The sequence below is a fragment of the Colletotrichum spaethianum genome (genome assembly GCF_022836535.1).
Source record: "Colletotrichum spaethianum MAFF 239500 DNA, contig11, whole genome shotgun sequence".
NCBI classification, from domain to species: domain Eukaryota; kingdom Fungi; phylum Ascomycota; class Sordariomycetes; order Glomerellales; family Glomerellaceae; genus Colletotrichum; species Colletotrichum spaethianum.
The window spans coordinates 1-136,240 of NW_026054781.1; the positions used below are offsets into that span (position 1 = coordinate 1).

Consider the following 136,240-nt stretch of genomic DNA (forward strand, 5'->3'; position numbering starts at 1 on the left):
GCCGTTGCAGAAGGCGGTGATGGCACCACCGACGATCATGAAACAACAGCCACTGACAATGGCAATCTTACGTCCGTAGGTGTCGGCCACGTAGGGAGTGATGAAGTAGGAGATGATGGAACCGATGTTGAACATGTTGATGAGGATGCCGAGCTTGTTGTTGTCGGAGACACCGTCGCCGAAGAAGTCCTTCCATCGCTGCATCTGCTGAGACGTGTTGACGAGCATGCCATCGTAACCGGTAGTGGCCGAAGCGACCATGAGGAAGATGGTTGAGAAGTAAAGCTTGCGGAGATGGGGCTCCTTGGTCCAGTAGACCTTCTCGAAGCGCGGGGCCTCGGCCTGCGCAATGTCGACATTGACAGCAACCTGCTGCGAGACGATGGGTTTCTTCGCCATTGTAGCGGTGTTTGATGCGTTGACTTCCTAAAGACCAGGGAAGAACGGGAAGGGCTGATAGGGAGAGTATTGAAGTTGACTTGGCCGACTTGCGGGTGGGGAGAGGAAAGAATCGTGGACGAACAGGGCCAGCCTCGAGGACTTATATGTATTTCTCCCACATCTCGCTTCTGGCCCCTTACCATCGGCGTGGGAGCACCTCAATATTGCTTTCTGATCTGCACGGCTGCTGACCCCGGAGAGATAAAATTCTCACCCCATTTGGAGATGCTTACCCCATGAAGAAGACATCTGGGGGAGGCGGGGGTGTGGCAGGACTGGAGGTGCGGCAGCGACGGTACGAATAGGCGGCATGCGGGTAAGAATGAACAGAGTGATTGGGATGGGTGTATTTCTCCAGAAGACATGGCGTTCAGACCGAATCTAGCCTTGTTCGTCTGTGTGAACGGGTGTTGTCCCTGTCTCTGCCTGACCTCTTGGGAAACGCCTCGTAAATTGGCAGATCGCTCTAGATAGGCCCAGGCAGGCAGGCCGGGGATTGGTTTGGTTTGCGGCACAGATGCATGACCACCCAGGCCCGGAAGGGACCTCGGCAGGGGTTTGAAAGGCTTACAGTGCGGTGATTCGTGGGTTGAGCGTAGTTGCATTGGGAGTCGTTAGCTCCATGCCTCCATTCATGTGCCGCAAGAACTGGCCGGGCGGTTTGCAGCACACAAAGTGGTATGCCAAAACGTTTGTCTCCGTTCCGTGTGGGTGACAACGCGACTTTGATGCATGAAGAGCAAGGGGGCTTGAAGGCTTCCCCGTGGGTTATTTGCAAGAATATTGCCAACCCGACCCCAAGCGTCGTCCCGAAGACTCCCAGAAGCGGCCTGCAGTTGCATTGAACGCATTTGTTGGCTGATGGACCCCTACGTTTAAACCTCACAAGGATAGGTACAGAAAAGGTCTAAGAGAACTAGGCTTCTCCGGTCCGCCGGTTCATCAACCAAGGCTAGATGGATTGAACCATCAATTAGAACTAGGCCGTAATTGTCAAGTTTAGAATACAACGACCTACCTTTCCGAGCTCATATCTGCTGCCCGACAAACCGGTAATGACACTGCAGCATCTAGGGTTTTTTTGCATCGTTTTAACAGTAACTTGCGCAGAAATTGTTCATCGTTGAGTTGGAAACCGAAAAGTCTAGACTTTACGGGCTGAAGGAAAGCCTGACCGTGCTAGCTTGCAGCAGTTTGCTCTCTGGCTCCCAAGAGACCCGACTTCGCGGGTTTCGCAGAGTGGCAATGGAATCCCCAGAGTACGGGTCACTCGAGATGCCCAGAGGCTGAGCCTGAGTAAGCTTCTGCCGTTGCGGGACAAGGCTTGGACCAGTCAAACCCAAGAAGAATCATACCTGAAGTGTTCAAGGAGCTAGCGTACCAGGCATCGGTTCAACAGCCCTGTCTAGCCCCGGCGAGATGCGGTTCAAGTGTCAAACTGGCTAATGGCAAAGCGGCACATGTGGTCTCGCGAGAAGGGCCGCCTGGCTAAAAGCCCGGCAAAATAAGAATGCATTCAACCATCCGCAGACGATTGGTCGGAATCGCACACAAGCCTCGAAAAGGTAAAGGCTGATCGCTGTAAGAAATGGGATGTGTGTCGAAGATGGTGTGCAATGTAAGGGAAACATGGAACCCGGGGAAAACACACATAACTTGATGGTGGGCTTGGGTGGTGGAGATCTAGACAGGCTATTGAATAGTTGAAAACTGTGATGGTGGTGGGCTGAGCGTGATGACTGGACCCCTCGGAGACAAGCAATGCGGGTGTAAGGCGCAAAATGACTTAGGCGAGGCGAATGACGGATCAGAAGTCTTGACCGGATGTCTTGGATAAAGGCCGTACTTTTTGTAACTCGTGTCTGAGTATGAACCAGTGCAGTTTAAGCAAGATGGCTCGTCCCGCGTGAGACCATTGTAGGATGAGTTGGTTCGTAAGATCCTGTTCTATGCGTCGTGAACATTGGAAGGGCTTTTGTTTAGAGAAGGCTAGTGAAAGATGCATGGCAATCCGGGGTGTTCGGCGTTCTAGGAGCTCACAGGTGCTTCTAACGGACATGACGGACTTCGCGCGCTGTGAACGAGGTCTTCAAACAACTGTGAAGAGAAACCGTAACGAAAAGGAGCGTGGGCTGTTGGCGCCGGATTGTTGTTCCCCCAATGATCCACTTCCCCATACGCAAAGAGTGGTAGAACCCGCAATCATGCTTGGTGGGGACACTCCCAGTACTAGCGAAGCTCATACTGCGGATGGAATACTAATTTCTTAGCGGTCGAGGCCGAGGTGGTGTCATGAATCATCAACCCCTTCGAGCACACGTCTCGACCCTGCTAGAGTCGTCACGAAGGTGCGTACTTTGATTGTCAAGGCTCCAAAGGCATCCGGCTTTATCTGTTTGGGATGTCTCGTGCTGAGGTCGGCTCGTAAATCCTGCAGTGACTCAAGATGATACTGCTCCCGGCCCTGGCAAATGCGCAAAGAGGTTGGAAGGGGCCAAGACCGACACCGGACCAGCACCGTTTGTCCACGCGTGATCATGCAATGTCAATTTTGCAGGGACTGGGGGAACGCCACAAGCGGCACGAAAGGGTGAAGGAAGCGCCCTTCCGGAAGACAGGCCCGACCTCGTGCGGTGTCTGACAGGGAGACTAACCCTGATTGAGACTGGCCCGCTCAAGGTTGTCGGGTTCCCGAGCTGTCTCTGGAGAGCAGTTCTGCTGTATTAACTCGGGTTTATGGCATCCCTACCGATATTGGACCCGAGGAACGCGAAGCCTCCGCAGAAGACGATATTCTCCTGGTTGTGAACTCGAGTTGGGAGTTCGAGGTCCAACACAGTGTTTAGTGCTGATGTCTGTGTTAATGGTACGCCCCGCCTTGAGACGCAGTGAGCCCAGAAGAACCAAGCCTTGTTGGTGTTTGCAGGACGCCATTGGAGCGACAACCAGAACACGCAATTGCGGTTCTCGCTTATCCCTCGATATGCCACATTGTTGTGGATACCCGGGGAAGTCTGGGGTTTGACTGCTTGACTCGACAAGGCAACCTGTCGTCGAAACCATTTAGGCACTGCTGGTGGTCTTCCCACCGCGTCAATCCTTCCAACTGGGCAACAATCTACGGTCGATCTAAGCAATGCCCATCATGGTGTTCCGTCGGACGCGCTGATCTGGTCCTTTGATAAGTGGCGGGATCCGTATAGATGCATTGGCGTGAGTGGCACTGATTGCTTGACAGATATAAGCATCATTGGCAAGCCCCAGAATTGCAGTACCCAAGGGGACACGGGGACCAGTATCCGGCATGTCGGTTCTGCATCGAATCACCGTCAGTTCTAGTTCCTCACGGCACGCTCTACGATGTCTCATGACCCACCGACGTAGGCATGTTGGAAGCGTGGCCTGACGCCTTCGAATCTGGGGAAGTCCCTCCTCAGCTCGACTTCCGCCAAATGAAACTGAAAGGATGCCGAGAATATGCTGCTGAAACAGATTAGCCTAGCACCAGCCCTTGATACGCCGCCCCTTTTTGCGTGTAAATAGCCGCTGCACGTGGTCTGTAAATAGTTGGCCCCTGAGCACATTAGCCGAGAACCAGCATCGTGAAGCGGCTGGCCGACGCCCCAGAGAAGCGTCCCAGACCCATGGAAACGCCACAGAGCCGGGTAAAGTTGAGGTATGGCACCTACTCCCAAAACAAGTTCCAGCAGGAAGACAGGGGTAATGCGACGCGATGCAGGTGAAGAGGTAGCTTTCGGTCGTCCGGGAGGATTCCGAGGATTCTTGCAGATATTGTGGATGCGTCGCAAACCGCAACGTGGATGCTGGAAAGGTGGGCATCAAGAGTGGCGGGCAAGAACAAGCCTCGGGTTGGATGAAAGCCCGTGGCAAAGACACAAAGCAAGCACACTCGCGGAGCGTGAAATAAAACGTGTACGAGGAAGAACAGGGAGAGCCAGTGGGGAAGGTTAGATATCCCATTTTGGTCTTGGCCCGGGAAGCCCAAAGAGAAGGAGCCGAGACGGTGACACAGTAGGCATGGCAAGCACGGCAGCGCGTCTTCCTCAGTCTTCGTCCCACCACGTGTTCTTGTCGGCCATGAAAAAGCGGACGGTATCGGTGATGTCCAACTGTATGATCGCACATGGTTGGGCTCGTTCGCCCCCACTTTGGCAGCTGGGTCTCCAATGCTCTCTCTTGCCTTGACCCTGCCGGCTTCAAAAGATCACATCCGCGATCCATCCATCACACCGTCATCAGCAAGTTGACACACTTTTGCATCTGTTGTCTAAACTAAACTACCTGCATTGTTGGTATCTCGTATGAAGCTTGGTTCCTTCCGATCCGGTACAAAGAAAAAAGCCAAGGTATGGCCTCGATATCCGTTACGCCATTACGCCAAATGGCCTCTCCAACCCTCTGATGGGTTGTCCAGCAGCTTTTGTGCTGTCTTGGTTGCCACAAAAACCTATCCCAAATATCCTACTCAAACATTTTCAACCTGGATTCCCTTGCCAAACATATCAGCAGCTCCAATGCCGCGATCATCTGGTAAGAACTCTCTCCACATCAGAGAAGCAAGAAAATACCACCGTCCGTCATAGCGGTTCATAGAAGTCCAGAGTCGCTCACAGTTCAGATTGACGAGTCCAGTTCCATGCTATCAGCCACAGACTCAGCGTACAATCCGAATTGCGCATTTCCCTGTGATGACGAGCCGGAAACACCCTCCAGCTCGTTAGTCGTAATAGACTGGAGTGCCTTGTTGAACTTCTCAAGCTCGCCCTTAAGACGCTCTCTCTTGTGGGCAGTGTCGTTGTCCTCCTCCATCAGACGAGAAAAGATCATGTCGTCGTGCCCACCAACCAAGCCAAGTTTCTTTTCCAGGAAGAAGTCAAGATCCTGGATGATCTTTGGCATCATGCGTGATGTGATCGAGAGGCAAACCGTGTCGGTGAAACGGAGGGCAGAAAGCATGTAGTAGCCGCGAACATAGGCGGCTACCTTCAACTCCTTATCGAAAGCGTCCGGCCCCATCTTCGCTAGCTCACCGATATGCTTTCTCTCCTCATAGCTCCGCTGGTCGGGGGTCATTTTCTCCCAATCATGGAACTCAGATGCCTCGCCGGAAAACGCCTGCCAGCGCATAACATGGCGATACCGCGTCAGTACCCGGCTTTCGGAACGCTCATAATCCGCGAAGGCGTTCTTGTTGATCGTGAACAACTGGAATGTCTCCATGTCGAAGACCTCCTTGAGGAAGGCCATCGTCTCGGCGCGTCGCTGGTTCAAGAATTCGTCCATGAGGGCCTTAGACTCCTTGAAGATCAGTCGCTTCTTGAGGGAGCCAAAAGCCTGATCGAGAGCATAGTCGACGATCTTATGCAGTCGACTCATCGTCTCGTGCAGGAATGTGGCCATGGGCTTGTCCCAGTCTTTTACTGCTTTGTTGCAGAGATCTTCGTACACCTCGTCGGGAACGATGCTAGGCATGCCGGCCTTGGTCTTGGCTCTGATGTCATCTCGAATCTGCGCCAGCGTCCGAAATCCCGCGCCGTGGTTGAAGTACTGCTGGAAGGAGCCAACAAGTGGTGCCGGCTGGGGCAGCCTTCTGCGAGACGGAGTGGGTGGCGTTGAGCCGCCGTCTTCCGTCTTGACAGCCGCTGTAAAAGAACCACCATTGACGGTAGGTCGCGGTCTTTTCGCGCCCACATAGCCCTGACCTTGCGCACTACGCTTTCGGTTTCCAGGAGTAACGTTGGGTGAGTCATTGTCATCATCAGAGATTTCGAGGACAGGAATATCAGATTTGTCCTTCAGAACAAACTTGGGCTTCATTTGCAATATGCAGTCGCGGAAACTCTCCGACAGACTTCCGTAGTTAGAGGAAAAGTTTCTTCCGCGGAGAGTTTCCTTGACGATGGTGGAAAAGGCCATCAGGCTCTTTCTGACCTCTAACTCGACGTTGTTGGGGAGTTCGGGGAGCGTGCTGAGCTGTCTCTCAATTTCACCGAGTCGTGTCTGGACCTTTTGCTTGATAGAGGGCAAGCTGGAGAAGTCAGTATCATACGTACTTAATCACGGCGAGGGGGTTCTTACTTCTTGGCAAACTCCTTGCCTAATTTCTCTGACAGAGCCGTCTTGAGCTTCTCGACACCGCATCGCTCTCGGAAAATGTGAAACTCTTCTGGCCAGCGTTCGCTACTGTCCTGATGGAAGAAGGCCTCCTCCCAGCGTTGCTGCTCGTCGAGGTTCTTGTCAGAAGGGCGAGACGTGATGAAAAACTCATGACCAATCTTGTGACGCTCACCACGTAGCATCGACATCCACTGGTTGTTGTTGCCTTCTGGTAGGAGATCAGCTTTGGTCATGACCCCGATGGTCCGTTGCTGGGCGCGGAGGTCGCGGATGATGGATAGCGTGGAGGATGTCTCCGGGTCGACGTTCATCGGCACAGCCCAAATGATGAGAGCACCCGCGTGCGAGATGTATTGGCGGGCCAGGTTCTCCACCACGGACACAAGGTATTCATCCTCTTCTCTGGCAGAGTTACGAAATATACCGGGCATGTCATAAAACGACAGGTCGGGCAGGTCAGGACCCTTGATTTCCAGCGCGACCGTATTGGGACTGAACTTTGCCAAAGTCTTCTCTGCCTCTTCATCAAGCAGGCTCTGCTTCGTGATGGCGCCAGTGCCCGGGACGTAGAGCTCATGGTTCTGGTCGTGGTTGAGGATGGCGATCTGTGCCCATTTCAGGACCGTGTCGATGTCTGACTGGTCGTAGATGGTCATAAATTCCTTTACGACGCGTGCTTGCTTGACCCATGGAGGGAAAGGGTTCTCAGCTGTGACATCGGCCTTGGTGATGTTGTAGTTGGGAGGGGGTCGGAAGGCATAGTCTTGTTGCAGAGAGACACGGCAAGACCACTCGGGCCCACCACGGTCTCGGGCACCGCTGCGGGAGACGCGAATGTGTATCGGACAGCGGGTGCAGACGCCTTCACTGCGTGGCAGGTTGAGTCCAGCCAGGCCCGACATGAGGCTAGACTTTCCGGCGGACTGGTCGCCGACTAAGACCAACTGAGGAAGTGCGACATCATGAGAGACGCCAATCTGCTGAAGTTCACCGAGCGTATCGTTGAAAATCTTGACCTTGGCACCAATGTCTCGGAAGGAACCATCAAAGAATGAGTCGTTCTGCATGGAGGCGGCGGGAGGATCCATGTCGCGATTTCTGACTTGCAGAAGGACCGGCTCGCTCTCGTCGAACGTGGGGTTCGTGAGTGCCGTCCGTACGGAGCGAAGGCCAGGGTTGCTGGGGATCAAGACTGAGGGTGTCGCTGTGAAATCGTCAGACATGAAAGTTGTAAGAAGGCGGACTGCGGAGGAACCCACGAGCATCAGATCTCATGAAAGATTGGTTGACATCGGCAGGTCCGGTGTACGAGCCGGCTTCGTTTCTGGCCTGCTCCGAGGAGCCGTGGAATGTATTGGTGACAGAAGGAGTGGGAGAGGTGTTGCTGTGATGGGGCGCGCCAGGCTCGGATTTGATGGGCTGGGTGCCTCTTTGCGCTCTTGCCTTGGTCATACTGGGCAAAGTGAAGCAGAAGAGAGGACCGAGATGTACGGGATGGCGAAGAGTTTATGAAGAATGCAAGTGTTCGGCCGGTGGGAAGATACAAAGGAAGGACACAAGGCCAATTGACGAAGCAGGCAACGTTTAGGTAACGAAGAATGAGAGTGAAGTGAGAGGTGAAGGAGAAGTGAGATACGCAAGATGAAAGTGAAGCTCAAGAAGGTGAGGGAAGGAGCTCCGGGGAGCTTCAAAGCTTTAAGAGCTCTTTCCTCGTTTGGGTGACCTGAGCAACGTGAGGTCCCCACGCTCCAGATGCTCACCTGAAAGTGCTTGTCAATGTTAGGCAGGACTTGCATCTGGTCCAAGTCACCGTCTAATTCTTGGGGTAAAAGGCTGCTGAAGCCGATGTGGACACTTCTAGAGATAGCGAAGAGAATCGCTGCAGGTGTGGCCACTTTTCAACTGATTTTACAGGCTCCTTGCTGGTGATATTTTGCGATGTGTCTGGTGAGGTGAAGTACCTGCTATCAATGATTATTGCAAACTGGAGCGAGCGAGGTGCATCGCTGGTTTCTTTGCAGGCAGGGGTGTCATGGACCTCAGGGGCGCAAAAGAATGGCTGGCGGTGGAGCTTGGCTGTGACGATCCTACGGCAAGAGCATAACGCGCGCGACCAGGTACCTGCTGGACCTCTCCAAGATGCACAGCTGCCTGGCAAATTTTGCGGGAGATGAGTGCGTCCTCACCTGGTCAACCAAGTCACTGTTTGCCTCTCCGACACCAATCGGCGCGTGTGCTGCCTGCTTTACACGCTCTCGACACGCTCGTGTACCTACGCGTAAATTGGCTGGACCGGATTCAATTGGAGAAACTCCCTGCAGGTAAGTCAACTACCGATTCTTAATCTTGCTTAATGTTGCTTCATCCCAATGATGAGGCAGGCTTTGAGGGAGTCAAGGATGACTCAATAATTATCCATTTCATAAATCTCAGCATAGTACAGCATAACATCTTAGTGGCCCAGCTTCCATTGATAAGGCAAAAGGCTGTATCCTGCTTTACAGCTGGCCAAAGAGGACAGTTCAATATTCGTGGACAAAAGAAAGCATCAAGAGGCTTTGAAAGGGACACGAATGAGGTGCAGAGCTCATCGCATGTGTTCCTGTGTCATTTAAACAGCTGAGGCTCGTTCCTGCCCAGCAAGGGAATCCATCCCCCGCACAGGGTCCTACAGATAAGAGATACCTTCTCGTCACTTGTAAAATGCGCTGAACCCAAAGTCCCTCGATAACAAGCTCAGGGACCTTCCGCCACATCTCGATGCGGCACGAGCCACCCAGTGCCCCCCTTGGACCCCTGCCAACACATGCATTGCCTGCCCTGCGCTGCGCTTTGAACTGGTTGTTCTTGGGACCTCAAGGTTGGGTGAACTTCTCAGGGGGGCCTTTCCTTCTCTAAATCCACGAAGCGGTGACGTTGCAGTTAGCGACCACCTCAATACGGCAGCAACCTCCAGTGACCTCAACCGCACAGCCGTTCTTCCCCTTCCTCATCACCTCAATCCCCAGACTCCCATTCCCGCGCAAATCATGTCGCTGCAGGTCCCCTACCGTGGAAAGACGTCCAGAGAGGCTGCCACCAAGGCTGTTATTCTGGTAAGACCGCCTTTTTTTTTTATTGGAGAGGGGTGTTGCGCATCGCTTCACCGTGCGGCGCGTGCATCTCGAAAAAACTCCCCCGCCTTGTTCCCCTCCAAAGAAAGCGCTGTCTTGTCCTCTGCAAACGGCCACAAGCTAACCAAAGAACCCTCAAAACTGCAGGTCGGCGGTCCTTCCCGTGGTACTCGATTCCGTCCTCTTTCTCTCGACGTCCCCAAACCTCTCTTCGAGGTCGCTGGCCACCCCATCATCTGGCACTGCCTGGCTGCCATCGAGCGAGTCCCCGGCAAGGAGATCACCGAGGTCCTCATCATCGGCTACTATGAGGAGTCCGTCTTCCGCGACTTCATCAAGGACGCCTCCAGCGAGTTCCCCAACCTGACGATCAAGTACCTGCGCGAGTACGAGGCTCTTGGCACTGCTGGCGGCCTCTACCACTTCCGCGATGCTATCCTCAAGGGCCACCCGAGCGCCTCTTCGTCCTGAACGCCGATGTCTGCTGCTCCTTCCCCCTCCCCGAGATGCTCCAACTCTTCCACGACAAGAACGCCGAGGCTGTCATCCTGGGAACCCGCGTCTCCAACGACGCTGCCACCAACTTTGGCTGCATCGTCAGCGACGCCCACACCCGCCGCGTCCTCCACTACGTCGAGAAGCCCGAGTCGCAAATCAGCAACCTTATCAACTGCGGTGTCTACCTCTTCTCCACCGACGCCATCTTCCCCTCAATCAAGACAGCAATCAAGCGCCGCACCGATCGTCCTTCGCGCCTCGTTTCCTACCCGAGCTCCGAGAACCTCGAGAACAGCTTCATTATCACTGACGACGAGGAGGAGCGCAAAAACCAGGTCATTCGCCTCGAGCAGGACATCCTCGGTGACTTCGCTGATACCAAGTCCTTCTTTGTCTACGAGACCAAGGACTTCTGGCGCCAGATCAAGACAGCCGGCTCCGCTGTCCCCGCCAACGCCCTCTACCTACAGAAGGCCTGGCAGAGCGGCTCCAAGGAGCTCGCCGAGCCCAGCGCCAACATCATCCCTCCTGTCTTTATCCATCCCACCGCCCACGTCGACCCCACCGCGAAGCTGGGCCCCAACGTCTCCATCGGTCCCCGTGTCCACGTCGGCCCCGGTGCCCGCATCAAGGAGGCCGTCGTCCTCGAGGACTCGGAGATCAAGCACGACTCGTGCGTCCTCTACTCCATCATTGGGTGGGGCAGCCGCGTCGGGGCCTGGGCTCGTGTCGAGGGCACGCCCACCCCCGTCGGCAGCCACACGACGAGCATCATCAAGAACGGTGTCAAGGTCCAGAGCATCACCATTCTGGGCAAGGACTGCGGCGTCGGCGATGAGGTCCGCGTCCAGAACTGCGTCTGCCTGCCGTTCAAGGAGTTGAAGAGAGTGAGTTTTTGGTTCTCAGTCACGATTCCTAGCACTAACACCTTATCTAGGACGTTGCAAACGAGGTCATCATGTAAGCCTGCGGGCTTTGGGTATGTTGGATGTGGTGAGGATAACGGACGACGTAATGAAGAAAGGATATGCATTGGGGTCAGATAGAGCTCCGTCAGTCTTCATAGATGCATGCGTCTTTGGTCACAAAAAGCACAAGTCGATTTCAGCCAATTCAAGAGCATTTTGTTTCGTTTGGCCGCGCCAGTGTGATACGAGAATGCGAGGTGACACCTAGCATACCGCACAGTAAGCAAAGTCTCACATGCTTCGCTGTCTCACGATCTGTCAAGGCAAGCTCCCGTATAAAGTTCGCTTGTTTGCTGAGGGCTGTTCGAATGAGCAACAACTTTTTCAATTGCTGCCGTGGGTACATCCTTATCTTGCGCCAACGGCGGGAGTGGTTATGACTTTTGGCCTCCACTCGTGCCTGTAAAACACACTGACCTTTTTGCTGGCGTACCAAAAGAGAGTGGTTCAGTGTTCCTCCCGATTTAGTACTTGTAATGAGAAGAGGCACTACGTTTGCACGTTGCCGCAGACTGCTCGCCGATACAGTGTCGTATTTAAGACTGTGCCGCTGATCTCTCCACGGGTTCATGCAATAGGCCAGTGTCTATATATATATCTTCCCTCCGTACCACATCCGTGCCAGAGGAATGCCGGCGTTGCGGACCATTATCTTGGTGATATCGCGTAGAGCCAGGCGGGAGGTGAAGTCAGGCGACAGGCTAGCCTCGGTGGCCGTATCGACCTTGATGTGGCTGCGTCTAGCGATGGAGGTCAGGTAGAATGAACCTGACGCCGCTCACGTACTTCTGCATGACCACTCCGAAGCCAAGTTGAGAACAGCCAAGGACCGGAGATCTTCCTGGTTCTTATGGTTATTCCTGGAGACGGCAGGGATGAAGCTAGAAGTTCGGCAAAGCCACGGAGTGGTAAAAGCAATGTAGAGAGACTGCTAGACTGAAAAGTCCTTGGCGGTTTTTGCTAAGTGTTCGACGACGAGACAAAGGCGAGACTCGCCGGCCGGCCTTTTTAGAACGGGGAAAGTGGCTGGAGTCCAGCTTCTAGACGCTGTTCGGCGGGTTGTTCATTAGTGCCGGGGGGTAGGAGTAGCAGCGGATGAACTCGGAAGAGTATGCTTGCCGGGAATATCTGGGAGACTGTCGGACATCTGGTGATTCCTAGCATGAAGACGGCGATGTCTTGAGCAAAGTCAAGAGACAGCTAGGGCGAAGACGCACCAGTGCCGGTACTCTGCAGCCAGGAGCCAGAAGCCAACAAGTCGTTGGTGCTGGCCGTGTGAGAGAGGGTTTGGAGATCAGGAAGGCTAGCGGAATGGTCCTCCACCTGGACCCAGGCATCTGCGGCGGTGGTATGGATGTCTCTGTGTGATAGGAAGGTTCCTTGGTATAGGCGAGGGGTATTGATACAAGTCGCCTCATAGAATCCGATAAGGCCGCCGGTGTATTTATCCTCGGCGTATCAATCAGCCGCAATGGTGCTGAGGAAGCCGCATGACCGCGAAGAACGGCGTAGAGCCCAGAGTGGCTGTGGAGCATTTAGACACAGAACCAACAGCGAGTGCCCCTCGGAAGCCAAGATTTCAGAGTTGCCTGAAGCCTCAGGTGCTGAAGATTGCTCCCAAGATGCGAGGAGTGGTCTGCTGGCTATTGGGGATCGTAGGGCCGGAAAGTGAGAGTGAATCCCTTTTGAAGGAGTACCTTCTTCGAGATGCCTACTTCTGTTCTCGAACCTGCTCTGCCCATTATTGCGCCAGGTCGTTTGTGTCGGTATGCCAGAAGGGCTCGGAGAGCCTTGTAGGACAAAGTTGGAGAAAAGAGTGAATTGGCTTCTTCTGGGACGTGGGGGAAAAGAAAAGGAAGCATTGTAAGAAGTCAAAGTCTTATCCGCAAAACACCTACATCCAACAAGAAGCTACTCGTCCATCATCAGCAGCGAAAGTCGTGGTAGAATACGCGACAAAGGCTTCAAGAGATACACTGTCGTCCGTCCAATTGTCCGCCGCTCCGCTGGGATAGAATCGTCGTAGAAGATGCGACTAAAGGGTCGATAGAGAACCGCATCTGCTTCGAGGTCACATGCCATGTCTTCCACTGGTGAAACCATCTTTGGGCTCTTCATTTGCACGAAGTTATACATCTTTAGAAGAAAATGGGGGGGTGGGGGGGTTGGACGATATGGAAGTCGCTATGAGATGGTGCCTTTTGTCGCCTGTAGGCTGAAAGAGCGCCAAAGCAAATATCCGAGAAGGAAAACAGCAGATAACAGAGAAGGACACTATGATCAATATTTATGACCAGCAAAACTCCGCCTTTCCTTGTTTCCGGTCGCCTCACAGCAGATCGTCTCTACGTATCGAGGCATTTCGCACCATCCCATTGCCGCCTTTTCGGCTCACTCCCAAGTGAAACACGGAGAAGGGTGCTGGGGAGTGGAAAAATACAGTTAGTTATTCAAAGCGTACCTTGGTAACTTCTGGCTTCACACCATGAGGGATGCCGCTTCTCGCCCATTTCAGCGCGGCACTGGGTGGTAATTAGCGTGGTTTTCACAGTGGATTCCGAACTTATTTAAGCATAGATGATATCGCTACTCACATCTCTTCAACGCCCCTCGACGTCCGATTCGTTGTGAATGTACGCCATTTCAGAAAAGTCCATCAACATTAGGCAGGGCTCAGTTGCATTCAATCAACTGCATCCTTCCACCCTACTGAAGTCCTGAATCCCAGGGGATGCTCAAGGTATTACAATCACGAGTCAATACAGCAATACCCATCAGGTGACGATCAATCGGTATCGCAATGCACAGACCAGAACAGTTTCGCTTGGAGCACGTTCAAGCTTCACCTATGGTGTGGCGGATGAACAACACATCACTCGACGCCGTTGAAATGAGGTTGGAGATGCCACGCCAAGGCAGCCGCACATGGTGGGCCAAGGCCGCCAGTTGATCTAAGGTACCTTAGGTAGGTACCTAGGTAGATGCCGCTGTGGGGCCTCCGCTTCATCGCCTCGGCACTACCTACCTAGGTTTACTAGGTGTGGTTGAGAGCGCGAGCTTAAGGTGCTCCTTCCCTCTTTCTCCCTCTCTGCCTCTGATTGCGGGCGATTGGTCTATGCGCACAAAAGTCAACTCCAGCCGCGTTACATGCACCGCCATCCCGATTCGCTCCCTCATGCAGACAATCTGGTTTCCTCCAATGATCCAATGTTTATCGGCGCAGCGAAACATCGGTCACCACTACCACAACGCTGGGTCCCCATGCAATGAGACGGAGGCAGCCCAGCAATAACCTCGTCATGAATGATCAGAGTCGGCTTGCGGCTTCCACTGGTCTCCGTCAATACGCTGAGCCAGAGGCCTCCTGACAGAGCAAGAAAACTCAAAAGTATACACCGGGCTCCAACATCAGCGTTCGTAGCAAAGTCGGTTATCGAGCAGCAAGCAGAAACAATGCGGACGTTGTACGTCGACTGGCATACCATCGTGGCCCCCGGCACTTGGGCCTCAAGTGATGCCGTCATGTCCTGATACAAGCTACAGACTACGTGCTGCTCCCACGATACACAACGCAGCCAGGGGAGGCAAGCCGCGATTTGGTGCTATCAGCAGCCTGCGACGAGTGCAGCCTCGACCGGTTTGAGATATGACCGGATGAAATCAGATGGCGATGCGGGTGCCAGCATGCGCATCCAACACTCTCCCGCACAGCACATTAATTTGGATCACCGTGATCGAGCAGTGGCATATATTTTGTACATCGCAATTGTACCGTCCAATCTTCACTGGCAGGATCGTCGCTCTCCCTTACTGATCAGTCTATATAGGACCATCTCCGTGTCTGGCACCTACAAGCAAGGAAAACAACCATTCTGCGCAACGGACGATCGCACCGAGGAGCTTCGCAAGCGTTCCCCTTGTCCCCTGCATGCTCAACCCACGGACTGGACCTGGACGGGCTTGACTCTTTCTGGCAGCTCCCGCCGCCCCGCGTCGCCACAATCGTAGGCCTCGATAGCAAGCTGGTAGAGAAGATGCTAGACAAGTATCCGTAGCGCTGGACACTGTCATTACGGTCCGGTTCCAAGACGGTTTGATGGCACCATTGGAGGGAGGCGCAGGAGGGATGTTACTGACATGCGAGCTTGCCGGAGCGAACAAAACAACACCCGCCGTCTTCAAGACATCTCCTCCCCTCCCCTCCCCTCCCCACCACTACCGTGTCTTCTAGTATCCGCGGGCTTGGAAGAGAGCCGCAGGCCAGTCAGCAAGCGTTAGTCTTCGGCGTGGGCGGATCGACGCAGGCTCTTACACTAGCGGGCGGTGCTAACGCAGGGCGCCGAGCCGCGACAGGCCCGCGTTCCCCTGTGAAGTGGCGCTAGGCTGCGGATGCTGTGGGCCTGAGGACGCCAAAGGGGAAAAGGTGGATGCTCAAGGACTTCCTTTTTCAGCCGGATTTCTACAACCAGCAAATATCGAGCAGCTTGGAAGATGGAGGATGGTGACTAGCAGCGACAGCAACCGCCGAAATCTCAATCCCCTCCCCTTCGAGCCGACTCACGAACATCCAATCCACCCTCTTTTCGGATCCAGTGACGAAGTGGTGATAGGATGTCAGCAGGTCTCAGCAGATGGGGATATTCGCCGATGTTCATACGATGATATCATGAAAGCTGGGTTGGCTGAAACGCATCAACATCAGCCGACCAAATGACACTCAATTCCCCAGATTCGAGCGCACCAATCCTGTTTCCAAGTTTTTGGCTCAATGATGCCGCCAAGGACGGTTTTCAGACGAGGTTGCACGCCCTTTGGGCTGAAAGTATCTAGATCGAAGCCGTACCGCCCGTGGCTGGTATGGACCAGAGACAACGTGTGTCATTTTCGACCTGGAAGCCGACGACTCGGCCTTTATCCGTTCAAGGTACCAAACTCGAGATGCGCCATCTTCTAGGTATGACAGGCTAGGCTGGCAGCACTTAATGTTTGCCTCGACAACGGACATCCTGGAAGATGGTTTCTTGTTGGCGGAACCATTAGCTTTCTTTCATGTTCTGCGCCAGACGATTGCAAAACAGGAACGAAGAAAAACTCCGGTGACACGTTCTAAGCCACCCCAGAGCTAGCAACCAAACAACAGCGACGACTCCAAAGCAAGGGATCAAGACAGTCTCGGTCTGTCGAGAGTTGTCTAAACCAATCTGCTTCCCAAAACCACTAGCCCCTTTTGCTTTTTCCGCGCCAGGGACACATTCCCTCCCCTCCTCGGAACGTTCCAATCGAGCTTAATTCTCCAACCTTAACGGACGGGGAGAAACCGCCATGTCTCGAGGCCTCACTGGATGGTTGATGCTGCACCATACAACCATGTATTCCACCAGTACCCGTTTTGCGTGGGCATGGCCTCCACCACTGCAACCCCCTTCGGAAACCGATCTGTGCACATCCCGGCTCGCCCCCCTCCTCACACAACCCCTCACCGCAGTTCCAGGTCCACATCTAGCACCATGATACGGCAAGCCAAGACAGCCACACAGCCTAAAGACGGGCCAAGCCCAGGACCCCTTTCCAGTGCCGGCCTCCTGCAGGACCTGGTTCCCCCTGGGAGCACTCTTCACCCCCGCCGCCGCCGCATGCCCAGCATGCAACTGAAAATCGACCGATGCTTGTTTTCAGATGCGCGTTCACCCAGATATGCGGCCTGCCTGCTTCTTGGAAGCTCAGCATCTCACCAAACAAGCCCGATGAGTCCGGCAGTCTACAATGTTTGGTCTCCCCAAGCGGTCATTGGCCGCGTCGGCTGTGGTACCTGATCAGCAGCAGCCACACGCAAATCGAGACAGATTCTCCAGCTTCAAGGAACCTTCCCTAGCGGTTGGTCGTGCAAGCCTCCTGTCTCAGCACAAGACAGGCTGGTTGTATATCCTCAGGCTTTCAACCATCAAGCGTCCTGCTTGTTGCGACAGCTTACAGGCCCGGGGGGGGGGGGAAGGGGGAAGAGCCCTTGTCGTCGTTTCGCAGAACCACGCACTTGACTGCTGCGACAGGGTAGAGTGACTGCTAAAATAGCAGAGGCACGAAGCCGCCTTCGAAGCGAGTTTCCTGTTTGTCCAACCGCCTCGGGTATGCAATTCCACACTTCGTCATGACTCGATGGGAAGCCCACTGCGTATGGTCTACCTGTACTTCTGACATCACGAGGGCCGGCGAAATACTGAGTCCATGGATTTTACGTTTACGTTTGGGCTTCAGCGCTGGGTGCACAACTGAACCCATGCCACTCACCCTGGTCCCGGCTGAGGCTTGTCTCCAGCCTAGCCCTGCTGTTGAAGGTGACCCCCGATCACCCCTGGGCTTTGCCCACACCAGCAACAGTCAGTCATCTACCCATGCACCTACGCATCCCATAATTGCACTCATCAATGGATTGGCTGAAGATGTAGTGAGGGGCCAGCTTGGCTGTGGTATTGCTTCTGCTCTAATAAACCAGGCGAAAAGGTACTTGCAGATTTGCTTTGTTCAAGGTCTTGTTTGCAAGTAGCCCGCATGCCTTTTGCATAAAGGTGCCGACGAACAGGTACAAGTGTCCGCTTCGCAAACAGACGGCTACAGTACTTACACCACATTAACACTACTGCAAGGTCCTTGGCTTATTTGCTCCATCAAATCCACACTCTGGACCTCAAAGACGCCCAACACCCTCTGCTGAAGTTTGTCTTCTACCCTTCCCACTGCCGGGTTTGCTCACTACACAACCCTCTTTGCGTATATGAACCACCAGACCCCATCTCTCACTCCTTTTCACCCTCACTCTCTTCAGCTCCCAGGACTCACTCTCATTCCACCCCTGCCCATAATCTAACTCATAGGGCTGGCCATCCATCAAGAAGCCTGTTGCAATTCCGTCACCGAACATATTTGCCATCTAACCTCTTTGTGTCTCGATACTATTCCCATGTCGCAATAGCTGGAAAGAGCCAAGGGGTAACGATCACCTCACGACTCACACGAACCGGGCGAGAACTATCGACGGGGATAACAAAGCTTTCTTCCGCCCTTGGACATCCTCATTCTCATAGCCTCCGTGATCCCACGTGGCAGCGGCACAAGAGGAAACCCCTCGTCAAGCAGCACCCGCCTTATTTGTGTGACTCTTGAACGAGGTCATAACTTCACAAAGGGGGTCAGCTATATCCTCGGAGGCACACCATTCACTCTCTTTTGGCGTGGGAAAAAAAGATTTGGGCAGTGGGCGAAAACAAAGAAGCTTTCTCTCGACCACATCACCACTTCCTCCTTGGCATCCAGGACTACCACCTTGAGCAACCGCCAGATCATCACCAAACCTTCCACAAAAAACCTCGCAGCCAATCATCAGATTACAAAACAGACTTCAGGTACGTGTTAAACCCTTCTGCCTCATCTCTAGTTGGAACGAGCTGGGCAGCAACCCTTCCCTTGTCCTTGCGTCAAGCTTCAGCCCTCGGCCTCCGATCCTTGGCGAAGCCTTGAAGTCCCCCCCTTCACACGTCTATTGCCGTTTGGCATCACGATCTTACGTGTACCTCATCAGCCACGTTGCGACCGACCTATATGGGCACTCATCATCCTCAATTGAGGATTATTTTGCTAACTCGTATATAAGCAGATACCCAAAATGCGTCTCTCCGCGCTTGCTACCGTCGCTCTGGTTGGTATGGTCTTCGCCACGTCCAAGCCCTCCTCCACTGCCAATTTGGCACCCAAGGACGGCCCTCCTCCCTCTTGCCAGACCAACTTTGATGGTAACTTCGGTATTACCGTCGTCGCGCTCGGCACTCAAAGCCTCCATGTAAGCTGCGTCGCCACCACATGCAGAAGTGCGCCACTAACCAATTCAACAGAAGAGAACCTCGTGCAATGGCGACGGCTCGCTTGACATGACCCTCAAGGACGGTGTCTTGACCGATTCGAAGGGTCGCATTGGTTCGATTGTTTCGAACTTCCAATTCCAATTCGATGGTCCCCCCAGGCCGGTGTGATCTACACTTCTGGCTTCTCTGTCTGCACCAACGGCTCTCTCGCTCTCGGCGGATCCACCACCTTTTACCGCTGCCTCTCCGGTAACTTCTGGAACCTGTACGACCGCAACGTGGCCGAGCAGTGCTCGCCCATCCACCTCGCCATCCTTCCATGCGGCCAGAAGGCTCCGGCTCCAGCGCCTGCTGATGGCCAGGTCGTGGGCAGCGTCACGGTCGCAACAGCCTTCGTCACCGTCATGACAGATGGCAAGCCGCAAGTCGTTGCCACCAAGGTTCCCCTTCCAGTCTGCCAGATCGGCGACGGCCAGATTCAGGCCCACACCACTCTCTGCGGTAAACCCCCGCCTGCCACCCAGTCCGCCTCCCGGCCAAACGCCACGCAGCCTGCAATGACGCCTCCCGTCGCTCCGCCTGCCCAGACAACTCCTCGGTATGCGACTCCTCCCAACTCCACAGCGCCCATCAAACCGCCGGGCACTGCGCCGGGAAGGCCCGCGGCGACAAAGCCGGGTGGATCGGCCAACCCGGTGGCCCCTCCCGTCGCGGCAGGCCAGAACCTCGCTCCGGCCTCATTATTGGCTCTCGTTATCACGATCTTTGCGGCTCTGTACATAGTCTAACGACATTGCCACCAGCTTTGGAAAGGACTTAATTGGTCTAGGAGAGGAGGTTTAATACACAACTTTCACGACTTCTCACAGCGCCTTTGCCTTGCAATCGGCAATATTTAATGGATGATGACGTAAAATGGACTCTTTGGCGCGGAGACAGGAGAGGGTCTGCAGGCTTGCAGACGGGTTCGGAACACAAAACAGATTCCCGGTAATTAGTACCACTAGAACAATACCAGCAGAAAAGTACATGCAACATCATCCAATGTGGCCCCAACGTGATACCCGATTGAGTCAGTTGGGTCGTGAGAGGTGGTGCACATGTCATCGTGATGAGACAGCGTGCGTCCCAGGTCGCGATGAGAGTGCCAAAATCGCATGCCGTGGCCGGCATGCGACAGTACCTTGGCAACTTGGGTAACAGACGACTGCGGGGATTTAACCGGAGATCCGCCGTGCACGGGCCAATTTACGCGTTTGCGCCGAACCTCGAAATTCTAGCACGCGCGCGAGCCTGCAGGCGGTGACGTCTCGCCTGCAAACCGTCTCTGTTACTTTCGACTACTTACGAACCGACACACAACCAACCCGCCCGCCCTCCGTCCCTCCAATACGCATCAAAATGTCCGAGTACTGGAAATCGACGCCAAAGTACTGGTGCAAGCACTGCAGCATCTTCGTGCGCGACACGAAGCTCGAGCGCCAGAACCACGAGGCGACCGGAAAGCATCAGGGCGCCCTCAAGCGGTTCTTGCGCGACCTGCACCGCGGCCATGAGCAGGAGGAACGCGAGAAGGAGCGCGCGAAGCGCGAGGTCGAACGCCTGAAAGGCATCGCCCCGGGTCCTCGGCATCATCCTTCTCGGCGCCGTCGTACCAGAAGCCCGGGTCGAGCGCGCCGTCGACATCGACCGAGGCGCAGCGGAAACAGCAGATGGAGCAGCTTGCCGAGATGGGCGTGTCGATCCCGACGGAGTTCAGGGGCGACATGGCGATGGCGGGCGAGTGGACAGTGACTGCGACAAAGGTCATTGACGAGAACGCGCAGGCGGAGAAGCCGGTCGAGGCCAAGGCGATGGGTATCAGGAAGCGCGAGCAGACGGAGGAGGAGAGGGAAGAGGAGGAAGCCGTCCGGGGCCTGTTCAAGAGGCCGAAGAAATGGGGCAGCACAAGGACGATGCCGGAGGACGACAAGGACCTTGACGCGCTGCTCAGCAGCAACACGCTCCTGCGGCCTGTGAAGAAGGAGGAGCCTGCTGAGACGGACGTCAAGACGGAAGAGAGCTCCGCGGAGGGCGAGGTCAAGCAGGAGGAGGGCGCGCACGGTGTTGCGCCGGAAGCCAAGTCAGATGCACCGGCGATCAAGAGGGAGCCTACGGACGATGATGCTGGCAAAGGCCTCGATGTGCCAGCATTGGACGATGACGTCGTCAAGAAGGAGGAGGACGCAGCGGCGGCAGGTCCCACGGAGGCGGCGGCGCCAGCTGTGGTGTTCAAGAAGCGCAAGCCCAAAAACATTCGTCAAAAGTGAGTTTTTAGGTGGGGGTCAAGGAATCCGGGGTGCATAGCGACGGCGTTGGGAAAACCCCTTAGACTTTTTTTTTTACGAACAAACAAACAACAGATCGACGGCCGCTCAAACCAGCGGCCTAGTCCCCCTTCCTTCTTTTTTTTCTTCTTTCTTTCTTCAGGACGCTGCCATGGAATGGACGTCTCGGTTCGTCTCCCTCGCCGGTGCCTCCTGCATGGTTCTATTGCCTAGTTGATCCGCGGATCCCCTCTCGCGCGGCAAAATCATGCGGCGTGCCAATGACAAACTCACTCTACGTTATCTTCCCCAGAACGGGGTGAGCGGGGTAACACGTGACTCACTGAAGAACCGCTCCTTGGCGCGGTGGGTTAATTCATTGAGCGGCCGATGTCCTCCCGTCTTTTCCTGGGGGGAAGCGGGTATGGGTTTGGGGTTCACTCCAATCAATCTCATTCAACGACCCAGAATTTCACCCAAAAAAAAAGTCAAAGCATTCGCGCCTCATCTCAACTTTCCTTGGTACCCACGATTGGAACCATGAGGCTTCGGAATGCAAAAGACGATGGTGTCTCCCCCAGCAGCTAGTCCCTCCTCAACATCCCCGGCCAGTAGCTCCCACCTCGGCAAGCGCCACGAACTCAGCGAGGACGCGCAAGACTCCGGCAGCGGCGGCGGCGGCGGGTACGGCCGCAATGGCAAGCAGTCGTCGTCGTCGTCCGGTTCGCGCCCCAAGAGGGCGCAGGTCTCGCGGGCCTGCGCCCGGTGCAAGAACCTACGCCGCGCGTGCAACGAGTACCGCCCGTGCAGGCGGTGCGTCGACGCCGGTCTCGGCGACCAGTGTCTCGGCCTGCCGGGTCCCGTCTCGGTCGCCTGGGTCTCGGACGGCTCCCAGGCCTTTGGCCACGTGCCCCACGAGGCCGTCCAGCGCATCGCCGACCTCCTCCCGGCGCGCGTCATGGACTATTGCGTCGACCGCTTCTTTGCGCGCCTGAACCCCACCATCCCGATCCTGACGCCCGAGTACGTCGTTCACCTGAAAGTCATCGCCGGGCCCTCCGAGCTCGGCATGGAGGCACATTGCCTCTTGACGGCCGTCTGCGCGCTGGTGTTGCTCCAGGTGGAGGAGCCAGAGAGCCTGTGGCTGCAAGGGCTGATCCCGGAGAAGAACGCGCTCCACGGGCGGATGCTGTTCGAGGAGGCGCTCGCGGCGCATCGCAACTTTGCGCGGCGGTCGAACCCGAGTTTCGAGCAGTGCCTACTCACCTTCTTCCTGTACGCGTGTCACTCGGCGCTGTTCCACCACAGCCAGGCCTTCCTGTTCCTGCGGGAGGCGACGACGCTGTTCCTGCTGCTGCGGCTCAATACCGAGGCTTCGCCGAGGGGCTGGCGGACCGGCTGTTCTGGGTGCTCCTCGTGTCGGAGCGGTCGCACGGGATCCGGTACCGGCGGCCCGTGACGCTGCAGATCACGGCGGAGTCGCCGGTCATGGACAACGACCCGACGCTGTCAGGGTTCTGGAGCCTGGCGGCGCTCTTCAGCCCGCTGGACACGTCCTTCATCGCGCTGCTGAACCAGGAAAAGGTGGCGACGCCGCCGTCGAACGCGGCGCTGACGTACATTGAGACGGCGGTCAACTCGGCGCTGCGGTCGACCTCGGACCTCAAGGACACGCAAAAGGCGAACCTGCGCGTGACGCAGCTGTGGCTGCGCATCATCCTGTGGCAGCTCCGGCTGCGATTCGGGTACCTGGCGGAGGAATCCGTCCACGCGAGCATGACATACCACTACCCGCTCGAGGTCGCCAAGGACCTCGTGCTGTCGACGCGGGACCTGCCCGTCGACAGCATCAAGGTGCACGGCGTCGGGCTCACGGAGAAGCTCTTTGACATTGCGTCGGCCGCCGTGGACGTCCTCGCGCGCGTGCCCATCACGCCGTCGAGCCCGCACAGCGTGGGCTCCGGGCCGGAGGAGGACTTGAACTACATGCGGCGCCTCATCACGCGGCTGCCGGGCGGGAACTCCATCTACGACGACCTGTTGGACAAGCACATACAGCAAGCCGTCCCGAGCATGGCCGTCACCTACGTGGCGTCACGTCATCCAACCTGAAGATTAATAACCACACACACAATCGCAAACACACAAGGCAGAAAACTCAAAACAGCAAAATCAAACTCTTCAAACTGAGCTCGGGGTTGTTCAATATGCATGAGATTACGCTGGTACTACAATATCTAGTGGCGCGACAGCTCCAGTTGATTTAAAGGGGTATCTTTAACAGGTTTTCAAAGACGCATTCATCGCGGGCGCATCGTGCGTCGGCGGAACCCGGCACACTTCAATGCTCCTCGGTCAGCTTCTTCTCGCCGCCGAGCTCGTGTGAGTAGGGGTCGATCTTGGTGCCGGCGAATTTTCTAGCGGGGACCTTGTGCTCGAAGAGCAGGTCCAGCTCGGCGTACGTCCGGCCCTTGGGCTCCGGCACGCGGAAGTAGACCCAGACGGACGACAGCAGACAGGTACCGGCCCAGAACAGGGCCGTGCGGGCGCCCCAGTTCCACGCGGTCGAGGAGAGCTGGTAGTTTGTCATGACGTTGACAAAGATGTTGCTGGCGTTGTAGCCGGCGCGCGCCATGACAATGGTCTTGTTCTTGAGGCGGGTGGACGACAGCTCCGAGACGAGGGAGTAGGTCACGGGCCCGACGGTGAAGTCGTAGACAAAGGTGAAGACAATGAGCATGGCGCCGATGGCCCAGACGGAGGCGTTGGCGCGGGAGAAGGAGAGGCAGCCGACGATGAGCAGCAGGGCGAACTGCGCGCACAGCCCGGAGAAGTGGATCGTGCGACGGCCGATGCGGTGCATGAGGAACCAAGAGCCCGCGGTGCCGACCATGCCGAGGGCGTACTGGCCCATGGACAGGCTGAAGGAGTTCCCGGGGTCCATGCCGGCCTGCGTGAGGAAGTAGGAGAAGTAGCCCATGAGGTTCTGGCCGCCGAGGGTCTGGACGAGCCAGATGCCGATGACGATTTCGGTGCGGCGCAGGTCGACGCCGCGGAAGCAGTCGCGGTAGGTGACGCCCTCCTTGACGCGCTTCTCCATCTCGTTGGTGTGCTCGATCATGGCGATGGTCTCGTCCGGGTTGAAGTTGGGCTGGTTTCGCGACGTCAGGCGGAGGAGGGCGCGCTTGGCCGCCGCCCTGTCGTTGTGCCGGACGTACCACCAGGGAGACCTGTTGTAATTAGTACATCGGGTCTGTGTTTGTAGTATAGGTTTGCGGCACGGGGAGTCTTACTCAGGGGCAAAGAAAAGGCCAATGAGGATGGGGACGGGCCACACCCATTGCACTCCAAAGGGGATTCTGTAGGCCCATTCGTCCTTGTGGTGGAACGAGCCTTTGTTGACGGCGGCGGAGAAGAATTGACCAATGACCTGAAATCTGTCAGGTCCGACAATTTTCGATGCTCATTCCAAGATGGTGACTTACCCAGCACATGTTGATGAAGGTGGTGAGGTACGGTCTGAGGACGACCGGAGCGACCTCGGAGGCGTAGGCGGGCGTGATGCTCTGGAAAGCACCCCATGGAATTCCTATCTCACCGTTAGAACACAAAATTCAAACATGAGATGAGTTTGAAGCCATGACTCACCGCAGAGGACCTCCCCGAGCACCAGGATCTGCACGTTGGGTGCGAAGAACAGCACAAACACAAAGGCAATCATCAACACCAGGAAGCCCATGGTCGTGACCCGGTACCCATACCGATCCGCCGCCCAACCGGCGATGATCAGCCCAAACACCTCGCCCGCGCGCGCGCCATTGGACAGCCCGGACTGCCACGCCGCCGAGACGACGTGCTTGCCCTGCGCCTCGCTCCAGACGCCGTACTTTTCGTTGAAAACCGGCGACGAGTACAGGTTCCCCAGGAGGGCGAGGTCGTACCCCTCCATGATGAGCGTCGAAGAGAGCAGGACGGACCAGCCGATGGCCTTCGGGTAGGTCCTGACGGCCTCGAGGAGCGTCATCTGGTGCTCTGCCCGCGCGGCCTGCGCGGCTTCGGCGGCGAAGTCCTCGGGGTGTTGGTCAGGGGTTGCATCCTTGGTGGTGATGTCGTCTGCGTGTTGGTGGATGCCTGTTTCCTTGTCCTCGTGGACGGGGGCGGGGGCTTTGGGTCGGACATTTTATAGCGCTGGTTTGTCCAAGATATCTCGACTATGGAGTCAGATGAACTGAGACTATGGCGTTGTGTCCTTGTGAGACGTGGGACGACCAAGGAGACAAGGAGGAGCTGGCCCGGGGATGCGCGGGAGAGTCAGTCGCCTCAGGGAGCAAAAAGTCAGCCGGATGAGGAGGGCATTCGCGTCGTTATATACCCTCGTCGATGGTTTGCCCCGGGTGAGGAGTGCTGTTTGACAGTCCTAGGGGAAACGGGTCGTAGTCAAGGTAACATTGCGCGAAGGTGAGGAAAAAAAAAATCTAGTTCGAGGGCCGTAAGAACAGAGAAAACGCCGAGCCTTGAACCGTGCGTGGTTTTTTCCCAAGTTCTCCAATGGGAACAGATCAGGCCTGGGACGGGACAGGATAGGCGTGCGGATGCGTATAGAAGGATGCGTGAGATGCAACGGCTGCGTCGTGTTGACTTTCCAGCATGGACAAAGTATGTCAGCACCGAGAGGCACGGGTGTGCTTTGAGGCCAAGCATCTATCCCTACGCACTTCACTCGCCTGACGAAGCAAAAGCCGAAGCTTCCCCCAAGACGGGCAAGCAGGGAGGGGCCAAGACGAGGCCCGATTGTCGAATCAAGTGGTTTTCCCAACTCCATGGGAAAACTTTTGTGGAGAAGCGGAGGGCGAGAACAATGGTGGAAGGGCAGTGTGGGGGTGGCTGGGGAGCCCGTGAGATTGGGTCGTTGACAAGAGAAAGTATTGGTTTCCCCAAACTGCCTCAACGGCTGTAGATGGTCTCGATCTGTGCGAGAAGAGACTTCACTACCCCAGCTTACACCCGGTGATCATGTCCACGGTTCGTGCCAAGAGTGCAGCTGGAACCCGGTCTGGAGAAGGTCTCACGAGGCGCCAACAGGAGACTCCGCCGGTGACATGTTTCTGGGGGTGGCTCGGTCAGTGGTGACATGACGCTATTCGTATTTTGCGAGGGTCGAAACTAGATTGCTCCGAGGTTTGGATCCCCAAGCTGAGCTCCATGCGGGTGCTAGTGTTGGTGTTTGTGCAGCTTTCCCCGGATTCAGACCACCACCAGTCCTCCACCGGCTCTCTAGACTCGCGGCCCCGAACCCCGTCACCACTCTTTTTTGCTCAGTCTTCGATGTAAGTCGGGGCTGATTGGTCGGCCGCAGTGACGTGAGTGGCTACCCCGGTGGGTAGGGGGGTCGGAGGGAGGTGCGGAGTCTAGCGGAGCAGCTCCGGATGCCGAGTCGACCCTTTTTTCCCGTCCCAACAGGGGAGGCGGAGTCTCCGCCTTTGATTCCTTTCTCTTCGACATGTTCGACGCCTCCTTCTCAACTGCTCGTTTGCTCATCTGATATCCGCCATGGACGGCGCTTGCGGAGTCTACTGCAGTCTGATTTCCAGATCGTCGGTGCGCTGCAGAAAGAAAGAGAAAAAGGAGCGAGGAAGGAAAACAAGACATGTGCGTGCCCCGACAAGACAACACCGCACATCTCCGCGTCTTCAACCGCGAAACCCACAGCTTCTCCCGCATGAGGGGAACGTAGCGTGGAGAGTCCGAGGTGTGAGTGAGGGGAAAACCACACAACCAACAAACTAGGTACCCAGCAATTGGAGAGAAATAGGCGGGGAATCCCATCCTCCGCCGGACTTTTCCCCGGTTCGACGACTTGATCCTCCATTCATCTCCCTCTCCCGGCCCTTTTGCGGAGTGATTCTACAGAAATGCAATGCCGTTCCATGGCATCAGCGTTTATGCTCGGCCGAAATCTTTCCTCCACCACCCACCTCCATACAGAGTTCCATCCGGTCCTGTCACCCCACGCAGCGACGCCCATCCCTCCGGCTGCAAGTCATGTTGCCACGCCAATTTCTGCCACTGCCGCTGATCGCGGTCGTTTCCAGGTTACGGTGCAGCCCGTCCGGCGCGTGGTCAAAATGCGGATCGTTCCCGGCGCGTCTGGCCTCTACCCATTGACTCCGGATCTCTCCCACACCTGACTTTTTGTTCCTCAGCTTTCTCCGTCGCATCTTCCCTCGTCTGCGTTTGTGGCTCTCCTCTTCCCACCCCTTTTGGCCGGCCGCTACTACGACGTGACTCAAGATATCTCGGCAACGCACCTCCGTCACCATGGGATCTCTGGTCTGGGACGACGAGAACCGCTGGGTGGGCAAGCAGCCCTGGTGGAAGGACGCAACCTTTTACCAAGTCTACCCCGCCAGCTTCAAGGACTCGGACGGCGACGGCTGGGGCGATCTGCCCGGGCTCATCGCCGAGGTCGACTACCTCCATGAACTCGGCGTCGACGTCGTCTGGGTCTCCCCCATCTTCGACAGCCCCCAGGCCGACATGGGCTACGACGTCTCCGACTACCAGAAGATCTACGCCCCGTACGGCACGGTCGAGGACGTCGACACCCTACTCGACGAGTGCCACCGCCGCGGCATGAAAGTCATCCTCGACCTCGTCGTCAACCACACCTCTGTTGAACACGACTGGTTCAAGCAGTCCCGCTCGTCCAAGGACAATCCCAAACGCGACTGGTACATCTGGAAGCCCGCGCGCTACGACGAGAACGGCACACGCCACCCGCCGACAAACTGGCGCGGATACTTCGCGGGCCCGACGTGGACGTGGGACGAGCGCTCGCAAGAATACTACCTGCACCTCTACGCCCCCGACCAGCCTGATCTGAATTGGGAAAACGATGCTTGCCGTGAGGCTATTTACGAGGACACGATGCGTTTCTGGCTGGAGCGTGGCGTTGACGGCTTCCGTATCGACACCGTCAACAAATACTCCAAGCGAACCGACTACGTCGACGCACCCATCACCGACCCCACGTCCCCGCACCAGCCCGCGCCCGAGATGTGGTGCAACGGCCCGCGCATCCACGACTTCATCCGCGAAATGAACCGCAAGGCCCTGGCGCCGTACAACGCCGTCTCCGTCGGCGAGCTGTCCCTGACGCCGCACCCGTCGCAGGTGATACCCTACGTCTCGGCCGCCGCCAAGGAGCTGGACATGGTGTTTGAGTTCTCCGTCATCCGCCTCGGCAACGGCAACGGATTCGGCGCAAAGTACATCTACCAGCCCTTCCCGCTGTCGACGCTGAAGAAGTACACCGAGACGTGGCAGTCCTTCATCGAGGGCACCGACGCGTGGGCCACAGCCTTTTGCGAGAACCACGACAACGGCCGTGCCGTGTCGCGTTTCGGGGACGATTCCACGCCGGAGCTGTGGCGGGCGTCGGCCAAAACTATTGCGCTGTGGCAGGCGACGATGTCTGGCACGCTGTTCCTGTACCAGGGGCAGGAAATTGGCATGACGAATATGCCGGCGAGCTGGGGCATCGAGGAGTACAAGGACATTGAGAGCGGGAACTTTTACTCGGAGGCCGTCGAGTCTGGCGACCAAGAGCGGATTGAAAAGACGATGCATGGGTTGCGGATCCTGGCGAGGGACCACTCGAGGATACCGTTCCAGTGGGACGAAAGCCCGAATGCAGGGTTCACAAGAGAGGGCGCGAAGCCATGGATGCGGGTGCATGATGATTACAAGGCCATCAACGCCGCCAAACAACGGGGCGACCCGTACTCGATCCTGGAGTTTTACAAGAAGGTGCTGAGACTGAGGAAACGATACCGCGATGTCTTTGTCCACGGCGCGCATCGGCTGATTGACCCAGAGAATGAGCGGACGTGGACCATCCTGAAAGAGAGCCTGGCACCCGTGAGCGGGAATGAGGGGGTTAGGAGGCGAGCGCTAGTTGTGATGAACTTTTCTCAAGGCGAGGAGAAGGCGAGTAATGTGCCGGCGTTGCTTGGGTGCGAGGCGGGCGAGGTGAGGTTACTGGTAGGCACGCAAGATGGCGGAGAGCTGATTAAGGGAGTTGCCCCTTCGCTCAGAGGCTGGGAGGCGAGAGTGTACACCAACTTTGAGGTTTAGAAGTGATACCCGGGTGCCTTGCATAGGGTATAGGGGTTGGTTACAGAGTCTGCGGAGTCTTCTAATGGTCCTGAGGTGTTTGTCTTTTTGCAGTATACGTCATGAAGCTAGCATGATCACTTACACCGTTTGAAGCGTTTGCAGCAACTAAGAAAGTTTTGTTATCGCTGTAGAGTTAGGTCAGACCAATAAACTGAAACTCTTCTCATGATAACAGTCGCAAACCAGGTTCCTCGACAAACTAAGACAAACGTGCAAGAGTACTCTCTCTTGACTCTGCCGCCAGAGAATCACGAAGAGCTGCGTCTCGCTGGAATTTGCCAGGCAAACTTGCTTCTTAAACTACTGGTGTCAACGAAACACACGCGAGATCCCGCCAAGACCAAGCACAGACCCCAGTGAGGCCTACTTGTGCTATCATGAAGCGAAATAAATACCAATTGCTCTCAAGGATGATGTCACAGGGCCGCATATCGGAGTGAGGTCAAGGGTACAGTCAGTTCTAAGCCATTTACCCCTTTTTTCCGGCAACATGTCACTCGTCCAACAGGGTTTCAATATCGTTGGCTTTGACGCTGTGGACCCTTGTAATCGATTCCTTCTTGAATACTACTCTTCCTCAACAAGTAAGTGTGAAAACGAATCATATGGCCAGACCTCAATGAAGGACGGGCGCTAGTACGCAAGGATGCCCCCGGGTCTGGACACACAGTGTAAGCCGAACTTCGCTCGTGTGAATAGGCGCCTCTTTTGTTACCCATGAGTAGGTATTCTCTTAAACCGTTTTGTCACAGTGTACTCACTGTTCTAGTAAATCTGTACGAGCTAATGCCATCGTTCAAGTTCCCTTTTCAACCCCCGAAAATGCTACCAGAATCATCGTCAAAACCTTTGAATTTTCCGACCACAAGAACCCTCTTTACGAAGAGTTATTTCTTTCACATGCATCCAACCAATTTTGACCCAATACCCTATTTAACCTCCGCATACGCCTCCAGCGCATCATGCAACTGCCCAAAAAGACCCCCGTGCCAACTTCTCACCTCCTCCCATTCACTCTCTGGAATAGTCGCGTGCATCATCCGCAGCCACGCACCGACGATCATGTCTGCATAGCTGGCCTTCGTTCCGAGTAGGAATGGCCCACTAGTGTCCTTCAAAAACAGCTTAGCCAGACCACCCAGCATATTCCGAAACGACTCCTTCGTCCTCTCCCGCTGCTCGCCTTCCAAGGCAAAGTCCTCCCAGCGCGCAACACCAGCGCGACGGATGAATTCCGCCTTGGCAGCCTCCTCAGTAGCTGGATCGAACGGGAAACCCTGCACCGTAAGCTGCACGTGTGCGGTGAAGGCTGCGTCAACGTTCACATTGAACTTGGCGTATTCAGGATATTCACTGTCACGACAATCCGACAGCGGTACAAGGATCCATTCGTGCTTGAATTCGTAGTCGAGCGTCTGAGGGGGGAAAAGGTCCCCGGCGCCAGAATCCGGATACGTCTTCTGTAGGTAGGCCGCGATGTCGAAGGAGTCGCCGACCAATGAATCAGTGGCGGGGTCCTCAATGATGGGCAAGGTATAGAAGTCGGTGCCATCGGCAAATTTGCGACATGGTGGTACTTTGAGACTGCTGCGGATTTTGGAAATGTCGGGCAAAGCCACCCATGAAGTCAAGTATGGGCGACCCTTGAAGTTGAGTGCCAGTCGGGTTTTCCAAGGGTTTGGTGAGCAGCAGGTTTTCTCGACAGGGGGACGTGTGGCGATGTCATAGAAGACGATTGGGCTGGATGAAGTTGACGTTGTCGGCATGGCGAATGATGGAAGTCTACGACCGATAACAAGACTATTCTCCTATAGGATAGATATTGTGTCTTCAACGAGAGAATGGCGTGATGGCTAGTTGGAATATACCAAGCGGCTTACTTATAATCTGTTTAGCTAATGCCTGCTAAACTCTAACCGTCGGCTTAGCTGCACTTTACGCGGGGTAAATGCAAGTGATTCATAATGACTCATAATGAGTAGTGAGAAAGGCTCCACAACATATGTACATCCGATATGTGGTAACCTGAGACATACATAAGATATGCATTTGTGTATTACTGAATCCACGCTCCAAATGGCCAATGAGTTCTTCGATGGCTAAAGAGACATTTACACCGCTTCTCTCCCTGGAAGATTTTCGCAACACCGCAAAATGCGTCGGCAAGGCATTACGGATATATGCGGACGCTAATTTGACCACCTTGATACTAACAGTGGACGATGCCAAGCTCGCCAAGTGCCGATTGGCTCGTTGAAGTTGTAACACGCGTGCTGGGATCAAGGAACCCGTTTTCTGATTGCTCCAATTTCACTCACGTGCATGTATATTTAGCTAACGCTGCGAAAGCTTCCTCTGAACTCAGGAACGTAAAGCATCTTTCCAAAGATACTGTAGCATCGTTCATGTGTGACAAGTACGTTATCTGTTCTATAGCGAAGGAACTCTATAGTAGAACACTTTGTTGGCTCTCATGATAAAGTAATTTATGAAAGAACTAGCCTCCGTTCAACCACTACGCCGGATCTCCGCCTTTCAGTCAGATCCTAAATCTCCTTCCTCTATTTTACAAACATATTCTATGCTATTTTCAACACCAATTTCTTCCTCGAAATGGATTGCAAATCATTTCATGTGCTTCTTAGTGAACCTAAAAAATCTACCCTTTGTACGTCCAAAACCACCTGATTTAGCGGTTTGATATAATCAATGTCGATCCTAGTACGTTCAGGGAGCAAGCCTCTCAGTGCATGCATCTTATCTACAGCCACCTAGCACTTCCAGACTGAAAAGTGCTCCAGAAACGTCATGATCTCGTCCATGCTTTCAAAGACGTGCTTCTGGAAGCTCAAGTGGCTCGTAAGCGTCTTTTCAGTCGCGGATTCTATCTCGTGTGTGTGGATTTCATAGCCATGAGTTGTTGAACGTCTCACTGTCGAGATCAGAAAGTCATTCTTCATAATGCAAGATGAACGCAAACAGTTCAGTAAAGAGCAAGAGTGTAGACCCGCAGAGTATGATGGCGGAGTGTGCAAGGATGGGCTCCTGGATAATCCAGACCCGTGACCAGTAGGGGCGGCGAGAGGGAGAAGCGAAGGCGGCAACCAACGCACTAGGTTCATCTTCAATCTCTTCTCGCAACATCTTGCAAAGCGAGTAGCTGCAGTCAGTATCGATGATATCGTTGTGGCTGGCGTGCCAACCGCCAATTCGGTCGATGAGCGCGTCGCTGTCGTCCGACGAGTTTCCAAGCCATAAGGCTGCTGGAAGGATGTCGAGAAAGTTCAATCACGAGAGCGAGAAATTTCCATAAGGTTACTAGGAAAGGAACATCAATGATGTTGAAGCATCTTGGAGGGGTGCTCAGAAACCGGTGTTTGCCGGCAATATAATTAGCACAGGCAAGGGGTTGAAATGCGGGGTGCGTCATGCAGACATTGAGACAAACTTATTGATCCATGGCACCACATTTTCTACTATACAGATACTCATGAGGGAATAAAATTCAACCGATCCCCCAGATCTCTGCTTACAACCCCTCCTAGCCTCATAACATTCGATGTCACCGAGGCCTGTAGACCGCCACAAAACACCATAACCATGTGCCCTTCATTCCATCGGGTCTCGAATTTCCCCGAGAAAGTTTAGTTGTTGATATGTGAAGCTTTCGCCGCATATTACTTCAAGCCACAAATCATTGAGGACTTGCTTCGGGGCCAGCGCCTCGGTAGTGAAGACAAAGAAGACAGCACGTAGAGGATTCTTGAGAAAAGTGACGACGAAGACGACACGCTGGAGGATGGTGAACAGGCACAAGACACAACAGCTATGGTGTCAACCATATCACCCCCCCCCCCCCCCCCCCCCCCCCCCCGGGGGGGGGGGGGGGGGAAGCCTTGACCTTTCCTTTTACAGCACCACAAAATACCCGTCCTGCCATGCTATCTGTGCGTCGGCTCTCCCGTCAGGTGGAGTTGCGGCTTAGGGGCTTCGCGAATCTCAGAACCAGCGCCGATGATGAACGCCTCAGACATTTTTGACCTGATTTCGTCTCTGACGTAGTTCTTATACCACACCATGACTCTGTGTTTCGCGACGACGAAAGATGGGTAGATATTGTCAACAAGGATAACTACGACCGCATTGAGCATCTTGTAGTCCCATGAGCAGTGTTCCACGGAGGCAGCCGGAGTCCTGACAACTCCTACGAACGAGACAAAAACTGGCGGGCTTTCATAATCCGCCTCACCTGCTCTCCCTTCCCCCACCTAATAAACTTGTACCTCTGCACACCAGTGGTACGACTCAGGCAGGATGACGATATGTCCGAAGTGGGTATCCACTATGCCGAGCCGGACGGCTGCAAATGTCTATGTATTGTGCTTAACCCCATATCAGATATGCTTCACCGCGTGAAGCCGTCTTTTTGTGACTGTGAGGCCAAACCAGGGTCCATGGCAGAAGATATTGGGCAGGTACAGATGTGGCTGCAGTCCAATTTGCTCAAACTGGTGTCTCAACGGTTCCAGATAAGGTCCCATGGGGAGGAGCACCATTTCGTGTTCATGGGGGATGGGTAGTCCGCGAGGGGTTAAACATTGATGATATTACTAAAGGAGGCTCTGAGGCTGACGTATAAGATATGTGTGTACGAGAAGTTGAATCATTGAGTTTAGGCCTAGAATAAAGTCTATTTCTTGACCGTCATGTCATCTCAACTGGGCGGGAACCAAAACGGGCAGATCACGGACCACAATGAAAAGGAGCGCCTCCCTCTTTTATGGTGACATCATTCTTATTTGTACTATAGTAGCCTTGGTTGGAGGATGATGGGATCTGAGTCGAGTGTAGTCAAGTGTTTGCATGCCAAAGAGGCTCCCGCGCTTTGGAATGCAGCTAAGTAGGGCAGGTGCTGGTAGGATAGTTGCAGCTACCACCTTTGCCACCTCCAGTGATGTGGGTGCCGGAAAATGAGAAGTTGGAGCAACTGCCATCTCCGCAAAGGATGTAGTAGTTATACGCGGAGCTAGTGGCCGTTCCCGTGACGCCGATGAACTTGATTTTGGAGATCTTGACGCCGTTCGTGGGCTTGCCAGTAGGACCACCGTTGAGGTAGTCCTGTTGAACATCGATGCCAAAGGTAGTGATGCCTGAAAGAGTGATGTTCTGATAGGTGACGTTGTTTATCTGGTAAAGTCACTAAATTGTACCAACGTATGCGGGTGTCCTGTGTACTTACTGTGCCAGTGGTACCGGAGTTGGACTTGATTCGGCAGCCATTTTCACTATTGACGACCTGCGAGTTCAAGAACGTGACGCCATCGACGGTGTTATTGCTCTTGCCGCCAACAGAGCCAATACTGAGGCCGTGACCGCCATAGCAGTACATGTTAGAGACAGTAACACGGCTACCAGAGGTAACCGCAACGCAGTCGTCCTGGTTATGGACGTTGATGTTGTCCAAAGTGACGCCGTCGCTTGACGAAATATCGAAGCCGTCACTGTTGTGTGCAGCCGGCTTTCCACCACTTTTCGAATTGGGTTGATCGCCAGCAGCGTTGTTCAGTGTTAACCCGGAAATGGTCAAGTCTGTGTTTCCAGTGATTGAGAAACAATGGACTGGCCAATTCTGAATGTTGAGATTCGTGATTTTGGCTTTCGAAGTTTTCTTTACAACAATGAAATGATCCGGCCTGAACATAATATCAGAAAAAGCTAAATGGGCAACAGAACGGAACAGGTTTGGCTCACTTGGGGTTATCAGCATTGTTGGACCCTTCGCCATCCCAGTATGCTTGACCGTTGCCATCAATGACATGGCCGGGAGCACCAGTGATGGTAACGCTGGTTCCGGAAATGATGATAGGGTCAAAGTCATTATCAGCAGTGGTGCCAAAAGTCTACCCATTATTAGTTTTGAGATCTTTGTAGCACTCAAAGATACCGTACAGTCTTGCCGGAGAATGTAACAGTAGCACCAGACTTGAGCTTCTGCAAATCAATTGCACTCGAAGCCGGCACAGCAATGGAATCGAGGACAATGTCCGTGCAGGTCGCAACGGCGTTAGCAATATCGGCATACTGCTTCACTGTGCAAGTACTTCGGGCGGAATTCTGGAATATCTCATGTCAGCGACTTAGATCGGGCCACGAGGCTTTTGCTGTGTCTTACGACGTTGAAGGGTGTCGCTGCAGCCAAGGCCGCCGGCAGCAGAGCCGCAATAGAAACAAGGAATCTAGCCATCTTGGCGTTCATACGATAAGAGTTGGATACAGGGAATCTTGGTTTGATCGTTTGATTTCAGGTTCGAAAGTTATTGTTGTCCTGGGACTTCTGAGGTTTTATATCTAAAGATTCAGACTTCAGTCGTCTCAACTGCCAACTGGTTTTCGACGATAATTGGGGGAACATTTCAATCCTGTCTCCAGGTCTTAGACTAACTTGGTTTCGATAACTCATAGCTAGGATGGTCTCGCTGTCCCATCATGTGCGCATTCTTTGCAGCATTGTCGGCATTTAGTTGCCGTACGAGCTATTGCGGAATGTGTGGGCCACGTTGGACCGGTCCCCCTTTCAGGACGCTTTCTCCCCATTAGTTTGAACGAGCTAGAGATTATGAGAGTACTGAATAGCCCTTTGCCACATGAATAAGCACGCTGTTGACTCTAATATTCCGTTCGGTAGTTGCAGATGTTGGTTAGACCACGGGTTTACGGCAATACGGCACGACCCCTGGTCAATTTTGACTCCATTCGTGGAGAATCTGGGGAATGCGCAGTGAAGTCTCCATATAAAAGGTTTTTAAACATATTGCTCAACTAAAACTATCTCCACCAATTAGTCGCCGAGTATCAAATGTTATTGACTAGTCGCAGCTACTCTATTGTGAATAAATAACTGCTATTGGGCGCAAGACTCAGCCATATCTCATGCGTTTCGATTTAACGTGGTTAGTACCCGCGTGGCAGACGCCTCGCCTGTAGCGGCTGGGGTGAGCGGGAAGTTCTGCGAGTGTGCAGACACTGGAATTAAATTGTCTTCACGCTGTGTAGGTTGAATACTGAAATGTTACGTGACTTGTGGGGAATGAAAATATGCTAGTTTGAGAAGATGATCTTGGGCAGTGAGTAGTTGCATTATGTATACTTGGTAGCATGAAAAGTCCGCAAACTCCGCCAGAATGGAATGTGGCAGTATCGCGTTACTGGGATTCAAATGCAAATGACACCAATCCTTCCATCAATTCATTGCTAATCAAACCAGAAAACAGGCTTTGGACATTTGTCACAGGACAAGCGCGCCCAGTTCATATACGCATTGCACAAGCGTGCGAGCAATGGCTGACCTTTTGGTCCACTGACTCAATGGTCTATGGTGCAGGAGCGTCACTGCAGCGCAGCGCTACTTCTCTTAAATTACGGCCATCCTTAATTTACTTGGTTACGGCTGTGTTAACTGTAAATGCTCGTGCTCGTGTGTCAGTGAAATTTATGTTGGTCGTGGTGCCGAAACCATGGGTCTGTAAGGTCTCATGTGCCTCGGCACACATTGTTAGGGCGCGCGTTAATCGTCTCGAACATTCTCATTAGTAGGATCACTACTCCCTCCACAATGCTTTCCACCTCTGCCACGCCGCCTTTACAGTTACGTACAATGGTACTACAACACTGAGAGTCAGAAGGCTTCAGGAATCCTTACTGTTCTTAGCTCCCAATATGAGCTCATGGCATCATCATAACATTATTTTCAGGACCCAAAGATCACAATTCAGTATCCTCTTCTTCCTCTATTAGCATTGTAAGTACGCAGACCGGGATAGACTCTTGTAAGGCAGCTCTCACACCCATACACAAGACGGGTATCCGCAACCGATGAGAATCTGGCATTTCGATGCACAATGGAGGTAAAATTCATCGCGAATTAACTAAAACAGGAGACATACCCACTGAAGAAACCCGATCGACGAGGAAAGCTCAAAGAATTCTCATGGCGAGTTTGAGTCTGGGCCTCTGATAGGTGCTCGTATAGCCTACGGCGGACTCGAGCAGCTTCGTGATCAGCGAGAAAGCCAGAAAACCGGACGCTCCATGCTACTTGATGAAACTCCAGGTTCTAAGTTGGTACAAGGATTCGTTTTTGTCTTCCAGTTGGTTACAACTTTGCCGTAGTCCAAATGCTGGGGCCAAGACAAGAATAGCATCCAAAGACTGTGAGACGTAACTCACAGAGCGGATGCAGCTGCCCATTGTTGCAGGAAAATTGCGGAACAGACTCTGGATTTCAACGACCTGATCTTAGTGTCAAAATGAGGCTTTCATATAGCTCATCGGAAAGCGACACGTGGAATCAGTATTATGATTGTCAGCAGCTAGGATTCAGATGATCTATTCTCATTATCCTAGACTGGATTCAACTTGGCTACAGCTTGCGCCAATTGAATCTGGATCATTTCCCAGGAGAACAACTCCAAATGTGGATATGTCTTTGGAATCGTGCGTAGGGTGAATCTCGAGGCGCAACGGTCACCAGCACTGCACCAGACTGCAAGTAGGAAGCTCGGAATCAGTGTGGCTTAGCCAATGACTAAAAAGAAAGTCGACTTTCGACGAATATAGAATGCGCAGCTTGTCAGCACCTTTCAAGCTTAGGGTAGCTCCTTCGCCTCCCTGCTGCAGATGACATCGCTGTAGCCTATTAAGGTGTGGTCAGCCCTACCGCGTTTTGGTTAGCACGAGATCAGGGTGGCAGGATTTCGTCGCTGCATGGGTTGGATGCCCATCTCACTTTATCTGCCCTGCTTATCGGTACGTTTTCTGCACGACAATCAAGGGTTCTATTGCTGCGACCAAGATTGAAGGCAAGAAATAGATCAAAGGTTTGCCTTCAACATACTTGACCGTTGATGCAAATCTATAGCTGTTGTTGACATGCTTCACTGTTAAATGGCTATGACCTCACGGCCCAAGTTAGTTTCTGAGTGTTTGCATTTTCCTTTCTAGCAAATATGATTGGGAATGGGACTTGTTGCAAGGTGTTCCAGGCACTATGATTCCTTCTGGGGCAAAACAGAAAGATGAGATTATCGGGTGATTGACGCGCGAAACATCAAAAAAATTTACCCACATGACATTGAAACGCGACAAATTGGTCTACACCACGTGGAGAACAATGATGGATGCAAATAATAGAACTGTCGAATTCCGCAGCCCCCGCTTGGCACCCTTAGCGAATTTTGAATGCTGACGATCCTATTGTGGACGAACAGACTCCCGCGCCCCCCTACCGTTTCTAAGGTAGTGTCTCCCAGAAACGTGGTAACCAAAACATTTTCTTGCACCGCCCGCGTCAGCCCTTCTGTTGGCTGTGCTGTCAGCACCAATGTGCAGCCCCATCCCATCCTACACTTGTGGCATTTCGGCTATCATCCTGGATCATCGTCAGCAGTATCACCCTGAGGTGTGCGTTGTACCCTTTGGTTGCGAGTATCTCTCCATGTAGTCATCAAATGATTCCAAAAGCATCAGCCGAAGGATGCTGCGACACAAATCGTGAGTGTTGCTAGCCTAGACCGGCAAACTGTTGATCAGGCTACCAGACTTCTCGTAGCATCACGAACCATCTATATAACTAACACCCACGCACGATGCATCTCTAACTCCTCCCATCATCACTCGCATCACAATCACCAAAGCAACAAACAGCTTTCCACTTTGTCTCTTTCCTATCTCAAGGTCCTTGTTTCCTTTGTCAGCCGGGTTTCCCTTTCTGCCATTTCCAACAGCAAAAGACAAAAAAACATAAATAACCAACATGTTCGCCTCTACCATTCTTTCTGGCCTGCTCTTCTCTGCCGTCGCCTTGGCTGCCCCGACCGCTCCGAACTACACTTCTTCGGCGGCACCTGCCACCAAGACCAGCGGCTCCATCGACGATGTCCTTCCTCCAATTGTTCCCGTCAACACTCGCTCCGGCAACCAAGACCTCATCACCAAGCTCATGACCGCCCCGACCTCGCAAGAGCGCGCCCGCCTCCTCAACCAGCCCGGTGATTTCGTCTTCGACTTCAACGATGCCAGTGCCCCAACGGGCTCCGAAGCCCGCGGCAAGGGCGGCTTCTCCACTTCTGCGACCGCCAAGACCTTCCCAGCCCTCATTGGCAACGGCGCCGCGATGACCCTTGGCTTCCTCGGTCCCTGCGGCATGAACACGGCTCACGTCCACAACCGCGCTACCGAGCTCAACGTCATCGTCAAGGGCCGCCTCGTCACCAACTTCATCATTGAGAATGGCCTCGATCCCATTGCCAACACTATGAACACCTTCCAGATGTCCGTTTTCCCACAGGGTGCCATCCACCAAGAGTTTAACCCGGACTGCGAGGATGCCGTGTTCGTTGCTGGTTTTAACAACGTTGATCCCGGAGTCGAACAGGTTGCCCAGACCTTCTTCAACCTCCGCCCGGATGTTGTCTCTGCTACCCTTGGCGGCGTGCAGACCATTGATGGCGCTGATCTTGAGAGCTTCCGCGACCACATCCCTGCGAACATTGCCCTTGGCATTGACGCCTGCTTGAACAAGTGCGGCATCAAGCGCAATGCGAAGCGAGACCTCAACGAGATCTTTGGTTCGGCTTAAAACCAAGTCAATGGTAGTTTCACTTGTAGATAGAATACGGATATGTCTGTTATAGATACTGGACTAATCAAGTCATCAGCATTAGTAGGCATAGGAGTGGCGCATAGGTTGGGGTGCATTGGTTCGGTTGCATAGCCCGGAGGTTCTGGTTTATAGGCGTTAGGTTCAAGGTTGATTCCAATTCCATTAGCAATATACATATGCACAAATTTGATCATCAACTAACCCGCTACGCTCGTCATAATGCTATACTACTTGAACGTTGTGAGGCCAAGAGTCCTTAGATAATCACTCAAAGCGGATGAATCAATCAGGAAAACCAGTTTCCCAGTCTCGAACAACCCTCCTTCTGGTCACCGTGTTACATGAAAAGACACTTATGGCGCGAAATAGGATCACAGCCCGTCAGTTCTGGCTTTTTCTTGCGCTGAAAAGCGACAATTAGCAACGCGCTCCTAGTTGTGCTGACTAGTTAACCGGCGATACCAAACATCTCTTCGGCCAAGGCAGCAGCTAGAGTGGTCCCTTTTCATTTCCATATTTGCAGAGTCAGTAGAGGGTATCGTCGAGTTCTCCCCAAATACTCGTACATAGGGTGATATAGGTGGGCTAAAACGGACTGGGATAGCGAAAGATATGCCATCATTATGTCGTTCAAACATGGTTATTGTGTATCCCTTTTTCCGTGAGACATACTCTCTGGCATGAATGAAGAGACTCTATTAGTGAGCGGTAACGGTAACAGAGTAGGGAGGGATATTTGCGAGACTATCTCAAGAGCGTTGAAACCAGAGCAAAGGCATCAAGAGGAAATCGGATGCATGCGTCTGATACTTCAAAGATTGAAGCTCCCTAATCTAGTCTGTTTCCAACTCCGGGTGCCTTATATGTGCTATGTAAAAGTTTACCAACCCCACATGTTCTGAACACTCCCACAATGACTAGAGGGAATGGTGCATGAACCAGCACCAGCACCAGGTGCCGCAAAACACTTGTTACCCCCCGAGCTTGGCTGAATACAGACGTATTGCACAGGAGTTGAATTCGGCCAAGTCTGCCTCAATTGACAGTCTTGCTGAAGGTCAACCGCGGTGCCCTTGTCGCGAGACCACCACTTCCATGTGTTGCAGCCGCCTTCGAATCTGAAACCGGTGATGGCATCTCCGCTAGCGGTTCTTTCGGGGCAATCAGCTGCGAGAGCCGATACGACGAAGGCCGCAGTTGAGAAGATGGAAGTCATGCGCATCTAAAACGTTAGTAATGCATTTGCCATAGTTGTAGAATGGTTACTGACTGTGGAACTACGTTGTATCGAATCTTTTTTTCGCAGTGTATAATTAGTGAGACTAACAGTTGAACAGAGTGTTAGGAAACAATCAAATGAGTGACTATTGTAAAGCGTTACATTTGTTTAGATAGCATTAGCTGATGTTGAGGAGTGCGTGGCTTTAATAGGTAGTCTTTATAGCTGATGGATTCCTAAACGGGGTGATCATAAATCCACTTCGGCACTGCCCGCGTAAAGTTTACCACTACCAGCTAAGATTATCGCCAAGGAACTCGATGTGATGGCAGTAAAGCATCACGGGGTAGAGCACTATGTTACAGTTGATTTGGCTCAATTAGTCATAAGTGACGGTTTTCCCGATCTGACTCGTGGTAACAATCAAGTGGGAAGCTGCCATTCTTGGGATGACCTTCGTCACGTTGCCGGGCTGCCCCTGTCAGGACGTCTGCGACGGCCTGTGTATGGGACGATAGACATCAAGCCATACTAATGGCTTCAGGCAACTGAGTCAAAAACTAATATTCTGTCCTTTTTCTTCTGTTTTCTCTGTGCAACGATAGTCGATTCGAACAATTTTATTTAATTGAGGCAAAATATATGAACTTTATGAGATACGCATGAGGTCTTGGCAGGTCCCCAAACGTACCGGAGGATGAGAATTCAAAAATGAAGATCACAAATCACAATTTGGAATTCTTTCAGTTGCGAATCAATGGTAGTCATGTCTACGCCCCATTTGCTGCGAAGCGAAAGCGAGCCGGCATTGAACAGCAAAGCTGTCCTCAAAGTAAAATTGACTACCTTCTTTCCAAATAGCATAGATCAGCCTCCAGGCACCTAAAGCCTTCGGTAGTCGGGATTTTCATTGCAATCACCACGACAAAGCGTAAGTCCACCGAAAATTAACACTCCGAAATTATAAGTAGGCATCAGTGAGTTCCCAACATTTACCTATACTGTCTCAGTCCGTACACTCATTCACTCATTTACCCATTCACCAACTGTTCGAACCCCAAGGCTACCGATAAAAGCCCTCTGCTTTCTCAAACAACTTTCAACTCTCAACCCTGCACAATTGCACCCATAGCGATCATGAAGAGCCAACATATTGCCTTGCCGGGCCTCCAAGCCGCCGCCATTGCTTTCCTCGCCGCGCGCACCACGGAGGCCAAGGTCTTCTGCGCCAATGCGAACAACGAAGTTGTCGTCGACATAAGTTGTGACGGCAAGCATCCCGCCGGCTCATTTTTCAGATTTAGCAGCGAGCTTGAGAGTCTGCCCGTCGGCAGCATCATCGATGCGAACACGGAAAAGTACGATGCCGCTGATGTGATTGATCGCCAGAACGCCCAGTTTCCGCCCGACTTAGTCTCTGGCGGGTTCGGAAAGCGGCAGTGCGACGACGGCAGCAGTAACGGCAGCTAAAAGCCTTGAACGGATGATGGGGGTTGTGGTGTTATATTGAAGCGGCGGGTCCTTCTCACTTTGTTCGCTATTGTCATACATACGGACAATCGCAACAGTCGTGAGGCATGCGTGCATTTACAGCAGTCAACAAAGACGCAACAATTACATTTGGTTTACCTAAGGACATAATTTCCAATCAACCGCCCTATGCTCCTAGACTGTGACTTTAACTCATAAGGATTGTTGATTGTCATCAATGAATGGTGACGCATCAATGGGGGCATGAAGAAAGCCATATAGAAAGGTTCGGAGATACCGTTTCCAAGTCTTAAAAGCAGAACTTTTAGATTGCGTTCGTCTGATTCGTGATAGGCGTCGATCATCATTCTATAAATAGAAACTAGAAATTGCACCACAATTTAGCGGGAAGTGATTAGTGCATGAGCTCAAGCTTCTGACTTAATAATGCAGCGGAGCAGCCCTATCAAATGAATCTAACAAACATATTAAACAAATAAGCACATTGACGTTATTTTGGTAGTTAAGTAAACAGTAAACTATTGCTGCTATTTAAACGACTTGATCAAGCATAATTGGTTAGAAATACTGTTTTCCGGGCTATTTGACCACTTGTGAAATGAAAGGGGACAAAAACCACGCTTATTTCCTTCATTAAGAAGGATCTCAGCATAGGCTTACAGCAGGAATCAAACCCACAACCCTTAGGATAGATAGTCTAGGATTATACCATTTAACTAAATAGATAAAACTTATCAGAATCGAGAGTTGGTCCACCTAAGTATAGTATGCCGCTGCTATGGATCATATTTTCCGTGTTGCGTACACGCATGCCAGCAACCCCGTTTCTTAACGTTTCCCGTTATGCTACAGCAACCAACACCCAACAACAACTGACCACTAACCGATTTACATCTACACTTTGATCCTTAACAGCAAAGGTTAAACAGCAACTGACCATTCAAACAAGATTTAGACCTTATGCGGTCTGTGGCAGCTTGCTTTAATTGCTTATTAGCTTTCTTCTTTGCTAACAAAGGCCAGTAATGAAATTGCACAGGAACACAAGATAGGGAAGAGGTAGGTCAAAACCACATAAATATCCCAATGCTCAGCTAGCCTACAGTGCACCCCAGACCTGGATTCAAGAGGTGACTAATAACATCCATCATAAGGTCAGCACGTGATGAATCACTGTGCAAGATGCCTCCTGGTCTGACCAGGGCGAGAAAGTCCTTGTATAAGTGATATCTCAAGTCCAAGAATCTGTTGGAATGGCGACAAAGTGGCTAAAGAGGATCTGGGTGGGATATTCTGCAGGCAAAAGGTTTACTCTAAGAACACATGCGGCTCCTGTCTGAGTATCAAGGTCTGATATCAGTGATGATTCCCGACTGCTCCTTTTTCCTCTTGTCTACTGCCCTGAATCCTCCTCATGTCTGTTCACATGCCGCTATGAAGTCCAACCTAGCCTCTTACAGAACTCCGACCTTGGTCTTGGCTGCGGCATAGCGGGCATCTGTAGCCTCACGGTCTCAAGTTCTTCGCATGTGCAAGCCGGCGTGGCCCAAACTGCCCGCCCAACAACCTTTCCTTTCTCATCAACTAGCAGGCAAATGCCTCCTGGATGAGTTGCATTGAATCCAAGGCCCGGGAATCGATACATTGTGGTGCCATGCACTTGATTTCGGTCATTTTTGATAAAAAGACCAGCATCAATAACCGAGCGAGTACCGCAGGCTGCGCACTTGATCCAGACATAGAACCGACGCCATGTAAGGTGCAATACCATGCCTTGCGCGCCCTGGTAGTCGAAGCGAGACTCGGCTCGTCCGGGCCAACGAGTCTTAATGCCCAAGACGTTGATGATGTCAGGGGCATTATAGGGAGTCCCCCGAGGCCAAGGCTGTCCCGGGACCACTTTGGAAAGCGCAACGACTGTCTTCTCCAGCTTTTCTCGACGATCCCCTACCGACAATGCTTTCATCATGTTCTCTTTTGACTCGAAAAACAGTCGTGCACCAAAGGCCTCAGCAAAGCCCTCCACGCTCGGCACAGCAAGGCTGTGTGCGCAGAAGTGAGCAAGCTGTCCATATTGCCCACACCACTTTTCGAATTTCCAGACAGTTCCAGCCTTTTGCATTTTGAGAAGAATGTCACCATTTTCCATAAGGCGGAGGGCATCGTGATATTCTGGCGGTGACTTCATGTGACCCATACTGTATGCCTGTTGGCTGTGTTAGTGTCTACTCGCATCTTCGAGTTGATTTTGGTTTAGTGGTATTCATCCATATATCCATAGCACAGAGGCAGTGAATATCAGATAATGTAGCGACCGGGGAGGGGGGCAGGCTAACATAAACATCATGATATCCCTCACGGACATTGTTGGCCGGCATATTCCGAACATCTAGACCATCCTCGGGCCCAAACTCCGGTGTCATCAGCAAAGGAGTGTAGTCACCTTCCTTCAAACACCGAAGTGCCAGATTCAGGTACATTTTCTCCCAGTTGTGCCCATCCAGCTCCGTGACTGAGTGACCGGTGACGATACCTTGGAGTGCGTAGAGAAAATCGTTTTTGTCTCGACAGCTACGACGAGACAGCAGCGCAAAGGCGAGACCGAAGTTGCGGCTGTTCGACTTAGCGCGGCACAGGCCCAGTGGACCAATATTCCAGGGCATCATGTTCTTGCCCATATTCAACCGATGCTCCAGCTTGTGAGCATCGCCTCCATGCTTTGCAATCTGCTTACTCCAGAGTTGGCTGAGCTGCTTCTGGTAAACATCCCCCGACTCTTCGCCGTGCATTCGCAGCTCAGAATCCATTACCCGAACTTTTGCGCTTCGGATGTACTCCATGGCGGTCCAGACACGGCTGAACCACTTAGCGTTGCAGAGTCCTACCATGCCATCCAGACGAGCTGCATCCTCTGATGCGTGGAGCAACTTGTCAAACATCATCGGCGCGACATCTTCCAGGTGGACGATTGTCAAGGTCGAGCTAGCGTAGATCCTGTGCACCACCTGGAGGATTGAAGTCTTGAGGTCCGGGGACCACTACGTCGTCAAGTCAGCAAATGGCGTGGGAAGGTGCGAAATTGGAAATGGTTTATTCTAACCTGGGGCACACTGATGTAGTCATGCCACACTTCCACGTCTTTCTTTAGTGCCTTCGAGATGTTTCGAGCTATCTCAGTGGGAAGGCGTAATGCCAGGCGCTGCATCTCCGGATCTTGAGGGCCCAGGCGCCCTCGGTTTTGGGCATCCGAGATTTCCTTGTGCCAGACATGCGAGACAGTGACGTACTGGACGTTATCGGCCAACAAACAGGATAGATGGCGATCGTATAGGACTAGATCATATCCATCCGTTGTTTGTAAGACTTTGGTCCCGTGTTGCCGCTCTTGCCCTGGTGAAAGAATTCGGAACGTTCGGATCAGTGCGTCTTTAGAAAACGTCTCCGTACATACGCCGCAGCGCACATCAGGCTGCTCGTCAAGGTACCAGAGAGTCTTTAGGTCTGGGTACGGTTGACCTGACATTTTCAGACTTGTATTGTGTTATTGCTTTGCAAGTGTTAATTACGGCCCGACAAGACGACAGGCATAGAACCCCACTGGCAGATAGATGCAGGCGGCATAGCAGTTGTAAAGCAAAGAAAACAGCGTTAAACAGGTGACGCCTTAGACATGAAATATCTACCGTAAGGTCAGGTAGATATTGAAAGGAAGCAGAGAAGCGAAGGCAGCGCCAAGGAGTTGAGGATGGCGTTCTAAGGCCCTTGTTATTTGAGTGACAGACAGACACAAGCTGGCTGCTGACATGCACTCTCGCTACTAAAAAAAAATCAACAATTCAGATGCCGAAACTTTTTTTTGCCGCAGCCTGCAAGGCTTGTGCAACACATTCAGCAGCTGCAGTAAGCTGACAGCCAAGCCAACATTCCGCTTGAGAGCAAGCCAGACTTCCTATTGAGGCTTAGTGAGGATAATTATAGTAGCAGTATTAGTATTTTGCTCACACTTGGCGTAGTAATTATTCCCAGCATTTTAGCAGCAACAGGACAATCCTATCCAGGCAGACTTGCCGATGTAATCAGTTTGTTCTCCTCTAAGCAAGTAATCAATTAATCCAAGCAACTCAAGACCATCTAAACTGATCTGATCTACCTAAATCCTAAAATCACGAGACAACTAGCAATTGCAGTAAAGTGAATATCAGCTCGATCGTACCTCGCTGCTTCTCATCTTGGTCTCCCATACAACCTCGCGGAATCTGTACTTGAGTACTCCAGAGATATGTTCAAGATGGGGCAGGCTTGGGAGCTTCTTCTTGCGTCATGCAATTTGACGAATGCCCTGCTTGCAATCTCCGCCCATTCGGATGCATATGTATTATCGACTTCCAGTTATATGTTGACATATGAGGGCGTCGGGGAGCGTGGGAGAGTCTGAACCTGTGGAAAGCATGACGGCCGTCTTCAGCAAAATACGACTTCCTTGGTGTCGTGCCTCAGAATATCATACCGGAATGGGGAAAACAGATGGGGCTCTTAGGTCTTTCCGAGTGGGTTAGGCCCCAGGCGTATGTGTGCGAAGCAGAATCAAGGAGTCAGGTGATACATGAGGCAAATCTGATAATCACCCAATTGTGTACCAAGATTTGATGAGTACATTAAAACAAAGGGAGATCCAGCTGATTAACGTGCTGGTATAGAGAAGTACTAAAGAGAAGCCTCCGGATGTCCAGAAATCAAGCATGGCATAACTCGCGATCAGCACCACACTCAACCGTCAATTCCGATACCGTTCATTGTCACTTTTGACAATGTCAAGCGGCAGATACCCTCGGCGCGCACCATGTCGAAGTTCCCAAGACGCGTATTAATGATGTGAATTGCGGATGCCAAGGCACTAATCTAAGTAAACCAGACCAATGCACCACGTCTTTTGTATGAATCCCCCGCGCAAAACTCCGTTTATGAGGTGCAAAATGCCATCCAAACGCCCCAGCCATGACTTTTTCTCGTAACCGTTCGACAAACTCAGTTCGAAGCGGGTATCCCATTCCGTCTTTTCTTTCTGCTCTTTCCTTTTTCTCTTTATTCTTGTGCAAGAAGCGTCTACTGCTCCTCCTGGACAATAACACCCCACTCGTGCTGCTCGCCGCCGTACATAATGTCCTTCATCCACTTCTTGATCTGGAGCGTGTACTTGCCGCCCTGGCCGTCGCTGCCCATGCTCATATTAACGTCCTTGCCGCGGTGGTGGATGATGGAGATGGGGCAGACGAAGAACTGCTCACGAGTTAGTCAGCCGTTTGATAATAACGAAAATGGGACGGGGCGACTTACAGCAGTGCCAGCCGCAAAAGACTCGACAATACGGCCCTCATCATAGGCCTCAATGACGTCATTGATGGTGTATCTCCGCTCAACAACGTCGACGTCGCCGCCGAGACGCTCGCGGGCAAGCTGCAAGACACTGCGTCTAGTGACACCGTCCAGAATCAGCCGGTCGTCGAGAGGGGCGGTGATGATCTCGGTCTTGCCGGTCTCCTTGTTCTTCCACACGACGAAGAAGTTGCTGGCGCCAGCCTCGGTGCAGTACTGTTCCTGTCCGTACAGCCAGAGAATCTGGCCGAAACCGCGGCTGCGGGCCTCGGCGGTGGCGAGGAGAGAGGGACCGTAGTTGGCGCCGACCTTGGCGTAACCAAAACCGCCAACCCAGGCGCGGACCATATCCTCGGGGCTCGTGTGGAGCTTCATGCCGCCGACGGGGGAGTCCATGACGGGCATGAAAGTGCAGATGATGTAGAGCATGGCCTCAGAGGGGGCCTGAACACCGAGCTGAGGCTGGGTTCCAATCATGGTGGGACGGAGGTAGAGGAAGGAGCCGGGGCGGTCGCGGGGGAGCCACTTGGGGCCATCGACGGCCATGAGGGCAATGATGAGCTTCTCGAGTTCTGCGGGAGGGAAGCCGGGCAGGGCGATACGGGTGGAGGACATGAGCATGCGCTCGCAGTTGCGGTCGGGACGGAAGAGACGGAGGGCGCCGTCGAAGCCGCGGAAGACCTTGAGACCCTCGAAGCACTCAGTAGCGTAGTGCAGGACAGAGGCGGTGGGCATGAGAGAAATGGGGCCGTAGGGCTTGAGCTCCGGGTTGGACCAGCCAGCGCCGGCCTTCCATGTCGCGGCGATCATGTGGTCAGTGGCGATGGTCTCGGGGCCGGCGTCGGCGCTGGCCAGGTCGGGAACTTCGCGGGGGTTCTTGGTGCGGTTGTAGATGAGCTTGGAGGCGTCAAGTTCGTGGTACACGGGCTTGCCGTTGGCAGCGCCGTTGGTGCTCTTGCCATTGGGAATGGCCTCGAGCTTGTGCTCAATGGCAGAGGAAGTCAGGTCGACGTCTTGATTGCCGTGGTGGAGGCCGGGGGAGATGGTGCCGGGAGCCATGGTGGTGCTGTGTAGGTTTGTTCGAGATAATGGTGTGTGGTTGCGCCGATGGGAGATATGTCTTGGATATCTCAGACGGAGGAGCGGGAAGGATCACTGAATGGTCAGCTAGGCGAAGTGGCAAGTAGCACGAGTTGGATTGAACACACGAGTAAATGGTTGTGCGAAAGAGAAGAAGGGTGGACGATGTTCGGCTTAAGGGGGGAGAACAAGAGGACAAAGCCACGGGGATCACTTGAAGGAGTGAATGCCAGAGCTTAAGTACAACGGTTTGTCACGCTTGGCTTGGCCCAAGGTTCTAGTGACAGATGGAGCAGGTGACTCAATGGCCAATGCAGAGGGGCGGCGGGTCCGGTCTTGGTAGGGACGTTTTCAGAGAACAGGGAACATCATGGAGAATTTGGCCTGCAGTGCATGGAGCATGGATGGGGACGGGGTGGGAAGGGTAAGGGGAGGAGCAGTCTGGTCTCGGGTTGGCTGCTGGGTTGGTTGGTCGCCAGTCCAGATGCGTGTAAGAAAGAGAAAAAATAATGAAGGAGGCCAGCAGACCGGCGCCAACGGGTTCAGAGACTGCTCCATGTCCTAGTCATGGTCGTTTTCCAAGCCAAGACGGCGGGTACGCTACTCCGTACATGGCGGCTTTTCGTAGTTTTTGTGCGGTGTATGCCGTCGCTTGCTCGGGTTCCACATTCGGTAAAGCGGCCAAACGCCGCGATCCAGCTGGAATTTTGGTTCATCGCCTTTGTGTGTAGCCCAGCTGACACTCTCAGGGAGGGAAGGAGGAATGTGTGCCGTTGAGTCCAATGTCAAAGGGCCATCGATGATCGTGGGATGCCCATGCCGAGCCCGAGTACTTGCAAAGTGGATCCCGGCCGGGATCCGTCACCGCGTGAGCACTTCTGAAGCGGCGTGGCAGCAGATTTGGGATGGAATTTTCTCTCACATCTCATCTCATCTCTCTGCCCCTACTCTGCCGGTGCTTTGGTCATGGTCGAATCGACGTCCATTCCTGGATCGAAGAAAGGAATTTTCTTCCTCGAAAGTCCCCACCACCCAACCCGGACAGGCCAGTATCCAGAGATAAGGCAGAGGCGAGCCGAGGATGACGGCGAAGGAAAGAAAGAGAAAAGCCCGAAACAAGAAGCCGATTCCACAGCTACCCGCTAGAGCCGGGGCCATCCCACCTTGCGACGGCCATACGCTGCTGCATCTGCGTCTGAAGCCCAGCAAGCACACTCCGAAAAATTAAAATCTGTGACGAAACAAGAGGTCAAGCCGCGGCTGCCCATTCGTCGAGGATTAGTCAATGGGGCGCCAGGTACATTGCACACTGCAGGGCGGACGCGCAGCTTGGTTTGTCCCACCACAAGCCGTCGGCCGGGCACGGCTCGAGTCGGTCGACGTTCTCCTGCCCCATTGCGGCTTTGGTGCGCGCGGTCCGAAGCCGACGGGGGTTGCGCCTGCGCCAGACATGGGAAGACCAAAGGCCAACAGGCTGCACTTGAATTGAGGTGTCGATGTCCCCCGTTCAACAATGCGTAGCCGACGCAGCGGCCGATGTTACCGACAAGATCGGGCCGGATGCAGACAGGCGGCTTATCGTCAAGGACGAAAGACAAATAGGACCGACATCGCTCTGTCAAGCGCGCCCTTTTCGCCCTTCCATCGCCCTGTCGAGCACGCCCTTTTCGCCCTTTCATCGTCATGTCGACAGGGTGCAGATGCGGTTGAACGAGTCAATGGAGGTGATGTCGACCGAAGTCAACGTGGCTGATGGCGTTGCCTGCCCGGACAATGGGACCTCGCTGCTTCTCGCGGCTAGCGAGTACAACGAAAAAAGCGGAATCCGTGATTGGAGTCGTGTTGCCAAGGATCCAAGGGCGTCGTTACCTACCTATGCAGCAGATGGTAGAGGAAGACCACAGAGACGCTGCGACAAACCCGAGAGTGTGAGATTGCGACAACCTGGAACCTTGACAGGTTCGCCCCGCCAAAAAGTTGCAGGATCCTCCCCTCGCCCTTTCCACTCCACAATTGTCAAAGGGCGGAATTGGAGGCAGGCGTTATCGCTATCTCCTTCCTTCCCTCTTCGGGATTGAGTGTTACCCCTCCCGACGATAGCCGAGTCTAGGCGATGACGTGGGGGAGAACCAATTGACCACACACGCATTGCCCAAGCATTCGCTCGAGGAAGGAGAGAGGAAGGAAGGAAGGAATCAACCACCCACACACCCGAGCCGGCCTTAGCGATGTCCCAATGGCCAGGTATGTCGTACCCCAACGGCATGCTTCTCCACCCTCTTTCCCATCCTTCCCCCCGTCATCTCTCCAACAGATTCTTTCTCGAACATTGGATCGGCTGGCGCAGGCAAGATTGGAGAAAGTGCCGAGTGTAACCATTGGGGACAGGTGCTGCGTCTCCTGGCGCTCTATGTACCACAGCTCTGCATGCCGTCAGCCCCTAGAAACCTCGACGTGCGTGTATGCAATGCAGGCTTTTGCGCCGGACGCACGGGTCTCTTTCCACGGTGTGCAGCGTGTGGCCCCCCTCTGCGCATCCTTCCAGCCATGATCGAGATCACGATTTTCATCTTGCCTTGACGGGGGCTGCTCCCCCATTTGCCCGGCTTACGCCTACTGAACAACATGCCTGTCATTTTGCTATCAGTTCACAACCATAGGTATATCAGTGGCATGTGGGGCCATGTCCCTGTTTCCAGATGGCACCTATCTTGATCTTCTTGCATCAGCCCCTCTCACATCATTATGTATACAGTTATTGTCTAGCCCCATAAGCGTGACTGACGACAACCTCACTGAATCTAACACTATGGTACAACTAACGTACTAGCGATGGCTTTATTGCAACTGCTACTAAGGTCATGAAAACTTTGCAGTTTGGATCACGCAACAGCGTGGCTAATAAACTAGCAATAGCCTCATTACAGCCTACTGCTAAGGTCATAAGAAGCTCACAGCTCAAGTAACTTAAGACACTTTTACTTAAAGCTCTTCTAGTAACTTCACGCAAAACTTGAATCTATTAATAGCTAGACGTTTGCAGAGCCTGACCACAAGCTTAGCTTTTGTCCTATAGCTAGTTAACACTAACATTTCTATTTTAAAACTTCGACATGCTTCCAAAGAATCGAAAACTTATGGTGTTCCCATGTGCCCAATAGATTTTTATTGTCCTTTAACTGGCATACAATCTTCTCGCATTATTCTGCCGTTGTAACTGTCCAAGACAAGTGTATTTGCAACTAGCTATGGCGACTACAAGTGTTGTAAGATGAGGAAAAGAAGAGAAAGACTGTGGATCTCCGGCTCGTTGCTGGCATGATCAGGGCCCTACCGCACTTTGAGGACTCCATACACTTGACGCACGATTGCAGTCTTCGAAACAGCGATCTTAGTAGCGCATGGTCTTCATAGCACCTGATCACGAGTTTAGGCTCATTCACCAAATCAAAATGATGCCGACAGATATCTTCTAGATAATTGCGGCGTTGACTGCCATGATTATCTCAACAGTCACGTTGCACAATTCTGGTGGCTCTGGATATGATTTAGGTTACTGAGTGATCAGGTAGTTGTGTCCTTCATGTTACCTTATGTGGAATAGAGATTGAACCTATTGTCCCTTCCACCACAAGAGACCGTCCTTGGTTTCGCCACTGGCACATTGCCAAAGATAGAATCTGCAATCCCTTTTTATACCATTGACGGGCTTCAGGAGTCCAGTTCTCCGCGTACTTATCTTCTGCTCTTTATTAGGAGGACGGGATGATGAGCTGTCCAGACCTCAGGTACTCGATCGAGTTGCTCTTATGTTTGACAAAGTCACCTTTTACTTTCGGGACTCCCTGCGGGAAACTGTCCACTATTTGGCTCAGTGTTCCCCACGACGCCTGCCCGTCAATATTGTACGTGACTGAGTCATTAAACCCACTTGCGTTGAAGCTATAGTACAGCATCGGGTGTTCATCGAAACTGGCGTTGGCACTAATGTGAGCTACCCGAGTGCCGAAGGGATCCGTGACGAAGGAGGCGCCAATTGCCGGTACGAAGGAGTAGGCGCCGCTGAGGACAGAGTAGACGCCGACGGCGCCCGTGTTGATCCACTCGTTCTCCCACCAGAGCGAGGTGTCGTCTTCGGTGCCAGCGAGGTAAGGGAACGGAGCCAGGTGTACGTGCTCTCGTTGAACGTACATGTTGAAGGTCATGCTAGGGTAGAAATGCCTTGGGGGTGTCGGATCGGTCAGCTTTCAATTCTAGACCATGATTCTGTTGCGAGTTTGGACAGAGTGTCGGACTTACTCTCCGCATTCCAGCATGCCCCATCGACCGTAGTCGGTCTGCACGACTTTGAGACCATCCGTTGTTCCGTCGCTGAAGAAATACCTCTCTGCACCTGATGGGCGAAGCTTGCGACGATGGTGCAGCACCTGTCCTCTGGGGTCTACCAGCGCTTGCGACATGTACATGAAGTCCCCATCGACCTCTGCAAAATTGAGGTTGGCGTAGATGCGAGCCATCCGAATGGCTTCGATCAGTCGATTCCACTGTGCATCGCCAAGTACAATGGCGTTGTCGATATATGAGGGGAGGTAATCACGAGTGAAGTTGTAATGGCTGTCCGATCCCTTGGGAAACCTGTTCATCAACATATTAGTCGTTATACTTGATGCTACAACTGGACAGAGAGATGGTGTTTGCGAGACAAGACAGCTAGCCCCAGAAGGAAACGTACCCGGGGAACCACAGCTCCGGGAAGACGACGAGATCCGATCCCTGGTACTTAGCCTCATTAATCAGCTTGATACCGGAGTCGACAGCCTCGCTGATGTTGAAAGTGATGCCCGTGTAGTCGTAGTTGGTAATTGGGAGCGACCAGTTGGGCGGAGGCGCCCTGATCAAGGCGACAGTGAGATTCGAGCGGTCGACGGTACCATTCTTACCGAGCAGAGATGCGGAGAACACGCCGCGAATGGCGGCAAGTGCCAGAATGGATCGTTGGAGGGTGAACATCTTGTGGCAGAAGCCCAAAAGATGATTTTCGGGATGAGATTTGTAGTGTTAGGTATGCGGCCGGGGAGACTGTCAGGACTCATTATGGTCCGAACCCGTTTTCTCATTAGAACTTTATACAAACACAGCGAGCATAGGACCCCTAGTAGAGATTAAGAAGTCACCGTATCTCGGAATGCTTTGACGTAATTTTATCAGTCCAGATGAGAACGAAAATCAAGGCAGGAGGAACCATTGCAATCGAGATTCCAGCCGGAAACAGACCGAGAGCAAGAAAAGAACAACGCAAACACCGAGGTTCTTGATATATTTGAACCCGTAGAACAGTCACTATCGCGATATGGAATTAAGCTTAACCTCTGATTCGATTCAACTCAAGGCGGCCCCGTCGAAATGGGGCCCGGGGTTTGAACCGGGAATGTCCGATATTGCGAATGCGCCTGCTCCACTGGTATATAGCTGTGCTCGGTGATTGGAAATCGGGCATTGCAATAGCTTTGTCTTATCAACACTCCGAAGTTCGGGGTGTAGGATGTAGAGTTGCGGGCTACCATCGCGAAGGAATTAAGACGTCAGGTCAGGCAGTATTGCGGTACACAACTACAGTAAGCACGTAATGCCCAAGGAGTTTTGCTTTGGTGTGCTCCTGATTGCTGGCCTGGGTCCTTCCCCACCCTCATCCCTATATACGTCCGATAAGCAGAGACGATGCGATTTCTGCGTTGACATACGTATACCTTATACGTTCTCGACGATGAATTGCCGTATTCTAACGCCAAGGTGTCCGCGCCCATGCTTCTGCAACATCCTGTGCTAGCTTTTCTGATACTGGAATATTGACATCTAGTACTGAGGAAGTCACTCTCCTTACTGACCTTCGTCCTGAACTCTTGACCAGCTTTCGATCTCTAGAGAAGGACAACGCGACCATTAACACATTTCCGAGTTCCACTTGGTGACCCAGACCATAATATTTTGTCTGAGCACGTCATTTCTCGCAGGGATCAAGAAAGAATCCACGCATTCTCAGATACAGCACTAACTTAACTCAGTACGGGAATACCGGATTATCCTACTCTAGCAGAAAACCAAATTCTTTAGACAGACAAAGATTCTTCAAAGCTTTAAAGAACCTGTTCAGTAAGGCTGCCACTCAACTCGACTTTATCAGATGACTTGAAACCATATAATTTCACCCAGGATCGCCTACCTTTCGAGTTGCAGAGGCTGTGTAAGTTCAGAATGCGGATTAGTGACATTGACCCTGAGTGCGTGTAGAACATGGTCTCCAAGAGCTTGGCTGCATCTAGATCGCCATCAATATCCGACATGTATCAAAGTACATACGCGCTGCGAATTTTATGTTGCCTGTACCCTACTGATGCCACGCGCTGCGAGTGAGTTGTGACACCAGCTATATTTGAAGATTTCAGTAATGTTATAGTTTTAGATCCTCTTTTAGAGGAGTCCCATATCTTCTATGGCAGGGTTGTGGTAACGTCCTCGCAGAACTCCTTTCGCATTTTAACCAACGTCACAAGTTCTACAAGGTCAGCCTATTGGACTATGACGTCGACGCACTAATTTCGCCTTGCAGTCGTCCAAAGTAATTCTTCGCCCAGTCCTCAAACCTCATACCGCCCCTCTACTAGCCGTTGTTTTACTTCGCAAGGGACAGCAGTAGTTATTCTCTGCGTTTTCCACAAGTGTCAACTTGGTCCATACGGCAGATACGGTCGACCGTCCGGTAATCTCCAGCCACCAACCACATTGCGTATCTTTTCTTAGCAAGTTTCTACAGCCTACGCTAAAAAATGCCTGTTCCGTGCACAAGCTACACTATCAAGTGCGGGCGTTAGGTCCCGCGAAGTTCGAAAAGCCGATGCTACACCCCACGTTTCGTGTTTCAGCGCATCATGAAAGACTTTCTCCTCTGAAGTTGCCAGTCAACATTAATTTCTCTAGATCTAGCCATGTTTGCTCTGTATTTTATAGCCAACTCTCGCGGTCCATGTTTGCCCATAGAAACATAAGCTAGAAGCTCCCCTAGATTCCACAAAACTGCAGTCAACAGGAATCTCTTCCCGCACAATTTCACGTACACTCACATCAAAATATCATTTCTCCGAGACTCGCCTCAATGACATGACTTATTTGCCAGCGATTCTTCATCTGCTAAATAATTATACCGTGCCCGTCTTCGCTCCGAATCCAGCCATCATTAGTATTACCGGCTAACCCACATTCTCCGGTATTCGATAAGATATGTCTAATCAGGAGGGGGCTGTCCTCCCGCCAGAAGGCGTAGCGCCCAATTTACAGCATCCCACCGATGTTTTACAAACGATCAATCTTGTGTCACAGGTTCCCACATCGGTCAGCCTGTTCATGTTTTTGCGTCTGTACGTGAAGACGTTATTGCTCCCCCTTTCCACAAGGATGATTGTGGGCTCTCGCACATGCCTCTAGGCAATTCATAAATCGGCAAATCGATGATCCTTTAGGGGCGTCCATGGTGACTTGGGTAGGAGACCTAGAAGCCAACCGCCGATGAATTACGAGGACTCATGCTTCAGCAGGTACTATATCTTGCTTATGGTGTCACGGCGCTCGTGAGTAACAAGCAACACCCAGGATTACTTCTTCTACTGACGGATGGTACATATAGTGCATCATTGTGGTGGTCGTTTTACATATATGAGATCTCAAAAGAGGAAATTATCGGGTTCGAGAAGGTGAATAGCGTTTTCCTCACGGAGAAAAGAGTTTTGAGCTGGCATCCTCTTCAGAGTTGTACGCCGACACCCTTGTGTACGGTCCTAACTCTTACTTCATGAAGCTTGCTCTTCTTCTCTTCATTCTTCGCGTCTTCCGGTTACATGGGAAAACGGCGTTTGGAACGTTTATCATTGTCTTTGTGATTAGCTATTACCTACCAGTCTTTTTTTCTTAAAACGTTCATTTGCTGACCAATAGCAAGGTTTTGGGACTCAACGATAGAGGCAACATGTCTTAAACGACGTGCGATATCCGTCGCCGATACTGCCATGAGCGCCGTCACAGATTTAGCGGTCCTGTTCATACCTATCTCTGTCGCAATGACTCCCAAGATATTGTGGGCCAGGCGCCTCAAGGTCATGATCATGCTCAGTGTAGGAGGACTCGCCACAGCAGCAAGCATCGTCCATATGATTTTAGTAGTGCAGCTACAGAGATCCGATGACGAGCCGGTGAACTTCATTCGCTTCAATTTGCTTGGGTATGTGTTCCAGTCCCTTGTTTGCTGCTTCTAGACCGTTGCAGGAACTAACCGCACTAGTAGCATAGCGGAATCGAGCATAGGCATTATTGATGTATGTCTCCCGGCTGTTAATATCATCTTCATGCGTGATTTTGACTGCTCGCAAGATTCAAACCGTAACACTGGCCGCAACATCGGTGGCAGTTGCAGCCTCTCTGCTCCTATCGAACTCAGATTTCTCAACCTTAGAGGAAGCAAGTTTCGAAACCAGAACCTGACAGCGGTCGAAAGTGAGCCAGAAGTCGGCGAAGGTAGTATCCAACCTCTGCAAGAGACGGAAGACTGCATTTTCCTCTTAAGCGACTTAGCCAGTTGCCTCAGCTATGCACAGAGATGAAGAGAGAGGCAGCGTTCAGGGCGGAAGGTACTCCAAGGTGACTGCCTCCCCTATTTCAGAGGCGGGCTTCGCAGAGTGAGCTCGAAGATGTTCTGATCCCACCGGTTGAGCTGTGAAACATCCAGTCCAATTGGTGCAATTCGATATCACGGGTTTCCACATCCAGTGACGGGTCGCGGGTCAACGTGCCCGTAAAGGGGTTTCATATTAACTCCATTGGCAAACAGGCATGCCCCGATTTAGGCAACCGCCTGCCTATCTGTCTCACCTTCGTTTTATTCTACTTCAACACATGCAATCAGGACCTGTCATGTAGGTCACCATCTTAGGCCCCTTATGAAAGTTGCCAGTTAAAATGCCTCGATTAACACACAAGAAACCCTCTTTCGACCGCAAACAGATTTGTAAAACACAGAGTCCGACATGATGAGAAGGAAGACGATTTCTTTAGCAACAATCCCTATAATTTGGGATCATGTGAACGTTGTCATTCGTACCGATAGCGCGCGGGTAGGTCCGTTAGGATTTGAGGCTACGAAGAAAGCCTTTAACCTTCATCCAAATGTTGACATTCTGAGGGTACTAACATGCTTGGACACAAAAAATAATAAGAGAACAATCCATGGGTGGCACTACTATATGCATCCTAACCAATGACCATCTAATTATCATTACTCTCGTCGCTGGTCGCGCTATCGTCATCATTCTTATCATTATTATATAGCAAATATTAGTAATCAAGTCATTAATCCTACATGTATTGATCGATTTTGGTCTCACAAGCGGTGATACTCGTACGAGTCGATAGCAACGATCACGTCAAAAGTGGTGATATTGCTAGTTGTATTGTGTATGAAGATGGGAGATCTAACTGCACGGTCAGCAGCAAGGTGAAGTGGGTATGCCCCTCGTTGTTGCTGAGTGGCTGGCCCCACCTTCCAGGCTGAGGCTAACCGGGCTGTGCTCCCCCTCTTCCAACAGCCATGAACAAAAGGAAGCTACAGGGTGCTCCCCTGTTGTTCTCCCTCCTTAGTCAGCAGGGACCCGTTCCTCTGGACAGTAGATGCGTGAAAACAGCGGTATCTACCCAGTTTACTGGTAGCGCCGGCTATATGTACGTAGTGTGTGATTAACGACGTATTAGGTTTATCTACAAGCTCGCTAATCAATAACAATGTCCGTAAACATTGGGGCACATCAGGGTTGTTCCGGTATGGCTTGGCGCCGCTACTCCAATCATATACTGTGGAAACATTCATGAGTCAGTGTAAGGTTGGGGGCCACTGAATAGTTCAAGGTTTCAAATTGTCCTAGAAGCAGAGCAACGCTAGCCGTATCAATACGGTCAAGGCCCACATAGCTAAAGCCAAGTCGATCACATGGATCCAGACTAGTAGGTAGCGGAGCACAATTTAAACTCATCGCATCCGCTACAGTTAATCAATCACCGTATTGATACGGCACCTTAAGTTAAGACCTCTGACGTCTACCATACACGATCCAGCTTTACCCTCCCTGAGCTGCCTTCCCTTCACAAATATGATGAGAAAGCGTAAAGCGCATATTAAGTCTCGGGAAGGCTGTGTGCAATGCAAAGAGCGGCACTACAAGGTACGGAGCTTTTTCAGGGGCCACTACTGGTTACGTTTTGTGCTAGAGCTGACCACCCTAAGTGCAATGAGGTCCATCCTCAATGTGGTAGTTGTAAGCGGGTAAACATCTCGTGTAGCTTTTCGTCTCCCCGCTTAACAACCACACCGCTCAATGAAGATAGTCTGGCTGATCTCGAGCTGCTGGAATACTGGCACCAGCATCCTGTCACAGACGAACATTCAGATACCATAAGGAATATGCAACACGACTTTGTCCGTCTAGGCTTCTCTCACCACTACTTGCTAAACAGCATACTTGCTATTGCATCCCTCCAACTCTTCAGCGAAGATCGAACCCAGACTAAGTGGTATACTCGGGCCATTGCCCATCAGCAGGCCGGAATTAGCCGGGCCAGGCCACACTTCCAGGTTCTTGACGAGACACAATATCGAGCCTTGGTGGGATTCTCCGCTTTCACCTCAATGTATGCGGCAGCAGAGCCTGTCTTGCGCCCCGCTCGCGTACTTTCCCTCCAGACCCAGTTCAACCCCGTCCAGGAGCTCATCCATGGAATCCGGTTCAACAGATGTACCAGGGCCTTTATTCAACAAAACTTTGCTTCACTGGTAACCTCGGACGCGTGGCTTCTGAGTAACTTTGGGGCCGGTAAGCAAGAAGTCACGGAAGATCTCAAAGCGAGGTTTCCGCAGCTAGCACTGCTTGAAGATTGCATTGGGTATCGGTTTGACGGAAGACAGAGGTCGGCATGCCTCCATGCCGTTAGATTACTGTTCCACAAAATTGCAACGCTCTTAAGTACCCCCGAAGACCCCGGACAGATCATGACGGTTTGGAGCTGGGGACTTGAGGTGCGCGAGGCCTTCCTGGACTTGTGTTCGGAGGGTGATGCCTTAGCTCTCGTCATCCTGGCTCACTTTTCGGTCTTGATGAGCTTCAAAAAAGGGCACTGGTGCACTCGGAACTGGCCAAGGGTTTTGCTTGAACACGTTATTGAGGTCCTCGGAGATGAATGGGAAAAGCTATTGAAGTGGCCGAGAAATATTCTGTGTGGAGCCGTAATATTGTCTCCTTGTACGCCAACTCGCGACCGCTTGGCTTTGGTCGAAGTTTAAGGGGCCGGCAAGTTTCATCTAAGTTTAGAAATAAACGTCTTCGTTGCTGATTGATACTTTGTAATAGAAAGGTACCGAATATCATACTCCTAACTGCATGGTCACAAAGTAAGTTGAGACTACGTAGGCAGCATCCTAAGGACCGATCATGCAGTGTGCCATAATTCATTACCGGCAAAGATGCTTAACCTTACCACCCCCACTCGCGGTCTATTCTGGAGGCCGAACGCCAGCGGTTAAATGCATGGATGCTGAAGGGTATTTGAAAACAGCATTAATAATGTTGGCACCGTACTATACTGCACTATAAACCGCATTTCCAAGGCTGATCAGAATCTTCCAGCGGTGCCTGTGACAAATCTGTCACCCTAACTTTTGAACCCCGCAAGTGGACCTAAGAATCGGATCAAGACTTCCAACATGTACGTATACGCCGAGCGATGGTTCCAATAAACAATCTTCATAAGCAGCCAACTATTTCCCCGAGGCTGTTCTGATTATCAATCAAGCATTAGTTCCCCCGACTCGTTATCTTTCGCCGTGTATTCACGGGCAACACTGCTCACACAATGAACACCATCCCATCTTCCAAGATATAAGTAAAAGTCGTTCGCTCTCTAACATAACATCGAAGAAACCCATTCAATACTACTTTTCATTACAACTTCAGAATTCTCAATTGCCTCAAGCAAGGTTTCTTACAGGAACTTACAAAAACAACACCACCCTGCAATGTCTAGATACGCTACCGCCTATGCTAAGCCTAAGGGCCCCGGGGATCTTCGACCTACTGCGCTCCAAATTGTTGAGGACGAAGGGCTTGTTGATAAGCTCACGGACAAGGTCGCTCTCGTGACGGGCGCCAACTCCGGCATTGGTCTTGAGACAGCTCGAGCTCTTCATGCGGCTGGGACTACACTCTTCATCACTGCTAGAGACTCGACCAAGGCTCAGAAAGCTATCGATGACGTCTTGGGAAGCGATGGCGGCAAGTCTGGCGCACCTATTCACGCACTTGAGTTACGCTTGGATTCTCTCAAGTCCGTGCGCGCGGCTGCTAAGGCTTTCCTCGAGAAGACCAGCAAACTAAATCTACTTATTTTGAACGCCGGCATCATGTGTACGCCCGAGGGAAAGACCGAAGATGGCTTCGAGCTTCAGTTCGGCACCAACCACCTGGGCCACTTTCTGCTCTTCCAGCTGTTGAAGCCTGCACTCCTTGCGGGCACAGCGCCTTCTTTCCATTCTCGCGTGGTTGCCATCTCTTCAATTGCGCACAACGACAGCGGCATTCGGTTTCATGATATCAACTTTGAGAAAGAACCTTACAACCCTTGGATCGCTTATGGTCAATCCAAAACAGCAAACATCTACTTTGCTAACGAGGTCGAGAGGCGTTATGGTTCGGAAGGATTGCACGCCCTTTCCTTACACCCGGGTGTAATCTTTACCAACCTAACCAATCACATGGACACGACAGCTTGGGTTGCATCGATGACTGAGGATGACAAAAACGCGCTCAAGAGCGTGCCTCAGGGAGCGGCTACGACCATTTATGCTGCTTTGAGCGAGGATTGGGAAGGCCGAGGCGGAAAGTATCTCAACAACTGTGCTGTGGATCCTCCGATTCCGGTCGGCAAGAAGTGGCAGGAAGGGGCGTCTGGACATGCCGCCTGGGCTTATGATGAAGAAAGCGCAAGCAAGCTTTGGGACAAGTCGAATGAGTTGGTGGGATTTGAGGAGGAGTAATTCGGCACTAGCTGCTGATGGGCCTTTGTGTGGCGGGACCCTAGTAGTTCTGAAATCCGGGAATTGTACCTTGACTTTTATACAACTTCAGTCTGCTAGTAAAACAGATCAGTTCATCCGCATACAATGGCGTATCAAGCAAAGAAAAGGAAACCGGTTTTTACTGTATATTGTGGTCGGGTCTAACGAAGCCTCTTCCCTCTTCTTATCCTCCCAATTCCTGATTTGTTCCCCGGGCCCTGCATTTTTCAATAGGAAGTGGCCAGTTTTTAGGTCTACAAAGTCTACATCACAAGAGTATGCCATTAGCACGCTGAATGGCCTGCTTAAGAAACTACAGTAGATCAGACTTGGGGCATCTAACGTTCAACCCGGTGCCTGAATCACCTTAAAAATGGCTTTCACTAGCTCAAAGCTAGCCTTTAAACCTGTTTTAGCTTAGATTTCTTAGACAACTGTTGGAATAACAGCACCGGCTGGTTGTACGACACGCACGACTCAAGGACACACAACATGGCAGAGGGCACAGACTGGATATTCGGCCCTCGGTTATCCATTGAGGGGATCAACGTATATTCATGCCGAACTGACTCAGGGACGTACGAGATCATATATCTCGTGTACGAAAGCCAAGTCTTGTAGTTAGGAAGACAATCACGGAAAATACATCTTTGGTTCACCCCTAATAAAAAGATTTTTATCGGAATAGCTCGCGCGCTGCTGGAGGTACACGATAATAGGGGGTTGACCGTCAATGTATTTGTTGCCGAAAATGTTCTAAGTCCTCGACATCTGGCAGATCTGGCCCTTACATAGGCTGGATCCTGCTGACTAATGTACAGGTGGCATTGCCGCTTGGATACGTAGGAATGCGTGCAAATCTCTAATCCAACAACAACAGAATTAAGTGTGGAGGTAAGGATAGATTCACAGAATTCAATCTGGACACAGACGTTGATCTAATATACAGTTCTATAAATAAGTGTTGCTAAGAGCTTGATGCATATAGTGACCACAGACTAAACAAAAATGAAAATCACAGAAGCAAGTAATAGAACTCTTTTGTCTCTATGATAGTAGAGCAGGTTCAAAGAAAATCTCTTTAGAGAAGAGTCGTTTAATACATACATATAAAACACATATAAGTATCAATAGACCAGTACCTCTTCTTACTATAGATACCATCGTTTTCACATAGTTATATGCTGTTGATGCGATACTCAACTAGGATGTATTCTAAAAAGATGCAAGTTGCCGCTTCTGCGCGTGGTTTGTTCTTCTGCGGTGCGTTGCTGCTTGCTAATAAAGATGCTTCCTTCACTGGGTGGCACAGAGCCTTCCGGCTTGAAGGTAGCGACTTCGCCTGGATGAAAGAAAGGAATCAGAACCTTATACCAGGGCTGCCGGTAGTGATGATTGGATACTGAGGGTTGCTGGCTAGCAGGTCAACAGGCTAGCCCTGAAGCCAGTCGCCGAAGGAATTGATGTTATTTAAAGGACGCCATTTAGAAAGACAGGGTTATTAATTCGACAGTGATCTCCCCTTAAACAATACTTTACTCCCACCTTTTCCCGTTCACCTAAACAACTAGGACTTAATGTCGGCCTGGTCCCCTAGTACTACATAGACGGCCTTGATTTTCCCATTCTCTACGATGATATGATCCGCGCCCTCCAGAATCGGGTTCCCATTGGGCCCGAACGTCCATGCAATAGACACGAGGTCTTGTACCTGCTTCACCGGCCCAACTGTCTTGAACTCCCAACCCGCATTGTTCTCGAGCAACCCCTGAATGTGTTTGTCGATAGCATCGTGTCCTTTGATGATTACGCCATGGGGCTCATAGATGACGGCACTCTCATGGTACAGTGATGCAATTGCTTTGTGGCGCGAAACAGTGTCGTAGTTGCCAAAGACGTCGAAGAGGTTGCCATGTGCGAGCTCTACGGCTCTTTTTTGGGATTGTGTTGGTGCCATAATAATATTGTGTGAATTAACGTAGCTTTGGAATGGGGTGGATAAAACACTCACGGTAGCAACAGGCTACATTGATCAAAGGTGGGAGCAAGGGATATTTGTATTGTGATTTTAAGTTAGATGCCTATATGAGGTTCCTCTATCTTGAAACTGTTTGTATAATGAAAATGTAAAGAGCTTAGAAATGCATGATATCGCCTGATTGGCTGGGTCTAGAATATCCATAATTCGGGGCATTAGTACCCTTTTAATTCCGCTAGTTCTTTCTTATTTACTCGGAATTAGATTCGGGATAAGACCAGAGGATTAAAATCGGGTCTCAGCTTGGAATCGGACTCGGCATTAGACTCGAACTAGTCTTCATTGTACCGCGTAAGTTTTTTCAATGATTAGTCAAGCTGCACGGTTTCCCTAAGTGTCCACTTGGTCTATTGCCGAGTGTATACTTCCGCTCGAACTTGTGCGTATAAGAAGAACGTAGCTTCGTCGAAAGCAGTTGTATTGATGAAAATAACTAGCTTTTTCTACACAGACACAGCAAACCAGTTTCAGTCTATTATTCCCTCAACATGTCCAAACTTATCACTGTCTTTGGCGCCACGGGCAACCAAGGTGGATCCGTCATAGAGAGCATCCTCGCCGACGTTACACTCTCCAAAGAGTTCAAGATCCGCGGCATCACCCGCAACATATCGAAGCCTGCCGCCCAAGAGCTTGTGAAGAAGGGTGTAGAATTGGTAGTTGTGAGTTTACTGTTTTTCTCACAGCACATCCATAACCAATTACTGATGCTAATGTGATGCAATTTAGGCGGACATGATGTCAAAACAAAGTCTGCAAAAAGCAGTCCAAAACTCACATACAGTGTTTTTGGTCACAAACTACTGGGAAACCCACGGTACCACGGACGAAGTTACCCAAGGCAAAAATGTCGCGGATGTGTGCAAAGACCTCGGCGTCCAGCACCTCATCTACTCATCGAGCGTGAACGTCACTAAAACGTCAAAGGGGCGCCTTACTCACCTGCCTCATTTCGATGGCAAGGCTGATGTTGAGGAATACATCCGGGATAGCGGCATACCAGCGACCTTCTTTCTGGCAGGATACTTCATGAGCAATCTGGAGACGTTTACGCAAAGGGACGAAGACGGAACGTTGACGTGGGCACTTCCAACCGGAAAGGATGCTAAATTTCCTCTGATTGACATCAAGAAAGACACTGGTATGTATCATGACTTACAAAAATCTTGCACAAATCTCATGATACTTACAAGATTGTTTACTGATTATTTGACAGGCAAGTTCGTCAAAGCCATTATTAGAAAAAGGGTTTCCCTTCTAGGAGCTCGCATTCTCGGCGCCGAAGGCTACTATACGGCAGACCAAATCCTCGACATTATCAGTAAAGAAGGAGGAAAGAAGACGCAGCTCATCCAGTTGGACGAAGCGACCTACAAGAGTTTCATCCCGCTGAATACCGCGCAAGAGATACTGGAGACCCATCTGCTCAACGAGAAGCCGGGATATTACAACGGTGAAGGATTAGAGAAGAGTCACGAGATCTTAGAAGACAAGCTGGTGGATTTCAAGGAGTTTGTCCGAAACAGCAAGATCTTGCAGGGATGAACGTGGAATTGCTTCTGTAAGAGGGGGTTCAACAAGAGGGTACACTGGCGTGCTCGTAGATCTGCCGCAAGGATAAGCGGAAAATGAAGATGACCAGACAAAATAGAACAGGTAGTTGCTCGTTCACACAACCTTGCTTGCTTTATGTCGCTATTCGCACTACCAGATAGACAGATTTGAAGGCCTCGATTTGATCCGTTTAGTTCATTTCCTTCAAGCAGCTGAACAATCAATAGTTAAGCAACAAGAGGCCAAGGGTTGTTTTCAATGGATCCATCGCAGGAGCGTATGTGGTAGCGTGGCAGCACACAATCAGGGGAACGACAGGTGGGCAATTGTTGACTGATTGGTATCGGCTATTCTACTAACAAACATTATCAAGCGTCAGGAGCAGTAGCAGTCAGACCGAATCAAAATCACACAAAGTTAGATAAGATGATATATCTTATATAAATCGCTGTTTAATAGGTCATTGCGCAATGTGGCACATGCCGAGTTTAAAATCCATTGTTTACGATATCATACATCCATGATGTAACATGACTTAATGCACCCTGGTGGGTTTTCGCCTGACCAAGTGCAGTTGTCGTTCCCACAATCAATCAAGAAGCTACATTCACCACCATTGACTGTCCCCTTCCCTTTTCTCTGACATATTAGGCCGCCGATATCAGTCACATATTGGCAATAAGCGGCCGCTGTGCCTGATCCTACGAGGATGGTGAGCAGTAGAGTTGGAATGAAATCGGCCTTCATGGTTGGTGACGTGAGGCAAGTAAGAGACGCAGGTCCAGGAGGGTCGTTGTGCGCAAGGTTAGTGTTGGGGTTCTTTTGACACTGTATGCTGGGGCTAGATAGTATTACAGAGGGGCTGTTTGGTATTGCTTTCAACACCTTTATCCCGTGTTGAAGAGGTGGCAATGCGACGAGAGCAGCAGATGTTGAAGGAGTATAAATACAAGTACGATGATTTCCAGGGAGAGTCTTTCCGCTTATCAGAGACGTCGATCGCTAGTTATATTGAACGCTTGTTGATATAACATCACGCTTTGAATAAGTTGAAGCCGGGTTAGTTGCAGTGAATCTCGCTAGTCCTGTTGGTTAGGTACGCAGAGTGAAACCACCTCAGCAGGGCTGTACTAGTAGCTATTTTAGCAGCAGTTATACTAGGTATGTAACTGCCTGAGACTATGATGCTATAATTTTCATGTGGGGCTTCTTTGGATCTCTTGAATCGATTGCAGGGGAAAGGAGTAGCGGGTAGGCTCCTTGGAAGTAAGTGATTCTGCCCCTGGCTATTTGAATAAACTTCTGGCAATGCGATGAACTCCCAGCACGGTTAAACCTTTGCTGGCGTCAGATGGAGCCGGAGAGCTCGGGATATTGTGGCCTCTACCCCGTGGGCCAGGTTACCCACACTCACAGGTCTCGAGTGCAGTTCAGCAATCGGCAGATTTGGGTTGATTTGCCTAGGTAGCAGCAACCATTACAACCGTTGTGATTTCCTTATGGCACTTGTCCCGTTAGAATACAGCGAAGTGAGTAAGATGAATAGATGGTCTTGCACAAGCCGGCGTGAGTGCATGTATGATCAGAGCCCGCAAACCGACTTCTTTGGCAAAGGAGGCACCCCCAAAAAGCAACAGGGATTGCGCCGAGGGGAGTTCTAACCGCCGGCTCCCCGACGCTGCTCGACAGCAACGGGGGATTTTACCAATGAACCATCAACGCCGATGATAATGTTATATGGAGCGTCGCTGAGACGCCGGTTAGTGACAGGGGCAGCGGCGAGACAATCGTGCGGGATCCTGTGTGCCTTGTGCGTGGGGTCAATGTAGGAGAGGAGTGTTCTCGGAGTTTCACCATGGCAATGAGAAACCAATGGACATTTGGTGCAGTGTGAATCATGACAAATGGTTCTCTCCTCAGCTCCCTGTTCCATTTCGACACGGTTGAGCACCGCGCCGCTCTACCTTGCTTCGTTGTCAATCTAAAGCCATCCGAGAGGCCCGCTGCCTTGGTCAAGCTGACTACCATGTCGCGCGCCGACATGTCCGCGAGCATCGAAATGGTTAGAATGACAGTATAGGTGTGATCCTCCAGACCCTCTCGAAGACTGGCAACGTCCGCGGAATCCGCATCCGCTGCGGTCACGTCTCACTTGTTCGTCGATTGTGCGCTTTGGACCTAGACCAGCATACAGCTCAAAGGACTACCGATGTGGCGGCGTTACAATTGAACGCTTCAGCCTACCTTCCTGCTTAGAATAATTTCGTCCTGTTTCCCCCTGCAAGGTAAGCTTCTATACGATGTGCAGCAAAGATACTCCGTGTCTCTAGCAACAACCATTCGAGAGCGGAAGGGGCGGCTTGAACGAAGAAAGCACACGGTTCTGGAGATGTATTACGATTTAAAGCAACAGCATATTAAAGTATCCTCGACTGTAACTGAGAACGGGCTCTCGTCTGATTAGGTTGAGGCTCCAAGTCTAACAGCAAGAGTCTGGTAATGTCGTTCTGGACTGCCGGTGAACAGGCCTCTGCGGGATTCTTGCATAAGCGTCTATTGGGCTGTGCCGCGTGTCAAATGTGTCTGGGTTGCAGACACAATAGCTACAATACTGGTGGCTGCTGCCACTGCGGTCCTATTGCTACATACTGCCGCGTACTCCATGAGAGGGGAAACAACATTGCCGTTCTCTACGCGCTTGGACCGGCCAGCATGAGGGGACGCGACCGCCTGTTCACTGACATGGTCACTTGACATGAAATAGCGGGGTACTTGTGCGTGGCTTGACACAAAGCCATTCCTGACACCGCATTTATAACCCTCAACTTGAATTGGCATCTCACCTCCTATGCCCATCATCCGGTAGAAGCGGTCTGGCGTGACACCGGACACAATTGCTGCGCTTACGATTCTGATACACACACACACAAGCACGGCATGCCAAGCCCTGGCACGCAGTAGCCAGCAAACCAAAGATGGAGGATGTTGCAAATCTGATTCCCACGGTGTCGTCTGATGTGGTGCTTCCTGCTTCGCCCGGCCCTAGACCTGTTGAAGGCCGGCCCTCGCCCTCCAATCGCGAGGAATGCTCCCAAAGGTATCCAAATTAAACCATGCTATCGCCTGCGCCAACTTGATAACGCGGCCAGTCCCGCAAAAAAAAAAAAAAAAAAAAAAACCCCAGCCCCGAATGAAGGGCACGCACGCCAGCCGCCCGCCGTGTCCTCCTCACTTGCGCGCCCGCTCGGCCTCGCGCCTCGCCTGCTCCTGCTCCAGCATCTCGCGGTCCCGCGCCGCGGTCTCGCCCTCGGCCTTGATGCCCTTCTTGCGCTGCCGCTCCTCGTACATGTCGCGGCTCTTCATGATGCGCTGCACGATGGTGCCGGCGTTGACGCCCGCAAACTCGTGCTCGCCCACCTCCCGCATGATGCCCATCTCCTTGGGCGCCGTGTACGGGTCGTACGTCAGCGGCATGAAGGCCGTGGGGCCGTGGTACACGGCGTCCGGGGTGCCCCACGGCAGCGCCGTGAGGTAGGCCTTGGTCGGCGAGAAGGGCGCGCCGAAGACGACGGCGTTGACGTACTGTGACCTGTTAGCACCGGCACTCGTCATGGTATGGGGGGGATGGGGGTGTCGATGCCTACCCTGCACTGCAACACGCACAGTCCGCGCTCGTAAATGTTCATGATGGGGTAGTTGATGCCCTTCCAGTGGTTAATCTCCTCGTCCGAGTGGATGCCGGCCACGACGTACGCGGGCGGGTAGTCGCCACCCTTGCCGACGCGCTCGTTGATGGCCTGCTCCGAGTACCATCCTTCCTTGCGGGCCAGCTCCTCCTCGGCCTCAACCACCCGGCGCAGGAACTCAATGTGTCCGCTGGAGAACAGGTCGAAGCCGCCATCGACGTAGACGACGCGCTGGCCAGGCTTCGGGCCCTTGCCGGGCAGGAACCGTCTAAAGTCGCCCTTCTCCTCGACGACGGCCTCGGCCTTGGCCTCGCCGGAGGCGGACCAGAACCACACCTCGACGCCGGGGTTCTTGCCCGTCTCGTCGGTGGCGTAGAGCTTCATGCGCTCCGTCATGGCCTCGGCCTCGGCCTTGATGGCGGCCTCGGAGGTGCCCTGGCCCTCCTCGCCGGCGAGCTGCTTCTCGAGGGACTTGATGAAGTGGGTCTTTGTGCACAGGAGCATGCGGCCGACGAGGTCGGTGGTGGAGATGCTCGGGGTGCGCTTGACGACCTTGAAGCGGCCGGCCTCCTTGACGAAGCGGTAGCAGTCGTAGCCGTCGGCGTCCGAGGTGATGTCGTCGCCGTGCACGACGTACTTGCAGCCGTAGTGGCTGATCCATTCGAGCTGCGTGACGTAGGGGGCCCGGCCGATGGACTTTGTGACCCAGCGGCAGGCGTCGACGGCGGCCAGGCTGATGATGTGAGTGACAACGGCGCAACTTGTGGGCTCGGGGGAGCCTACCGCTCTTGCAGGTTCATGACTGTCGGGCCCTTGTTCTCGAGGATGGCCTCGTCGGAGTGGACACCGATGTACAGCTCGCTGCCCAGCTGGCGGGCTTGCACGATGGCTCCGGCATGGCCTACGATGATCATCAGCAAGACTGGCTCTGGGACGAGTTCACCATGGGCTCAATAGCTCACCGTGGTGGAAAAAGTCGAAGCAGCCATCGATCCAGATGCGCTCCTCGAGGATCTCAGGGGCCGGCTCGCCAGGGGGATGCTCAGGGTCGGAGTTCACCATGGTGGGTAACGTTTTGAGGAGTCGGTTGCGCGGGGTCCTGGAGCTCGACTGAATGAGATGGGCTTCCTTGCGGTAAAAGTAAAGCTGCTGGTGTTGCGTCAATAAAGGCAGATGATATCCCCGACCGTTTCACCGACTGGCGGATTTCACATGAGCAGCAGTGTAGTGCGCAACGGTATGAGTGTGTGAGCTGCTGGTGGTGGTGGCCCGCGACGTCCCGCCCCCGTAGCGGCGCCGCGTGATTGGCGAGGTTCCAGCGCCACTGCGATAGCCGAGACCCACCCGTGCTCCCAGCGGCCGGACCGGCCACGCAACGGCGGCCACGGGGTCTATTCTCTCTGGTTCCTTCCACTGACGACGTTGCGGGCACTGAGTTTGGTCCAGTGCCCGCCCCTTTCACATGTCCACCGTTCACCACCACTCGTCGCCTGCGTACCTGTCAATTCGTCCCAACAAAAAAAGGACATGGGACGGAAAATGCATGGGCACATGTTCCTGACCGGCTTCTTGGTACGCGCCTCAGCCGCGAACCCTTGTCAGCTGATTTCTCAAGAGGCTTTATTTCCTTCCGGGAGTTTCCCGACTTCATTTCCTCAAGCCTTGAATCATTGGGCCATGACGACGGAGGGTGGGAAGATGCGCGAGGTGGTGCGCCCAGACCGAGCAAGTGCTTCGAACGGCATCTTCACCGAGCATTGTCGGCTCCAAGCGGGCGTCTCCCCAGTAATATCGTTTTCCCCCTTGATGAGCCTCTTTAAATGTCTTGGCTGCCTCCATCAAAGTTGACGACAGAGCACTCAGGAACACCCGGAGAAACCGTGGTTGGGTCTCATCCACAGCCAGGAATACCGAACACGGCCGTCAAAAAGCAGCCCACGTGCACACCAGGTTGCCCAGCCATTGGTCACCGCCAGGGATCACCATCCTCCAGAACAACTTTCCAGGCCCGCGGGTACTATATATTTTTTTTCGGATGACATCTCGACTTTGAGCCTCGCCGATATCGATCTAGGTAAATTGGCCCGGCATGGCGCATCAATGGCCGATAAAAAAAACAATGGGGTCCTGAAGCGGAGATCGTCGGAATCGGTGGTGGTATTTATCAAGAGGCTTCTCCCCCGCATGCGACGCTGCAGTGTACCTGTCCCCAGATCCAGCCCTCCCGCGCATCTCGTCGACGATCGCTCTCCAGCAAGATGAAGGGTCTCGTGTTTTCAACCATCCTCGCTCTCGTGCCCGCTGCGCTCGCCGCCTGGCCTCAGGCCGAGGGAAAGGACATCAAGTACACGTCTCTCCCTGGCTACTTCTTGCAGGACGACAACAGCACCGACCCGAGTGGCTTTGACTACGTAGGTCCACATCTGCCGCATTGAAATGAGTTGACGCCCACTAACGCGTCCGGCAGGCGACGGTCAACTTCGGTCTCCTCAACAGGACGTACCCGACCGACAAACACTTCGACCCCGAAGGCGTCAAGACGCAATGGCAGCGTTTCGAGCACTGGGTTCAGTACCTGAACTCGGGCTGCCGCAAGAGCGACAGCGTCCAGTACAAGCTGTTGTTCATGGGCCGCCACGGTGAGGGTTGGCACAACGCCGCCGAGACATTCTACGGCACCCCCGCCTGGAACGTGAGACTGCCCCAAGCACCCGAATGACTCCCACCGGCTAACGCGACTTTAGTGCTACTGGGCCGAGCGAGACGGCAACGGCACTGCGCGCTGGGCCGACCCGCTCCTGACGCCGGCCGGCGAGGCCGAGGCCTACAAGGCCAACGCCTACTTCAAGGACCGCTACGCGACCCAGAAGATGCCCTACTTCGAGTCGTACTACACCAGCCCGCTGATCCGCTGCGGCTACACGGCCAACATCACCTTTGGCGACATCGAGGTGCCCGCCGACAGGCCCTTCGTACCGGTCGTCAAGGAGGGCTTCCGCGAGGGCATGACGGTGCACACGTGCAACTGGCGCTCCAACAAGACGTACATCGAGGAGACGTTCCCCTTTTTCGAGTTCGAGGCCGGCTTCACCGAGTACGACGAGCTCTGGCGCCGCAACGAGAGCGAGACGAGCGACGCGCAGGCGGTGCGGTCCAAGGAGGTCCTCGACGACGTCTTCCGCACCGACGACAAGACCTGGGTCAGCATCACGGCCCACTCGGGCCAGATCACCAAGCTCCTGGCGTCGCTGAACCACCGCGCCTTCCGCCTGTCAACGGGCCAGATCATCCCTGTCTTCGTCAAGGCGGAGATTATCGAGCCGCAGCCGGACCCAACGTTTGCGGCGCATGAGCCGTACTCGACCTGCGACGCCCCGCCGGTCACCAGCGTCGCGGGCCAGGGCTGTGTTTGCGCGACGACGGCGACGTCGGCGCTGTTCCCGGCGGCCACGCTTATGGCTGCGTAGGGGAGAGGGTAGATACATGGCATAATATTTGGGGAATATAGGCCGGATAGCCGTAATGTAATAATCCCAATAATGAAGACATTAAGAATTGTGACACACAGCCAGTCCGATGTGCCCAAACTCAAAAGTAGTCCCTACCAAGTGCCAACTTGAACCGGCCGGCTGGTACCATAGAAAACATACGAAGCAGCCCCTCCGTTCCATTCGTCCAAAGCGACAGTCGAAGCAAGAGATATCTAGCGCGTCAAGCGGGTGATGGGACGTCGGGCCCCCTCTTCCATCTAATCAAAACAGACAGCGCTTGGCGTGTGACCAGTGCTTCGTGCTACGGTGGTTGGCAGGGTTGTGATAGGGAGGGGGACTCCTCGTTGACGGCGGTGGCGATGTGGCTCTGGTCAAGAAACAAGCCCCGTCGCGTGGGCGAGGACATGAAGGGGTAGCGTTCCTGCCGGGCGTCCGGTCCACGTGGGATTCGAGCTTCTGGAATGCTTCAGGGTCTTTGCGGAGAAGAGGGCAGAGGCCCGCGGGCAATGGTAAGAGGATCAACTCAACCAAAGGCGCGTGCTCTGGCCCGGAGGTCGTAGCTCTGCGCTTTGGGCACTTGGCAGTTCGTTCGGGGCTTTTTAAACCTGCTGAGGACCAAGGTAAATTCAACGGCCTGGCGTTGGTCACTTGGAGGAGGACGGGGGTGAGGGGAGAGTATGTGCGGGTGCTTGGGCGTTAACCGCTTGGGGGGCAGACGGCTCCCTTGATCCGGGAAAGGGGGAGGGGGGGCTGGTAGCTTCCCTTGGCGATCACTGTGGTTATAGTTGTTTTTGTTGTTGTTGTGTTGATATCCCACGGATGTTGTGCACGAAGGGAAGGGCGTACTTTGGGTACGCTTGGTGGAGAGGGGAAGGGTTTCACGATGGAATCAGACTTGGCTAGCAGTGCGAATGGCAGCGAAGGAGCACCGGAGTGGCAAGGGTAGGGGAAGCTTAGCACGCCTTCCGGGGAATGAATGCTCTGGATTTCTGCCAGCCATCGGCGGGTTGTGTCTTCCCCCGGCGGGCGGATATCGAGAACATGGACAGTGGCGTGGTGATACTCTCTGCCTCAAATGTGTAACTTGGACGCGATAATGAGTGTCGACGCCCGCTTCAAGCAAGGAATGTGGCGTGCGGTTCGACCAACTCCCGCTCGCGGCACATTCCTCCGAGCTGCCCTGGCCTGCCCTGGCCTGGACATTTTCGCCGAAGCTGTGGCCGTTTCCCCAAACTTTCGGCATCACACGGTCGGTCCTGGTCGAGTGGCTGGCCTTGTCCCCCCATCCAGATGTCCGGAATGGAGGCGACCCTCGACTTTGGGGAAAGACGGCGTCATAGCATCGGTCGACTCGCGGTCGTGGACGGCCATGAGCAGCGAGGCACCTATGCCGCCGGACCGCAGGGATGAACGCAGCTGGACTTGGACGTAGGACTCGGTCGACTGAGTCAATTGGATGTAGGATGAGCCGATGTCGAGGGCGGTTTGACCTCGCCCTTTTCCCGTCGCCTGCGGGACGCACAGCATCGGAGCTCCCAGGTACCAGTATTTGGTTCGGTGATTTCCGGCGGCTCATTTTGTTCGAGGGGTTTATTTTGTTTTATCCTCTCTTGCTCTTATGCTCGCTCGCTGCCCAGATGAACCCCAGGCACGGCTCTCGTTCAATTTGCGGCTCGATAACCTTTTGAAAAAAAGCTCCGAGCCCCGCCAGGGTCTCAGAAAGCAACCCCCCCGACTGCGTCCCGTCCCCTCCCAAGAGCCACGACTACCGAGATCGTCATACCGACACAAAGACACGGCCGCGAACGGACAAAACCGATACATTGCATCGAGACCTTGCTCATCATCCCTCTCTCAACGACTGCCTACTACGCACCTACGGTGGCCTTCCGTACGCCGGACACAACCAACACCTGAAAACCACACCGCACCACCTAATCCAACCTACATAGATAGGAGTGGAAGAAATAAGACGCACATCATCCCTTCTCGCCTAATGCGTCCAATCCCCCCTACCTAGTCCAGCCGAATCCACACTCAACCAAGCATTCGCCTCTGCGACTTGGAATCCCACCCAAGGTCCATATCCCAGCTGTGGCCGTCCACTTTTCATACCATCGAAGCAACATCAAAACAAACACAAACAACACGAGCAACTCTCTCCCCCCCCCTCTCGACGGCCCATCCTAGCAGTCCTCCTGCATCACGACCGTCACAGGCTCGTCAGGACTCTGGAAGAAGCAACTCTCGTCACCCCGCGCAGCGCTCCCCGTCTCCATTCTTCATTAAACTCAACCTGCAGGCTTTCGCTGCTAGCCTAGCCCCAATCTGTCCGAATCGCATCCTGCATCAAGTGCAGCAGCAAGGGGCCTTGCGCTAATCTTACGCTGCTCCTCTCGCGACCACTGAACGGGGGCAAAGGAACTATTGCTACTGCGAGCGTCGCAAACCATCTCCGCCCTGCAGAACAGCATAGCGTTCGTCAGCAGGAACCCGGCACGAAAAAGTGGCCTCCAAACCTCGAAGCGACCAACCGGAGAGTGGGCGGACAAAGCAAAGCAAGTCATAGTGCTAAGCAAGGGGGAAGAGAGCCACCCGCAACCGACGGAAGGTTTCCAGCGAACGCATAGCAAGCAAGAAAAAAAGGATAATCTGGTTTAAGCAACCCTGGCAGGTTCAAGCAGAAAGTCGCTCCACGGCGGTCCTGCGCGACAAACAACCCCCCCTCCCATTGACCACACACACACACACCACACCACGCATACGCACCGCGCGCGACAAACCTAGCTGCGGGATTCCAAGCACCGCCGGCCGCAACACCACCTCCCATAGCTCCGGGCCCAATACCACCTCGGCCTGCACCTGGATTGGAGAGCTGCGCAACCCAACCCACCGATCGAACCGGCCCCTCGCCCGGCGCCCTCCATCGCCGGACTCCTGAACCTGGTTGTTGGTTGCTGCCCCCCCTCCTCTCTCCCCTGACGGACGAACCATCACGTCGCCCTTCGTCTCCCGTACCCATCCAGCCAGCCCTTTCCCAGGCTCAGCCTCTAGGCCCCCCCGGCCAACTCAAAGACATGCAGCGATCCGGCTCAACGCCCACGGCCGCCAATGCACCATTCTTCTCCTCCTCCTTCTTCTCCTCCTCCTCAAAGTCTCGCCCCGGCACGTCATCAGGCGAACAGCAGCAGCAGCAGCAGCAGCAACCTCAGCCGTCCCAGACCCAACCGCCGCCGCAGCCCTCGCCCTTCTTCCCGCCGCCCCTCCAGCAGCCTTCCGGCCCCAACGTCCTGGTCAAGGATCGCAAGACCTCCTTCGGCCGCAAGACCTCCTTCAGCTCCCCCTCCAAGCGCCGCGCCAACAGCTCCAGCTCCGCCGCAGGAGGCAATGTCGTAGTCACCGACCGCAACGTCCCGCCCGCACTCCCCGACTTCGCCCTCGCCGCCGCCGCAAAGATCACCCGCGACACGGAAAACATCCAGAGCCCCGCCTCCGCCGACAGCTTCACCAGGATGCTGAGCCGCACGCAGACCGGCTCGACGAGCATCGCGCCCAGCGACCGGCTACAGCCCCCGCCCGTGTCTGCGACGCACCCCAACATGTGGCAGTCGAGCGAGTCCGTCGTGTTACACATGCAGATGCTGGAAATGGCCAACAAGAGGATATCGACCCTGGACTACCTGCGCAAGGCGTATGTGCCCCTTTCTTCGTTCTCTACTGTAGTTATCCCTTTGACGACTAACTGATTTGCCCCCTCAAACAGACACGAAGGCCGAGTGTACTGGTTCAACACGATCCTCTTCGACAAGCCCGACCTGGCCCGCATGCCCTCGTACGAATCGCGGAAGCTCGCTCGCCGGGCCACAAACTACCTCTTGCTCGGCCTCTCCCTCCCCACCGTTGTCGACCTCTACGCCAACACCCCGATCGAGTTCCTCCGCAGTCTCAACAACCTCCTCCAAGAGTTCGAGTCCTTCCAGCAGCTCCACAGCGAAGGCGGCAGCTCCACGAGCTCGCTCTCGCGCGCGCGACTGCCGTCCATGTTCCGGCGCCAGGGCGGGAAGTCGCGGCGCAGTACGAGCGGCGCCAACGACATTGGATACCCGCTCGACTCGGACCCAGGGAGCGCCAGCAGCTACGGCGGCATTGGGGGCTCGTCGAGCGCGAGCGCGAGCGTCATGTCATTCGCGTCCAGCGACAACGACCTGCTTCCGGGCGAGGTGTACACGTACCTGCTGACGCCGTCGCTGCCGTTCGAGCCCGACTTTTACGAGACGTTTGCGACGCTCTGCGAGGTGCTCATCGATGTCTACTCAAAGGTGCTGACCCTGGTGCCCACGCCGAGGGAGACGACGACGCCGATTGCCGAGCTGTTTGCGAAAGCAGACGCCAAGGTGCGCAAGATCATTGTGCAGGGCGTCGTCAAGGAGTTTGAGGACAACAGCAGAGCGCACATCAAGACGGAGATGGGGAACATTGGCAAGGTCGTGCTCGGGGGCTTAATGTGACGGCAACGATATATGTGGATGGCATCATGTCTGCAATGACCTGCATTTATTTATGGAGTTATTTGGGGTGGGCTTTACGAAAGACGGCCTAGGGTCGGCGCAGGGATCGCAACTTTTCACGGGTTTAGATATACCATGCATGTTCATGTTTCTTTTTTATTACTATTTTATGTATCATGATGGAACTCAGAGGCAAACAACCTCGAGCCAAGACATTGATAATGGAAGGAAACGAAAACGAAATATTTAAAGTGTTCATCAGATACCATAACGCATGTTTTGTCGTCACAATGGCGGCCCCTAAGGACTCTCACCTCAGTGCTTGACTCTATTTGGTAATCATCATCGAACGTGAAAAATGTGTAGACAGACCTCTCTCGCTTGTCCAGGGCATCATAGACGGGGGAGACTTCCCACGAAGTCCAGAGTGTAGGTGTCTAGCCCCATGGCGGACAGGCAAGAAATGCCCGGGTTTTGCTTGAACCCCCCTCGCACCAAGAATAAGCCCCATCGAGTAACACGCCCACCCCGGCGAAGGGGAGGACGGGCAATCGCATACCTATCGATCTCGACGAAAGACTCCTCCGACGAACCCTTGAATTCGCCCGGCAGGCGACCTCTCACACGCGGCCACCCCGTCATCAAAGGCACCAGCCCTACCCAAGCACACCAAGTCTCCCGATCCCAGGCGCGGACTCATATCTTCATCCATATGGTCCCGGGACAAGCAGACTCAGGTCTCGAAAGGGCAGAACGCCGACGATGTAGCGACGGAGCGGGGCGGGCAGAGAAGCCATTACGTCCGGACGCAGGTCTTGGAGGTCAGCCGCTGTGCTTCTATGGCGGCGCGTTTCCGCGGCGTTTTGGTTCCGCCCCCAGAAGGGGGGGAATAACGTGTGTCCGGGGACTTTCTCCCAAAGCCTTCTCTTGGTCCAGAGGACCGAGACGCCTTAGAAAGACGTCTCTGTTTGTGAGCTTCGATGGCGATTTGTCGGGCGAGGGGGGTTGAAGAGAAGAAGAAGGAAAGAGGGAAGACGTGAAGCTCGCAGTTTTTTTATAAAGAAAAAAGTCGAGCCGCAGGTGGGGCGCCGCTTGTGGCTGATCAGCCTACCCAGTGGGGGGAACCGGGCTCGAGGTGGTGTGGTGTGGCTTGACCTCTCACGTTAGCACTTACAGCTTGGTAAGGTACCCAGGCAAAAGAGAGGCAGGCACGCAGGCACCCAGCCTTGTGGCTTTTGCAGCCAATGGGGAAGCAGCGTTCACTTTTCGCATCGCGACTGCCTTCCTGCCTGGGCTGGAGCTTCACCCCCCAAGATCGATTTTCAGCAGCTATTTGAAGCTGTCGTCGACCTCGCTCCCCTGCTCAACCGTCCGACCAAGCACCTCGACACCAATTTCACTTCGTCTCCCCGCTCGAACGCATCGAAGCAACACCGCTCTTCCACACATAGGTTGACCGACACACAAACGACACCATGTCGGGCCTGTTCGGCAGCGCGTCCTCGTCTTCGTCGAGCAACACTGTTGGCGACCTGAAGCAGGACGTTGCGCTCAACAACCCTCCCGAGGACAGCATCTCCGACCTCGCCTTCTCCCCCGCCCAGAACCAGGCCAGCGACTTTCTGGCAGTAGCCAGTTGGGACAAGAAGGTCAGGATATACGAGATTGCACAGAACGGCCAGAGCGAGGGACGGCACGCCTACGAACACGATGGACCCGTGTTGAACTGCGACTTCTCCAAGGTACGACGACGTCATATCTCTTGAGTTTGCGTATACCCTTTGCTAACTCTACCCGAACAGGACGGCACAAAGGTCCTCTCCGGCGGCGCCGACAAGGCCGTCAAGGCCTGCGACCTCGCCTCGCAGCAGACGATCAAGATCGGCGAGCACGAGCAGCCGGTCAAGTGCGTCCGCTTCTTCGACTCGGCCAACGGCACCATGGCCGTGTCGGGCTCCTGGGACAAGACGGTCAAGTACTGGGACATGCGGTCGCCCACGCCCGCGGCGACGCTCACCTGCCAGGAGCGCGTGTACTCCATCGACGTGCGCAACGACCTGCTCGTCATCGGCACCGCCGACCGATACATCAACGTCGTGGACCTCAAGAACCCGACAAAGTTCTACAAGACGCTCCAGAGCCCGCTCAAGTGGCAGACCAGGGTCGTCAGCTGCTTCACCGACGCCGCCGGGTTTGCCATTGGCAGTATCGAGGGCCGTTGCGCGATCCAGTATGTTGAGGATAAGGATGCTAGGTAAGTTTGAACAGAATGGGCCTCGAGGACGACAACGGCAGACGGCTAACATGTGTACAGCTCCAACTTTTCATTCAAGTGCCATCGCGACCCCCCGCGAACAACGTCACCAACGTCTACGCCGTTAACGACATCTCCTTCCACCCCGTCCACGGCACTTTCAGCACCGCCGGCTCGGACGGCACCTTCCACTTCTGGGACAAGGACGCGAAGCACCGTCTCAAGGGATACCCGAACGTCGGCGGCAGCATCACGGCCACCACCTTCAACAAGAACGGCTCCATCTTCGCCTACGGCATCAGCTATGACTGGAGCAAGGGCTTCCAGCACAACACTCAGCAGTACCCCATCAAGGTGATGCTGCACCCCGTCCAGGCGGACGAGTGCAAGCCTCGCCCGACGATGAAGAAACGGTGAATAAGGCAGGGGAAAGGTCTGGTGGGGACGGTTTTGAGGGTTCAGATCAGGCTGCGGCGGATGCGGACCGAGAGACTAGGCGCGAAGCGTTCGGGGCAGACAACAAGCAGAAGCTGCCACGCCGGGATGCCCGTGTAATGTATGAGGGGGGAGTTGAAGAAGAAATCAAGGCTGTCAGGGCTCAGCAAACAAGCAGTTTTCATAAGGAATCGCGGTATCATGCTCGCGGAAAGGAGTGTAAGGCATAGGGCGATACCAAATTGGCAATCAAAAGTTTATCACAATCATACGTCTTGCAAGTGTCACGGTGATCGAGTTTGGGACGAGTGTGTTGGGTCAGATCTGCTTGTGCAAGATCCAAATCGAGCCGTGGAATTTCATAATGGTCCTCGTGCCCAGTTAAACCCCCGAGTCTCCCCTCGAGTTGGTCCGTCCCATCCCATCCCATTCCGCCATCAGGTAGCTATTAAAAACTCATGTTAAATAACCGAGAACCCGTTGCGGCCGCTTCCCATCCAAAGCAGGCCCAACCGTAAGAATATCAACCGCTTTGCTTTGTAGTTTCACATCATGATAATCATCGCCCCTTTCTCTCTCATCTTTTACCAACAAAAGAAAAAGAGGAGTGCATTCATCTCCTCTCACAGTTACTCCTCGGCCCGTGAGGAGCATGACGACGACGGCCGTCTAGAAGGCGGCCTTTTGCTGCTGCGAGCCCATGACGTCGTTGACGAGGCCCTTCCACAGGTCCCTAAGGCCGGGCTGGTAGGCCTCCTCGGCGGCGGCCTCGCTCTCGTGGGCCCACTTGAGCTCGACGCCGTCGACGCCGAAGCCCTCAATCTCGGTCAGGGCGGCGGCGGTGGTGACGTTCTCCGGGTGGGCGGCGACGACGGAGATCTCGGGCCGGGAGAGCGGGAGGTCCTCGACGGCGGGCTGCTCGTAGAGGGACTGGTGTTTTGTGGTGAAGGAGTCCGGGAGCAGGGGCATGCGCATGCCGGCGAACTCGTTGGAGACCTGGGGCTCGTAGGACATGGGCAGGGTGGTGAAGTCCATGGAGGCGATGGGGGCCGCGGAGGATGCGGACGAGGAGAAGGTCTGCATCTGGCGGTGGGAGGCGCGCATGGGTTGCGGGGTTGGGCGGTGGGTGGTTGTGAGGGTGCGGGCGGACTGCGACGGTGTTAGTCGGGGTTTTTTGTTCCTCCTGTCAGGTTTTGGGAAGGGGAGGGGAGGTTTTGGAGCGGGGGAGAGAAACATACGTCGTGCTCGCGGGGGCTCCGGTTCTTGAGGAGCTCGGCGTACTTTGGCATCAGGACGGCGCCCTGGTTGACATTGTAGTGCGACTCGAGGAGGCCGCTGGAGCGGCTGGCCGTGGCGGCCGAGTTGATGGAGCGGGTGAGCTTCGCAACGGGGGCGGTGATGCGCGACATGATGGCGGGCGGGTGTTGATTTGTTGGGAGTTCTGATGGGAAGTGGTTGTGTACGTGGTGTAAGTGCCGACCAGGCTAGTAGTGGATTGATTGCGGTTGAGGAAGATGGATGTCGATTAGACGGACAGTCGAGAGATGGGAGACGAAAGTCGAGAAATTGTTCGGTGTTGGGTATAGCAGCACAAAGTACAGAGACACGGACGGGTGGGTAGCTTTGAGAGACGATGGACGATGGGAGGGAGAACGAGAGAGGGGGGAGGGAGTCGCACGGCAGATATACGCACAGAAGGAGGGACGAGGGAGCGAGGACGGGAGACAGATTGGAGATGAGAGAGATCAGAGACAGAGCTTCACACGCTGCACGCTACAGACACCACACCCACACCCACACCCGCCCTTCTCATACACAGACAAGCATTCACGCACACCCCTGAGCCTGGAACTGGGAGCGGAAGAGATGGACTAGAGCCAGGTTTGGATTGGGGATGGGACGGGCATGGGCGGCGGTGGGATGTCTGCAAGCCGCTGCCCTGGCGTCCTTGGGTCTGGGTTCGGGGGGAGATGGGATGGATGGGATGAGAACGGTGGTGGAATGGGTTTTACGGTAGGTGAGGGCGAAGAGAGGGGGCCAGCAATACAACAGCGCAAGGAGGTACTTGTCGTTGTAGGAGACGTGGAATTGGGGTTCAGGTACAGGTCGCGCTCGTCGTCCGTGTGCGAGGTACGAAGGAGGTGGATGTACCCGGAGGTCCGGTGTGGACGGCGGAGGCGCAAGGTCAGCAGCAACAGCGTTGGGCCCACCGTCCACAGTTTGCGTTTGGCTCTTTTGGCGGAGGGCGAGCCGGGTGCCGGGAGTGGAGCGGGTGAGAGGCGTTTCCCTGTTTCCCTGTCGAAAAGGCGCCTCTTTCGGTGTGCTGGACCTGTGTGAACCAGGCTCAATCAGTGAGCGAGTCGAGCCAGTTGAGTGAGTCGAGTGGGAGATAGACTGACAGACCGACCCCCAGAGTGAAGTACCCCCGTACCGGTATTGTTGGGGAGGGATCCAATCAGGATCAGCAGGGGTGGGACATGGGGAGGGACACACAGGGACGAGAGCCAAGGTCTATCTTTGGTTGGTTGAGTGGGGGATGCAATGTACGTGTCGGCATTCAAAGGTTGTTTTGGGGCGGTCTTGACATGCACGCTATCATGCCACTGCACGTGCATAAGGCGAGTGTTAGTCTTGGTCTTCTCCCGGAAGCATTCGCCTGGTTCTAGCTCGACGGTGAAAGTCGCCGAGTCCAAAGGCAAAAGGACCTGGTTAGACCTTGGATACATCCTTCTGACCGTGTCAGTACATTGCACCGTGGCAGAGGAAGTAAGTAGGACGACTAAACAACAGGAACCACGCTGGGGGTATCTGGGTAGAGGGTTGGAACCAGAACCGGCGGATCTACGGGGGCGCGTGAGCTGACGACGGGAGGGGAATGGTGCAGGTGTGGCATGTTCAGTGGTTAATCGGGAGGAGGGAGGGAGGGGGAGGGGAAGATCGTTTACCGTGACCGCTGGATGTGGACAGCTAGGGGATCTGGTTTCATGGACCGACTTTCACAGAGTTTCCGACTATCTGCCACTGCCGTCAACGCCTGTGTGTCTGTCTTGATGGGCTCCGAGATGGAACGGTTCCCGTTTGCAGAACTGATGTACAGAGTGGGGGCTTCTTGGCGAGAGACGCAGAAAATGAGGCGACGGAAAAGGGCAAATGGTGCCGAGAGGCAGATGGGAGTAGAGGAGTCGGCGACACAAACCTGGAACTGGCGGGAGTCGCGTGTCTTGGAGCGGTCAGGCACTTTGATGAAGCAGCTTCGTGACCCTGCCAAGGCGGGCGCCGGGCGGGACGGACGAGCAGCAGTCGAGTGCAATACCTAGTGCCCTGCGTTGCCATAGCGCGGAGGGTTTCTGGGTGGTCTGCTTTGCCCGGTGCTTGGATGGGCGCGAGAACGAGCGAGCATCCCGCCCACGCATCAATGTGTTGTGAGTGCCCCTCCGTGCGTCACTGTGGTGTGCGAGTCTAGACTAGTCTTTCCAAGTGCGGCCTGCGAACTGGCTTTCGGGTGTCAGATTGTCAGATTATCAATCGTGCAGGGAGCAGCCTAAGGGGGGGAGGAAGAGGGGAGGGAGGGAAATTATTGACGAGAGAGACCCGAGGACTCGAGACTTGAGTGAAGGCAGATCCCAAACCAAGGGAGGGGAGGCAGGCCGGGCAGCCAGCTTTGCATTGCAGACCACAAAAGCAGAGACGGCAGCCAAGAGCGAACATCAGACAGGCACGTTCCAACGTCGTTCCCACGGCTCTACGGTGGGTGGTGCGTCGCGTGCCCCCGACGATACCGATAAGAAACGGGCTGGGCTGGCTGTTGGACACACTCTCAACAGAAAATACAATGTAGAGACGTCCATACCGTATCGGGGTGGATGGCTCGGGATGGCAATGAGGCAAAGCAGCCTGCTAACGAGCCAGCACATCTGCTTTGCCGGCCGGGGACTTGGCCCCCCCGTCGCATGAATAAGTCTCCAGAACGCCAAATTCCGCGAGCCAAAGGTCCGCCAGTACGTACGTGTCTGGTCCACCGGGCTTTGCTGCTCTTGTTGTTTGTTTGTGTGTCCCTGTACATCATGTACGGATGGAGTTGGCAGTGTACGTACACTACTTCATTGCCTCTGTGCTATACCGGTAGACGTAAATTCAGGGATACGACGACGGCTTTGCGAACCAAGCCGTGCCGTGTCGGAGCCGTATCCATCAAGATGCTTGTTGAGCTGAGTTGGCTATGCTATGATATGCTGTGCTGTGCTTGTCGACTCCCAAAAAGTTCCGTCCAGGAACCTGCTGCTGGGGGGAAACTCTACACTGCCTGGGCTTTGCCTCGACAGTTCCCACAGGGGAACTTGAGGCGAGCAGGGACGGGAACAGGAACAGGAACCGGAAAACAGGGCGCCCTGCCAGACTCCCACAAAGTTCCCCCATCCCCAGCCCCAGCCCACGGCGGCCAGTCGGGGGAAAGAAGCGTCCAAAGCTTCGAGACGTTGAGGAGCTTGGGCCAAGCTGCGGGTCTCTCCCTCTCCCGTTGCTACATAGAGTCGTAGAGGACGGGTACATGCAGGCTGCTTCCCGCCGCTCCACCACACCAAACACACACCGGTACCAACACCGCACTGCAACCGCTCGCTGACCGGACGCTCACTCACTCACTCACGCAGGTCACTTTGGTCGACCAACAGCTCACACCCGCAGGAGCGCTCTCTCACACTCGCACCACTGACAGCCACTGCTCCTACACCTCAATCGAGGAATCTTACGCACCCGGGGCCCCTCGGATGAACCGTCAGAGCTGCTAAGGCACGGCTGGTCTCCCGCTTGACGATTGATGACCGAGACACGCATTGGCGCTCTTCTCCTTTCGTCTGTCCTTCGTCTCCATTCTCGCTCTTTTCCCAAGCTTCCGGTCCTGTTTGCCTGTTTTCACGTCCATTCTGGTCTCGAGTCAAGGACAGATACGTCCTGGGCATCTTCTTCGTCGTCAGTCGCCCTGAAAGGTTTGGTTTCCCTCCCCCTGCCACACCTGCCTACCAAGACATGCTGGGGCTAGCGCTGCCCCCCTGCCGCATTGCCGCTGGGAGGGGGAGGGAGGGACCTGCGACCTGCGACCCCATGATCGCCTGCGTCTCGGCTGGGCATGCCTGGATGGGCTTCGCTCGATCAACTTGACTGGCTGGCGGTCCTGTGTAATAGGCAAGACGTTCTAAAAGGAGGATGCCGTTGCCCTGAACTCCGATGATCGCACTGAGCCAAGGCCAAACTACCTACATGGTGGGGAATTGCATTGCTTGCCAACGATGGGGCAGTAGTGTAGGATAGCATAAATACAGACTCGACAGCCTGGCAGACAGGAGACAAGGCGACCGCCAGGGCTATGAGGAACCCAGGGCCCCAGGTACCTGGTGAGAATCCGAGATGGGAGCTTGCAGAGCTCTCCCTCACCGCTTGGGGTTCGGGGCTGGCAAACGGGGCCCACCGCGCCGGGGATGGGTGCCGCACGCCGTCGCTCGTCGCATCGTTTCTGGAATTGTCGTCGGCGTGATTGGCCAGTAGGGCGGGCGATCGGCGCATGGCCAGATCGTTGGGAAACCTTCCACGTCTCTCTCTCTTGCTCTGCTCTCCACCGACTTGCGTGTCGTTGACGAGACGCGCCCCGCGACAGGTACGGGAACCCTTCTCCGACTCGACGAGGGAAGCTCGACGGTGCGAGGTGCTAGAACTGCGGATAAGCCAGCGTGCACCCTGGGACGGCTGGCTAGGGTGCCGTGACCCGGAGCGAACGGCAGCCCTCCCAATGCACATACGGAGTTACTCCGTCACCCTCTCTGTTCTCATCGCCAACCCAACCAAGGAGCTTATGCAGGCTACACTTCGGACGGCGTCTCGGTCTGCTGTTCACTGCTCCAAGAACTCGGCGACACTTTGCTCATGAAATCATCGGAAACCGCAAAACACCGCAAGGGCTGCGAGGACGTAAGTCTAAGTGGTGACGACCGTCTCGAGAAGCGCCGAAGGGCCCAAGAATCCCGACATTCTGATACTCGCGCCATGCAGAATAGTGACCAGGCCTGCCCAAGAACGAAAGACAATGACGCCGAACTTCGGACCAATCCGTGGCAGTGGGGGTCGTACGGGCATTTTCCCTCTGTTCCTCGATAACATGGAGCGAGTCTGTGCGACGACGAGTCCCAAATGAACCAGTGGCCCGGCACCCCAAAAAGTTTCGAGGGAGGACGGGCTCGCCAGATCTGACTTCTTTCCCAAGCCTGTATTTTTAGCAGCGTTGGCGTTTGGGTTGGCGCCGGCCGTGCTCGCGCTGCCACGCCTTCTCGCGTGTTGGAGTCGATTCACTCGTGGCAGGACTTGCTTACTTTTGGGCCTCGTTCTTCCGCCAGTGCCCAGGAACCAGAACCGTTCGAAAGACGGGTCGCCTGGTGGGGATTTGCACAGTATTCGAGGACCTTTGGAATGCCTACGGGAAGGCTGAAGGCGGGTGGCTTTATCTAGCAGACGCCTCGTCCGCGTCCGGCCTGGCCTCGATTCGCTCGTGTGGCGGCACCGATTGGCAACCACGAAGCATGCTCGATTGGCGCAGACGTGCTCTACTCCATGTTGTCTTTATGCGCATGCACACTGTATGCGAATGCAAATGCAATGCTGTCTGAGAAGGTAGGTATGTACGCGAGCAACGCGCGATACAGATAGATAAGGATCGCAACAAGGAAGCATGTCACAGATTGGGCCTGCCGGAGATTCGATCAGGAACGTGTGGTTGGCATCCGGTTTTTCCGATTGGGCGAACAAGGCGAATGAGGCTTCGTCCCCGCTCACCGCTCATTCCAAGCTTTGGGCCATCTCAGATGATTGTCAGGGAGATGCTCATCTCGGGGCGTCGCGGCGACATCCTGGCGCAGGAGCGTTGTCTGAGATACACACACCCGCGGCGGTGATGCCCAAGGAGAACGCGGGAAACCCGCTGTCGGTGACGGGTCAAGCGCTGTAATTAGTTTCACGCGAGAAATGTATCCGTACACCTCGAGCTCGCGGAAGGGAAAGGATGGACGGGCCGGGCCTGGTACCATAGCATAGGATGGAAGACGAATTACTTGCATTCCAAAGCGTTGCCTCGCAGGCTGGAGAACAGAAGCTGCCGCGATCCCACCAGCCTGCATTTCCCCGCTCACAAATGACCATCCCACGCAGGGGTGGAGAGTGTCTCAGTTCGGACTTCCTCAACAAACCTTGCCATTGACGCGATCTGTTCGTGATTCCGGCGCATGCCATTGGGGCAGCCAATCATGGCCGCAGAGCCCCGGACGGCTCCAGAGCTGGGCTCCGCGCCCGGCTCCGGCTTTCCTCTCGCTCGGAACGGTCGTCCTCGACGAGATCCTCCTTCCGGCGTCAGTTTCTTCTGCGGTATTCCCGGCGGCTCTGGCTTGTGCGGCAATTATCGCGCCCGCCTTCCAAACTTGTTTCGATATTTCCACTTGTTGGATCTTGACCCATACATGAGACATCCATTGGATAGGCACACTCGGTGCTCGTCTCGCTGTTTTGAAGAGCAAGCGCGTGACCCTTTGTTGTCTCATTACAGCCGGATCTGACTTCCTTGCCTCGATAAGGGAGCATATAGGTAAGGGTGTTATGAGCGTCCGTTGCGTCACTGACGGCTTGAAAGAAAAGCTAGAAAGTCATGTTCAGTATTTCATGATGAAGCCCTGGTAACCTTCGTTACTGATGTCGTCTTGTAAATCTAAGATGGTGATAGATCGCGTTTTTGACTCAACCTCCATGTTGAGCGAACGCGCGGCGGGCCGGCGCTGCAAAGGTCTCAGGCCCAAATCGCAGTTGATGCTCCATGTCATCAGATTATATGGCTTGCATGCCTCGGCAAATGATAATGCTGGAAACAGCCCTACTTGAGTAAGATTAAATCTACGTAGGCGGTGATAGAGAGGGATATGCATGGAGAAACACCGGCCGAGTAAACGGTCGGTACGGGGTCCTACGCGATAAACATCTACGCTAGAAGCCTGACCTAGCTTGTCAGAGAGCAGCAGCCATTAAGTATCATATATGTAGATCTCTAAGGAGCTCTTTTGACAGGAGATGGCCTTCATATTCAAGCACAGATTGAACGTATCTGTGGGTCTCCTCAGACGCTTGCGATCCCTGGGAAGCAACTGGGTGTCATCGTCATGATGGAATATAGCTTCGAGTTTATATCGTTGAACGGTGGCGCAATAGAAGATCAACACCTCTGTCATTTTGCTCAAGGTAATTGACATGTATGAGGCTTTACGTAGCACATTCGTTAGAGCAATTATACATTGCACATATCGCATATCACAACACGATACTATAATGTAGGTATAATCAAGACTATTCACATCGTTATTCATTTACAGCCGATGTCTTCTGCCTCCAACAATTTTCTTTAAATCAATTCCCCGGTTTGCACAACTAACAAAACTTTCCTTCCATCATGAGATGTCATGTCTACTCACCTGCTCCGCTATCCCTCGTTTCAAGAACGGCAAAAGTCTGGCCAACCCGTCGGGCTGACTCCTGAGGCCAAGCTCATCTTGTGGAGACTGCGAAGGCCCGTTAGACGACAATGTCTTTATTGTCCAGGAGAGCAACTACGATGATCTGACGCGGGTGCCCTATGCTATCAAAGACGCTGCAGACAACATCATCGTCTGGCACGCCATCGCGGAATCGTCACTCACAGAGCCAAAGGTCAAATCTATCGCCGTTGACGTTCATGCCCTGCAACAGTGGCAAGGCCAGTGGCTTGAGAAACACGAACGGCATGCGAATCCAGACGGAGAGGACTGTGCTTATGGACAGCTGGATCCGAAGCTTTACTTTGATTCAGAAGACCAGGCAGACGAGGACAAGGAAGAGGACGAGCCAGAACTGATGAGGTGCTGCGGCACGGACCGGCCTACCAAGTCGCAGCCCTTGGTTGTCGAGGCATCGGATGCTGCCAAGGGCTACGTCACAGTGAGCGACTACATTTCAGCAGTCCATCTGTGGCTTCTGGACCAGCGAAGAGAAGATCATAGCGGCGGATAATGTTTGGAGTGACAGAAAGCCTGAGGACTACGAGAAGCTAGTCGTTGACATCGCGGGCCCGGACACTGTGATGACAATCGACGAGGAGCAATATTTAGTTAGAAAAGGCATGCGTCCAGCTTCTGCTCCAAATGGTTTCGGCTCCAGGTTCACCCGGTGTTTACAGGAGACCCCGCCGCCTCCGGCCAATTACCAGAATATGTACATGGTGGACTGGCCGGATCACCTGAAGCCCATTAAATCCTCAGTAGGTGTAATGTTTGCCATGCATTATGGATCGACTCTTATAAAAGGATACGTGATGCATAAGCTAGAATAACTTGTACTATTCTGACCCAATATCTAGGATACTATGTACTATTCTCAAAAACAAGAAAAAGTACTATGATATTGCAAGCCTAGGCTTAGGACCATCTATATCCACAGGCTGAGCAGGGCGAGTCGAGGTGAGCCGCGCCCAAATTTGCCGTAATAGCCCTCACTGTCTTCTGAGCGAATGCGGCGTTGCCTTATATAAACAAGACCGTCACATCGTGTTCATGTTGGAGTCAGTATACAGGTTCATTTCCTACATAGGAATCAATCCATGAAGGACTGATAACTGGTACCCTAAGGAGGTTTCCAATACTCTTAGCGGCTGGGAAGACATAGAGCCTTCGTGGAACATCTAGGTTAAGCAGACGATTCAGACTCTTCACAACGCCGTTGGCTGATGGGAAAACAGTGATGGGTACACCGTATATTGGAAATATAGGTATTCGCAAGGGGTTGTGGGCAAGCATGATTCCACCACCTTGATTCCTCGCCATGCCAGTCCTCAAGGGCAACTATGGCAACGTTTCAAAAGGATCCATCTGCCTCGCTGGCAACTTTTCTGGTCAGCAGAAGCAAGCTGGTAAGCTTTGGCTGAAGCTCAAGTGCGAGGACGGGAAAAAGATACTCAATTGAAACTGTCAAAAACTCAGAGGGACTAATTTTGCGTCGCCTTTGATATAACCGAAGATTCTATGTAATTGGGGTGGTGGTTGTGTATTCTTTACAAACCTCAATTTTGGCAAAAGAGATTGTGTGTGAACATCAACCAGGCCATTGAGGAAAGGCTTTCTCATGTTTTGCATGAATCAACAGACTATTGTTCGACAGAGGATTAACAAAGAGGTTACCATTCTAGAACAAGATATATAAAGTTTGTCGGAGATACACGTCGTTCATTGTAAATGGCTGGCTTCGGAATTTACTTGCAGGATGTTAGCGTTGCAAGAGTCTATAAACCAAGTTATCCATGTATACTAACGGTCTTTTTCGAACAGACAACTACTTGCGTTGTAGGTTAGAGAACTGTTCTTCAGGCAGAAAACTTCCCAATACTTCTACAGATTGAGATAAACTCTGAGTTGACTAAGTGTGAGATAGCTCTTGCAATTTACCATAAAAGAGCACGATACATATTCAGATGTATGGAGCTTCTTCTGTTGTAAATACTTGTATCGTTGTCCAAAGACAAAGACCGCAGGTTGCCCATTCAGTGTTGAGGATATAGATGCGGTCAAAAAATACTGGATTGTCCCTGATGCTGTCTATTTTCTGGTAAAATCCAACATTATCATGCTGCGAGAGTTTACGCACATGACACTCAGAGTGGCCTATTTTGGTGGTCCCATCTATTTAATCCATCTACGCACCTGTCGTTCCAGGCGTCCATATCCATTTCGGTCAGCAGGCTGGTCAAATGTCCGCCGCCTTGACAGACCGCAGATGTTAGTTGAGGCGATGTAAGATGTTTAACCATTTGCCAGAGAGCCATTGGTATAGCTAAACTTTCTCAAGACTACAGCTCGCCCAAATTCATCGACTCTACGGGTGCCGGCAACGTCTTCCTTGGGTCCGTTACCGCCATTTTCACGAATACAGGCGGCGAGGGTCTGGCATCTGCGCACGGCGCTGTCGTAGCCAGCTTCATCATTAAGCACACTAGCCCGCCCCAGAGGAAGGCGACCAAAGACAATGGACTCTGGAACGGAGAAGGCTTCGAGGATAGACTGAAGCAATACGAAGTCAAGCCCGCGACATAGTCGGAGAGGCTGACTATATGACGTGTGTAGAGAGGACCGAGACCGTCCCGTGGGAACTGAGAATGCCGGTAGTCCTGTGGGTATCATAAGAAGTCTCTAAGATTCCCGACCTCTAAAATGTTTTTAAGAACCCCTTTGTCCCCTTTTCTGTTATTTTTCCGAAATCAAACCGCCCTGGCTTCCCCCCATTCACCGGATGACCTGCGTACCCTCGGCAGGCTCCAGGATCTTCCACTGGCAGCCAACGTTCTTGTCGGCGTTGTTCTCCTTGAGGATCTTGATGATCCTATCGGCAATCTCCTCAAAGTTGCTCGTCGCGAGCGCCAGGATGGTGGGGCCGGCGCCGGAGAGGCACACGCCGAGGAAGCCCGGCTGCGTGCTGGGCGACATGCTCTCGACGATCTGGCCCAGGCCCGGGATCAGGGTCTGGCGGTAGGGCTGGTGGATCTTGTCCTGCATGGCGAGGTGGATGAGCTCCGGGTCGGGCGGCGAGGTTCCTAGGGCCACGGGGAGGAGGGCTATCCTCTGCATGTTGAAGGTCTGTGTCGCGGGTCAGCCATAGACGAGGGGAAAGGAGGGACATGCGGCACGGGGGGTGAGACGATGGGACAAGGCCACCTACAACATCGGGACGGGTGTAGTGCGGCGGCAGAACCTCGCGCGCAAGGTGTGTGGGGACCTGGAAGTCGGGGATGATGGCGATGGCCTTGATCTCCTTGGCCCAGGGGAACTTGATGTGGTGGCCGATGCCGTGGGGCGGCGCCGGCGGGGTCTCGCCGGTATCGACGCCGCCTGCCGGGGCGGGCAGGACTTCGCTCAAGGGGATCTCGATGCGCTGGACATCTTCGGGCTTCAGGGGGCGAAGGTAGGTGCCGACGAAGCCTCCGTACAGTGACGCGCCGACGTTGTCGGGGTGCCTCTCTGGTTTTGTGTGAGCATGAACGCCTTTGGAAGTCCTGGGACCTTCTCACCAATCATCAAGCAAAAGTCAAATAGCCTGTCGAGGTCGAGGTGGTCCAGGTGGCCGACCTCCTTGCCGAGCATGACGCCCGCAACGACGGCGGAGCCGGAGCTGCCAAGGCCGCGGCCGAGCGGGATGGGGTTCTTGATGTGGACATGGGTCTCGACGGGGAACATGCGCTGGCCGTGGCAGCGCAGGACGTAGAGGGCGACGCGGGTGATGAGGTTGACGGAGGGGTCGAGGCTGATGTCGTCGGTGCCCTCGCCCTGGCCCTCGTAGGTGAGACGGCAGTTCAGGGGCTCCGAGGAGGTGGTCTTGGAGCGGTCGATGGTGACGTGCAGCTCGAGGTAGACGGACAGGGCGAGGCCGATGACGTCGAAGCCCGGGCCAATGTTGGCGGAGGACGAGGGCGTCTTGATCACGAACGTCTCCTTGGTCATGATGGGCAGGCGGTGTAAGTCGTGACGAGGGGGTGGGCTGAGAGGGGTTGCGAGATGAGGGGAGGGGTTCAGGTCCGTTCAGGCCTGGTAGGAGATCGACGACGAATGGTCACAATTGATGGGTTTCGGGGAGATACGATGGCTCGGTTCAACGGAAGAGTAGCTCCTCTATGAGATGAGGTTGATTTTGGCTGCAAAGCAGTGAGTTGAGAGTGATCCTGAGAGCCGATCGCCTGACTGATGTCGTTCGTGACTCAAAAAATTTGAGGTCGCCCGATGACCGGAGCGTCTCAGCGGCTGAGCTGTTTCGGTGGGGGAGGGGGAGGGAAGCCCTGTTGAGTGCGGGGTGGCTTCCAGGTCCATCATTGGTCAATGTATGAAGCTCTCCAGCGCCTTATCTTATCACGCCATTCGTCTTTACTCTATTTTGCTTTCACTGCTCGAGGTTCTTGCCAATGGCAACCTCTTCTTCCGACGACATCTCATGCCGAAGCCTACTTTGGAAAGCTATAGCAATATGGGTTAAAGTCGAACACGCAAAGGAGAATTTCGCGCTCCTTTGACGTCAACTGATCTCCATGGACCCTCGCACTGAGACGTCAACTGATTCGGGAATCATACCCAGGACAGTCCAGATGCTCGTCTGATGACAATAACACGCAACATGGACCACAGAATGGCCCATCTTTTGAGGGGCATTCATATCGTGGTCCATCTTATCTGTCGATTTCCCCCAGAGATTTCTGTTGACCGATAGGCGTAGCCAGAGCGGCCTCAATGATCTCCAATGACATTCTTCCTTGTCCTGACATCAACACCCATCATCCCCAAGAGTTCAGGTTCATGGTGCTTGGCGCGCAGCTGATTTTCGGACTTGTCCTTGAAACTAAGACGGACGATCCAACATGATGCCCAACATACTCGGACTACACTTCGACGTTGCTCACAAACCGATGAGGGGCGCCTTTTCTTATGAGCGAAGAGTCGTCCCCTCGAATGCAACGGTTTCGGGGTCAGACGGGTTCCCGCGGTGACGATCGCACACCGCCTCGAGTATCGAGCATCGACCGGAAAGTCTCGAGAAGCAAGCGGGGATTAGGACGAGAGCTCGTGTTTCTGGCGTGTTCCGCCGAGGGTTCGCGAGCCCCACCGCTCATCGCGGATGCCTGTCGGTCAGGTCGGACTCGCATTGGCAGACTCTGGAGCTATGGAGCTGCGTCTCGCAGAGGCGCCAAACGTTTGCGGCCGTGTTCCGGATCTATTCTCGGCGTCGCGACCAAACTCAAAGGCGGCGAAGAGCGGATGCATCGGACGACCCGTGGGGAGACAACACCACTAGCGTGACCGATCCATTTGTTGCGTACGAGTGAGGTGAGACTGCGGTCGTCGATCCGCGCTTGCGCGCTTGTAACGTTGCTGGACGTCGCGGATGGTCAGCGTGAAGCGCACGTAAACCAATGGGCGGAGCAAGCAAAGGGCCGAGGCTGCTTTGCCATTGTAAGCAGCTACGCCTGTTAGATCGTCGGCGGCGCTCATTGGCGTCCCCTACTTGCGGTCACGGCCATGGCAGGATTGGGAGAAGCGTGGATGGACGTCCGCCACAGCCCGTCAGCCAGTGACGTTCCCACCGCGGAGCGCCAGCCTCATCCTTTGTGGGAGAGAGTCGAGGTCGAACGATGCGACAAAGCCCGGCAGCAAGCAACAGGGCCGCAGCGACGCATGCGTTGGCTAAGAAACCCTCTCTCGCGAACACGAGGAAAAGAGAGGCCACCTGACTGCTGCGTCCCGCTGATTTCCACCGGGGGGCCGGCTGTGGAGAAAAACAAGAGAGTATTTTACCCAGCGTACCTGTAAAGACGGCTGTCGGAGAAAACGTTGCGGGAAGGTTGCCCGATGCACTTCGGCAGGCTCGAAGAAAAAAAAGCTCCGCTGCGACGGCCAAGGCGGTAAAGGCGCAAACAAGGATCGACAGCCGCAGAACCTTGACTAGAAAGAATGATACGTACGGTTAATGTTGTCTGCTAATGCTCAATCAAGTCTGTTGATGTTCCACTCTAGTCTGTACTGTAGGTACCTAGCATGCGCCCGGGGGAAGAGGCTGGGCTGGCAAACAAACGGGGGGTGCAAGTGGCGGGACCAATCATGCTAATTCCGAATTAACCTTAGCGGTCTCTGAGTGCTAAAAACAGCAGGAAGACAGCCCTGTCGCCGGGCACCGGCCAACACGCAAGTCACCCGCCGTGGCTCCGTTGCATTGCGGCCAATTCGAGTTGAGCCCGTGTTTGCTCTCCTCTGCCTCCAGCAGCAAACGGCGGCACCAACGCTGGCCGGGATCGGGCTAGTGAATACGAGCAGAATCCTCGTCTCGTTCTAGTGGCCCTTTCCCCACGTCGTCAATACCAGATCCGTGATCGGCAGTGCACCTTCCCTTGCTTCCTAGCCTGGGGCCTTCTGGGTAGCATTCACCTCTCAACTCCCACCTCGGGTTGCTGGCGATACGAACCGGAGGAACCCTGGCCTGGGGAAGCTTGCACCCCTTCCAGCGGTCCATCCCATACGATGTGGCATGTAGGATGGAGCACCCACGCCAAGCCTGCCAAGGGTCCTGTGCCGGCCATGTCACAATATGACGCCCTAGTCGGAGAGGCCACAACGTCATGGGGCCTTTCTTCGCTCTTTTGCGATGGGCGCAGGGGAGGACCTGTTCATTCGCCTCGGCTCGGGGCTGGTGATGGAGCATAATGGAAGAGCATAACGAGGGAGGCTGATGGATCAAGCTGAGTGTCGAGGCTGTATAAAGAGAGACTGAAAGACTCGCCTCATCCGACTTGTTTTTTGGTCTTCATCCTCATCAGCTTCTCTCCATCAGCCTCTCCAACTACCACACACACAACTTTCCAAACAAGCCTCCGAGCTCCATCTATAACACCACCTCACCCACACACACCCACACCGCATACCTCAGCCAACATGCAGCTCTCCGGCCTCGTCACCTTCCTCTCCTCCGTCGCCGCCGCCGCGGCCGTCTCCGTCTCCTATGACACCGGCTACGATGACGGCTCCCGCTCCCTGACCGCCGTCTCCTGCTCCGACGGCGCCAACGGCCTCATCACCAAGTACGGCTGGCAGAACCAGGGCCAAGTCGCCCGCTTCCCCTACATCGGCGGCGCTGACGCCGTTGCCGGCTGGAACTCCCCCAGCGTAAGTTGACCCTTGCCTATGCTCGCTCGAGAGTCTTCCTAGGAGAAACCCATCGACTAACACGTCCCAGTGCGGCACCTGCTGGCAGCTCACCTACAACGGCAAGAGCATCAACGTCCTTGCCATCGACCACGCCGGCTCCGGCTTCAACCTGGCCCTCGGCGCCATGAACGACCTGACCAACGGCCAGGCCGCCCAGCTCGGCCGCATCGACGCCCAGGCTACCCAGGTCGACCTCAGCGCCTGCGGCCTGTAAGCGATTGGGGATACGAGAGGGGAAGAAAAGAGACGATCATGTCACGGTACGACAACACAATTGGGTATTAATAGCGAGGTTTAATCATGGGCACTCGGCACTGCATGGAACCGGCGCTCTTCAGTCATTTGGCATATGCATATTACGATACATTCCTTAGACGATACTAAATTTATAATGAGACTTGGCTTATTGCCTTGGACAAAACTCACGCTTGAACCGGCACGCAAGTGACAGACCATGTGTTTTCTTCATCGAGTTTGAAGAAACACAGAAGTGACTATTCATGTCTTACGGTGTGAGTGAATAGTAGCCCGCCAATTGGAGGTCTTTGCTCTTTTCTAGGCATTGGCACACCAAAGGGTTATGCTGCTTTTAAAAGCATACGACAATTCATTTATCCATAGCACCTTCAATGGTGTCTCAGCTCGAATCACTGTATCAACCTCCCGCATCAGTCAACAGGCATCTTCGGGGATGGCTCGTAATCGCATCTCTACACGATACATCTCCTACGATAGTTACATCTTCCGCTGCTCTACCATTTGAGACGGCCTCAATGGATAGCGGCGAGGTTCAACTTTCAACGTGCTGCCTTGAGGGAAGTAGCATTACTAGAGTAGTGGCACTAACAACTAACACCGCGTCGATAAAAATTTCTGTTTGGGTGTTGAGCTCAGCGCAGGGTCTGAGACGAACCACCGAAGCCTACGGCCACTACTCTCCGCCATATGAACCAACGATCGACCACTCAGCTGTCTCTATCGGCGGCCTACTGACGTCGGTCCGTCGCAATACTACAATCGAACCAAGCTATTTAGTTTGTTAAGACTCTTCCAAATCCCCGGAAAACCTTCAACAGATTTGCGTCTTTAAGCCGTTCGATGTGCCGTAGCCAGCCCGGACCCGGACCCGGACCAATTGTGGATGCGGCGCGCCGAATTCGAGACAAGATCCGGAGTGGGGCTCCCGACCCGACAGCGGGAAGTGTCGGTGAAGGGGGTCGGCATAAGATTTGTCTCGAAACCAGTCGGAACCCACAATTCATGCGGCGAGACCTTGCAAAATTTGCAAACTTCAATTGAAGAGCCTTTGCATCCAATGGAGGCAGCCTCCTCTCCTCCCTCCTCCATTGTAGGCCGGGACCGGGCGACAGCTTTTCGAGGGCACGAACTTCAGCCTCTACGTATATTCGCATATTACTGGAATAGGATATTACGGGAGAAGCGCCGGAACAAGCAGGACATCAGTCATACTGTAGGTTACAAATGTGGCAAACAAGAGCATGAGACGGGAAGCATTGCTTGTGGATCGTCCCTGGTCCTCTGCACAATGAGATCAGCGACGGAGAATGCGTGGCTGTCTTTCTCTTGGGTTCAAGCCAGGTCAGGGCACTATTTTGACCGCCCACGTTGGCCAGACAGAAATGGCGACTTGCCATGACATCTGCAGGTGACAAAGTGCACCGTGAAGAAGTGAAATTGGATTCCGAGCACACGTGAATGGAGGGGTAGGCTAGGTACGTACCTGGTTGTGCCTTGGAGAAATGCACTTTTTTCTGCAGTCACGGTCCAAGATGAGGAGGGGTACCTGGACATAACCCCGCCTCACAGGAAATTTTCTTTGCTTCCAGAGCACTTCCATTCGTTATCTTATCTGGAGTGGCGGGGCCAATCTCGAAATTTTCACGCTGGTCCCCTAAAATTTGTGTGGTCCTGGTCTCTTTGGTGCTTTTTTTTTCACATTGTTTTCCCTTGAAGCTGCTGCGGCGTGTCATAGGTGGTTCGGGCATCAACAAACCAACTGGCCGATACCCCGTTCCTGGTTTTTTTTTTTTCCATCCCCCTCTGGGTTAAAAATCGTAGCGCCAGGTCTCTTTTTCCCTTTCTCTTCTCCCCTCGCTCTCCTTCCCCCCCTTCTTGTCTTTCTCTTCTTCTTTTGCGCGCAGGAGGACGACGAGATACCCAACATACACAAGATGGATAAAGGAAACTTGGTCCAGCTGCTCCAAGCGAGCCAGATCCGTGAGTTTACTCCCCTTTGACGTCCCCGTCGCCCTGTGCCACCCCGGTAGCAAACCCAGTCAAAAACCAGCCTCCGTCATTTCCTCGCCCTCGCTTCTTTTCGCTTTGTGGCTCTCGCCTATTTATACGCTGGTTTTTTTTTTCCTGAGCATCCACTGGAAAAACACAAAGAGTAGCTTTTTGCTAACCTGCTCTCTCCTCTCCAGCCGATACCGAGAAGGTCAAGGCTGTCACGGCCGAGCTGCAGAAGAACTACTACTCCCAGCCCGATTCTCTTCTCCTCCTGATCGAGATCACCATCTCCCACGATGACCCCGCGATCCGTCAGCTGGCCTCTGTCCAGGCGCTGCGCCTGACTCCCAGGCACTGGTCCAAGCTGCCCGCTGACAAGCGTGAGCTTGCCAAGAAGCACATTCTGGAGAGCATTCTGAACGATCAGTCTGCTTCTTCGCGCCACTCCAAGTCGCGCCTTCTGGCTTGCGCCGTCGGCCTCGACCTCGAGGATGGCGAGGGCCAGGACTTTGTTCGTGGAGTCCTGTCCCTGAACACCTCCGACAACGTCGCTCACCGCGAGGTTGGCTCCTACATCCTGTTCGCTCTCCTCGAGAACGACCCCACCCACTTCGCCGAGCAGACCCAGCAGCTTCTCGGCCTCGTCCAGAAGACCATCGTCGACCCTGCCAGCGCCGATGTCCGCCTGAGCTCCGTCAAGTCCGTCGGCGCTCTGCTGATGCTCGTCGACCCCGAGGAGGACACCCAGAGCCTGAACCTCATTCAGCAGCTTGTCCAGCCCATGGTCGAGATCCTCAAGAACGCCATCTCCGAGGGCAACGATGACCAGTACAGAGACGTTTTCGAGGTCTTCCAGTCATTCCTGGCCTACGACTCCGCCTTCCTTGCTGCCCACCTTAAGGACCTTATCCACTTCATGATTGACCTCGCCGTCAACACCGAGGTCGAGGAGGATGCTCGCTCCCAGGCCCTGGCTTTCCTGAGCCAGTGCGCCCGTTACCGCCGCATGAAGCTCCAGGCCATGAAGGACATGGGTGCTCTGCTCATGGTCAAGAGCATGCAGGTCGTCACCGAGATTGACACTGATGACGAGGACGACGACAACTCTCCCGCCAGAACCGCTCTGTCTCTCATCGACCAGCTGGCCAGCGATCTGCCTCCCCGCCAGGTCATCGTGCCTCTCCTTGAGCAGTTCGCTCAGTTCGCCCAGAACCCCAACCCCGGCCACCGCAAGTCCGCCATTCTGTCTCTCGGTACTGCCGCTGAGGGTGCGCCTGACTTCATTGCCACCCAGCTCCAGCCTCTGCTGCCCGTCGTTCTCCAGCTCCTGAACGACCAGGACGGCTCTGTCCGTCACGCTGCCCTCGTCGGTCTCATCCACCTCGCCGACGAGATGGCCGACGAGCTCTCCCCCAAGCACCGGGAGCTCATCAGCGCCCTCCTCACCAACCTTGAGGCCGTCGCCGGCGCCTCCGACAAGCAGAGCGTCAGAATCATTCGCGCCGCCTGTGGCGCTCTCGACTCTCTCATTGGCGAGGGTCTTGACGACGAGCTGATCAAGGAGTTCGGCCCCAAGCTGATTGTCCCCATGGGCAAGCTCCTCGGCCACGAGGACTTCGCCGTCAAGGCTGCTGCTGCCGGTGCCATTGGCGCCATCGCTTCCGCTCTCGGTGGCGAGCAGTTCAAGCCCTACTTCAAGGACGTCATGGGCGCTCTCGGCCAGTACGTCACCATCAAGGACAGCGAGGAGGCCCTTGCTCTCCGCTCGTCCGTCTGCGACTCCATGGGCCGCATTGCCGACGCTGTTGGCGCCCAGGAGTTCCAGCCCTACGTCATGGACCTCATGAAGGCCAGCGAGGAGGCTCTCAGCCTCGACAACGCCCGCCTCAAGGAGACCAGCTTCATCCTCTGGGCCTCCCTGTCCAAGGTCTACGGCAGCGAGTTCGCTCACTTCCTCCCCGGTGTCTTCAAGGGTCTCTTCGACTGCCTTGAGCTTGAGGAGGAGTCCGTCTCCATCCCCGGCCTCAAGGAGGAGGACATCCCCGAGGGCCTGCTGCTCTCTGGCGGCAAGAAGCTCAACTTCAAGGCCGTCGACGAGGACGACGAGGAGGGTATGGATGAGGACGCCGACTGGGAGGACCTCGACGACTTCGCCGGTGTCACCGCCGTTGCTCTTGAGCAGGAGATTGCTCTCGAGGTTCTTGGCGACGTCATCACCCACTCTTGCGGTGCTGATGCCATCAGGCAGTACCTTGGCGACGCCATGGGCAAGGTCGCCCCTCTCGCCGAGCACCCCTACGATGGTGCCCGAAAGGCGGCCATCTCCACCCTCTGGCGCTCCTACGCCCGTGTCTGGCAGCTCTTCGAGGAGTCTACCGGCACCAAGTGGCAGGCCGGCTTCCCTCCCAAGCAGCAGCCTGACGAGGTCATCCTCAACCTTGGCCAAATGGTCGTTGATGCCACCAAGGGCGTCTGGCAAGAGGACACTGAACGGTACGTTTCGAGCAGTCTTTTCCATTTCCCCCTCCCCCGCCCTCAAAGGATGAGTAACTCGCGTTATACCCAGCTCACTCAGACGCACACAATGTGTGCGGTTGCTGAGAACACGTTTGATCACGTCTGACCCATTGGGCAACTTCATGTTCATCATGGCAAAATTTTCGTTGGACAATTGTACTAACGATTACTCTCAGGAGCGTCATTACCGAGATTAACCGCAACATGGCGGCCACTCTCAAGGCTTGTGGTCCCTCCATCCTCACCCACGATGACCTGCTCAAGGAGAGCATCACCATCTTGGGCACTCTCATCACCCGCTCCCACCCCTGCCAGCAGGACCTCGGCGATGAGGAGGAGGAGCAGGAGGCCGAGGGCTCTTCCGAGTTCGACTGGCTCGTCATCGACACCGCCCTCGACGTCATTCTCGGCCTCGCCACCGCTCTTGGCGGTGACTTTGCCGAGATGTGGAAGATCTTTGAGAAGCCCATCCTCAAGTTCGCCAGCTCCCAGGAGTCCCTCGAGCGCTCCACCGCCGTCGGTGTCATCGCTGAGGCCATCAAGTACATGGGCGAGGCCGTCACTCCCTTCACGGACTCTCTCCTGCCTGTCCTCACCCACCGCCTCACCGACCCTGACTCCCTCGCCAAGTCCAACGCTGCCTACGCCACCGGCCAGCTCATCTACAACTCCCAGTCTACCGACAAGACCATCCCCCAGTACCCCGCCGTCCTGGAGAAGCTTGAGCCTCTCCTGCAGATCAAGGAGTCCCGCATGGTCGACAACGTTTCTGGCTGCATCTCCCGCATGATCCTCCGCAACCCCAACCCCGAGTTCGTCGAGCGTGTCCTTCCCGCCGTCGTCAGCGTCCTGCCCCTCCAGGAGGACTACGAGGAGAACGCCCCCATCTACCAGGCCATTGCCAAGCTGTACGACCAGCAGAACCCCACTGTCGTCAACCTCACCCCAAGATCCTGCCCATCCTGCAGGCTGTTCTCAGCCCGCCCGAGGAGCAGCTGGAGCCCGAGACCCGCCAGCTGGTCCAGAAGCTCGCTTCGCTGCTTCACTAGAATGGTGTGTCGGAGGGAGTGATGGTGGAAAGGAGAAAAAAGTTTGTGTTGCCCCAAGGGGCTCTTAATGAGTGATGAGTGGACGAGACCCCATTTTTTACAGTCTGTAGATAGGTTCATAGACTACCAGGGTAGACCTGGATGATTCCCAATGCTCTATCAACTTTTTTATGTTCTACTTCTCATGTCCTTATGAAGCCTGCTCATTGTGGTGATGTCTTGCATCTACCTGATCAGGACGTCACTGTGTGAAAACATGACCAAACCCCAGCACGTCCAAGACATGAACAAATGATTTGTACCTGTGAGTGTTTTGGGTTCTTGGCAAGCTCGGTCTTCATGAACGTCACCCTTAGCCTTCCAACACTGTTCTCGCCCGCCCATTGTTCTTCCAAATATTTCTGAAGCAGCTCCTGCAACACTATCACGACTAGCAAACACCAGGACATGATGGCAGGCTCTCCGTCCGTGGTAGCCAAAACGGGACTCAACTTCACCTCGACAAAGCAGACTTGGCTAGGGTAGCATTCATGACTAGAGATTGCACAATATACACGCACTCCCGATGGTCTTCAGATGAGTGCTTTCTCGCCCGCACTCAGCTTATCCGCGTCGGCATTGGTCCTCAGCAGCGTCTCTTCAGCCAATTCCGTCGCACTTCCCTCGCCAAAAAGCCTCCATTGCGCAGGAGATAAGTAGCCGAAGAAGACAGCGGAGAGGACTTTCAGCGCCCTTAACGGGCTCCCGCTTGTGAACACCCTGCCAAAAAGCTTCCCAAACGAGGGGGCGGCCCCTAGCGGCTCCAGCAGATCATCAATGTATTTCACGAACTCGACCGTCAGTGAATGTCTCTCCGAGTTAATAAAGTGCTTTTGCTGCCGGCTTCGAGAAGTACGGATGTCCCGCATCATCTCCTCCTCGCTCGGGAGCTGTATCTTTCCCTGGATGATGGCCGCGACGTACCGCGCCTGCGCCTCGCAGACCGCGTTTCCAGGACCGATTTGCTCGGTTTGTCCCATGACATACAGGTCCTTCCACCGGGGCGGGACGAGCATCTTGTACAGATCCACGTATGGCGCTGGTGCGTCCCTACTTTCCAGCGCGCCAGGGGGAAGATACGACTCCTCGATCATGTGATATCCCGTGGCGAGGATGACTGCGTCGGCGTCTATGGTGGTTCCGTCTTCAAGGACAACACCTGTCTCCCTGAAGGATGTGATTTTCGATCGGCGAAGAGCGAAGACGCCTGTCTGCAGTTTCTCCATAAAGTCGCTTCGGACAGTTACGTTCTGGTTGATGATGCCGTGGTCTGGTTGAAGCTCTGCCGGCATCTTACCAGCGGCATGGTAAAATAACTTCTCAAAAAGGTATTCCTGCACACTTGGTGGAATCCACGTCTCGCTGGCGCGATCTATTGCCCCATATTAGTAGACTGTACCTTGACGTGTTTACCTAGCCGAGATGCCACGGATTACTCACTATCCCATGCCTCCAACGGCTTCCCAAGGACAAACCGAGGGAGAACCCATGCACCGCGGCGGCTGATGATGGTGAGCTCTTTGGCTTGAGGCCCGACTTCACACGCGATGTCGACAGCGGATGATCCAAGCCCCACGATGATGACCTTCTTTCCCTCGTAGGCGCCTGGTGTGCGATAATAATGGCTATGCACCACCCCGCCCTTGAACTTATCCCTCCCTTCGTAGTCAGGGATGATAGGCTTGCTGAACATCCCAGTCCCGCATACAACCGCGTCGAAGTCCAACAGCTCTTCTCCACGGTCATCTCCTACTTCATTGCTGCTGATTCTCACCTCCCATCTGCCGTTCTTCCCCGGTACACATCCTATAACCGAAGTATTGAATCGAATATGCTTCTCCAGATCGAAATGTGCCGCGTATTCTTTCAGGTATCTCAGATGCAGCTCATGAGAGTAGTAGATTGGGTACCGCGCCGGATCGATTGGAAAGTCACTAAAACCAGTGGTAGCGCTACAAGAGTTGAGAATGACTCCGGCATATATGGACGAATGGGTGTCTGCCGTCGGCGCCGGTTCATAGAGCCATTGACCTCCGAGTGCGTGAGCGCGCTCAAAACATTGCACGGTCAATCCGGCAGCAAGGCACTCTTTGATTGCGGCAAGACCGCTGGGCCCTGAGTGACAGAGCGTTAGTGTTTGGTCGCTTGGTTCGAGCCCCGTCAGTCTTACCTGCGCCGATGATGGCGACGCTCTTGTGTTGCGATGACATATTCACGCGTGAGTTTTTCTGATAGAGCGCCAATTGTGGCAGACGAGAACATAATGGGAGCTGTTGGAGTATATAACTTGAGCCTGAAATACTCTTTCCAGATGATATGCTGACAGGAACACATTACGCCCGCCTCTTGACAACTAATGGTAAATTTGGGGATATATAACGTGAGATTGGATTGCTCCTTCCGGATGAAATGCTGACAGGAACACCTTATGTCCGGGTCTTGACACCTTACCTGCTGCCTGCCTTACAGAGTCCGTACTAAATGCTGACAGCCGCTCATCCAATAAGTGATTTGTCTTTGAGAAAGTGGTCAGCAGAAGCCCAGATCCAACGAATCAACGCAAAGTGAGCATTGAACTGAACATGATTTGCTTGAATATAAGGTTCCATTGAGCCAAATTTTACTCTGCCGTTTTCTTGGCGCCCGCGCATGCAAGGTAAGGAGCCCTTTAGGGTTAGTCGCCATTGAAACGTTCTTCCCAAAAGGCCTCCTACAACTCATTCAGAGTTTCTCAACAAGAGTGCCTACGTTTGATGGTAGTCGAGGCTTGCACTCTGGTGCCGGGCGTTTTGCAGTGAGACATGCCGAACGTCCGGCCGGGCCTCCGGTGAATAAAGGCCCCACTTTCCGGACAGCCAGTTCGGAGCCGTGATTCCACTTCCCTACAACCTGGACGGACTGCTTGGCGTTTCGCGATGCGACAAAGTGAACTCCCATGACGATTGGCACGTTAGAGATACGAGAACGTAGATCGGGCTGCTTCATCAAAGTTGTTTGATCGAGATTCTGAGTCCACAACAAGCGTCATGAGCGCCTTAGTGGAGGTATTCTGCTGGACAAGCGGTGAGACGAAAGTCTCTACATGATACTGAGCGTTCCGAACAATTTGTAGTGCATAAATGAAAGACTTGCTGCGACGGAGCAACATAAACGGGTCTTGAACCCTTGGCTTTAATGATCGTAAGTGTGTATTGCTCGTTGACGTGACAACGCAAGGTTCCTACGGAGCTTCGGAGCTGCACTCCTCCCGAAACGTTTCTTTTTCCAGAGAAGATGGGACTGGCCACTGGCCAAGCCTCAACCACATCCGAAGCCTTGATTCACGCAGCGCAGGTCCCACCTAGCCCACCGTATCCTCTTCCAAGATTCGCCTCGCACTCGCAAGAGGACCTCGAACAATTCACATGACATCGCGCCTCGCACGTAAACCAGCCCACATCACGCTAACGCCTCCACCCTTCACATCAAAAGGCACTAAGGAAAGAGAGGCCACACCGGTCCCTGTCCACAAAGCTATTCCCTCCTTACATTAGGGTCGAACCAATGCCGAGACGGGAAGAAACCACACCACTCGCCACGGCACTCGGCGTCATACGCCTGTAAAATCTCAAATACGAACGCCCAGCGTGCAACGGCCGTTTGGGTCGAGACGAAGTTGAGACTGCACTTTACATAGTGCAGACCCAAAAAGATTCCGTCCGCCCCCCCTTGGGTTCGGGGAGATTAGATCTGATGTTGGTCGATTTCTTTGGACAAGAGGGAATAATGCAAAATTGGTATGAAGTGGCTTGCAGATGTGCATATGCACCTCCATCTTTCCGGTACTCGTTCACTTTCGCTACCTCCATTTCGTTGAGACAGCCACCCCCGCACTTTCTTTTTCCGCCCGTCTTGTTCCTCTCTCCCTTATCTCTATTGTCTCTCGTCACACTCAGGCGAACCGCATAGGTATTTTCAAAGTGCCCATCAGATTAGACGCTCAGCGGAGAATATCCGTCAGCCCTCAGATCCTCCTGCGGGCTGAGCCCAACTGCATTTGGTAAGCGAGAGACATCTCAGATCAACACTAGCTAGGCGGGTTGCCGAGACTCGCTAGCATCTTCCACCATCACGGAGAGAATAGGAGAAGCCACAGGAAAAAGGAACATATAGCAAGGGAGCGAAATCACTGCACATCAGAGAGATTGAAGGGGAAGAAAATGGATGAACTCTGGACGCGCACACCTGCATGCATATGCATGCACGTAGTGACAATGTCTTTGGACCTCCACCAACAGGTTGATCATCGCGCGGGGCCTCGATGCTGCGCAACCTTGCCTCGTCGTTGTTGCTGCAACTCGGAAGCGCGGCATGCCGCTCTGAGCTGGTTCATGAAGGGGGAGAAACACTCCTAGATGGCACGACTTTGCCGCTGCCGCATGTGTCACGGCATGTTGTGCGACGAGGCAGGAATAACGGTGAGGCAGGATACTATATGTGAATCTTTCGAGCCCTCTGAAATAGTAAGGACTGAGATTAGAGGTTGTGTCGTTGTACAGCCTCAGGATGGTGTTCACAGCAATGCATTTCCACATGACTTTGACGCGTCAAGTAGTCCAAGACAAGAATGGTGAGACACACAGGCGTCACCGAGACTAAGCCACTGAGGGGACATGAGAAGTGGTGTAAATGTTCATTATCAATTCAATGATTACTGCATGTATTCTGAATATGTGACAGTCAGGAAAGATAAGAGATTTTGTCCAAAAAATGCCGCGCGAAAAAGGAAAAGTAGCAAACCAGATTTGGTCGTGAATAACAATCGCACGCAAATGCCGCCCGCGCCGTGCCGTGCCCATCTCTAGTTAGGTTTCCCAAATTACACCGATTAAGGTAATATTTTCCGGGTTTCTATATGCTTTGGACATCCACGCCTTATGTTTGTTTAGCCGTCGTACTTGACGTACTCTTGCGGCGTAACGGGCCAGGAGTCAATACCATCCTGAATGATGACAGCCATACCACCCATGATGTGACTCTGGATGTGGCAGTGGAGCAACCAGGGGCCGGGGTTATCAACAAGGTACCGCACGGCCATCCACGTAGGCTGGCTGATGGCGTTGGGGGTCGCGAAGCCATCCCTGCGAGGGGGATCGTTCAGGTTCCAGCCAGTGCTGTTGGCGGCAACAGCCTCCTCGATCGAGTTCCAGGTGAAGTTACCGGTGCCAGAGCCGAGCAGGAACATCTTGTTACCGTGCTTGTGGATGGGGTGAGGGGCTGCGGCGAGTTGGCGACCTGGAAGACCAAATCGACCCAGGTGCCGTTCTTGGTGGAGAGAATGGTGGGGTCGTTCTCCTCGGCCTGGACACCGAAGAGAACAGGGACATCGTTCTCATAATCCGCGGGGAGAAGGACGGTCTCGTTCAAGGCCCAGTAGTAGGAGCCGCCGGAGGTGTGCATCACGAGCTTGTGCAGGACGTCGCCGTTTTTGGGGATGCTGATGGGCGGGTAGGGCTTAGCGAGGGCCTGGCGGAAGACGCGGACGTCGCGAGAGACCGGCTGGCCGTTGTCGCGGACCCAGGGAGCGGAGGGAACGACCTGAGGCTCGGGCTGGCCCTTCTCGCGCCACTGGAGGAGAGCAGTACCGCTGAGCATCTGAGTAGCGATAACGGAGGCGGAGCGGATGGTGAAGTCACCCTGCTGCTTGTACTTGACGAGGACAGAGTAGCGGTCGCCGTTGGTGACGGGAATGGCCTCGACCTCTTGGGGAAGGACGTAGGCGCCGTCCATCGCGTAAACCCACATGGAGTGGTTGTCAATGGAGAACATGGCGGTGTGCAGGTGGTAAGCACCAATGATGTCGAAAGCAACCCACTTCTCAGTGTCACAGTTGCTCTTCTCGACCTTGAAGGTCTCCTGGCCACCATCACTGGGCTGGCAGCCATCGAAAACACCAGGAGGAACCTTGCTCAGATCTCCCTGGCCACGGGCAACGATAGCAGCGGGAATGCAGCTAAAACATGTTAGTCGAAAATCACTACAGATCTTTATGGTTTCACTTACGCCTTGTCGGTCATTCTGGCACCGGCAACGTTGGCCAACACATCCTTTCTCTCCTGAGTCAAGAGGGCATCAATTTCCTCGGGAGTACGGCACTGAACGCTACCCTTTCCGTTGAAAAGGAAGGAGTCGTAGCAGGAGAACTGGATGTTGGCAGCCGCAGACGCCTTGTTGGCCTCCTCGGAGATCATGTGGCGGTGGTCGGAAAGGACGAGAGGAACAACCTTCTTCTCGGCCTTCTCCATGGCGTTAATCGCAGCACCATCACTGGAGATCAGGCTGAAGGGCTTCTGGTGGGAGGCGGAAGGGTGGACGGTAATGGCGCCGTAGAGACCGTCCTCGATGAGGCCCTCGTAGTGGGCATGGTACCAGTAGGCGCCGTATTGGGTAGCCTTCCACTTGTATTCGAAGCTGCCGCCGGGCTGGATGGGCCGCTGGGTAACGCCAGGGACACCATCGGACCAGGGGGTGTTCAACATCTCAATACCTGACGTGAGGGTCAGTCATGAGCCGTCATCAAGACGGGTATGCGTGGAGACTTACCATGGTAGTGTACGGTGGTAGGGTATGGGAGGTTGTTCTGGACCTTGATGGTAACATCGTCTCCCTCGGTGATCTCAATCCTAGGTCCAGTGAACTGGCCATTCACCAGAATCATCTTCCTTGCGAATCCATCGGGGGAGGCAGTCTCCCAAGTAAGGTCCAGCTCGAAGTTGCGGGACTCGGCGATGGCTCCCAGCGCCAGGGCCAGGGTCGGGAAAAGGTAGCGTAATACTGACATTGTGGGCAGCTGCAAGACGAAAGAAACTATAACGAGTGAATGGATAGGATCTAAGACTGAGATCCAGGTAGGATAAGTGAGCTGGTGTCCTCTCCAGAAGTTTGGTTGAACAGGCAGAGGACGATCATGATATATATGGAAGAGACAGAGGCACTCGCCTCTGCTTAGTCCGCGGCCGGGGACACAAGGCAAGGGTGATCTGCCGTCCGCCGTGGCGCGGTCCTTCGCATTGTGAGGTATCCGAGAAAGTCGAAGACCAGGGGTGGCCAAGTGCCATAGTGCAGTGCAGTGCAGAATGAGAAGGGGGCTACCCGATCGCAGGTCCAGCTGCAATCTCAATACTCACAGACCAGACCTCAAGCCCAATCAGGTCGAGCCATTTGTCGTTCTAGTCGCGGGAGGTGCGTAGTCTGGGTCAAAGCCATGAACACACCATCTACATCTTAGCCACGTTGTAATCCATCGTCGCCATCATGATGCGGCGCGGGTTGGGGTCTAGTCGCTCCTGTCTCTGCTCCCCCCAATCTCTTTGACTCTCTGTGGAGCTAACGCTGGACAAGTTGGCCGAGGGTCCGTGTTTTTGCCTTTGCGCGAAGCGCGTCGAGCTAGACATTCAAGGTGGAGAGAGAAGAGGAGAGAGTGAGAGACAGGATCAAGCGGCTGAAGTGGATGATGTCAGCACACCAGAGAATAACAAAAGATGGGCAAAAGCAATAACAGAGGCAGAGACTATTAGACGCGGTCGCAGCCAAAAGACTTCGCCCCTGACATGACCCAAGTTCCCGGCGGGCGATCAGTCGAGATCTGCCGCCATTGGTCATGGCTCGCCGCAACGTCCCGCAGAACTCAACGCATGTCGAGTACGTACAAAGGTGAGCAAAAAGCACTGGACGCCAAGCAGGGGTTTGAACCCCCTCTCACCCAGAAGAGAGACAGAGACGGCCGAAAGTGACTTGTCGTGTTTGGGTGGATTTTCGATGTTGGCGCAGCGCCAATGCAGCCCGTCCGGCCGCTATGCCGGTTGCAATTTCAGGAGCCCCGGAATTACAATGGTCAGACAAGTGGCTTGAGCTGGACTAGCTGTCGTTGAAATTGATCGGGCGCCCGGACCGTCTTGGTTCTTCCTCGGTGAGGCAAGGCTGGAAAGTAAGTGCCAGGAACCATCTTCGTTTTTGCCCATCAAAATAGTTCATGCCGCAAAGCTCAATGCGCCACCCCATAACGCTCCTCCTGAACCTCAGGACCCCAATCCAGCCTTTCCAACGTCCATGCACAATGCACAACTTGCATCGCCGTTCCGCCTTCTCTATTTACGGCGACCGTTCGAAGGCTGGCAACCTCGGAAGCTTCCATTGTTGCCTTTCCAAGAGCCCGTGAGTATGAGGGTGCTGCCAAATCCGCATCCTTGCGCCACTGCCCACAGGCTTGGCCAGAAGACGCCAGAGGGCTATCCGCATCGGCAAACTGACTCGCCGGATAATCACCGTAAGTCAGGCTTGTACGCTTGTTTTGTGCAAATTAGCAAGGGTTGAGACAAGAAAGCCGTTGATAGGGGTGGCGACTGCGAGAAGAAGCGTTCGCAGAGGCGCCTCTGTGTCACTAAGCGAACAATCAAGACAGTCGGGTCTTAACCGCAGAGTATCGAATTGCCACAACTTTTTATCGATAGCTGTGCTATTCGTGGCCTGATGTGTCGACGAACGGGAAACATCCGCTGCTTCTCCAGACTGCCGGGAACTGAGGCTTCGACGGCGGACGCTTCGCCACGTGCCCAGGCCGCTGAGAAGCGTTCGCATCACCTCCCGCACCCCAGTGAAGGCATGCGCGGGATGGTAGGACAATGCCGTCCTGTTACACCAACCAACGAGTTCTGTACATGAGGCGACCGGCAGGAGGCAAATTCCGGACGGCGTTGTCACGGTCCCTTCCCATCGAATATGTCCCTCTCGGTGAGGCACTAATCCTTGTCGCGCCGGTAGTCTGGCTCTCCCAGTCCTTTCGTCAGGGTTCATCCGATTGGAAAACCCCCAACCTCATGTCGCTGCGTTTTTGATGACGCGTTCCCGGTACGCAAGTTCAACGAGCAGCAGCCACTGCGCAATGCAGACTTCCTTGCCTGGAGACTCCTTGTTATTTGATCCAGGAAGTTGAACAGAGTTGGTCTGGTTTTCTGGTTGCTGGGAATTCAACAAGGCTTCCAAACTGAACTCGATGAGAGCTGGTATCTTGGCCGGCTTGCTCAAAGGCCAAGGGAAGATCCAGATTGAAACGAGCCAACCAGCACGCTCCGTGGATATGGGAGCAATCCATCTCCGCCAGAGTCCATTCTGGATATCGAGTCGAAGGACACTTCGAAACCATTCTACAAGTCCCTACCAGCCTCCGCTGATACAAAGCCTTTCATCTGATGAATCTTCCGGTAGAGATCCGTGTCCTGATTTGAGTGCAGGTTCTCACAGACGTCCGGGTGTTCCGACTACACCGCATCCAGAAAACTCCTAGCACGAAAACAAGCCAAGAAGCCGTTCCGCCCGCTTTGTCACCACCTACCCTCCATCAGTTATTACATAGATCTGCACGGAGCTGCGGGATGTGGCGCGCAAAGCAGGTTGCTTCCTCTTTGAGCAGTCGGGCTTGTAGCCAGGTGCTTGGTTTCCCCCGCAGAAAGATGTGCTCCATCTGGATAGGAGCAACCGAACTGCCTTAGTGGCTGAGAATCCAGCAGAGCCTTTGCATCCCAAGTCTGGATCCAGTCCAAAAGGTTGGACTGGAGTGGCGTTGGTTCTCGAAGGACAACGACCATGCGTTTGGCGAGAGTCATGAGAAGAGGAGAGCGGCGATTGTTCTGCAAGGCGTGAGTGTCCTTTTCGCACTCATGCCGCTGATCCGGGCCGTCAACAATGTGGTTCTCATGGCTCGTTACCAGAGTGTAGATTCCCTCGGGAAACGACAGGGACGTGAGCCAAATGCATTTTAAACCCTCCCAGCCGAGTAAGTGCTGTTGTCAGTGGAGGCCGAGATTCACGATGGTTGGGAGCAAAATCTGGGGGCAGGTCTGCTGGATGTTCGAAGCTCGTTTGGAAGGCGAGTTTGAATGTGATGGTTGACTGCAAACACCCCGCCAAGTGGCGGCCGCCGAAGCTTGCAGGTTGGGGGCTGCAAAGATGATGCGCACCGACGAGGTTCGGGTCCTTGACAGTTAGGGCGTTCGAGAGTTAGCTCGCTCTTATTTTTAGTGTCGGCGTCAACGATGAGTGACAATGGATTCCTGCATGCCACCCGCAACAGTGATCGTCTCGAGTGCCTCCTCTCGATATGGGTACATAGGTCTGCTATGCTGTATACTGGTAATGGTCTGCGAGTGACCAACGTGATTCGACTTCCAAAGAAGATACCAACTACTTTTTCAGAACGTATGGCTCTTGGCCCGAAGCTAGGCGTTTCTCATGGTGGTCCCGTTTGAAGGCCGATGACCAAATGCCTTTCCAGACCAGTCGAAACGGCCAAGACACCGATAGGACGCAGTTTCCCTGCAAATGGACGGTCATTACTAGGTCCATCCGGCCAAAGTTTGAGAGTGAGAATGATCGTGTGCTGTTCCACGCACTTGCTCACCCGTGAGTATACCTTGTTCACCACAAGTTTGGGAGACGGACGGCCTGTTGCAAACGAAGTTGCAAAAGATATTCTCAGACGGCCAAAGGTTGAGCACATACACGCAGAGAGGATAGGTTCGAAGAGGCGACGGGTGCTGTTGGATATCGGCGGGTCTAAGCCAGGCTTGTCTTTGGCTGGGTAGCTACCAAATCAGACATTAGGCCAGCCTCACCTTTGCGTTACCCAGCGAGACTAGCAGGCACAATTCAACAAGTTTGCAGCAATTCTCAGATATGGGCAAGTACCAGGCTGGCAAGCCGTGCCAATGCTGTTTGCCTCCTTGCTTGTCAAAATGAGCACTTGCAACAGGCAAAGAGCTCAGACTTGATGATCCGTGCGGGCCGTTGAGACTGCCGTGTACAGATCTTTCGATGTCGTCGCCGCATAAAGCGAGGCTGGAAAGAATCGCCGCCAGCGGAGGGCAGGGCTGTGGACTCGCAGGTGATCCGCGTTTATCGTCGTGGACAACAAAACAGGTGGCGTGGTCTGCGCGGCATCGCCCATATTGCTTCGAAGGGGCCAATATTCCGTCCGTTCCACTGCAGTGGCTGGTATGTGAAGGCTATTTCCAGCTGCGGTCTGGAAGCTTCAACGCATCATGAACCAGCAGGGCTGAGGAAGTTTCAACTTCCCCCGCGCAACGCTAAGCGGCAGGAGTAACCACAGCCATGGTGCCAGCCACCCAGACGGCCATGTCACGTTAGGCTGCAGGATCATTCCTCCAGAGACTAACAGGCACGATTCCTAGCCGCTCCGAGGTCCTGAGTGGCGAAACTACAAGTGCAGGGGACGTGACGCGTTGGTTTAACGGACAAGCTCGACAATGAGCGACGGCAAAGTCACAGAAGGCAGTCATCCGACGGAGGAAGACGTTGTCGTCAACTGCGAACCCGCCTTCTCGGACGTCACAGGTCTTCCTGCATATCGAATCAGCCTCAGTCACTGGTCTTGGCGCCAGCATGAAGGGTACTTACTGCGCATACTGGTATCAGGATGCATCGACTGTGTCAGGGGCTAGAGTTTATTTCTATTTTCGAAGGGATGCTGGGCGAGAGCTTCGTTCGGGTGGCGGCGCCTCCATTCTCAGCTCAACGATACTCGGTCGAGAATGAAGTTCGAGGGACGTCGAGGGGTGGCGTCATTGAACGTAAAGGAAAGGAAATTGGTCATTTGCACGAAAGGCTAGGTAAATTAGTGTAATTGCACACCTGCTCGCTCTCGACCCGAACATCTGGACGGATCCACAACGGTAGGCACGTGCGTGCCCAGCCTGTTCCAGACCCTCACTTCAAAGACGTAACTTTCCTCTTTCGGTGACCAGGAAGATGTGGAAGTGACTGTTTGGAATGTTTGAGAAGCCAAATCAAATATCGAAATTGCCCTACTTACAAGTCTCTTTCTACCCCTTCCCGGATCCTTCGGTCTAAATCTCCTCCGAAGGCTCCGAGATGAGTTCATACATGCTGTGCCTCCACCGCCACTCACTGACAAACGCAGCGAGTGTGGCTTGAGATGCAGGTTTCAACATCTTCAACCAGTTGGGCACCAGGTGCAGCCATGGTACCGGACTTATCCAAGAGCAAGCTTAGGTTTTGACGCAGTGCTTGCCGAAGACTTGAAACATCCCTCGAGGACTGGAAAGAGCATTGTTTAGATCGCATGATTTACCCCTGCTGGGTGACGAAGCACCTATTGTAAGACGGACTAGACTTCACATCACAGTGGAAGCTTAAGTAAAAACAACTACACCATAAGCACCAGATACGACAATACAGAGAAGACCTTTCTCAATGATTGTTGTTTTTATAGCAGCTGGGCGGGGTTCAACATGTCAATGAGCTTTACAAGGGCATTGAGATACTCTCAAAAAGTCAGAGAATAGAGTCTGTAGCATATAGAGCAAAAAATGTCAACTTCAATTTATCAGATAGTTATATTAGAGTGATTCACCGAGTGCTAACTCCTTTCTTAATTATATAGTTCATACTTGTCTTCTTCTAAGCAAACTTAATACAGAAGACGTTGATTAAAGTGCAATAAAGTTGGCTTGCTGCAAGAAAAAACATGAATTATACGGCTGATGTGCAGGCGTTTTGTTCCGTGGAAGCTCGGCCATAGCGATTTCAGTCCTGTCCCGACTGAGAAAAATCTTTATTTTGAGAATATTGATATTAGTCATCTCCATCAGGTTTGTCTCGGAAACATTTCTGGTCCGTGGCTAACGCGCCGGTATCGTGCTTGATCCTAGGACGGTCTGAATGACAGAAGCGTCATCCTTCACGCAAAATCTATGCCATAATTTTCGCTTGAAAATGTAAACTGTAGACAATAAGTACTAAGCTTCTGAAAGGCAAGGTGTACTTACAGGGTCTGCCGAATAGTTCCCTTTGTATATGACGACGGTGACCTTGAACATAAAAGATTTAACATTATGTTACAATTACATTTTGTCAGCCACAAATTGTCACTCTGACTCTATGTGCTACCTTCATCTTGTATAGAGCCAGGGTGCTATACAGTGTAAGCCTTTACTTTGCTACGGTATCTCCTTAGACTACAAAACTCACCTCATAGCTGCCTGGCCATATCGGCAGATATTTGTGGTACTTGTTTACCCAAATATTTGCTCACTACTCCTTATACTTATATCAACTCCTCGAAGAACATAGCTTGGTTATTTGGACCACTCCAAGCTTGTCAGAACACAGTTGAGATAATGGAATCAAGGTAACGAACAAAGAGGAAATTTTGCAGATCTATCATCTGCATCAACGACGACAACCACCCCGAGGGTTACAGGATGATCAGTTTCAGGCAACGGGGTCTGATAAATAAAGAGACGGTCAGTTCCCACATCGTCAAGTATTCTTGGCAATGTCGACGGGTATGATATTGAGTCCGTCTTCGAGGGGAACAAGGATCCGTAGACGTTCACTAAGGAATTGGCCTATGTCTTGCAACTCACGCCTAAGAAGCTCAAAAATAGCTAACTTTGAACTGACATCAGCGGAATGCTCGCTTTAGAGTATGAGGCAATTGTACAAATATTGCGGATTTGGGTGCTTGAATTCAACCTCTGCAGTATAAGAGAACAAAAAGGTCGGCTGGAGCTGGCGTTGAAGGGAATATGACAATGAAAATGTGCCTCCTCATGTTGATCAAGCGCTAGTGACGGTTTTCTCCGAGAACGAGCTGTTTTGTCCCAATATCTTGAGCAACGACAGGCTGGGTCCCCCGCATAGGTTCATCGTTGCCTGTATCGAAAAGGAGGGTGAGGCCTAGACGCAGGTCTAGGCCGCGGAGATTATAAGAGCAAGGATTGAACAGAGTCCCTCTCCACCTATTGACTCGTCACTTTTGTCCTTATAGATGCTCTGGCTGGCATTCGAAGAGTCATTGTTAACCGACAGCAGATTTCGATGAGCGACAACGGTAGCTGGGCCTCTTAAACAGCGATTTGAATTCTGGTTTGTTCATGAAATAGAAGCACATCTGTTATCTGCTTGTTCGCATTCCGAGTTGACAACGAAACATTCATATGGAGCCGTTAGAGTGCAATGCAACACCCGCTGCTTTGTCACATTGCAACGTGGAGTTGATGTTTCTTATACACATCATTTCAATCACACCTTGATCTACTGAGGGAGTCTGGTTACATCGTAGAAAGATGACAAGAGGTAGCGACAGATTGCTCCGTCCATGTCTTTGAAGTATCATTTCATCTCCCTCCACTTCTCTGCCTTTCTTTCGCAAAACCACCAGCCTACAGATCAGGAATAGTATGACGCGATTTCCGATTGGATGGAGTCTTACAAGCAACGAAACAGACACATTGTCCTTCAATCTCTCGTGCTATTTACAGATTCCGTCAAAGTAAACCTCACTCACAAGACCCGGACATCGGACGAAGTATCCCGACCCCCGACCCCCGGCACATGCCCCACTCGCTCCCGACCGCCCCTCCCGACGTAGCATCGTCCCGACTTCGTGCAAACCCCACTCTCCCTTCCCCCGGGGATCCCGTCGCATTCGCGAAACGCAGGCGGGGATGGGGGAAGAAGCGTCACCATGACCCTCACACTATCTCCTCCCCAAAAAACATCGGCCGAAACCTGCGCTCCCGGAAAAACCTGCCTTACCTATAACCTCATCCCCCGACCCTCGACCACCCTATCAACCCATCTCATCGGCCCAGTCATCCCATCTCACGCAGCCTTCTTCCCTTCTCACCGTCTCTCCATCTGAAACCCTTTTTTTCGCCGACGACGTCACTCCCATCCCTCAAGAGGTGGACGCTGAGCCACGCCGAGACCCTCGGGAAACCATCCTCGCCCCGACAGAAGCAAGTCGTACGGCCCAGAAACGACCGACACGCAAAACGAACGGACCAAAGATGCCTTTCCCCTCCAAGACGGCCCTCATAACCGGCGCGACCTCGGGTATAGGCCTCGCCCTTGCGGAGCGCCTCGTCGCCAACGGCACCTTCGTCATCGCCGTCGGCCGCCGCGGCGACCGCCTCGACGCCCTCGTCTCTGCCCACGGCCCCGAAAAGGTCGCCGCGGAGCCGTTCGACGTCACCGACCTCGATGCCCTGCCGGGATGGGTCGAGAAGTGAGTTCTCCAATCCCGTGGCTTTTCCATTGTCGCCGTTCTGCCGTTCTGCCGTCGTCCTCGACAACGCACCACTTCTCCCGGGAATTGGTGTCGGCCTTCTCGTTGCCAGCGAGCCACTTGCATCGAGATCCTTCCCTTCGCTTGAGACGAGTACAAGTGACGTTGTACGACTAACACCATCCCCCAGAATCACAATGACCTACCCGACCCTGGACACTATCATCCTCAACGCAGGCGTCCAGCGCAGCGTAGACTTCACCGCTCCATCGTCCATCTCCCTGCCGTCCGTAGCCTCGGAGCTCACCACAAACTACCTCGCTCCGGTACACATGATCACTCTTTTCCTGCCTCATCTACAGTCCCTCCGGTCTTCCACCACAACCACGGGCTCCTCCATCATCCTCGTCTCCTCGGGCTTGGCCCTTGTCCCGATACCCCGCTGCCCAAACTACTGCGCCACCAAGTCCGCCCTCCATTCCCTCGCCTGGTCTCTCCGCTCCCAGCTCGCCGCCCATGAGCCGTCTTCCCATATCCGCGTCGTCGAGGTCGTGCCCCCCGCCGTCCGGACCGAGTTGCACTCACAGCAACCCGACCTTGTCGCGGCGGGCCAGGGCGACTTCGGTATGCCTCTAGACGAGTTCACCGAGGAGACGTGGGCGGCGTTGGAGAAGGGGGAGGAGGATGAGATTATTGTCGGGCCGGCTAAGAATTTTGCCTATGTAGAGAAGGATAGGAGAATACTGTTTGAGAAGATGGCCGAGTCGTTCAAGAAGGGCAACACAGCGTGATGACGAAACAAACTATAACACGAGTATCGTTGGTCATGGATATAATCACAGAATCAATCACCGACGAAACTAAAATGTTGGCTATCAATCTGTATTGTGCCAATCCTAAGCTAACTACAGTTCCCGTCCTGTCAGCCGCCATCATGATCGCCGAATTGACCTTCCAGCCAGATCCAACGAGACGACTGCGTGTCTGTGCATTGTTTTTTTCCCGATTTGTTAAAGAACTTGCACAAGGACTGCAAAGAGAATACGAAAAGCAAGTGTCTCTCATCACCTGGGCTCGTCCCCCTTCCATCTCAGGAAAGTGTGAAGAGGCCCGTAGCGCAGAAACCAAAGTTTCATGTCCAGCTGAGGAAGGAAAGAAAACCAAGCCTGGCCAAGTCTTCCCCTTCGTCCCTTTCCCAAAGGGTATATCTTTCTTTCGATCCGTCCAAACCAAGACTACATGAGCCTCCAAGGTGTTGCTCGTCCAGAGTCAAGCGAGAAATATCAATGAGAGGCTGTCGATACCTCGATGACTTGGCTAAGAATGTAAAAGAAGTGAAGATGAATTTGTAAGTCAATCAAGCCTCGAATGCTGGAACGTAAATAAAGCCGCCAAACCCCCTTGAATAGAAACACCGTATGATTCGTGAGAATGCGCCTGCCCGTCCAACCAATCGTTCAATCCTGCCATCCAAGGGGTAAAGGATCAACCCGCCCTTGCGCAGGTCGTGAAAAGGAAAAGACATTGGTGCGCATAGCCGTCGTGACGTCCAGAGACCAAAGCAAGTCTATGCCAGGATGCCGCTCTTTCGCTTCTCAGCGCTGGTCAGGACTAGCATGGGCGCCTTGCGCTGACCGTCCGTCACTTCGATCCCGGCACGCTGAGCCGAGTTCTTGAAGACGCTAGCGAAGCTGTTCTCGCCGCTCTCATTGCTGCTTACGCTGTCAAGGCTCTTGCGGGCTCTCTGACGCGAGCTTGGGCGGTCGGAACCGATGGCACCCCAGCTGCCGTTGGTGGAAGTTCTTGAGCTAGGGAGAGAGCAGTCGATATCACCCGCCAGGCTGCCAGATCCGCTGCGACCGGAATCGGACTCATTGTCGGTGATGGGGGTGCCAGACTCCTCCTCAGCGCTCTCCGAGACGGGACTCATACTGCCGTTAGAGCTGCCAGTTCCCTTTCTGCGCTCCCGCCCGGCACGCACCAGATTGTGCACTGCAGAACGGCGAGTGCGAGTGGCAAAGTTCTTGCTGCCCTCGTGCTTTGCGGTAGGCTTGGCCTTGAGTTCCTCGATGGAAGGAGGTCCACGGGGCTGGCGGACGGGATGCTCGCCGGCACGTCCCTGACCGGGTCCATAGCCTCCGGACAGAGGGGTGAGGGGGAAAGAGGCCGTCTTAGGGCCAGCAGACTTGGGGGCTCTTGGGAGGGCGAGAGGCTGGCCTGGTTGTTACCATTCAAGGCCAGGGACATGACCTTCTTATGGCCACGGCGGAAGGCGTTGGCTGACGGGGGAGGCAGAGGAGCTACTTCGGAAGGTGACTCGTAGCGCTTGGGGGGAGTCGCCGTGCGGAACGGGGAGGCGTGGTTCTCAGGAGGAGGGGAAACCTGAACGCGGGGGGCTTGCTGGTGCTGATGCTGCTGCTGAGCTAGCGCAGCATAGAGCTGAGCAATCTGAGCCTGCTGGTGGTCATTCTGGCCCTGGTCAACGTAAAAGCCCTGCTGGCGGGTAACAGGGTCGTAGTAGGTGTAGACATTCTGCTGCTGGTTGGCCATCTGGCCCATCATGGACTGCTGGATGCTCTGGAGCTGCTGTTGCTGCTGGTACATGGCCAGCTGCTGCTGCTGGATCTGTTGCTGTGCACCCTGCAAGTTCAAGCCCTGGAATTGCTGAGCGGCGGCCTGAACGCTGAGGAGCTGCTGCTGAAGGCGCTGCTGCTGCTGAGCAAGGTACATGTTGGTGGCAACCAGCTGGGCGTACATGTTGGGATCCATCTGCTCCTGCTCGTCAAAGTGGATCTCAGGCGGCGCCAGAACTTGCTCAGCACTGTAATGCTGGCTCGTGGGAATGGACTGATGGACCTGCTGCTGCTGCTGCTGAACAAATTGCTGTTGTTGTTGCTGGCCCGCATACCGGGGCAGCGCAGTCTTGGGTCCGTTGTACTGGCCGTTCTGGGCTTGGGCGTACATGTTGTTGTTGGGGTTCAAGTTGTTCCTAGCAAAGGACTGCGTGGTAGGCGAGGCAACATTGTTGGCACCCGAGAAGTTGGCCGCAGTAGCGGACTTGGGGGCGGTCCTGAGGCCCGCAAGCAGGTGAGAGCGGCTGGTACGGGGAGTGGGAGCTCCGTTGTCAGCAGCGTTGCTGGTGGGAGCGGCGTTCGACAGGGAGAGCGGTTTCACAGGGCCACCGCGGCGAGAGGCAAGTCCGCCGCCGGGCATGGCGAGGCCATTGGCCGAGGAGAAGTTGTTGGAGTTCATTTGAGCGAGACCGCCTGCGTCCATTGCTCAGATGGGAATTGGTGTCGAGCGCGGAATTGAGGTGGCGGAAGAGCCGGGATGAACGAGATATCGAACTCGTCAAAGCTGAAAAGAATGTATGGTGGCCTTGCAAACGGCTGGGGCGACCGGGTCGAATTACAAGAAGGATAGTCGAGGTGGAATGCGCGGCGCTAGGCGTCTGAGGAATATTATGGTGCTCGAGTGCGCAGGGTTCTCAAGACGGTGGCAGTAATGAATCCGACCGATCCAAATGGATATCCGGAGCTTGTCCTGGAATAGCGGCGAATAGAAGTCGGCTGAATTGAGGTGCCAAAAAGTCAGAATCCAAAAATCGGCGATCTTTTGGATGGAATCGAGGTGATGTTGCGAGTGTTGTTCAGATTAGATGGTCGCGTGATCGAGCGTCGAAGGCAGGATAGAAGAACAAAAAAATGATTGTTGTGATGAAAGAATGGGCGACAGAACGGTTTGTCGATGGAAGGTGAAGACAGTGCTCGAGTTGTCGAGGAAGACTTAGCAGGAAGCGGTTGTGGTCGAGGGAGATCGGAACCACAAAGGGCGGGATTTCTTTGTTTGGCGGAAGCCGAAGGCGCGCGTGCAACCCTGGAGATGGTCGGAAAGAGCGAAGTCAGATGACTGTCGACTTTTCCAGAAAAGAGTGCTAGGCAGCTGCGGGGACGTTTCCGTTGGAGTTGCTTCGGGCGAAGGTGGAGCGCTGAAGATTACGAAGGGGAACTTTTTCTGATGTACTTGCGAAAAAAAAAAAGAAGAAAAAATCGGGGTGTGGACGAAATCGAAGTAGAGTACAGTGATTAAAAGTTGTTCTTCTCGGATGGGGTTTGTTTGTTGGATGTTGTCGGTTGTCGGTGATGCAGATGCAAGATGCGATTGCTGGTGAATGGGCCTGTTTCCTTTCTTTGCCTCTTTCTTTCCTTTCGGAGATGGATTGAGAGTTGTGTGCGGCGGTGTTGCGAATGTGCGGAGTGTTCGGCAAGAGCAGCAAGCCTTCCAGAACTGGGACAGAATTTTTGCGGTGGTTGAAAACGAGGCGAGACGGATCTCAAGAGAATGCGAGAGTTTTTGGGCTTTTTGGGGTTGTTTTTTCCGTGGTTTCCCTTTTTTTCCCTGTTCTAAAACGACGACGACGATGACGAACAAATCGCAGACCAGAGCGGCGGGGGAAAGAGGAGGGGAGGGGAGAAAAGGTTGAAGGAGGGAAAAAAAGAAGGGCGGTGAGCTAAAGAGAGAGGAAAGAGCAAATGTAGAAGTAGAAGATGGGGGCAAGCAGCGAGTGGACGACAGATATGGAGATGGGAGTGTGGACGAGAAGGACGGAGTGGACTGGACGGAAGGGAAGAAAGGGCAGGGGCAGGGGGGAGGAGGGCGGCAGCAGTTGCAGCCCACGCCAGTCCAGTCACTGGCTCTTTCCTTCCCACCACAGGCACAGTCACCACCATAGTCACTACTGTGTAGTCACCACACCACACCGCGCCATGCACACACAACACACACACAGGCATTGTGTACACTACACCCTCAGTCCGAGTCCCACGTCCAGTCCAAAGCAACGCCAGGAGACAGGAGTCCAGGACGGGACGAAGCAGGGTCAAGGCCAGGCCAAACCAGACAAGGGTAAGGAGGAGGGCAAGTGTGGAACAGGCCAGGCGAGGCAAGGCACCAAAGCTGGTGCCAGGGGAGCCCAAAGAGAGTGGAGACGGTACAAGGCCAGACAGGGCCCAGGGCCACGAGCGTCTTGCCACAGGTGCGCCCGACTTTGCCAACTGGGGGCGAGAGCCCGACCAATGATGAGAGAGGATGTCCCGAGAACCGGCGACAAGACAGGCCAATGGGAGGGGCAGGAAGGAAAGGACTCGCTCGCTGGGGGACTCGGGAGAGACAAGGGTCCTTGAAATGGGCCCACCTGCACACACTTCGGGTGCCTTCGCCTTCCACACATCACACGCCATCCATCCATCAGGACCAGGTCCAGGCGTACCTACCTACCTCTGTACCCGCCTTACAGCATACCTATGCTCTGTAAGTACAACTTGTACCTTTTGTGAACATGCACTAACTACGGGTGCCCAACGCTAGAAAGAACGGGAGACTTCTGCATCTGGACATTTCTACTCGAAGCAGCCCACTTTGCATACATCCTGCATTACCCACTTGTTCAACGCAGAGTTTAGGAGGCAACGAGGGTACCTGCCAGCCAGGCCGATCTTGAAGGAGGACCCAGAAAATTTCAAATAGAGCAGCAGACAATGAACATCAAAATCAAGGAAAATAAAAATACACACAATATACTGCCATGCAACAATAAGTCGAGTATTGCGGCGACAGCGACGGCGACGGCGATGACAACGGGATGGCTTTCAGCTGTGGCCAATCAAGGAATGAGCACAGGCGGGAGGCACGGGGAGGGGGGAACTGGCAGTAGCTATCCCATTTTTGCTCTTTCTGTCTCTCCCTCTCTCTCTTTCTCGTCTCCTTGCCGTTCTTTGGCTGTGTGACGGTTTCCTGCAACTCTTCCCTCCCCCAAACGAAAGAGAAAAAAAAAGCCTCTCACTTTCTTCATTGTTCACTGCAGAGCAAATCGCCCCTGCATGCGCCCGACTGACATAAATGTCCGTCAAAGAACCACAACGATGCATTGATGGATGAAAGCCACTTGGTCCGAAATGCCTCGATAACAAAGAACCATATGCCCAGGCATCAATTAAGCAGGGCAGCAGGTGTGGACTGAATACGAACGACTAAAGACTCTCTTGATGCTGGTGCAGTTCTTCCTGCTGTCCTGCCAGCTGCCAAACTTACTCGTCGATGCATTGCCATTGCCATCCATTGCCTCACGCTCCTGCTCTTGCTCTTGCTCTTGCTCTTGCTCTTGCTCTTGCTCTTGCTCTTGCTCTTGCTCTCGTTCTCGGTCTTGCTCCTGCAGTACAGAGTATTATGTATGTTGTATACCCAATAAGGCTAGCCAGTGTGATGACTTGTAGCCTCGGCGGCCAATCACCGCCGGGTCCTTCCCAGAGTGGAAAGACGTGACTCGAGGTGTGCAAGGCAACAATTTCCCTTCTGCACCAATGTACCATTCTACGTACCCCTCCTCTACCCCTTCTGCCCTCTTCCGTCAATGGCACTGCATCCGAGAGCCATCTGCTGGGCTGGCTGGCTGGCAGCGCTTGCGCTGACACTGGCTGCTGCGTACTGCATGCTGCACAACACTGGAAACTGTCACTGCCGCCCTCCTGTCGCTGCTGTTCCCGTTCCTTCTTGTTCTGTCTGCCGTTGGTTCAAGATTCCAAGCCAATGCATGCATGCACAGCTCCAACCATCAGTGCAATGCATACAGCATCCATCTCCTGCATACACCAAGTCGAATCAGAAACGCCGTCTTCTTGCACGACCACAATGCCTGCCTACAGACCTCTTTTGCTCCTCCACGCTTGCCCAGCTCCAGCCCCTGCGTCTTGTTTGCACCGTACACCAATATTCCACGGCCCTCAGCCCCCGGCACTCGCTCGGACTCCCGCGCCATTACGCATGCCTCGTCCAAGACATCCGCACAAGACAACAACCGCCTCTGCCATTCCATCCCGCGGGATGGGATTCCCTCTGGCCCACGAGGGAGCTCCCGCCGAGGCGCCCTTGTGACAAAACAGAGCCTTGCTCTGGCCGCAGCTTTCGCTCTGTCGTTTACGTGCCACAGAGCTCTCTGACTCCTCGCGGCGTCCCCTTCCAACGGGGCACGAGCAAGCATCAACCCCCTCGAACCCCTTACGGGATCTACAATAGTCTCATCGTGGCACTGCTCTCCTGCTGACCACCAGGCGTACCCCGGTGTATCGCCCGTTGCGACCGACAACGACGACTACCGCTAAGTGCCACTGCTGTGTACCGCTGTGCATAGCGACTGGCCCGTCATCTTTGGCCTGATGTTCTAGCCGTTGTCAGGGGGCTAAACCTTCGCTAGAGCCCGGATCGCTGCCCACCCATCTCTTGAGGGGCTGGCTTTCGTTCTCGCTTGGACGCCGCTGCTACATCGAACAAGCTTCCATTACTGCTTCTGGCCAACGTTACGATACCAGCGTTATGGAACATGCCCGCCATAGCATGAAGAGCAAATCCAGCATCAAGCTGATCATCCAGCAAAGTACCATCGTGGCATCCAACCGCACACGTGTACGGTGTACGGATACCGACACCAAATCACACCCAAGACCCCATCCCTTTCGTGCCTTTCTATTTCTGTGTCTTGACCAACACTGAGCCGGTGCTCGCCCACATAGCGCCCACCGTACCCACGGACATTTGTCCGTATCTTCATCCCCCAGTTGCCCACCAGCCCGGCACTTCATCAATCAGCAACGGTATCGAGTGTCGTTCAAACACTGCCAAGGTCTCGCATGCCTCCAAATAACAATTCTGGGGATCTAGGGGTCGTCGCTGATATGAGCCATGGTCAATGGGAACGGCAACATCACCCGATCGAGGACCTTCACATCCCCCCCCTCTCCAATTGTCGCCCGGGATGTTGGGCAGACCTTGGCAGGCAACGTCGAATCTCGAATACCTTCCCCCAACAGCGCGGCTTGTTGAAGAAGAAAAAAGACGACACGTAACTATAGACGAGGACACAGGGAAAGAACAACATCAGCAGAAACGAAGCCGCTTCACCGCACACTGGACGACAGCAAAGCGGCACCGACGACACGGCGACGGCACCCACCATCCCCATGGCAAGCTTGGACTGCTTGGGCCTCCTCCAGGGGTTCTCCCGTCCGCCACACGATACTTTCCACCGATGCCGCGTTCCTCCCGCCAAGGCTTCCCAACTTGAACCGTAATCGTTCATCAATTCTTCGCAAAGGGAAAAATTCAATTATACAGAGCAATGCAATCTGTCCTCGCGCGGCTGATTACCCCTCTTCCTTTCATCGTCTTTGCTCCACCTCCTCTGGTTCTCCGACCCTCCCGCTCGTTTCCTTCAAACAGGGCGGCATAAAGCATGATGCCGCCCGCGCGCTAGTTTGTGCAGGTGAACGATGGGTTTTCAGGGCAAGCGACATCAGCAGTTTTTCCTGGCTCGCTTCCAGCATCTACCCAACTCGGCACACACTGGCCTGTTTCCCATCCAAAGCTTAGGGGAGCTTGTTTCACTTCGCTCGATAGCGCGATACATGGTATCGGTCGGCCCTCTGCCTCTGGCTAGCCTCTGAACCTACACATGCCGAGGTATTCCGCCATCCCGCAGCCCCTCGTCTCTCTGAACACCACTTGGCCACTGGCAACGGTTGGCGATGCGCATCGCTCCCACTTCCCAGCTGCACTCGTCATTGCACACCATGGCCTTTCTTCACCTCAAACACGATGGGAAGCTTCGGTAAACCAAAGTCATTGGCTTCCCAATTAAACCGAAGAAGGCCTAAGAATGATGTGTCCCTCTGCTGCAGATACGCTCAGGCCAGATGGCGTCCTGGTCTGTAGATGAACGATGTGCTTCTTCATCAATCACTCAATGCGCAACATCTTTGCGCAACAAGTCGAGCCCCGAAGGCCGTTTTGAGTACCGATTCTCCGTATCCCGCCCGGACCAAGACTGCCAGAACGGACTGAAAAGGATGAGCAATGGTCACGATGGAGCCTCTGGGGTCCACGAGCTCGATGGATACGAACCTGCGTAACCCGGCACCCCCAGGTTCGCCGACGGAGACTTTTTGCTCGCACTGCCTTCTGACCTTTGTGTCGCTTCTGCTTTTGGCCATGTATGCCAGGGGAGGCCACGCCTTGCAAGGTCAGAAGCAAGGGGCAAGGAACCTGAGACACACCCGCGAAGGAGCTTTCTCTGGTACCAAGATCCCCAACGGGGCTGTCGGCTCTGTGCGCCCTCCATGGTGTGGACATCAAACCTCCTGAAAAGTACCACAGGGTAACATTCACGACGGATCTTGACGGGGTATTCCCACTCCGAGGCTGTGGCTGCCAGCGAGGAAGGTGCCGACGGGCGAGCGCCCGTCATGAGGGCAATTCATCTCAATTGCCCGACGTCAAACTCTACTGGAAGACCAGAGACCACATCGGCCTTTTCCAATCCGTCATTTTTGCGCTGTACCGGCCTGCCCCTGCCTCACATTTCGACACTGACAGGTGGCCTTTCTTGGGGACGGACACCAGAACTAAAGACCATGCGTGATGACGGGCAGAGCAGATCTCAAAGGGGCAAGCTTCTCTTCCCACGTTGAGAAAACCCGTTCAGCCCGCTGTGAACGAGACATGACGGGCGGCCAACTTAGTATCCGCGGTTATAGCCCCTCCCGGCGCGCCTTGAGTTAAATTACCTTGAAGGAATACGGGCCTGGCGACGCCGCAGACGCGTCTTCCCTGCCGAAAATTGCGCGAAGCAAGAATTTGTGGCTCTCACCGCACGACTCGCAAAGCCACACCAGCCAGTCAATCCTAAACTCTCATTTCCTTCGCAATCCTTTTCCCATGCTGACAGGAGCTGGCACCCGTGACGCGACGCTGGCGATCCCGGCTTTGCGGGAACAGAGGAATGCTGGATCAGGCGCGACAATTGCATCTTCGAATCGGGAGGTCCATAGGGATTTTCGTCGTCGTGAGGGTCTCTGCCTCCTTCACCATCCACCATCCAGGCAGTTCCTCAAGGCATCGCTCGCAGAAGGGTGCTGTCGAGCCAGATAATTGGCATCGCCTTTACCGGAAGCTTTCCGCCCAATGTTCCTGTTGACGGCAAATCTCTGCCTCGCTTTACTACACTAAAACTCTTCCGCCTCCCCTGAGGCCAGCGGCCTTGACGAGCAGTCGTCTTGTGGGGTTCCACGTCGATCGGCTTGTGAACCGCAAGGAACACCCTCGTGAAACAGGCTTTGCAGGGTACAGCCCACTCATGCGGGGGAGATTTGAGAAAGACGAACTGGGATCCGAATCACTGGACCGTTGTTTAGGTCTGCACACCTGCATTCTGCATCCTACACTCTGCATAGCCGGTTCTGTCGACGAGCGCTTAAGCTGCAGCCACAACGCAAGCCCCTTTGCAACGTCTTGGCCTATGATAATGGATCTGCAGGCTTATGGATCGCCAACGTGGCTCCAGTTAGCCGATTCCCGGGCCTCCAACAATCACTTTTCGATCGCCCAGCCCAGCTGTCTGGGCCCTTAGCCGCCGCTTCTCGCGACGTCAGTCTGTTGATTGGTTTTGGATAAACTGCCAACAGCGCGCAACAGCGCGCAAGGTCAAAGATGGCTTTTTCTGCGTGGCGTCCCCGCTGCTATCTGTTAGGCCAACTTGTTGACCGCTCTCTGCCGATCTCAGCCAAGAAGCCGGGGATCGACGCAGGCGACTTCCGGCTGGCACGCGTGAGCGGGACAACGTCTTGGTTCTTTCATGACCTTGGGTTGAGCACCAAGCTACCAAACATCAGCGATCCAACAAGCGCGCAAGGTATGGTGTGCGGGATACACTGTGTGCCATCCTCTACCGCCGCCAGGGGTTTATTGGGCATTGTGTGTCCGTGGCGCCTCGCTCAACGCAGAAGCGCGCCAAACATGAAAACGGCAGCCGCGACCTTGGCAAGGCGATGTTGGCGCCCGGCTCTCCACCACCAGTTCTCCATTTGACGACGCCGGTCAAGTAAGAATATGCCTCGATGCAGAGGGGCGTCTGCTTCTGGGTCAACAGTATCGCGCCGATAGGAAAACAATGGCTTGTCCCAAGAATCTTCTGGGAAGTGGCATGAGTTGCTGAGTTGCAAGAGTCGGTCTTACCATATTGTGACCAGGCTGCCCACTACTCTTCATATCTCGAACGTAGGAGCTTAGACGTCATAGACGTCTCTCTGGATTCCAGATGGTGGTAGAACCGATCCATGCCCCTGGATGCCCCGATGGATCCAATACGAGTGAAAGCTACAGATGATGACAGACCCAAAGCCATTGTTGCGACAGCAGCACCAGACACTACTAGGCACACCTTGACTCTACCTTTTATCTGACCTCGTGCAGTCAGTTGCTGTTATGCAATCTTAAAGTGTGGACTGGTCTACAAACACTGACAACTTTGGTCAAAAGGGACAGCTTGTGCCTCACAGCAACCGACTGATCGGTCTGAGGGAGAATAACACCTTGGCGGCTGACATGGGCGATCATCTCCTGCTTGCGGAAATGGCAAGTACTCGAGCATAGATCACGAGGAGGTGAGGTGCCCTGAGCAGTGTCGTCTGAAAGGTTGACAGTGTGAGGTACGGTATCAAAAGCCAATGTATATGTGTGGTGGCTGTAGAAGAGTTGGCTTCCAGTGGGCGAGTTACAATATGCTGTGGCCTTGGAGCCGACTTGCTGATTCTCGAAGCTGTGATTTCTGGTGGTCATGTCGCCATAAGTAGCATGTAGCCAGGCTCCTGAGACTCGACGTCGATGCCGCTGGGCATCAAAGGCATTGGCTTGAAGTTGCCATCGAGACCGTTCCAGAAGTGACCACCTCCTAATCGGCGGGAGTTGACGGTACCGAACCTCTCTTTTCGACAGCATCAATCATCACGCATCAAGGCTGCTGTCCCAATTCGTTGTTACAGTATCGCCCGAACTCTGATGAGTCTGGCACATGCTCCTGTCTGGAATCAGGCACTTCCAAGTTTCGGCTTCTGCGTTCGTCATAACAAATATGATACACCAGCATGCAGTGGCCTGGGAGGGAGGTTGTTCCATAAATATAAACGTATCTGCGCAGTATCAGCCATGAACGTTGCGAGATTGTGCTTTAAGGACAGCAAGGAACATAAACCCAACTGTTCTAACACGGTCTGAGGAGCTGGCTCTACCTCTAGAGCCTCGTTAGTATTCAGATACATACCGAATCATATATGTTCCTTTAGGCAAACATAGTTCATAGTAACCCAAGGTATCCCAACCTAACTCTTCGCATGCCTCCAATGTTCACGGCATATCAATCAGGATAGGAAAGGGTTTCCCTGTGCGTGCCGGAGATTATTCGTGGCTTGAACCGCATGAACCTTTTCGATTTCGTCTTGAAGAAGAAGAAGAAGAAGAAGAAGAAGAAGGGCGATCAGTGAGGCGCGGCCTTTTCCCAACTTATCAGGACGCGTGCTCCAGCGCTGCGCCGAACAGTCACGTCGACATCGCCAAGGCTCATTGCATCGATCAACCCCCACCCTCGGCTAAACCCATCCGGAGGCATTCATGTTTGCCCAGCCTGACCATGTCATAGGGCTGAGAGGGGTTGAGAGTGAGATTCAATCTCCTTTTTCCTTCGGGCACTAGCTCTGCCTCGACGGCCGCCGCCCAGCCAATCAACCGTTTGCGCCAGGTGAAGTTCGTATATGAGTCCAATAGCCACCCCAGTAGGTCTCGAGGAAGAATCCTGCGGCTCTCTCGTCTCCGAACTCCCTCTGCCTCGGGGACGGAATCCTTCCGTCGTGTTTTTTGCACCGCGATCCGCCCATGGCGCGAGCGCATGGCCCACAACTTTTGATACTCGACCAAGGTTGGCTCGCTGCTCGGGCGTCCTCTGACGAGGTCAGGCACTCTAGAGCCCAGAACGGCAACATCCAGAGAAGATCCCTCGGCTTCGGGTATTCCATCCAAGGTTTTTTCTTTCTTCCAAGAGCCAGTTGCTCAGAGATGGCCGTTGACGGAGGAGGTGGGGAGGGGTGTCAGCGGTGAGGCGGCTGACGTGGGAACGACCATGGTCCCCCATCCACCACGATCCGTCCACGCGGAAAGAAAAAAAACATCTCTGCTTGAGCTTGCAGCTTAGATCCTTGCCGGTGTTTCTGCACCGTTTGTCTCTGCAGCAGGGGAGCTCAATCGTTGCCGCGCATGGCAAATGCCAACGTGGTCTATCGATCGGGCAACGACACTGACGTCCCTCTGCTCACCCCCCTCCCCCTTTCACTTGGTCTTCTCCAGACAACCCACAACGGGTGTGCTGATCACGATCTTACACACCACCACCAACTATGCCAGTATCGGAGCAATGTATGCGTGCATGGCATGTTACACAGCAGCCGTTGTCCTGGGAGGGGAGAGACGGTGTCCACGGCGTACCGCTCCAGAGGGGAAGAAACCGACTATCCATGCCGACAGGTCGTGGCAGACGGATCAAAGGGACTTCAGTAAAGGCCTCCACCGCAGAGCCGCGTAGCTGACCGGTCGACCAGCCACCATCGACAGCGGCGCACGCCCTAGCGGTGTCCATGATCATCTGCCATTCTCGGCGTCTCATCCCGCCTGACGGCATGGAAGGATGGGAAAGGGCACGCCCACCGGCCTAATCGGGACCGAGCTTCGAAGAGGGGGCCGACCTCGACTTTTTGTCTCCCCAGACGCGGTGGAATTTTCCTCTGGCTTTTCCAGAATGTCCCGAGGATGACGTGAGATGGGGGAGAGAGGGCCGGACAGGGTCAAGGGTATTAGAGTTAGTTTGAGGTGTGGGAGAGCAGCTTTGTCCAGGTACAACAAGTGCATCGCCAACGCGATCCACGCCGCGCGGGAGCTTTCTCGGGTGGGATTCGACGTGGCCGCCCTGGCGGACTCTGGATCCCCGCCGTTGCCGCCACGACCGTAGGTGAAAGTTCGTCATCCGCCATCGCCATAAGTGCAGCCAGGTCCAGTCTACTATAGTAGGGCATCCGCTGGGACGCTTGGTGCCTGAGTTCAAGGGGACTTTCACGGCCGCCTCGGGATCTCAAGCGGGCCAAATAGCATGTACATACGGTCGAGATGGCGAAGGACAGTCGAATGATGCCATTCTGGAACACAACTATTCGGGGCCGCGGTCACCGGTCTCTCTACCGCCACCGTACCGTAAAGCAACACTCAGCGTCAGCAACTTTTTTTTGTAACCTCGTGACCTCCTACCAAAGCCAGAGCTCTTTGGAGAAATCACGCGACGTCGGTAGCTTTACGGAACCCAGATGAGACGCTGTAAGCCGTGACGGCTCTGATGACTCATGAGGGCGCTAATATGAAGACTCTGTCACACCGAGCTGAGGCAAAGGAAGACAAGCGAAGCTGCGGATGGCTCGAGAACAGCTTAGAATCGCCTTTGAATCAAGGGCAGGTGGCGACCTCGTAACCCGGTGGCTCGGGCGAAGGACAAGTTTTCTGGGCTGGTAGGTCTTTGGTCTCGTTTTGCTGACGTTGTGCCCCGTCCCGCCAGGCTGAGAAACTCCTCCCCCCTTTGCCGAGAAGACGGGCTCCCGATCCGGCGTTTTCGTCGTCCCGAGACTAGCAAGCCCCCTCTAAAGTGAGCGTCCCGCTCACGCAACTCCAAAATCCGGCCGAGACGCCATGCCCGTCCACGAGACCAGCGATAACTGGTGGAGCCTGGACCGTAGTATCGGGGGAGTGAGTGACATGTTACGCATCAAATTATCAAGAGTAACATGAGACTTGCAACTCTTGAGATATCACCTACGGGAACGCGGCCGCAGTGCTTCTACCTCAAAGGTAGACACCCGTCGTCAGGCCTTTCCAGATCTAAGAACCTTTTGGCTTACATACATACACACACGTCTCGCTCCGGTTCCCTCGCTGTCTTCCGCGGAGGGGACCCTACACTTTTCTTTCCCGACCGGTACACACAGCCTCATTTCCAGTAATATATACACGCGTACATGCACATAAGCATTTGCATCTTCCACTTTGTGACCTGCAAAACAAGACTCGAGTCGTCATCGTCATCAAATCATAAATGTCATCAAGCGTGAAGATTGGTCAAGAAGAGGGAAAAGGAAAGAAAGAAAGAAATAAACCCAAATCCTCCAATTACATGCTTCTGAAGCCCGCGAAAAAACCCCTGCCAAACGACCATCTCCTTTCCTTTCCACCACTGGAAAAACCAGACAAGAACCAAAGGAAATCGAACGGAATCAACTCCAAACCCACTTGGCTTGTGGGCGAAGACACAATAAAGGGGTAATCGTAACTGAAATGCTGCAAGGTTGAAGCCCCTCCCCAACGAGATTGAATACCAAACCCCTTTTGTCCCGCCGTGATGCTGATGAGGCCCTGCTTCCGTCTATCGTCGCTCTACGTCCCGATAAACTGATTCGTCCCGATGGGTATAGGCAACCCCTGATTAGACCACTGTCCGTAATCGACTCAAATTCTCAGTACCGCTTCTCCTCTGGCAAGACATTCTCCCCGTAGAAACCGCCGTGGTGACCATCGTCGCCGGATGCTGCGCAGGCGAGGCAGACGCCGCCTCCGTACACCCTCGTGTGACGTTTCCATCCTGCCCCAGCATCATCGAGAAGAGAGATGATCTCGCCTTGCACTAGGATCTCCCGATTCGTCGCCTCGTCGTAGCGGACCTCGCCGTGGATGGGAGGAGGACCCGGCAGCAGCGGGGAAGTAGGCGGATATGACGACGGAGAAAAGGTCAACTCGGCCTCTTCAAGTATGGGACCCGTTGCAGAAACTGGCACTCCGATGGGCAGTGTCTTGGTATACGACCTTCTCCGGGGCGTTGGAGACGACCGCGTGGTACGTGTGCTCTGTGTAGTCGTTGAGGCTTCTGTCGACGTGAATGACATGTAATCGGGGTTAGGCTGTTCAAAAAAGGACGCGTCTAGCTCTGACACGCCACTGGTGAAGCTTCTCCTGCGCTCGTCGTACATAAAAACGGACGGCGACAGTTCAGGAGGCGTCAGGGGAGGCGGAGGCGGAGGCCTCGACAACATGAACCCGGCGGAAGTCAAGTCTGAAGGGTATCCTGGTCCAAACATACCACCACGCGACGGCGCATCATTGCCGCTTCTTTTTGCCTTGGCCTCTCCCGATTCCTTCTCAACGTCAGCCGTGAAATTCACCTGCGGACCTGGTTTCCCGACTGATCCAACCCCGACAGCCTGGTTGCTACCGCTGACTCCACGTGATTTTTCCTCCATTACCCAGCCCCCGTCCTGGATAAAGAGGTGACGAAGCCGCTGCTGGTTGATCAGATGGCTAATATCGTCAACAACTGGTCTGTGTTGCTGAACGACCTTGTCCTTCTTGCTTGTCGCAGAAGAGAGAGCACGACATGCTACCAGACGGAAGATGATCAGAACGGTAAGCAAGGTGAGCCCTGCGCAAAGATGAGAGAAGGAGAAGTGGTGGTGAGAGCGAGCAGCTGAGGGCGGCTCGTCCAAGCCCAGCTCAGGATGACTGACAGCGGGCATAGCTGCCAAAGACTGGCCGGCTTATTCTGGCAAGTGATTAGGCTTGGATGGTCGCAAAGGGGGTCTCTGCCTGCCTTCACGAAGGAAGTAGAGGTACCTTGGTCGGGTGGGCTTCTGATGCGGTGTGGTGGTACTTCGGGGGGGGGGGGGGGGGGGGGGTATGCCTGTGTCTGGCGGCCTAGCCAGGACCTAACGGTGGCTTGCGAGTAATGGAATGGCGCTGCTGGACATAAGCGACTAGGGGGTTGGGATGGTGGGCCTCGGCCGTCGCATCTGCCGCACGTAAGTCGGGGGAGAAGCTGCCGCGTAAAGGTCCGGGTTGGGCCGATTGCTCTGTGCGCCCGGTCGATTTATCGGGTGAGGTCGAGGAAAACGAAGCCAAGGGAGAGGAAGAGTGGCAGGTGTCTTTCTACATGATCGTCGTGTAAGTGCTTGAACCTTTTTATGGTACTATTTTCGAGAGGATGCCGCGCGCTAGGGTAGCGCGAGGCTCATCGCGTTAGGAGCTCTGAAACCAACCCATGGGCAAGACGTGAATGGTTCCCACGCGTCGCTGACAGTGGCGTTGTCCAATAACTGTATAAGACGGCTGACTTACAACACGGCAGGTTCCAAAGTCCCCAAGGGGCTGCAAGCTGAGGTGGGTTGAGGACCCCGTTTCCGTTCTTGGCAGATGCAGGTCGCAATAGACGACTGATGAGACAACGGGGTATTTATGTGCGATGCTCCTGAGGACGAGGACAATGCTTTGTCTTTTTTGGCAACGACAGATGGATTCCTTTGTGCCTGAAGGACGGCCACATGAGCAAGCGAGGATCGGGACGGGGTCAGGATTGGGACCTAAACGGAGCGCTGGCGGGGTGGGAGGATTGCGAGCAAGATGGGACGGGTAACGGTAGCATATATATAGACACAATGTTGATGCGCCATGTCGCGGGAGACGATGCAATATGGAGACAGCTCGCAAACGTATCGCCAGATCTGGCTCGGCAAGGAAGGGCTGGCAAAAGGAATGAGATAATGAGATGAAAGTAAGAAGGGGTCGAGGCCATGAGGGTGTGCGACGTAAAGGAGGTGTGTGGTGACGGACGACACCCTTGGCTGGCGCGGAAGGAAAGTACCTAGCTCAGCCCAGGATCCCCGTTTTCAGAGCGCGCCGTCTTCATTCTCAGTCAGCCTCCTCTCCTTCTCTCTCTCTCTCTAGCGAGAGAGCCTGGGCGGACCAGTGACGCTAGTCAGGTCCTCGGACGCTCTAGGGTAGTCACGATGGCGACAACGCTTTGCTTGATTTTGCCGCAAGGCGGCGCATGCAGTGGTGTGCGGTTATCGGGTTCGAGTGGTTCTCTCGCAAGCTGGAGACGCCTCAAGGTTAAGCGGCGTTGCAGAAGCGGGCGTGGATGGGGTTGAAATGGGTGCGCCCAAGGGTGGGGAACAGACGCGGGCATAATGGACGCCATGATACTCTGAAAATGCGGTCATCATGTATGTTGGAGAGTGATTGATTTTAAATCCTTGGGTTAGGTAGGCAACAGGAAGTTGTTGGTCTCGCAGCCCATTTGTTTTGACTGGCCAGGGAAGGCGGCAATGTCAGCACCAAAGCTGGTAGTGACATGGTCGTGGTCGGGCGCGGCTCCGATAAGGACAGGCCTTGTTGAGTGGGACGGAGAACGAGATGTTGGAGCGATTATTGACTGAAGGCGGTGTAGTCTTTGGCGAAAGTAACTGCATATTCGACGAGCAGACGCCAGCCAGCAAGCTCGGTTTTCCAACGAACCCAATAGCTCGGACTCTTGACTGTGTGTTGCATTGTCGGCGGCTGTTGCTTCCTCGGACGGAGAGCAACGTTTGGGGTCGACTTTTCTCGAAGCGAAGCCAGGGGCAACTAGCACAGCCGATCCCTGTCGTTCAGCCCAACATGATCTTCGTTCGAATGACCCCATCCGTGGGCACACGTAGGACCGGGAAGACAAAGTTGGACTCATGCCGGTATTGGTCCGGTCGTGTGTAAGTCGGTGACAGGAAAGTCCAGCAAATGATTCACCAAACGAGACGCGACTTTGCTTCGGCGCCCCCCAGGTATGACGAGGCACGGCGCAAGCTTCAATGGCGATCTCACATGGTGACAGGTAGGCCATAGCGCCGGAGTGTTTCCAATGGCCAACTCAAGCCGGACCGAACACCAGCTCGCGGGTTGCAAGGAAAGCCAGGGCGAGTCTCGCCGACCTTGTTTGAGTGGAAGACGCCGAGCAGCTGGGGTATTGCTGACATATCCACCTTTGGTTGATGGGCACAATCCACAATTTGCAGTGGCGGCTCGGCGACTTGTGTCGCCGTCGTCGTCGTCGTCGAATGGTTCTGAGGCCTCAGGGGCCTGGCCGCCACGACGGGGACTCGCTGGGGGGCAGGTGACCGGCCAGGACCCAAGAGGAAGCAAAGGTCGCAAAAGCAAGCGGGCAGAGACCTTGTCAACGAGGGTTTGCGACCTTGGGAACTAGGAGATTTGTCGTAAAACGAGTTAGCGTTGGCGAGTGGAACGGGGACCTGTTCAGCTGAGGTGAGCCCTACAGCCACGCCATCTGGAACCCTACCCCGTTTAGCGGCTGCGA

The 136,240-nt window shown here is 53.9% G+C and overlaps 35 protein-coding genes across 35 annotated transcripts; 20 read left to right on the forward strand and 15 right to left on the reverse strand.

Annotated features, from left to right (window-relative positions):
- Positions 1-5,076: 5,076 nt before the first annotated feature.
- ColSpa_04935 (interferon-induced GTP-binding protein Mx3) lies at positions 5,077-8,031 on the reverse strand (the record flags this gene model as incomplete). The annotated part of the gene is made up of 3 exons (XM_049271147.1): positions 5,077-6,490; positions 6,541-7,783; positions 7,839-8,031. 3 exons carry the CDS (start codon positions 8,029-8,031, stop codon positions 5,077-5,079), a joined length of 2,850 nt encoding a protein of 949 aa, XP_049127104.1.
- Positions 8,032-9,608: 1,577 nt separating this feature from the next.
- ColSpa_04936 (putative mannose-1-phosphate guanyltransferase) lies at positions 9,609-10,163 on the forward strand (the record flags this gene model as incomplete). The annotated part of the gene is made up of 2 exons (XM_049271148.1): positions 9,609-9,674; positions 9,840-10,163. The coding sequence occupies 2 exons, from the start codon at positions 9,609-9,611 to the stop codon at positions 10,161-10,163; spliced, it is 390 nt and encodes a 129-aa protein (XP_049127105.1).
- A 35-nt stretch (positions 10,164-10,198) lies between these two features.
- On the forward strand, positions 10,199-11,154 carry ColSpa_04937 (putative mannosyl-oligosaccharide alpha-1,2-mannosidase; the record flags this gene model as incomplete). Its single annotated transcript, XM_049271149.1, has 2 exons — positions 10,199-11,077; positions 11,128-11,154. 2 exons carry the CDS (start codon positions 10,199-10,201, stop codon positions 11,152-11,154), a joined length of 906 nt encoding a protein of 301 aa, XP_049127106.1.
- A 7,661-nt stretch (positions 11,155-18,815) lies between these two features.
- On the forward strand, positions 18,816-19,799 carry ColSpa_04938 (cell wall mannoprotein CIS3; the record flags this gene model as incomplete). Its single annotated transcript, XM_049271150.1, has 2 exons — positions 18,816-18,989; positions 19,170-19,799. The coding sequence occupies 2 exons, from the start codon at positions 18,816-18,818 to the stop codon at positions 19,797-19,799; spliced, it is 804 nt and encodes a 267-aa protein (XP_049127107.1).
- Positions 19,800-20,412: 613 nt separating this feature from the next.
- On the forward strand, positions 20,413-21,320 carry ColSpa_04939 (uncharacterized protein; the record flags this gene model as incomplete). Its single annotated transcript, XM_049271151.1, has 2 exons — positions 20,413-20,604; positions 20,670-21,320. The coding sequence occupies 2 exons, from the start codon at positions 20,413-20,415 to the stop codon at positions 21,318-21,320; spliced, it is 843 nt and encodes a 280-aa protein (XP_049127108.1).
- Positions 21,321-21,882: 562 nt separating this feature from the next.
- On the forward strand, positions 21,883-22,776 carry ColSpa_04940 (transcription elongation factor 1; the record flags this gene model as incomplete). Its single annotated transcript, XM_049271152.1, has 1 exon — positions 21,883-22,776. One exon carries the CDS (start codon positions 21,883-21,885, stop codon positions 22,774-22,776), a length of 894 nt encoding a protein of 297 aa, XP_049127109.1.
- A 29-nt stretch (positions 22,777-22,805) lies between these two features.
- ColSpa_04941 (putative sucrose utilization protein SUC1) lies at positions 22,806-23,429 on the forward strand (the record flags this gene model as incomplete). Its single annotated transcript, XM_049271153.1, has 1 exon — positions 22,806-23,429. One exon carries the CDS (start codon positions 22,806-22,808, stop codon positions 23,427-23,429), a length of 624 nt encoding a protein of 207 aa, XP_049127110.1.
- A 229-nt stretch (positions 23,430-23,658) lies between these two features.
- ColSpa_04942 (maltose permease MAL31) lies at positions 23,659-25,341 on the reverse strand (the record flags this gene model as incomplete). Its single annotated transcript, XM_049271154.1, has 4 exons — positions 23,659-24,547; positions 24,611-24,747; positions 24,803-24,906; positions 24,966-25,341. The coding sequence occupies 4 exons, from the start codon at positions 25,339-25,341 to the stop codon at positions 23,659-23,661; spliced, it is 1,506 nt and encodes a 501-aa protein (XP_049127111.1).
- A 2,294-nt stretch (positions 25,342-27,635) lies between these two features.
- On the forward strand, positions 27,636-29,453 carry ColSpa_04943 (alpha-glucosidase; the record flags this gene model as incomplete). The annotated part of the gene is made up of 1 exon (XM_049271155.1): positions 27,636-29,453. One exon carries the CDS (start codon positions 27,636-27,638, stop codon positions 29,451-29,453), a length of 1,818 nt encoding a protein of 605 aa, XP_049127112.1.
- Positions 29,454-30,424: 971 nt separating this feature from the next.
- Positions 30,425-31,261, reverse strand: ColSpa_04944 (glutathione S-transferase-like protein ustS; the record flags this gene model as incomplete). Its single annotated transcript, XM_049271156.1, has 1 exon — positions 30,425-31,261. The coding sequence occupies one exon, from the start codon at positions 31,259-31,261 to the stop codon at positions 30,425-30,427; it is 837 nt and encodes a 278-aa protein (XP_049127113.1).
- A 2,175-nt stretch (positions 31,262-33,436) lies between these two features.
- On the reverse strand, positions 33,437-33,646 carry ColSpa_04945 (uncharacterized protein; the record flags this gene model as incomplete). Its single annotated transcript, XM_049271157.1, has 1 exon — positions 33,437-33,646. One exon carries the CDS (start codon positions 33,644-33,646, stop codon positions 33,437-33,439), a length of 210 nt encoding a protein of 69 aa, XP_049127114.1.
- A 745-nt stretch (positions 33,647-34,391) lies between these two features.
- On the reverse strand, positions 34,392-35,739 carry ColSpa_04946 (polygalacturonase; the record flags this gene model as incomplete). Its single annotated transcript, XM_049271158.1, has 5 exons — positions 34,392-34,682; positions 34,735-35,188; positions 35,247-35,395; positions 35,445-35,609; positions 35,668-35,739. 5 exons carry the CDS (start codon positions 35,737-35,739, stop codon positions 34,392-34,394), a joined length of 1,131 nt encoding a protein of 376 aa, XP_049127115.1.
- Positions 35,740-39,306: 3,567 nt separating this feature from the next.
- ColSpa_04947 (spherulin-1A) lies at positions 39,307-40,131 on the forward strand (the record flags this gene model as incomplete). The annotated part of the gene is made up of 1 exon (XM_049271159.1): positions 39,307-40,131. The coding sequence occupies one exon, from the start codon at positions 39,307-39,309 to the stop codon at positions 40,129-40,131; it is 825 nt and encodes a 274-aa protein (XP_049127116.1).
- A 2,380-nt stretch (positions 40,132-42,511) lies between these two features.
- Positions 42,512-42,844, forward strand: ColSpa_04948 (uncharacterized protein; the record flags this gene model as incomplete). Its single annotated transcript, XM_049271160.1, has 1 exon — positions 42,512-42,844. The coding sequence occupies one exon, from the start codon at positions 42,512-42,514 to the stop codon at positions 42,842-42,844; it is 333 nt and encodes a 110-aa protein (XP_049127117.1).
- Positions 42,845-47,968: 5,124 nt separating this feature from the next.
- On the reverse strand, positions 47,969-49,297 carry ColSpa_04949 (branched-chain-amino-acid aminotransferase, mitochondrial; the record flags this gene model as incomplete). The annotated part of the gene is made up of 2 exons (XM_049271161.1): positions 47,969-48,142; positions 48,200-49,297. The coding sequence occupies 2 exons, from the start codon at positions 49,295-49,297 to the stop codon at positions 47,969-47,971; spliced, it is 1,272 nt and encodes a 423-aa protein (XP_049127118.1).
- Positions 49,298-53,070: 3,773 nt separating this feature from the next.
- Positions 53,071-54,328, reverse strand: ColSpa_04950 (cyanide hydratase; the record flags this gene model as incomplete). Its single annotated transcript, XM_049271162.1, has 3 exons — positions 53,071-53,539; positions 53,618-53,953; positions 54,051-54,328. The coding sequence occupies 3 exons, from the start codon at positions 54,326-54,328 to the stop codon at positions 53,071-53,073; spliced, it is 1,083 nt and encodes a 360-aa protein (XP_049127119.1).
- A 7,096-nt stretch (positions 54,329-61,424) lies between these two features.
- ColSpa_04951 (short-chain dehydrogenase/reductase ATR7) lies at positions 61,425-62,441 on the forward strand (the record flags this gene model as incomplete). The annotated part of the gene is made up of 1 exon (XM_049271163.1): positions 61,425-62,441. One exon carries the CDS (start codon positions 61,425-61,427, stop codon positions 62,439-62,441), a length of 1,017 nt encoding a protein of 338 aa, XP_049127120.1.
- Positions 62,442-64,029: 1,588 nt separating this feature from the next.
- Positions 64,030-64,419, reverse strand: ColSpa_04952 (uncharacterized protein; the record flags this gene model as incomplete). The annotated part of the gene is made up of 1 exon (XM_049271164.1): positions 64,030-64,419. The coding sequence occupies one exon, from the start codon at positions 64,417-64,419 to the stop codon at positions 64,030-64,032; it is 390 nt and encodes a 129-aa protein (XP_049127121.1).
- A 569-nt stretch (positions 64,420-64,988) lies between these two features.
- Positions 64,989-66,045, forward strand: ColSpa_04953 (NmrA-like family domain-containing protein 1; the record flags this gene model as incomplete). The annotated part of the gene is made up of 2 exons (XM_049271165.1): positions 64,989-65,162; positions 65,230-66,045. 2 exons carry the CDS (start codon positions 64,989-64,991, stop codon positions 66,043-66,045), a joined length of 990 nt encoding a protein of 329 aa, XP_049127122.1.
- Positions 66,046-69,282: 3,237 nt separating this feature from the next.
- ColSpa_04954 (ethanolamine-phosphate cytidylyltransferase) lies at positions 69,283-70,802 on the reverse strand (the record flags this gene model as incomplete). Its single annotated transcript, XM_049271166.1, has 4 exons — positions 69,283-69,636; positions 69,699-70,500; positions 70,524-70,668; positions 70,703-70,802. The coding sequence occupies 4 exons, from the start codon at positions 70,800-70,802 to the stop codon at positions 69,283-69,285; spliced, it is 1,401 nt and encodes a 466-aa protein (XP_049127123.1).
- Positions 70,803-71,998: 1,196 nt separating this feature from the next.
- Positions 71,999-73,207, forward strand: ColSpa_04955 (putative phosphoketolase; the record flags this gene model as incomplete). Its single annotated transcript, XM_049271167.1, has 3 exons — positions 71,999-72,151; positions 72,208-72,432; positions 72,485-73,207. The coding sequence occupies 3 exons, from the start codon at positions 71,999-72,001 to the stop codon at positions 73,205-73,207; spliced, it is 1,101 nt and encodes a 366-aa protein (XP_049127124.1).
- A 3,101-nt stretch (positions 73,208-76,308) lies between these two features.
- ColSpa_04956 (uncharacterized protein) lies at positions 76,309-77,739 on the forward strand (the record flags this gene model as incomplete). Its single annotated transcript, XM_049271168.1, has 2 exons — positions 76,309-76,922; positions 76,995-77,739. The coding sequence occupies 2 exons, from the start codon at positions 76,309-76,311 to the stop codon at positions 77,737-77,739; spliced, it is 1,359 nt and encodes a 452-aa protein (XP_049127125.1).
- Positions 77,740-79,214: 1,475 nt separating this feature from the next.
- ColSpa_04957 (nucleoporin GLE2) lies at positions 79,215-80,410 on the forward strand (the record flags this gene model as incomplete). Its single annotated transcript, XM_049271169.1, is given in 3 exon segments — positions 79,215-79,481; positions 79,542-79,993; positions 80,008-80,410. 3 exon segments carry the CDS (start codon positions 79,215-79,217, stop codon positions 80,408-80,410), a joined length of 1,122 nt encoding a protein of 373 aa, XP_049127126.1.
- A 687-nt stretch (positions 80,411-81,097) lies between these two features.
- On the reverse strand, positions 81,098-81,837 carry ColSpa_04958 (uncharacterized protein; the record flags this gene model as incomplete). Its single annotated transcript, XM_049271170.1, has 2 exons — positions 81,098-81,577; positions 81,667-81,837. The coding sequence occupies 2 exons, from the start codon at positions 81,835-81,837 to the stop codon at positions 81,098-81,100; spliced, it is 651 nt and encodes a 216-aa protein (XP_049127127.1).
- A 1,719-nt stretch (positions 81,838-83,556) lies between these two features.
- ColSpa_04959 (uncharacterized protein) lies at positions 83,557-83,745 on the forward strand (the record flags this gene model as incomplete). Its single annotated transcript, XM_049271171.1, has 1 exon — positions 83,557-83,745. One exon carries the CDS (start codon positions 83,557-83,559, stop codon positions 83,743-83,745), a length of 189 nt encoding a protein of 62 aa, XP_049127128.1.
- A 7,481-nt stretch (positions 83,746-91,226) lies between these two features.
- ColSpa_04960 (uncharacterized protein) lies at positions 91,227-91,569 on the forward strand (the record flags this gene model as incomplete). The annotated part of the gene is made up of 2 exons (XM_049271172.1): positions 91,227-91,254; positions 91,325-91,569. 2 exons carry the CDS (start codon positions 91,227-91,229, stop codon positions 91,567-91,569), a joined length of 273 nt encoding a protein of 90 aa, XP_049127129.1.
- A 189-nt stretch (positions 91,570-91,758) lies between these two features.
- ColSpa_04961 (homoserine kinase) lies at positions 91,759-92,970 on the reverse strand (the record flags this gene model as incomplete). Its single annotated transcript, XM_049271173.1, has 3 exons — positions 91,759-92,109; positions 92,192-92,490; positions 92,541-92,970. 3 exons carry the CDS (start codon positions 92,968-92,970, stop codon positions 91,759-91,761), a joined length of 1,080 nt encoding a protein of 359 aa, XP_049127130.1.
- Positions 92,971-95,940: 2,970 nt separating this feature from the next.
- ColSpa_04962 (protein Snodprot1) lies at positions 95,941-96,427 on the forward strand (the record flags this gene model as incomplete). Its single annotated transcript, XM_049271174.1, has 2 exons — positions 95,941-96,171; positions 96,242-96,427. The coding sequence occupies 2 exons, from the start codon at positions 95,941-95,943 to the stop codon at positions 96,425-96,427; spliced, it is 417 nt and encodes a 138-aa protein (XP_049127131.1).
- Positions 96,428-98,405: 1,978 nt separating this feature from the next.
- On the forward strand, positions 98,406-102,029 carry ColSpa_04963 (putative inactive 1-aminocyclopropane-1-carboxylate synthase-like protein 2; the record flags this gene model as incomplete). The annotated part of the gene is given in 4 exon segments (XM_049271175.1): positions 98,406-98,451; positions 98,658-100,956; positions 101,157-101,913; positions 101,931-102,029. 4 exon segments carry the CDS (start codon positions 98,406-98,408, stop codon positions 102,027-102,029), a joined length of 3,201 nt encoding a protein of 1,066 aa, XP_049127132.1.
- Positions 98,458-100,981, reverse strand: ColSpa_04964 (uncharacterized protein; the record flags this gene model as incomplete). Its single annotated transcript, XM_049271176.1, has 3 exons — positions 98,458-98,569; positions 98,640-99,256; positions 99,335-100,981. The coding sequence occupies 3 exons, from the start codon at positions 100,979-100,981 to the stop codon at positions 98,458-98,460; spliced, it is 2,376 nt and encodes a 791-aa protein (XP_049127133.1).
- Positions 102,030-102,601: 572 nt separating the features above from the next.
- On the reverse strand, positions 102,602-104,278 carry ColSpa_04965 (dimethylaniline monooxygenase [N-oxide-forming] 5; the record flags this gene model as incomplete). Its single annotated transcript, XM_049271177.1, has 3 exons — positions 102,602-103,440; positions 103,509-104,183; positions 104,239-104,278. The coding sequence occupies 3 exons, from the start codon at positions 104,276-104,278 to the stop codon at positions 102,602-102,604; spliced, it is 1,554 nt and encodes a 517-aa protein (XP_049127134.1).
- A 12,660-nt stretch (positions 104,279-116,938) lies between these two features.
- Positions 116,939-117,160, forward strand: ColSpa_04966 (serine hydrolase-like protein; the record flags this gene model as incomplete). The annotated part of the gene is made up of 1 exon (XM_049271178.1): positions 116,939-117,160. One exon carries the CDS (start codon positions 116,939-116,941, stop codon positions 117,158-117,160), a length of 222 nt encoding a protein of 73 aa, XP_049127135.1.
- Positions 117,161-117,353: 193 nt separating this feature from the next.
- On the forward strand, positions 117,354-117,947 carry ColSpa_04967 (putative oxidoreductase; the record flags this gene model as incomplete). The annotated part of the gene is made up of 1 exon (XM_049271179.1): positions 117,354-117,947. One exon carries the CDS (start codon positions 117,354-117,356, stop codon positions 117,945-117,947), a length of 594 nt encoding a protein of 197 aa, XP_049127136.1.
- Positions 117,948-118,723: 776 nt separating this feature from the next.
- Positions 118,724-120,432, reverse strand: ColSpa_04968 (uncharacterized protein; the record flags this gene model as incomplete). Its single annotated transcript, XM_049271180.1, is given in 3 exon segments — positions 118,724-119,373; positions 119,385-119,649; positions 120,178-120,432. 3 exon segments carry the CDS (start codon positions 120,430-120,432, stop codon positions 118,724-118,726), a joined length of 1,170 nt encoding a protein of 389 aa, XP_049127137.1.
- A 12,149-nt stretch (positions 120,433-132,581) lies between these two features.
- On the reverse strand, positions 132,582-133,634 carry ColSpa_04969 (uncharacterized protein; the record flags this gene model as incomplete). Its single annotated transcript, XM_049271181.1, has 1 exon — positions 132,582-133,634. One exon carries the CDS (start codon positions 133,632-133,634, stop codon positions 132,582-132,584), a length of 1,053 nt encoding a protein of 350 aa, XP_049127138.1.
- Between the last annotated feature and the right edge of the window lie 2,606 nt (positions 133,635-136,240).